This window comes from Lepidochelys kempii, chromosome 1 (assembly GCF_965140285.1).
Source record: "Lepidochelys kempii isolate rLepKem1 chromosome 1, rLepKem1.hap1, whole genome shotgun sequence".
Lineage (NCBI taxonomy): Eukaryota > Metazoa > Chordata > Testudines > Cheloniidae > Lepidochelys > Lepidochelys kempii.
In genome coordinates, this window is record NC_136380.1 from 294,787,501 (window position 1) to 294,931,679 (window position 144,179).

Below are 144,179 nucleotides of genomic sequence, written 5' to 3' on the forward strand. Positions count from 1 at the left end.
ATTAAATTACAACCTGTAACATTACTATAATTGATTACTATAACAATGCTCAGTACATCATGAGCCTCCCAAAGGTACCCAACATGACAAACTTTGCATTAGATACGACACAATCATATTATAAGGATGAACATGGGGGTGCTGGGTGTTCCCCCCAGGTACAGAACATCAGTCTCTAAATCACATTTTCTAATTACATTACTTGAAAGCATAACAACTTGGTCATCTGGCTGTCCACTAGTTGCAATGACTGGCTGTGGTCTGCCTTGAGTTGGAATTCTTAAGTCGTCACTTCTTCTGCATCTACCATCTGCGGAGATAGTTTGTTCTTTCTGAGGAACAATGTTGACAATTTTTGTTGAACTCTCCACTGTCAGTCTCAATTACATATCAGCTGGGCTTTGAATTCTCTCTTTACAACAGTTGGAGTTGTCCATCCTTTTTCTCCATCCAATTTGACATGAACATGGTATCCAGGCTCGAGACCTGGCAGTTCTGAGTGATGTATGTAGTAAAAGTGTTCATAAGCTCTTTAACCTTTATATCTGATTTGGCTATTCTCATCATATGTGGCACTCTGTTTTCTTTTCTAAAGTTAGAATAGTAGTTGAGTTGTTTTCCCATCAGGAGTGCTACTAGAGTATATCCAGTAGCTGCTATTGATCTGTAATTCAGAAGAGCAAGTAATGAATATTCCTGCTGTAGGATTTTCTTGACAGTCTGTACAGCTCTTTCAATCTCTCTATTCACTTGCGGGTCATGTGGGCTGCTAGTAATATGATCAAAATCATATTTCATACGGCATGATAAATTCTTCTGCAGTGACTTGTGGTCCGTTGTCCATCACTAGTTGTTCTGGAATGCCAAAGTGAGCAAAAGTGCACTTCAGTTTCTTGATGACACGGCAACATGAAGTCTTACATGTATATTGTTTCTATATAACTGGAAAAATATCCAGGATGACCAGGTAATGATGTCCTCTGAATTTGCGTAAATCTGCAGCCAGTCTCTTCCGCTAGCCTGGGAGAGGTTTTGCTACTAAAGGTTTTTTGTGTTGTGTTGGTCTATTAGTTCTGCAATGTTCACATGCAGATACTTCATTGTTTATGTCCTTGCTGATGCCTGGCCACTACACTGGCTGGTTGGCCCATTCACTGCATTTAGCTAACTTTCATGGATCAGGTTTAGAATTTCTCCTCTTATTTTGTTTGGAATGACAATGCAATTGCCTTTAATCAAGAGTCCATTTGACTCACTTAATTGTCCATGCACCATAAAAGTAGACTTTTGTCACTCTTGGTGTCCTTTAGACACTTGTGCTAGCTACCTCCAAAGTAACTTAGAACTGGCTGAAGTTGCATGTCTGTCAAGGCTGATTTTTTTGGAATCTAAAGTAGTGAAAAAATTATTTGTTGACTCAATAACCAGCCTGTGATATTTTCATGTTTTGCATTCCCCTAATCAGTTTTCAGCCAATGTATGTAAAGCTCATATAAAATATTCAACATTTTCTCCTCATTCTTGAATTCTCTGGTGAAAACACGCTCTTTTGTAAATCACATTTATGAGGTATAAAGTATCCATCAAGCATAGCCAGAACCCTTTCATAGTCATCTTTGTGACTGTTTTCAGTAAAGTCAAAAGATTTAAAGATCTGCTCTGTCTGCATCCCCATAACATAAATTAAAGATGCCTGTATATTTCCAGTTTTCTTGTGAAGATTGTTTGCAATTCAAAATCTTGCAAAATACTACTTCCAGTCTGCCCATTGTAAAGGTCTGTCAAAGCCAAAGTTCCGTGAGGCATTGAAGGGTGGCATGTTGATGAGAATCTACAACCTTTGTTGCTTTCCTTCTGTTTCTGTTATCATACTGTGTACTTCTGTTCCATATATGGACTGGTCACAGAGCTTGCTTATACACCCCAGATGTGTGTTCATCATAAGATCCTTTAAGGCTCTGCCAGGAATGGCTGAGGTTTGTTTAAAGTATTTTACAGACAGTGCCTGTAAAATACTTTAAACAAAGTATTTTACAGTGGCTGAACAGTATGACAGTTTAGTATTCCATTACAGGGGCCAAGTTTGTTGAATTTCAGAAAATACTTCAGGGGGTCAGGCAGACTGTCCTGTTCACATTGGGTCAGTTTATATTCTTTGCATTTTTTTAAAGTTGGATTGTGTACCTGCCTTAGAGCTACCAAACAAGTATATTTTTATAAAACTCTAATAATCAAACAAGAACTAACAATAGTGCAGAGAGGTGGTGTGAAAGTTTCCCCATCTCTGTCTGTTAATGCAGTTCAACTCTCTGTTTACAGAGCTGTTCAAAAAAAGATAAAATTATTTCAAAATTTAAGACAGTAGGTTTTGAAAGGAATGTTTTTCACTTTTTTGCAAATTTTTTAATTGAAAATATCTAGTCTGTTTTTTCATTTTCCCCACAATCTTTCTCCACCCTTTTTTTAGTGCTCCCCACCCCATTAGTACATTTTCCCCCACTTTGCCACTGAAACAGGTTAGGGCAGGAAAAGGTAACAGGGGGAAATGTTTTGTTAACTTACAGCTTTTAGCTTAGCGGTGAGGCTACTCCCCCCTAGGATGTGAGACTCCCCTGACAGGTCAAGTCCCCTCTCTGCCTGATGAGGAGAAGGGAATTGAACAGGATCTGCTACAGAGCACGTGAGAACCCTCACTACTTGGCATAGAGTCATTCTAACTCTGTGCCCCAATTAATAATTAATTATTCAACTATATAATTAAAATGGAACAACTTCAATAGGAGAGATTGAGGGACCCTTTCCCCTTCACAATGTTCTGTAGCCCAGGGGCTAGGGCACAAGGTAGTAGATCACTATGCAAATCCTTTCTCCTCCTCTGGCAGAATGGGGAGTTGAACGGGGCCGGGGAGATCTCCTACATCTCAGCCATGTGCTCTAACCACTGGGCTAATGGTTACACTCTCCTACCACCCCCTGCTGTTTTGTGTGAACTCACCTGTGGGACCTGATGCACTAGGCAGCCTCTAAGCACATTTCCCCTGGTTTGTGAATTACTCTGGGGCTTAGGTGGGAGATAGACATGAGGGTGCCTAGAGGGAAGCGGCAGTGCACATGTGCAGAAACTGAAACTTAGGGAATGAGTGAGTTTAGGTGCAAGCCAGGTTAGGTGGCAGCTGAGTTTTGTAGATCACAGTTTTTGTGTACAAATGGCCACTATGAAATAGGGTGAGAGGATTAGGATTACATTAGAACCATGATCTGCTACTTTTTCCCTATGGGTAGACCTTTGCTCCCATGCAGCCTCACCCAGTGATGTGCTGCCAGAAGCTGAAGAACTGGTTCCTTCAGTCGCTCCGGGTCTTCGGCGGCACTGAAGGACCTGCCGCCAAAGTGCCACCAAAGGCCTGGAGTGAGTGAAAGACCTGCTGCTGAAGTGCTGCCGAAGGCCCGGAGTGCCGCTGGGTGAGTAAAAATTCTCAGGGGAGCTTCCCCAGCCGACAGCTCAGGCGGGACAGAAAGGACGGTCCTGCGGGCCACATGTGGCGTTTGCCCACCCCTTTAACAACCGGTTCTAAACTGGCTTCAAAATCTAACAACCAGTTCACATGAACCGGTGCAAACTGGCTCCAGTTCACCACTGGCCTCACCCCCACCCCTTGAAACCACTGAGGATCCATGTAGGTGTAGGGATCTATTCATGCAGAACAAGTTGCAGGAGTGGAGCACAAGGTCTCAATTCTGGTTTCTAGAGGTGAAGGTCTAGTGTGTTAATTCACCACTCTGAGTAACCCCCTAATGAAATTCTGTTTGGAGAGAGTCACAGAGTTTAAGGTCAGAAGAAACCACTAGATTGTTTAGGCTGACCTCCGTTTATCACAGGCCAGCACCTACAGGCTAAACCCAACAACTGAAATGAGACCAAAGTATTACAGCCCACTGTGAGACTAGACTGTTATGTGCAGAGAACAGGAGGGACAGAGGTGCACCAGTGCTTGAGACCCCACACACACACACACAGTGGCAGATAAATGATTAAGTGAGATATACCCAGATAATCCTGGCAAGTGACACTCACCCATGTGCTGCAGAGGAAGGTGAAAACCCCCCAGGTCTCTGCCAATCTGATCTGGGAGAAAATTCCTTCCTGATCCTACATGTGGTGATCAGTTAGACCCTGAGCATGCGAGCAAAATCAACAGAGAGAGAGAGAGAGAATGCTTGATGCCACCTCAGAGACATGATCCACCCTACCCCATGTCCCATCTCCAGCCATGGACATCCCTGGTGCTTCAGAGGAAGGAGATTAAAAAAAAACAAAACTCCTCCCAGAATATCTTGATTGAGAAGGGAAATCGTGACTGCTGCCAGTGGCTGACTAGAACCCTGAAGCATGAGATATAGGAACATAAGTCAAACCAGAAGTGAGCCCCAGGGTTATTGAGCCCTGCCCCTACCATCACAAGCAACCCCATCATACAATTGCCCTCATAACTTTTTCCAGCTCTCTTCAAACTAGTTAAGTTGTTTGCTCCCACAACTCCTATTGGAAGGCTGTTCCAGAACCTCATCCCTCTGACACTTAGAAACATTCTTCTAACTTCCAGCCTGAATTTGTTTGTGTCCAGTTTATATCCATTTGTTCTTGTGCCAATATTGTCCTTAAGCTTGCATAACTCTTCACCCACCCTGCTATTTACTCCACCTAATTACTTGTTCACTAATTCTTCTTTTTGTTCTTATTACTCTGGGGCTCAAACCATGACTAATATCAGGCTTTTCTCAATAAATGGTCTATTTTGTCTGCTCTATCACCCACTTGAGTCCTTCCTGACTATCAGTAAGCCTTACATAAACAAATAAAACTTCATGATAATTAAGCTTGGATACTAACATTGATTTTTTTTCTTAGTGGAAGTAGTCTGATTTTGGTATAAATATGCATTAACAAAAGATGTTTGCATACCAATACTATTTGACTCATGTTATACTGGCATATCCTATTTGCTTTTTCGTTTGAGACTCATAATTCTTGAGGATAATAAAATATTAAGGAGATTAATACAAGGCAGTTTGCCTACTAAAGTTCATTCCTTTTTAGCATCTATCAAATGAAGGCAAAGATCTGTGAGGAAAAATGTCTTTTATGCCTGGATAACAGAGTACACTTATGATAAGCTGCTTGGTAAACCTTGCCAGAAATTAGTTTAGAAGTTTATTTTCCTGGCTTGGCTATTCCACCATTCATCTGTGCCCTCTACATGTACTAACACCTTTTCAACATGTCATTAAATAGCACAATAAACACGTACCAGATGTTAGCCTTTCATCCTTAAAGGATCAAGCCTGCCTTTGCTCCCAAGTAAAAATAACTGTTGGTTGCCTTTACCTCATTCCTATTTATACAGATGGGCATTTTCTCACAAGCCCAAATTAGAGGAACAAAGGTGTTGAAGGTCAGAATGGAGGTTCATTGGAAGGACTTTCCATGGAAGATTTTACAGTTCCTGGATGTGGCAAATGTGATATTTATTTACACTCTTCTGGCTCAAAAGAGCCCTCCATTATCCCTGGATTATAATGTGTCCTGTTCTATCGTAGTTATAATACTTTGGGTTAATGTGAACTTTGAAAGAAAACTATTTTGTGTAGGGAGGAAGGAGCACCTGCAAGAATTGTGGAGACAGACATGTTTCCTAGATGCTGTGAAGCAGTTCTGGCTTATAGCTTATTGGAATTCCTGTTCCATGAGAAATTCCAAAGTTTTAAAAAAAATTGTTCCAAAACGGAACAAAAAATCAAAACTTCCCATGGAACAGGAATTCTAAATGTTCATTTTAGATAAGTCAAAACAACCTTTTCAAAATATTTGAGGCTCCTGGCAGCCCACCAGGTAGGAAGCTCTAAGTGCCTCAGAGCCGGAGAGGCAACAATCCTAATCCTTCCAGGCCACCAAGGAGCTGGGAGCCAGGGAATCTGGACTCCCCAGCAGACCACAAGGCAGGCTGCCGAGAGCAGGGAAGCCATGGAAATGGGAACAATTTTCTCATGGAAAATTTCAGAGTAACAGCCGTGTTAGTCTGTATTCGCAAAAAGAAAAGGAGTACTTGTGGCACCTTAGAGACTAACCAATTTATTTGAGCATAAGCTTTCGTGAGCTACAGCTCACTTGCATCTGATGAAGTGAGCTGTAGCTCATGAAAGCTTATGCTCAGATAAATTGGTTAGTCTCTAAAGTGCCACAAGTACTCCTTTTCTTCTCATGGAAAATGAAAGTTTGCTTGCAAATTGAAAATTTTCCCATGGAAATTTTTAATTTTGTGGAAAGAATTTTCCATTAGAAAATCCATCTGATGAAAGATTGCTGATCAGCCCGACTCTTACTATAGATTTAAATAGCAGCAGTATGAATAGGCCATGACCAGCTTCTGCCCTACCAAGACATATAACATTGTTCATACTCATTCATGTGTGTTTCCCCATGCTTTGCAGACAGATTGTGGCTGACTTATTAGGCCTGGAGGAGGGGCAAGGAATCTCTACCTTCTCCCTATCCAGCCAAGCCACACAGGGCCTCCTATGATCTGCCTCAAAATGGACAGTCCTGATTTGGAGCTAGATAAACCCACTACAGCCTCCCCACAGGCCCTTCACCAGGGTCTGGCACAGACTCTCAGAGCCAGATGCATTCCTATCTTCAAGAGAATATAAATTCTATCTATTCTACTGCATATACTGTAGCAGCATTCAGATTATTTTAGCATTGGTATTACCTAAAGCTTCTAAGTACTGATAGTTTAAATAAATGTTAATCATGCACTTTAAGTCACTATGCCATCATGCCTTTAGATGTAGCCTTACACTTGCCATATCTTCTATCACCTTTTTCGGTTTTCTATGCAAGATACAAAACCATAACTATCTGAAAACACAAACAAAAAAAATCAAATCTCACCTCTCTTTTGAGGAGGCATTTGTCACAGTGAACTTTGGGATATCACTGAATTATTCTCCTTGCGGGTTCAATGGGTGAGGAAAAACATTGAGACTGGCTTAATGCCTGAACTTGTGAAACAAGATGTCACTAATGTAAAAAATGGAATAAAATATCCTTATTTCTCATAATTTATTAAAACATTAATATTTATATAACTCAATTTCCAGTTTGAGTATTGCAGTATTGATATTTTGTTTCCTTTTTATTTTCCATCCTCCTTCCACCAGAGACAGAGCTTGGGTAAAATCCTGACCCCACTGAAGACAAAGGGAGTTTTGCCACTGATTTTAATGGAACCAGGATTTCACCTCAAGCCTCTGCAAGAATAGTCACAAATATGTTTTTCTATATTCACTCAGTTCTACCTATAGTGAATTGTTTAAATTCACAGATACAAGGCAAAAAAATTAAAATGCTTGCTCATGACACAACCACCACATGGACGTTCATTTGAGGCTGAAAGTGGGCTGTACCCACATCACATTTGACCACCACGCAGTCAAACCTTTCTTTAACTTCCCTCTGCTCTTCACCAGGGTTTCTACTTGGAGAGCTACCCAGACCCATTTCAGTATTTCTTGCAATAATTGGAAACAAATAAAAACAATGTCCTGAACACAGCTGTGTTGGCCTGAGTGGTGGAAGGCAGAGTAGCTGAATAGCACGTAAAAGCTGTATTGGAAAATCCGTGCGTTTGTCTATATCTATACTATAAGCTACAGGTGTAATTTCCAGATCACATAGACATACTGCCGCTACTGCTCACTGAACTAGCGTGCTAAAAATAGCAGCCATGTAGCGTGGGCAACAGTGGTATGGGCTGCCCCAAGTATGTACTTACACTTCAGCTGTAGATATGTACAGTTCTAGCCCAACTTTCAGTCAGCAAATATATGTCTGGGGCGGGGGGGAGAGGGAACAGTTTTGTATCAATAGAGTGTACATCAATAACTTTTACTATAATCTGGTTCTGTGTAGAGGCTATGCCACACACTTCTTTTTTTTTTTTTTAGGACAAAGTTCAGTTAATGCTATTCTGTGAAATATGGAATTGGAGAGTAAGTTAGATAGACCAACGCAAACACCAGAGAGATACAATATAAGGGCAGATGCAATTTGTTATTACATCAGTTCAATTACTTTTTTAGATTATCAAGATATTGTTCAGAGAAATCCACCATTACGTTCTCTAGAGTGCTCTTTTGAAAATTTCACTCTTCTAGTTAGTGTTAGTCTGTTTGTTTTTACTTTCATTATTTTTGTCCTTGAGTAATGCTGAATGTTTATCAACAATGAATTTTATTTTCCTCATGTCAGACCAGTTACAAAGCTAATTCAAATCTCTTTAAATTTTCCTTGCCACTTGATGTGCATCCATTATCCTTCCCATCATTGTGTCACCCGCCAACCATTTAACTGGTTTAGTCATTTAAAGTGATTTATGTAGATTAGAAATTGCAAAAGTAGTCAATAGTCTACAGGCTGATATTGCCTCAGATGGATGTGGTCCTTTTCCTGTCAAATAAACTCTTATTGTATAGTCACCATTTCCATCTGCAACCCCCTACTTTTATTTAGCTTCTGACTTACGATGGCATCATTTGTGGAGATCTTCATCAATCAGCCAGTTATCCCATCATAGTTTATATATACTGCTCTTCAGATGAGCATCTCTGGGCAAAAATAAAAGCATTAATTACAGCAGATGATTAAAAGGCAACTCTAAACCAGTGAATTTTAAAACTTGATTAAAAAGTCAAACTATCCACATTCCTCTAAGTACTAGCTCTTATCATAGAAAAAGAGATAGGGTAAGAAAAAAAATTCCTAGGTCATTTCTAGCCTTTGCCCCACATGGGGGTCATGCAAAGCTATGACTCTGGAAAAACAGAAAAAAAATTCATTTCCTCTGCCAATAATATTAAGAAGCAGATGCTGTCAGGAAATAAATGATCATTGTTAACGCAGTGAGTTTGCCACAGAGGTCACGGATTCCATGACTTCTGCAGTAGCCAGTGCCCCGGCTCAGGGGCAGCTCAGGCAGCAGGTGCACCGGCCACTGCTGGGGCAGTCTCAGGCCCCCGCCTCCTCCCCCCAGCAGCAGAGTTTGGGTGCGGGAGGGGAAAGGGGCAACACATGGGGTGTGGCAGGCTCTGGGCAGTGCTTACCTGAGGGGCTCCCCTGGAGCGGCGACATCCCCCTCATTCAGCTACTAGGCAGAGGCATGGCCAGGGAGATCTGTGGGCTGCCTCCGCCCACAGTGCTGGCTTCGCAGCTCCCAGTGGCCAGGATCCATGGCCAATGGGAGCTGCAGGGGCGGTGCCTGCAGGCGGAGGCAGTACGCAGAGCTGCCTGACCATGCCTCTGCCTAGCTGCTGAGGGTGCCCCCCAGGTAAGTGCCACTCAGAGCTTGCCTCACCCCATCCCATGCCCCAATCCCCTGCCATACCCAAACTCCCTGGGCAGCCCCCCTCAAGTTTTATTCACTGGTATTTTTAATAAGTCATAGACAGGTCATGGGTCATGAATTGTTGTTTGCTGCCCGTGACCTGTCCCTGACTTTTACTAAAAATATGCGTGACTAAAACGCGTGACTTAATCATTGTAAATTAACATTGCCTTATTCAGTCCCTTATCCCAATCAAGTTGAAATTCTTATCACATATACCAATATATTAGTTTCCATTACATTTCCTGCTGACACTTGATCACGCATTAGAGATCCTTGATATTAAGGGAAATGCCAATTCCATTTTGAATGTTCTTTCCTAGCATATTAAGGACCAAATTATGGCTCTAAGAGCCAGTGAAGTGCAAAAGGGAGTATGGGAGAGCATCTTAAGAACCTGAATCATGTTAAGGGGAGGTATAACACCTGTTTAAGGCATTATGCCTCCTTGGACACCAGGGGAAATCTTCTGAGCAGTGGTAATGCTACATCACCATAAGGGTGTAGTGAGCTTCTGTGACACTCTCCAGAGATACCCAGAGTTGTGAGACATCTCCACCACCACCTGCCCTTAGCATGAGGCAATCTTTTCTGAACTTGTTATGGGTCTGCCCCCTGAAATCCACAGCCTTGGGCAGCACAAGCACTACCTTCCAGCCCCCTCTCCCGGCCTTGATCTCTGTGTACAGGGAGTGATAGGCACATACCAGTCCCCAAGTACTTGGAGCATTCCCTGCAGTGTCCAGCCCCTTATTCACTGAACACTCATGGAATTTCTAGGCCTGCTGTTCCCAAAGGAACAGTACATAGCAGCTTGTAAGATTCAACTTGGGATCATCACTTTCCTTAACACCACAGCACTGAGTTACATTTATAGTGAAAACAAGAAAGTGTATTATCAAAGAACAGACGAGTGATTTAAGTGATTGCGAGTAAGAATATTGGAAACAAATGGTTACATATAAAACAAAATCATAACATGCTTTCTAGAGACTAAATTTGTAGAGACTAAACTAACTGATTAACCTCCTGTCTAAAAATGTTTCTCATCCAACATTCTCTCCAGTATTTTCAGGTGAGCCTGATTAAGATCGCATTTGCTGTCCATTTACTTCCTAGCTGATGGGTGCCAGGGTATCTTATTTGACCTCCAAATAATTAGAGCAAACCTTTGAAGTGCACCTCAAGATAAGGTTCTCCCGTCCTGCTGTTTTTATCCTTCCTTCAAAAGGTCTTACAATCCCTCATTTGCATTGAGTTCAGCTGGAAGCCCATTGTGAACAAGAATACTCAATTTACATATGAACAGATAGATGGATAAACATCATGTGTCTGGCAGAAAATCTGTTTTTTTACCTTTGTTGGTGACCAGTCTCCATGTACTAACTTTAGGATTATATTTTGTGTGTGTACACAGACACACATACCTCCTTACAGAATATCTGTGCCTACATTTCACAATGACATTGACGACCACTGTGACACCGGCTTTTAAGACCTCAGATGACATTTTGATTAATTCAAATGTACATGCCAGACTGAAGATTCCTGTAACCTCTATGCACCCCCTCTGTGCCCCTTGTCAGTTAATACTAAGAGGTTCTTGGATCACAGCTTCCTCTGTCACCTCCCTATGCTGCTGCCAGTACTAGCTAGTATGCAAGGGGCCAGGGACATACCTGGACATATCTGCCCAGCATCAGTGGTGGCACTGAGTGCCCCCTCCCGTTGCAACCCAGGCTGCAGCGAAATGGCTGCTTCCCCTGTGGGTTTGCTGCCCCCTCTTGATATACACCAGCTAGCATACCCATTCAGGGAAGTCAAAATAGGGCCTTAAGTATTTGTCTCTGAGCTTTTAAGGCAATAGCTGAAGTGGGAATGGTGGATTCTGCACTGCTCCATTAAGAACTCTGGGCATTCAGAGAAAGTATAGCTGCTGCTGCACCCCTTACATAGATGCTCTCTTCTCTACAGCCAGCCACCCCTCAGCCTTCCCTTTTTCAAGGTGAAACTACCCCAGGAACACTATAGAATTTGTGCTCAGGAGAGGTAGATCCTCCCCCCCCCCCACACACACACACAGCAGGCAGTCACAATCTAAGGGCTACATACCACATCCTGCTTCATTTCTACCAGTGGCTGGGCTCCCCCTCCACTACTCTATTCTCCTAATCTAAGCACTTTAATCATTCTTAATATCTATAAAAGTGGAGGGGGAGAGAGAGGAATTTCTAATAATATCTTAAGCTTCATTCATGGCTTTGTTCCCATCTATGCTATTTAATACAAAGGAAGACACATGAGCTGGAATTTGTATAGGTGACATTAAAAATACCTGATGAATCCTTAGTGACCAAATCATTTTTGTGACACATACCATGTCCATCAAACTAAGAGAGACACGTTTCCCTGATGTGGTCTCCCCCCATCCCCAATGCACATTAAGTAGATATATTAAACTGTCTCTGAAAGGTTTCATTTGATTATAAGAACATAAGAATAGCCTTACCAGCTCAGACCAATGGTCTGTCTAGGTAAAATCATTGCCCCATTGAAGTCAATGGTACACTGCCAAGATTTCACCCGAGATTCCTTCCTTCTGTTTTACACTCTACCCAACAGCTCGCCTGACATAAGGGGACTCCATACTGGCCCAGAAGTCCACATTAGTGGCTCACATTACACGAGACACATTCTTTTAAAGCAAATAATTGCTCTTACTGTAGAAAATGGCTTTTAAAACAACCTGCATGAAAAGGATCCATTGTACACCAAACTCAGAATTGAGCTTTTGACTACCGATTAACAACTCCTAAATGGGTTCCTTCAATATGCGTAGGTGACAAACTTTTCTTTCTACACATATGGGAATATTTTGCAACAGAGAAAATGTTTGCTGTGCAAGAGCTACGCCCCACAAAAATGTGTTAATCAAATTGGGAATAAAATAAATCATCCTCCTTTTGTGCAAAAACACTTGGGCTCCAATTCCAGTGTTTAAGTCAATGGAAGCTGTGCACGTACATACCTTGGCAGAATGTGTCCCTAGGCCCCAATCCTGCTAGGAGTTCCACATAAAGCCCTAATAAAGTTGGTCCACTCATGCAGAGCTCATTGCAGGATTGGGGCCTTAGGGACAAAGTCTGCATATGCACAACTTCCATTGACCGCAACAGTGGGTTTATAATTTCGTACTGCACTGGGCAAAATATTTAAGCAAATAAAAACAAGTAATTAAAGGTAAAACTAAACCCAGAAAACATTAAAATCAGAGATCTAAAATACAGAGGAGGCTGTCCCTTGAAACAAGATCCCTGAAATATTGGTTCGGAACTGAAACCAGTATTAGTTGATAGGGTAATTTTTAATTCTGCTAGTCTTTCAATATGTCCATATATTTTATTCATTCTGGTCTTTGCTTTAGGTTGATGATTGCTTTGTTCTGACCTGGGGTTGATTTTCCAAGCTCCGACTGAATTTTCAACTTGATAAAGTTTTGAAATGAGAGCCTAGCGGTAATACTCCAAAACACTGAATCATAACTCACCCTTCATTAATACACAGATTATGAGTCTCTAACTCAGTTTTCTGTCTTCTTCATTAGTAATGGCTTAGGGGCAACGGAATCAGAGTGTGTGTGATCTATCTTCAGGTCCTCATGCTTCGATGGGGAGGAGGAGGCATAGAAAACCCCTTAGCTAGTTTGCATGTTAAAGGGCACTGCTGGCAGTTGGCTGGTTGAAGATCAGAAACCTTTCTGGTGCCAGCAAGGGCAAACTCTTCTCAGTGACATGAATTGGTAATGCGGGGGATATTAAATACACATAAATAGTCCTTTATTCTCCTCTTAAACTCAATTTCAGAGTCTGTATTAGCCAAAATTGTGAGCACGGTATTTCTCATTTTGTCACTTTGTCCTGATTCCTCCAGTCCCCAGCAGCTTGAATGCCTTTGACACATCACTACTCTTTAATTCTAGCAAAGCACAGAAATCTTCAAGGATTTTTTTTTCTTGGGGGGGAAGCTAGTTTTCTCTAAAAAATTCAGTTTTAGATTGTACCTGCATATCACTTACCTACTGTATTTCCTGTGCAGAATGGAACAAAAGTGCTTGAATAATGCATAAAACCTCTTAAAATGCATTTTGCAATAAAGTGCTTTATATTAAGCATTGTAAAATTATTACTGCACATCACTTTTATTATGTAGCTCATCTTAAATGGGGCAGAATATTTTAATAGTCTGAGAAAAGTCATAGTTTATAGCTTAAAACTGCAGATATATCTAATTTTTCCCCCATAAAATATGCATACATGATTTTCAGCCCCATTTAACTAATGTGTTTTGGAAAGACTTTACAATAGTAAATGTAACAAACCTCAGTCAAGACAGAAAGTAATAGATAAGTGTGATTAATAGTAACATTTTTTTTTCGTTTTACACGTTCAAATTTTGAACCATGAATCACTCTAGGTAGGTTGTCTCAGTATTATCATGCAGCGTAACAGAGCTGTGCCAGTTAAAGGGCTAGGTACAGAACTGCAAATTGTCAGAATTAAACTGTCAAAACATCATAAGCTATTCACAATGTAGTTGCCCCATAAATAAATAAAAGAATTTTAAAAATTACACCCACTCTTGAATTGATTACCAGCTGCTGCTGTATAGATACATGCAGTATTGGAGTGTTTCTGTCACAGTGTAAACTTATAGGTCTGATTCATTCCTGAACAGAGATCATCTGTTAAGAACCTAGTTCCTGAATAGGAGAGGTCATCCGGAAGCCAGTTATGGCTCCCTGATTCTCTGTTGCAGTCCACACTGACCCATGCCCAAATGCAAGTTAAAGCAGCCCTTAGTTTGCTAACAGTTCCAAAGGTCCATATGCCAATCAGGGGTGGCCAGAATGCCTGATACTCTGGCTATACCTGACAGGCTCCTTATGCCAGAGCTAGAGGGGAATGGGCATGGCACTGGAGCTCGCACTAGCTGAGAGCTTCCCCATAGATCTGGTCTTAACTGACCAGATCTGGCTGCTTTCTGGACCCTTTTGGACACAGGAAAGAAACTGGCCCAGAGATACTATCTTGCTCTCATTGAAGTCAGTGGAGATAGGAATAGATACTAAAATGGAACAAACAAAACAAAAACAAGAGCATCTGATCAAAATGGCTAAGCTGTTAACACATTTTCACCTCAGAAGCAGATGGCTGAGGGTTCAAAGCACAAATCAAGCTTCTACCTGGACTGTTCAGCAGCCCTGAAGTGATTTGCTCTTTTCCAAAGGGCAAGAGGAACTTAAACGTTTGTAATCAGCAAATGAACAAAGGCTGGTTCTTTATCATCAGAGCAGGTCCTTTGAGTGGGCTACTGTGAAGAAATGTCTTAACTTAACGATGATAACTAGAACTCATGAACTGGGCAACTAATGCATTATTAAGAGTTGCCTTCTTATATTGCAGACATGGGGGAAAATGCTGCTTGTTTTTCTCATGCTAGACCCACTGAGTTTAATTAAAGTACCAATACATTTGGTCTATTATGATTCACTGGACAACACTTTTGCTACTAAAAATGCTACATAGTAAAATTATGCACATCTGTAAATGTGGAAGATATGTATACATTTTTTAAAAAATGCTTGAAAGGCTGCCTTGATATATTCAGTTACAATAAAAAACTGAAAACATGGTCTTGGAAACCTAATGTTATACTTCACGTGATTGATCATACTGGAGTCAAAACATAGTTATGCAGTCATCTTACTTCATTTAAAAAAACTGAATATTACTATTCATGGAAAGAAGGGATTGAAAGTAGGGGAAGCTGAAGTCCTGTATCTGTCGAAGAAATATAGCGTACACAGTAGCAGTGCAAACTTGCTTATTAAATGACCCGATCAGCATGACTTTACCCTTGATGTAGCACCCTAAAGGCAAAAGGGCAGTTCCATCTCCAGGCCTGTTCCATTCTTGCACTCCCTGAGGAGATATGATGGTGCCAGTTACTATGGTGGTCATCTGACCACTAGGACTGGGTCTATTGAAACAAATCCATAAACACATACATACACACAGCATAGTTATTAGCTAAGTAACACTGGAGAGAGGCCAACTGGGACATATTTGAGTAGGTTTAGACTAGGGTTTGGTCCAAAATTCCATTTTGTAGGATCAGGAGAATTGTTTTGGGATCAAAAGGATATAAATTCTACCAAATTCCTGTAAGGTGGGGGAAAGAATTCAAGATTTTTCTGCTCCAAAAGTACAGGTTTCTTCTACAAACTAAGACTAGCTCTCTGTTACTAAACTCCGATTGGGCTGGAAGGCACCAACATGGCATATCAGCACCTATTTCATGCTGCCTGTTTGTTCTCCAGAACCTAAACTTTATTTTTTTAAGTGAGTCTTTGGCTCCAGTGGTTATTGAGATACATTCCATCCACATATTCAAGGTAATTGATGCGGTGACCTCTTTCTCATTGAGCGTATTATTAACTTTAATGGGGCCAGGATTTCACCCTTGATCTTTGCTCCTAAAGTACTGCCGATCTGTAGTTATCATAGAGATAGCATTTTCTCCACGCAATGTATAGGACAATAGCAGATTGATTATAACTGTGTATTTTATCCTTTTCCCACCCCACTTCGAAGTTTGAAAACTGAAAGTCCCTGATACTGCAAATAGCTCTCCACATGAGTAATTTCCCTCAATCTCATGGTGTCCCATTTGCTACTGTGGTGGTGTTAAAGGGCATCTTGGGCCCAACAAGGGATAACAATAACACCTTGTTCTTAGGTATTGCCTGTCATAAGTAGATCTCAAAGCACTTTCCAAAGAGGTAGGTATAATTTTCCCCTTTTACAGATGGTGAAACTGAGGCACTGAGAGGGGAAGTATGTCACAGCAGGTTAGTGGTAGATGTGGGAATACATCCCAGATCTGAGTCCCAGTTCAGTGCTAGGCCACATTGTTACAAAGCTTAACAGCTAAGTGTTGTCAATGGTTTCTTGTCAAGTTATAACTGGCTTACTTCCACTGGAATTGTCAGGGTTCCCTCCACACTCTGAACTCTAGGGTACAGATGTGGGGACCCGCATGAAAGACCCCCTAAGCTTATTTCTACCAGCTTTAGAGTAAAACTTCCCCAAGGCACAAACTCTTTGCCTTGGAGGGTACTCTGCCACCACCAAGTGATTTAACAAAGAATCAGGGAAAGGACCACTTGGAGTTCCTATTCCCCCAAAATATCCCCCCAAGCCCTTACACCACCTTTCCAGGGGAGGCTTGAGAATAATATCCTAACCAATTGGTTACAGAGTGATCATAGACCCAAACCCCTGGGTCTTAGGACAATAGAGAAATCAGTCAGGCTCTTAAAAGAAACAGAACTTTATTAGAAAGAAAAAAGGTAAAAGAAGCACCTCTGTAAAATTAGAAGGGAAGCTAATCTCACAGGGCAATCAGATTTAAAACACAGAGGATTTCCCTCTTGGCAAAAACTTTGAAGTTACAAAAAGAAAACCAGGAATACACCTTCCTCTCAGCACAGAGAAAATCACAAGCCAAAATAAAAGTAAACTAATGCATTTCCTTGCTAGTACTTACTAATTCTAACGGAGTTGGATTGCTTGCTTTCTTGATCTCTCTCCAGCAAGCACACAAGCCTTTCACGCCCCCTAGAGTTGAAAGTATCTTGTCCCCTTATTGGTCCTTTTGGTCAGGTGCCAGCCAGGTTACCTGAGCTTCTTAACCCTTTACAGGTAAAAGTATATTGTGCCTCTGGCCAGGAGGGATTTTATAGTACTGTATACAGGAAGGTTGTTACCCTTACCTTTATATTTATGACAAGAATAAACACCATTAAAAATATTTTAACCTTTTCTTAAAGATGCAGAAAAAAGAATAAAACAGTTAAAGCACTTAATGCATGAAATAAGACTTTCATTTTGGCAAATTTCCATATCTCCTTTCCCTGTAGTTAGAGAGTCTTTTCTAGGGACTGAATGTTTTTTAAGATGCTCAACTGTCCTTTTGGAGGAAAAGAGTTTGTTTAAATAGCCTTGAGGTGTTTTTGATGTTTCTAAATCCAGGTGTTTCCTTTAAGACAAAACTGAAGAAACTTACATAAAAGTAGAGAAAAACAAATCACAACGATAGAAAATACAATTTTGGTTGCTGGTGCTGACTTTCATTTGAGGTGCACTTCAAAGGTTTGCTCTATTATTTGGAGGTCAAATAAGATACCCTGGCGCTAGGAGGCGGGCACTGCTTTTAGCTGCCTCTTAGGGCACACACTCACATCAGTGTTGCGAAGGTAGAGTTGTCTTGGTGACTAAGCCAGACTCTTCTTAGACAGAAGGCAAAAAGAAAGCAAAGAGGAGAAATAAGGTGGAGCAGGAAACTGACATGTGAAGAAGGGGAAAAACAGCAGAAAACTAAGGCCTGCAACCCAGGTGTTCAGGATTTAGCCCAAGCAACTAAAAATAGTGGTGTCATCTTGTTCCTTGGTTCTGGCCCGGTCTGGTCAGGATGACTATCAAATGGTGCCGTGGTAAAAGGGTAGCAGCCATAATGGTTAACCTTGCTTATTCCAGGCTAAGTGTCCCATTGTTCATCTGAGGGTCACTCAATGGGAGCAATGTCCAAGAAGAGTTGGCAACAGCATCTCATTAAAATTAATCAGTCAAAACACATTTTGGTAATTTCAACCAGAAACACTTCCACCACCCCCATTTCTAGAATGTTCCAGCTCATTCTCATGCCAACCCAGGACTTTAATAGGAGTCTTCAGGGATGTGCGCCAGGGAATCTTATTTGCCTCCCCCACCCCCATTAGTGGGGACATGGAACTCCTCCGGGACCAAGACAAAGCTCCTCCAGCTCTGGGACCATGGTGGGGAGATCCCGCTCCTCCAGCTGCCATGGGAGAGCGAGCTCCTCCGGTCCCAGGGTGGGGGAGATGACAGCTCCTCCAGCCCTGGGGCCATAGTGGGGAGAACCAACTCCTCCAGCTGCTGGGAGACAGCAAGCTCCTCCAACCAAAGAGGGGTGGGGAGAGCCAGCTTCTCTGGCTACGGGGGGGGAGGGGAAAAGTCAGCTCCTCTGGCCACAGGTGGGGCATAGGAAGTGCCCCTCTGAAATCAGCCACATTTTTATTCCTGTCCACACTGCTGAGCCTTGAAGACCACTTATCACAGTTCTTTTAAACTTAAATAATCCAGTCTGTTTTCGACTTTTGGTGGCTTTCAGAATAATTTTATGTTAGGCTGAAAATTTGTTACCTTGGTCAACTTAAAATACAGGCTTCTGTACAGCACCACTCACCAAAGTGTTTGGCGAGTATGAGCTGAAGTTTATTTAAAATTGCTTTTGCTCTGGCTTTTCAATTTTTTGGAATCTTAACTAGTATATAAAAACTAGTTATCCAGAAATTTGCAGCTGACGAAGACTAAATCAGTTGAAACATTTATACTTCATAAAATTCCTAATTAAATAAGCCTGCCTTTCTAATGACCTATTTTTGTCAGTATAATTTGCTATTAATATACATGTGCAGTTGGCTATACAGCTGACATTCTGTAACCAGGATTTGATTAAGGTGGCTCAAGTTATTTATGAGATTTCAATGTTACACTTTATTTTTGTGTTTACAAATGTTTTTTCCAGTAAATTAACGAAGAAAGCTACATAGTAAACATACCGGTAAATTAAACCATTGCACTACAGTAAATCTTAAAAAAAAATATTTTGCTCTTGAATTTTGCACTCCTTATGCATTGCCAATTTCAGGGCCTACAGAATGTTCCTATTTAATTCTGCTTAAAATAGGAATAGTCTTTCATTTCACTTAGAACATTTTTTTTATTCTTGTTTAATGCCTAGATGGCCTGACAGCTCTCTGTTGGATGCAGATGCTTTATATTTGAATCCTGTCTCCACAGAGGTTTCACGTTTAACGTTTTGTAGCCACATCACTATTCAAATTTCAGATTTTACCTCATGTTCAACTGTTGTTTCCTAGGGTAAAGTAGCCCATATGAGAACAGTAATAAACCTTGACTGAGCTTTAGTAAGTATTTAAATAATGAACGTTTTAGGACTCACTAAGCATAACCTATTCCCTTCTTTCATTATAGGAAAGGAGAACCATGTTGACACTCATTTGCTCACAGGTTGTTAAGTTTGTTCTTTGATTACATTGCAAACTGCTTGGCGACTGCAGTTACTGTGAAAGAAAATAAAAAGGGCCATTGCATGTTCATGAAATATGCTCTTTGTGTTCTTTTATGTTGTAACATTGCACAATTAAAATATCACAGTTAATTATCTCTAATTATAGAGTGGTTATTAAACCACGCCTAATATTTTTTTAAAAAATGATTCATTCTTGATAAAAGAAAAATTTGTTCTCTGCAAGTACACTTATCTAATAATTACACAGTTATCTGAATACACCACAGAGCAATTTTCATGCAAATAGTGGATTTTTAAATAGTTTGGAATAGCTTTTTCCCCCATAAGCATTTTCAGTACATTTGCCTTTATACGTTGTTTAGCTAAATGTTAGAATTCTTTTGCTACATTATATCCTGTTACATCAGCCCAGTACCCATTTCACTGAAACTATACATCCTCCATGTAAAGCAATAAGGCTAAAGCAACCAAGTCTCAAAGTAGCATAGCAAAGAATTCAAAAAGTCAGGTTTCTTTCAAAAGTTTTAGCAAATAGCTTTTAGGGACTGGGGGAAGACACTGTTTTTAAAGATAAGATTTTCTTTCTATTACTAACTGACACTTGTAGAGCTTTTCATCCATAGGTTGGATAAGTAACCTTATTCTCAAATAAAGAAACTGAGGAAACTGAGGTGCAGAGAAGCTAACTTGACTTGTTTTGCAGTGCTCGACAACAGTACAACCAGGAATGAATGCCAGATCTCCTGGTACTTATGCCTTAAACAATGCTGCCACCAGAGTTTGCTTTTCCAAGTAATTTGTTTGGGAAGGTATATCCTGTACCTTTAGTCAGTTTGCCAGTAAGAGGATTGATTTAGGTCAGTGGTTCCCAAACTTGTTCTGCCGCTTGTGCAGGGAAAGCCCCTGGCGGGCCGGGCCGGTTTGTTTACCTGCCACGTCCGCAGGTTTGGCCGATCGTGGCTCCCAGTGGCCAGGGTTTGCTGCTCCAGGCCAATGGAAGCTGCTGGAAGTGGTGTGGGCCGAGGGACATACTGGCCACCACTTTCAGCAACTCCCATTGGCCTGGAGCAGCGAACTGCGGCCACTGGGAGCCGCGACTGGCCGAACCTGTGGACGCAGCAGGTAAACAAACCGGCCCGGCCCACCAGGGGCTTTCCCTACACAAGCGGCGCAACAAGTTTGGGAACCACTGGTTTAGGTGATCTACAGTTGTATTTATTATGGGCAAATTCTCCCCTCTGGTATATGTGGGAAACATCCATTAAAGTTAATGAGATTTGCACAGGTCTAACTGAGGGCTGAATTTCTCTTGTATGCACTTACTTTGTAAACACACACCAAACTATATGTGCTGTATGTAGGTGTTGCAGGTTGTTCTGTCCCTTTAACGTGAGGCTCTAGGACAGGGGTGGCTCCGGAGCCACATTTGGCTCTTCAGAAGTTAGTATGCGGCTCCTTGTATAGGCACCGACTCTGGGTCTGGAACTACAAATGCCAACTTTCCAATGTGCCCGGGGGGTGCTTACTGCTCAACCCCTGGATCTGCCACAGGCTCTGCCCCCACTCCACCCCATCCCACCCCCTCTCGAGCCTGCTGTGTCCTCGCTCCTCCCCTGTCCCCCCCAGAGCCTCCTGCACGCCACAAAACAGCTGATCGGGAGGTGCGGGGAGGGAGGGGGAGGCTGCTGGTGGGTGGGAGGCACTGGGAGTGGGGTGGGGGAGCTGATTATGTGGCTCTTTGACAATGTACATTGGTAAATTCTGGCTCATTCTCAGGCTCAGTTTGGCCACTCCTGCTCCAGGGTGAGCATGTCCTGATCCTAGTTCTGTATGGAATATGGGAGATGTAATTCCCTGAGGGATGCCTGGGAATTGTAGCCTCAGCTGCAATGCAAAATGTTAGTGGAAGCAGAATGTAAGAAGCAGCCTCATCCTCAGAGTGGAAGAAGATCTGGGGAACAGTAACTTATTGCTGCTTAAGATCCTTGAGGATACCAGGACAAGTGAAACACTCAGCCCAGGAGGGTCTGTAGAGGAGGCAGGACATGGAGGAGTGCAGCAAGAGAAGGAAAAGGGACAGCATAGTACTGGGCAGGCCAGGGCCGTCCTTAGGAATACGCAGAATACGCAGCTGCGTAGGGGACCTGAAAATTTGGGGCACCACTGGGTCTTAATGTCCACCCTCCCAGCTCTTCCTATCCCTGTTCTGACCCTTCCTGTAGGCTCCAAGAGCTGGCTGCTGCAGCCTGGTGACTCTGACTCCAGAGGGGATCTAGTAACTTCAAAGTGAAAAAGCGTTCACTGTAATTGGGACAAAATACAACATGGCTTTACAAAAGGTAGATGGTGCCAAACCAACCTGATCTCCTTCTTTGGGAAAGTAACAGATTTTTTAGACAAAGGGAACACAGTGGATCTAATTTACCTCGATTTCAGTAAGGCGTTTGATATGGTGCCACATGGGGAATTATTAGTTAAATTGGAAAAGATGGGGATCAATATGAAAATTGAAAGGTGGATAAGGAACTGGTCAAACGGGAGACTACAACGGGTCACACTGAAAGGTGAACTGTCAGGCTGGAGGGAGGTTGCCAGTGGACTTCCTCAGGGATTGGTTTTGGGACCAACCTTATTTAATTTTTTTATTACTGACCTCGGCACAAAAAGTGGGAGTGTGCTAATAAAGTTTGTGGATGACACAAAGCTGGGAGGTATTGCCAGTTCAGAGAAGGACCGGGATATCATACAGGAAGGTCTGGGTGACCTTGTAAACGGAGTAATAGTAATAGGATGAAATTTAGTAGTGAGAAGTATAAGGTCATGCATTTAGGGATTAATAACAAGAATTTTAGTTTTTAGCTGGGGATGCATCATTTGGAAGCAACAGCGGAGGAGAAGGACCTTGGAGTATTGGTTGACCATAGGATGACTATGAGCCGCCAATGTGATATGGCCATGAAGAAAGCTAATGCGGTCTTGGGATGCATCAGGCGAGGTATTTCCAGTAGAGATAAGGAGGTGTTAGTACCATTATACAAGGCACTGGTGAGACCTCATCTGGAATATTGTGTGCAGTTCTGGTCTCCCATGTTTAAGAAGGATGAATTCAAACTGGAACAGGTACAGAGAAGGGCTACTAGGATGATCTGAGGAATGGAAAACTTGTCTTATAAAAGGAGACTCAAGGAGCTTGGCTTGTTTAGCCTAACCAAAAGAAGGCAGAGGGGAGATATGATTGCTCTCTATAAATATATCAGAGGGATAAATACTAGGGAGGGAGAGGAATTATTTAAGCTCAGTACCAATGTGGACACAAGAACAAATGGATATAAACTGGCCATCAGGAAGTTTAGACTTGAAATTAGACGAAGGTTTCTAACTATCAGAGGAGTGAAGTTCTGGAACAGCCTTCCAAGGGAAGCAGTGGGGGCAAAAGATCTATCTGGCTTCAAGATTAAGCTTGATAAGTTTATGGAGGAGATGGTATGATGGGAGAACATGATTTTGGCAATTAATTGATCTTGGACTATTAGTGGTAAATAGGCCCAATGGCCTGTGATGGGATGTTAGATGGGGTGGGATCTGAGTTACTATAGAGAATTCTTTCCTGGGTATCTGGCCGGTGAGTCTTGCCCACATGCTTATGGTTCAGCTGATCGCCATATTTGGGGTCGGGAAGGAATTTTCCTCCAGGGCAGGGGCCCTGAGGGTTTTTTGCCTTCCCCTGCAGCGTGGGGCATGGGTCACTTGCTGGAGGATTCTCTGCAACTTGAAGTCTTTAAACCATGATTTGAGGACTTCAGTACCTCAGACATAAGTGAGAGGTTTATTGCAGGAGTGGGTGGGTGAGATTCTGTGGCCTGCGTTGTGCAGGAGGTCAGACTAGGTGATCATAATGGTCCCTTCTGACCTTAAAGTCTATGAGTCTATGATATGCCCTGAAGTTTGTCAGAGATTTATTTGCAAAAACTTTGTAGTAAGTGCAAGTCAGCTGTTTTGCTGAATACAACATTAAATATTATGGAATATATGATGCAGCTCTTCTCTATTTTACATTTTCTTAATCAGTAAGCTAATTTTATATTTTAAATTTACTCTTAAGCCTTCATAAAGTAAACATTTCAGATTACTACATATTTAACTCACTGAAACAAAGGCAATATTTTAAATTAATCAGTCACAGAGGTTTAGTGTGTTCATAACAATGTTCACTGCTTTTAGAAAAAGAGAACACTAATTTACTTTGTGTGATCTCCATAACAATAGACATGTTTATGAAATTTCACCAACTTTAAAAAATATGTTTCCAAAGATTTTAGGCATAACAAAGGCTTTTATATCTTACTAGGTATTGATTTTGCTGGAGGGTTATCCTAAAATTAGTTCAGCAGATAGTCAGAAGTAAAGAAATGGAAACTCTTTGTCCAGCTATCTGGAAGGGAAAGGGTGTTGTTTCTTTAAGGGGTCTCTTCCACAGGGCTGGGAGGGTGGGGGAGGAAGGTGTTAAGGGAGAAAGGGATGAACAGAAAGGACAGGAAGGCTTTGGAAGCAAGTTTTTTTTACCATAGTAATTAAAATTAAAATATGTATTTTAGATAAGGATGGTCTTTTGAAGGATTTATTTAAAAAACTGTCTGAAGATCCAAGCATTTAAGGCTAAAGATGATTGTGCATCTAAAAATCTGTGCAAGGATTTTTTAGAGATGTGATTTTTATAATCTTCACCAACTCACTAATGAAATATTTTTAAAACAAATTTTAAACTAAGGTCCTGTAGACTAACATGTTCTGAGTAAATATTACAGTAATGCACAGCTGTTTTTGTCAGTACATTCAGAAACTGACAGTATATACCTGAGGGTTGGCAAATGCCTGTTAAATGGCTTCATTACCACTTGAATGGCTCTTTAACAGTTTCAATGTTGTGCTGATAGGTCTGGCAGGCTGGAAGATTATATATATATATATAAACAGAGAACATGAAAAAAATGGGGGTTGCCATACCAACTCTATGGAGACTAATTGATATAGGAGGGCAATTAAGATGGGCTACAGCCCACCTTAATCAATTAGTCTTGTTAGAGTTGGTATGGCAACCCCCGTTTTTTTCATGTGCTCTGTGTACGTGTACGTACACACACACACACACACACACACATATATATATATATACACACACATACAATCTTCCTACTGTATTTTCCACTGCATGCATCTGATGAAGTGGGCTTTAGCCCACGAATGCTTATGCTCAGATAAATGTGTTAGTCTCTAAGGTGCCACAAGTCCTCCTCGTTTTTTTTTTTTTAATATAAATTGTTTCTCTAAAGATACAATGTCTCTTTTTTAGACTGCATGCAGATTTAATGTTTATCTCAGTAGGGTACAAACAGATGGAGTGTTGTGTTCATCACATTACTTCAGAGTTTTTAAATTTGCCTGATGGGAATTCCATTACCTGCACCAGCTGTATAGGTGACTTCTTTGACTCCAGCTTGCCAGGCTCTGAATATATGAGGCAGCACTGGCATGATTTTTTTTAAATACAGTACAGTAAATGCAAAATATGGACATATTTTACACATCTCTGTAGTGCATTTTTTAAATGTACGCTATTTGTTTTAACCTGTATTCTCATAAGCCATGTCTACACTACAAATCTTGGCCGATGCAAGTTACCCTGACATAAAGCCACCACAATTAGTATATTGCTTGTATGCATGCGTGCTTGGCTCCTGCTATTGGCACTGCATGTACTCACCAGGAGTGCTTGTGTTGATACACAATGCAGTGCAGCATGGACCGGTATCACAGTGTGCAACCCAACACCAGCCAGCACACTGTCTTTTGGGAAGTTTTGGCAATGCATGGTAGGGGAGAAATGTGTCATGCTGGGATGACTGGGAGCAAGGGGCCCCAGCGTGCAACTGACTCCAACTTATAATGTCATCTATATCCCATACTTTCCATGCCTTTGCATCCCCTGCACAGCTCAGCACTGTAGGTAGACCTGGCCTGACATGAGTAATTAAACATATGGGGGGAGGCTTCATTCTTTGGAGGATAGGCTTGAGGTAAATGAATGCTCATGCTGAAAACAGGATGATTGTGCTAAATAATAAATCGGTCAGTAGGCTAACAAGACAGAATGTCTGAGCCAGTTAAGATAAGAGGGAGAATACCCAGGGAACCACTTACTATGAACAAGATAACAATGGACAAAATAAATTAGGAATGTAGAGATGACAAAGTGTGTCAAATTTGGACAATGCATGGATGGAGCATGTGATGCAAGGATTGATTCCTTCAAAGTAACCAAGCCAAGACAAAAATGTGTGATGCAATGGATAGTAAATGCAATGAGATGTGTAACAGGTATAAAGGGGGAGAGTTTCTGCATAGCTTTGGAGCTGTAGTGTACGCTGCATCCACCCCCATGTTTGAGTTCTGTGATGGAGCTTACTATAGTCACCAATCAGCAGCGCCTCCTTGTGATTCATCTGGGGAACTAGCTCTGTCACCTGGTCTGACTCAGCCCATCATTCCATTCACTCCATGGCCTCCCATGTGCCTGGAACTGCTGAGCTTTCCTCTTCATGGCTTAGGCCTCTGGCTAATTCACATAAAAGTTCTCCCCTCTTTTGGGGTATCCTCAAAGTCTGCATCCAGTCATCCCCAAATGGGCTGTCCCTAGTGTGTCACACCAGCAGTTACTTGTCAGGAAACCCAGGCCCACCCTCTATACCAGGTTCCAGTCCAGGAACCCTCAATCCAGCAGCTCTGGGCTTTCCCAGCCTTTTGTGTTCCTTTCATGGAGTGCTTCCTGCTCTGTTATTACAGCTTCCTGCTCTTCTCCCTTGTATCAGGGAATATGGCTGCAAGTTTCCCTCCTTGCAGCCCGCCAGCTTCCTCTCTTTAAAGATCTGCCCAGCTCTTCCCCAGCTGGAATTCATCAGCTATTAGGCCCTAGCACTCCTTGGGTAGGTGCAGCCTACGGTTAGTTTGCCTAATTTGCCCCTTCAGGCCTTGTGTGGAGTGAACACCCCATTACAAGTCTGATCAACTCAGCATAGCATTGCTGTATGCCAAATAAAGATACCTCAGTGGTGAAGTCTGGAACTGAACTGAGTTCTTGGGAAGCTGAGTGGAAAGGGGTCTTGGAAGGAATCCCAAGAAGCACGGTTGTTATAAGCATTGCAAGAACAACACACACAATATTTGCACAGCTATAAGAAGAACAAAATCAGCAAGAAACATCATGATTTCTTGGAGGATGACTGCTGTGAGACATAGAAAGAGCCAAGTCAAGGTGGTGGTTGGTATTCACAGAGCAGCTGCAGATGGTGGAGTGCCACTTCTGGGCCCAAGAAACAAGCACTGATTGGTGGGATCACATAGTAATGCAGGGTTTGGATGATGAGCAGTGGCTCTAGAACTTTCTGATGCACACAGCCACATTTCTGGATCTGCGTGCCAAGCTCGTCCCAGCCCTGGGACACCAGAATGAGAGCTGCACTGACAGTGGAGATGCAAGTGGTGATAACACTGTAGAAATTTGCAGTGCTGGATTGATCCCAGTCAATGGGAAATCATTTTGGAGTTGGAAAATCCAGTATGGGGGCCACTAATCATCTCCTGCTACGCAGAACTGTGAATCTTGGAAATGAGCAGGACATCATGCATGAATTTGCAGCAATAGGGTTCCCAAACAGTAGTGGAGCAATAGATAACAACCATGTCCCTGTTATGGTACCAGACCACATTCCACAGAGTATATCAATAGAAAGGGCTACTTTTCTAGGATTATGGAAGTGTTAGTGGATTATCAGGGACGCTTCCACAACGTCAATGTTGACTGGTCAGGAAAGATGTATGATATTTGCACCTTTAAGAACACAGGACTGTTCAGAAAGCTATAAGCACTGATTTTCTTTTCCGACCAGCAGATTACTATTGGCAATGTTGAAATGCCAGTAGGATCCTGGGGGACTCAACCTATCCCTTGCTCCCCTGGCTCAAGCACCAAGGAAAGATTCAACTACTGGCTTAGCAGGTACAGAATGACAGTTGACTGTATTTTGGATAGATTGAAAGGACACTGGCATTTTTTTACTCACAAGATTTGATCTCAGTGGAAAAAAACCCATCCCAATAGTAATAGCTGTCTGCTGTGTCCTGCCTAATATCTGTGAAGCAAAGGGGGAAATTTGTCACCGGGGTGGAGTGGAGCAGCTGTCTGCTTAGTTGGAACTCCAGACAAAAGGGCTATTAGAAGAGCTCCACATGGAGCTATATGGCCCCACCCCACCCCCGAGCATGGGGTGGGCGGCGCACGACCCTCCTAACCCCATTGTCCCCAGGCCCCCCCGAAGCACAGGGCAGGTAGCTTCTAGCCCCTCCCCCTCAGCCACCCCAAGTCCTGGCCACCCTAGCCCCAGCAGCACTGAAGAGGATCAGCGTGCCTGGGCTGGGGCCAAGGTGGAAGGGCAAGCAGGAGGAGGCTTTGAGGAGGAGCATGGGCACGGCCAGGAGGGGCTGTTTGGGGAAGCACAGTCTTCCCTAGCCTATTGGACATGCTGCCCATGACAGCTGGTGTGGGAAAATTGCCTACCACAGAGAAAGAAATAAGGCTGCCATACCTAGAAACCTTTGGGAAAGGATTGCAGAGTATGTCCATGGAAGTTTCATTGAGATCTCTCAGGAGGATTAAAGGCACACAGAATCATAGAACTGTAGGACTGGAAGGGACCTTGAGAGGTCATCTAGTCCCCTGCACTCATGGAAGGACTAAGTATTATCTAGACCATCCCTAACCTGCTCTTAAAAATCTCCAATGATGGAGATTTCACAGCCTCCCTAGGCAATTTATTTCAGGGAACCTTCCAATCCTCATGACCTATGGGCAGTGGAGTTCACAATTGTGACAAGAGATGACAGTTTGGGGCATTGTGGGACAGCAGCTACTGACTGTGAGGGTCAACATAAGTAATACAGTGTCTTCATCTGTGCTGCATTGACCCCAGTACATTGACCATGTCTCAACTCCGGTGGCAGAGGTGGTGTTGCTGCATCACTGTAATAGGCTGCTTACATAAGTCAGAGACAAAATGTAGTGTAAACCCAGGCACAACTAGATCTACACAAGGCAGCTTATGTCAACCTAACTTTGTAGTGTAGACCAGGTCATAGTTATAAGTGTTTCACACTGTCTGTGTTTTTATCCTTTTTTTTTAATGGCAGAGCTGATTAAGACATTTATTTTTCATTTGATTTCAAATACTGTTTTTGATCATTATACTGTGAAACAAGCACTGTAAAAGGTCTGCATGTATTCCTGGGAGAAGTGGTAGATACTCTGGAGGGTAGGGATAGGATACAGAGGGCCCTAGACAAATTGGAGGATTGGGCCAAAAGAAATCTGATGAGGTTCAACAAGGACAAGTGCAGAGTCCTGCATTAGGACAGAAGAATCCAATGCACCGCTGCAGACTAGGGATCGAATGGCTCGGCAGCAGTTCTGCAGAAAAGGACCTAGGGGTGACAGTGGACGAGAAGCTCGATATGAGTCAACAGTGTGCCCTTGTTGCCAAGAAGGCCAATGGCATTTTGGAATGTATAAGTAGGGGCATTGCCAGCAGATCGAGGGACATGACCTCCTGAGGTCCCTTCCAACCCTGATATTCTATGATTCTATGATTTTTGGGCCTGATCTTGCAAGATGCAGAGCATATAACCCCAACCAGAGTGGAGGGTGCTCAGCAATTCTTGGAAGTACTCAACATCTTGCAAGATCAGAGCCTTCTTACGTAAGAAATGTGAAAAATAACTTTCTTGCTTAATAAGACATGGAAAATTTCAACTTGCATTTCTTGAATCATTTATTTCACATACAGAGATTGGAGCTAAATTATGTATCCCTACTGAAATTACTTGATATGACATTCCAGGTGCAACCGAGACCAGAGCGGGACTGTGTCACACCTGCCCTGCAAACTTGGGTGCCTCACAATGCTCTGGTGCTGCTGTTCCCACCTGGGCCCCACTCACAAACAGCTTTCCAGCATGGAGATCATACACTGAGAGTCTGTGTATAGCTGCAGCCAGCCACACATCCGTCACACTCTGGCTTCCATCAACCTTGGTTACCACTTGCAGGGTGACCCCAACACACTTCCAATCCCAACTTTCCCCCCCAAAATGTGTGTTCTGCACTATCCAGCCCTCTCCTGGACAGTCTGTTGCCCCTCTAAGGGGGTCAACATACAACAGTTGGCCATCCTTAATGGAGTTACCCACACAGTTTAAAACACTGGATTAGTTTTGATTAAAGAATAAAACAAGTTTATTTAACTACAAGGAGATAGGTTTTAATACAAGTATACGGCATTAAAATTGGAAATGGTTAAAAGAGAAATAAAGATAAAATTTCCTAGTACTAAAACTTAAGAAACTAGACTTGGTTCATGGTGAATCCCTTACCACATGTTTCCAGATTTTCAGGCCAGGATCAGCTCCCAAAGTCCAATGGCTGTTTCTGTTGTGGTTATGTGAAAGAAAGAGAGATGGATAGAATGAGATAACATGAGGAGTTTTTGCCCCTCACTTTTATAGTTCAGTCGCCTTTTGGACAGAGATAAAAAGTCTAGTAATGAAAAACGTTCCATGCTGTTGTTTGCTACAATGCAAATCTGTTCCTGCATCTCTTTCTTGCAAATGAATGGCCACTTCATAGGTGATAGCCGGTCAACTAGTGGCTAGTGGTGTCAACTTGTCCTTTGTTTTAAAGAAACAGGGTTTACCCACTACCCAGACGTTTCTGGTAAACATACTTCAGTCATGATTCCAGCTTATGTTCATAACTTTACTATAATATTGCTATACACATTTCATCATGATATTATTGACCAGCAAGTTATTAATTTTCAAATGATATCTCACAAGCCGTGTTTTGTACAAAGATTATTACAGTAGTGTATAGGGTGTGAATACAGGGGGGCATTCGGTCACACTTGAGAACAGTGTTATTGTGTGATTGTTTTCTGACTGGGAGTGGTCATGCACTCAAGACATGCCTGCCTATCCTACACGATTTCTACTGGGAGTATGAGTAATCTGTACAATGGGGATAGGCTCCAGTTCAGGAAAAACACATGACTAAATCCCATTGGCTTCAATGGAGTTTAAGTACAGGTTAAAGCACGGTCGTGAATGGAGATATTTTCCTGAACTGGAACCTGGATCATGGGTGAGGAGCATAGGTCTGCAAATTTGCAGGCCACACCCTCAGACACCTAGACTACATTGTGTAATGCTATCCTTGGCTCCTGTGTAAGGGAATCTGAGGAATAGCCTCTCCAGGTTTTGTGAGCAGCAGGAATAGGGTCAGAAAACCTCAACTCTCACTTGCCTTCTGTCCATGGGTCTTATGTACACTTGTGGCCAGAATTTGGACCCTAGGATATAACTAAAGTTATAACTATAAACCATGTTATACATAGCCATGAATGTTTGTTCCCATTTTGTACTATATTGATGGTCTCAAACCATCATCCAATGTATCAAAATCTGCATCCTTCGCTGAATTAATGTCTGGCTATATTTACGTGCCCTGGATTTCACCAGAGCTCATCTGATCAGTGTGTAAAGATTATGTCCTGACCAAACACATCTCCTTGCTGCCAAGAGCCCTCCCCTGTCTCCAGTATGCATTCGTCAAGTGACCTGCCTCCCAGCTGCCGGTTCACAGCCTATCAATTGGGGCTGGAAATCAGCAAATGCAAGAGGACACAGACACTCCCAGCTGACCCACAGGACTTAGGAAAGGAACTGACAAGGAACAAAGAAAGAGACAGACCTACCTGAGACAGGGAATAGCAGCAGTTGTAGGGTGAGCTTGTGGGAGGGTTAGGAGGTGGGAGAGGGCCTGATCTCCTATAGGAAAGAAGAGGGAGAGATCAACAGCTGGAGAGAAGCCTGTTGCATAGTGGGAGGGCTGACAAATTTAGAATGAGTAACATACTTGTCATCAGTTCCACAGGATACCTCACTGTGAAAAGTATAGGATTAATATACTGAATAATAGTTCTTTGAATTACTAGATGAAATGTCATATTTTTTGTTAACAGTAACAGTAACAAACCTGGAAGATCTGGCCAAAACTTGAAATGTAACAGCTATCCTTTTGCTAGCACCATCCTACCTTGATTATTCTTTGTAATTTTTACAAAGCATTTACATTCACTCTTAAATGTCATGCTGTAATAATTCAAATGTGAATTTATCAGGATCAAGAAACTACTTATGGTAGTCTCCTTAGTCTCTAAGGTGCCACAAGTACTCCTTTTCTTTTTGCGAATACAGACTAACACGGCTGTTCCTCTGAAACCTGTACTTATGGACAGTATTCTATGGGCATTGCTGAAACAATTCATAGTTAACAATGGTCCAGCAGAGGGAATGAGAGACTGTGCCTGTGGACCATGAAGATGAAGTAAAAACATGAGATTGCTACTGTCAATTTGAAATATCAAATCAATCTCAAGGTTAGTACCATTTAGAAAAGTGACTGAAACATACTCTTATTAGGAAATCTGGATTTAGAGAAAGTTTTGTGTATTTCCTAAACTCTGATAGCTTCAAGTGAAAAATAGACACTTGTCCATCTCAGTGATTTTTAGTGTAAAACAAAAACGTTGTTCAGAGTGAACACAAGTAGTATATCTGTTTTTAAAACCAGTTATCAATGGTAGCCATTTATTTAATCCCTATTTAGACAAAGAACTGCAAAGCTACCTGTAAATCAAATTGCATTCTCAACACATGACAAGGCAAACACGTATAATGGAACCCAGGTGTTAGACTAATTTCTAATTTAGCCATAAATGAAGAAAAGAGAAATATTAATCCTCAATACAAGTTGTTGTGGTATTACAGAATCCATCATAATGAAGAAGTGACCCCACTTTGCATAAAGGTTAACTGTACAAATGGTACTGCATTGACAAAAATGTTAATGAGTTTATGTGTGGCAGCAGGTAAGCAAGAGATGGCAGAAGGAAGCTATTGTGATAGGCAGATAATTACAATGGAAGTCATGTCTTGGATAATGACTAGGATTCACATCACATATCTTTTCAGTCACAGTACAATTTCTCTAGCTCTGTTTATGGTAATCTATGGGATTATTTGACAGCAAGGTGACATTTTGACTTTGGAACAAATTTCTTTCATAGACAGCGCAATTACTCACTGGTATTGTGACATTCAATTAGACACAGCCCTGCTGTGTAATTTAGATTTTAGAAAATATACAAATATTTGTATATTTTTCATTAATACATTGAGGTCCTTTTGGGTTTTAACATTCTGATCTTCTTATGCTAAATACTTTGGTTTTACTAATATGCAGTCGTTGAGAGAAATTAAACAATTGTGAATATTTAACCATTGGACTGCTAGGACTTCTTTTAAAAGGAAAATATTATGTTTCCAATACTTAGACAGCTTAAGAACAAAGAATATGGACTTCCATGTAAGGCTTATCTGTATTTTAAACTATACTGAGTAACAGCAAATGTGTTTTTTCAAAGAGTATAAAGTATTCAGTCTGTTTTTAGGATACAGTGGGCCAGATTCTTGCATTCCCAAGCACCCAAAAACCTGCTTTAACTGAGCAAGCAAGGATTATCCCTGACACAAGGAATACTCAGATGGTGTAAGTCTATTCCACTGACTATTCTCCATCTAGGGGGTGTTTCAGGAGCAGGGAGAGGGCATCAAGGGCAGGAGAGGAGGTGTGGACCTCTTGATGCTCCACTAGAGCCTTGATCTTCTGGGACCACTTCAGAGCTGGTGTAATTTAGAGCAGACATTGCAGGGGACTGTGTGCGTTTCAATGCAGAATCAAAGTCAAACGGTGAGCTTCAATGGTGAACAGCCAGTATGTTAAAGGGTAAGTAGTGTTAAACCTAGTTCAGTGAATTGTTCATAAGTGATAAACGATTTACTTGGCAAACAATTGCCATTTTTAAGAATTATGTTTGCTGTTTGAAATTGTTCAAGGAATGTATTTTGCAAACAAAATTTCAGCCTCTGAGTTGCTCATGAACTGTTCCCTACAAATATTCCTGTAAGTGTTTGTTTGAGATTTATGATTCAATATCTGAACTGTGTGATTGGTCACCTAAATCACATTGTATTACTTTCCTTCCCTTATTGGATGACCTAACCTTCCAACACTGCTTCTACCCAAAATGTGTCTTGTTTCACAGTGTTACAGGCCTGAAATTCACTTTCCACAGACTATATGAATAAAATATTGTTTGCAAAAAGAGTACAAAAGGGAGTGTGAACACAGTCAAAGCAAAAATCTGTTTAGAAATCACCAAAATGTCTGCAAATATCTTTTCTTACTATTGGCCCAGCTCTTGTCATTCTACTGATTTTTTAAAATATATTCTACAGTCTAAAATTCACATATCCATCATTTTTGTAACTATGGATCTTTGGGAAATGTCCATTATTTTAAGATACCCAAAGCATAAATCAGTAATTAGCACAATGAGAAGGTAACCATTCTTAATAATGCCTGTGTTATTCCTTCCACTGAGTTTAGATTTAAACTGTTATACTGAAATCGGCTTCAGAAAAGTTGACTTAGGTAACTTATTTATAGTCATGATGTGGAAAACACAATTTGCTATCAGTAGCCTATTATTTCCTCTTCTGCTCAGTAATTTCTGACCTGAATGAATAAAGCCTATAGCTTTAATAGGATGAGGAAGTTACTAAGATTTGTGAGAGCAGTGAGACTATCACTATTTCTCCTTCCAAGTAGATAAGTAACAATGATGATCTTACATTTATACAGTAGCTTTCATGCCAAAGGATCCCAAGTGCTTTACAAATGTAACAAATTTGCAGTGATCTTTTCATCCAGTACAGAAATTCAGCAACCTCTGTTGTGAATCAGTATTTAACAGTTTTCAGAGTAGCAGCTGTGTTAGTCGGTATTCGCAAAAAGAAAAGTAGTACTTGCCCTTGAATGCATCCGATGAGGTGAGCTGTAGCTCACGAAAGCTTATGCTCAAATCAATTGGTTAGTCTCTAAGGTGCCACAAGTCCTCCTTTTCTTTTTGCGAGTATTTAACAGTGTACAGCAAAACTCTGCGTCTCTTTAGGACAGGAAATGAATTCCTCCTCCAAAACGCAGGGAGAATATCAGAAAGCAGATTAACTATTCAAATGGGAATTCAGCCAGGACATGAGGATTAACACCCCTCTTCTGAGAAAGTGCGTCACGGGATATTTAATGATGCTGCTTTTATGCTTCATCACAAGGACAGAGAGGTCAATAGTTCAGTGCAATGACTGCTATCTCCTAAAGCACTTAGGGTTCAGCCCTACATGGTGCTGAGCATTCCAGCTCCGATCCAGCAAAGCTCTGGAAAGTCATTCTAATGAGGTGCTTAAACTTAAGCATGTGGTTAAGATCTCAGCCAGAGTACTTGAAACCTTGCAAATTCAAGCCTCATGCCCATGACCAATGGAAATATAACAGATTGTCCTAAAATAAGAGCCTTTTATCTTTTAAGACTTATAACTACTCCTCCTCGTAGCAGTGGCTTAACAACTACCTCTCTAGAGCTGGGAGCTCCAGTCAGAGTAGGAGGCACTGACAAAGACCACAGAGGAGTTTGGTCTGAGTGGGAGTTTGCGGGAGAGAAAAGGCAACTTAATTAGTTGAATATAGCTTGTAAAAAATATGGTAAATTACAGCAACACCTAAGATACCATAGATTCTAACTTAAAGGGAAACATGGTACAGCCGAATAGGCAATCAATGAGATAAAAACCTGTTGCACTACACAGAAAGTCAGGAGATTAATTTGGTGGAGAATACCCTATTTACTGCACAAAGTGCAGAATGTGCAGCTACTTATGCACCTGATGAAAACTTCTTGTGCAGCTTATAGCGACCTAATTATTCCAGTGTCTACACTACAGCCTTTCTCCCGCCAATGTCAGTGCCCTACTACACTGACATACTAACTTCACCTCCGCAACAGACGTAAGGCTTATGTCAGTGTAGTTAGGGCAACGCAGTGTCCGTGTAGACACAATGTCCCTTACGTGTACTGTTGACGGTCTTGTCAGTTTTCATGGCAGGACCATGACCAATCCTCCAACAGAGGTGGAGAAGGTAACTCCGTCCTCCCCCTTTAATCAGGTCATGCCACAAGATGGGGTTACAGTTGTGAAATGTAGAAAACTGTGCTGATAGGAGATTTGGTCATTGGAGAAATTGATAGCTGAGTAAGCTGTGAAAGTGAGAATCATTGGGTTATTTGCAAAGGTTGCAGGATCTCATGAATATGTTTTTAGACAATTTTCTAGTGAGTTTTGTGGAGGAGTCCGTAATCATGGTACATATTAATATAAATGATATAGAGAGGACCTGGAAGTTATATTTATATGAATAGCTAAAGGCTTAGGTCTAAGGCCAAGGTAGCTTTCTTGGAGATGGTTTTAGTTCCATGTGCAGAGCCAGCTAGACAGTAGGAACTTCAGTCTCAATGCATTGATGAGAAGATGGTGTAAAGAAAGGATATTTAAATATATTAAGCACTGGGGACCTTCTGGGGAAAGGGAGAGCAAATACATAAGGGATGAGGTAAATTCCAGAAAAAAGTAGGAGGGTGTCAGACAAAAGAGTAAAATAAAAATTGCCACATAGCAAAACATAAACCTATAAATGGCTATATACAAATATGAGAATGGTAAAAGCAAAAATAGAATGTCTGACAATGAAATAGGATTTTGCATAATAGATATTACTGGAATATGCTGGAGTGACATTAATATGATGCCATAACATCTGCTTGTAAACTATACAGGTAGGCCAAATTGGATGTGGGGAAGTAGCACTGTTTTTAAAAGATTCCACGGAGTCTAATGAGATATTTCTGAGTGGAGAGGTCTAGACAGTAGAATCTGTATGGGTACAAATCCCAAGTCATAAGAATATAAATATACTCGAAGGATTATGCTACCGGGCTCCTCATGAGGAAAGGATATTGAGTGCACAACGTTGAGGCAGAGGAAAGCATTAGCAAAGTCTAACAACAGTAATTACAGCTTATTTCTACTATTCACATCTAATTGATGTTTGTGTTGGTGCTGTAGCCATGTTGGTCCTGGGATATTACAGAGACAAGGTGGGTGAGGTAATATCTTTTATCGGTTTGTCTCTGTCACCAACAGAATTTGGTCCAGTGAAAGATATTACCTCACCCCCTTATCTCTCTAGTCACATCTAAATTAGTCAAACATCAAAATGGGACGCGGTTTAGAGAAGTAATTTCTTGACACTTTAAATTACTTTCTGGGTCAGCTAGTTGTAGAAGAGAAGCTATTTTCTGCTTAGTCCTAAGTAACATACAGGAGTTGGTCTAGAAATAACTGTAGTTGAGCCACTAAGTAAGAATGACCACAGTATACTTACATTTCACATATCCAGAGGTGAAGGAGGAAATCATATAAAAAACTAGCACCGTGACACTAAAATTCAGAAAGGGGAATTATTAAAAAAAACAAAACAAAAAACAAAAAGGAAGCTAGTCAAAAAGATCCTGAAATCCAAGTGAGGAAAATTAAAATCCTTAGCCCCAGCATGGAGGCTACTTAAGCTTGCCATGATGGATTCACAGGAGGCATGTGTATCACTAAACATCATAAAAGGTTAAATGGCAAAGCCCAGGAAGTTTCAGCCAAGCAGGTAGGTATCCTTCAGAAAATAGAAATCCAACCACAGTGAGGCAGGTAGAAAGGAGCACGTAATGTGGATTCAAATCACAGCAGAAGTAGAGAGAGCTTGGAGCTAAAACACCCCCCACAAGCAGGAGCTTCTGATGCCTTATGCATTTCCCACCATCAGCATTGGCACAGAACCAGCTGTGCTGGCCAGTGCAGGATGGGATATCCCCAACCACTCTCTGGGAAAGCTAGTGCCAGCAGCAACACTAGCTTGAGGCAATCATTGCACTCAGGGAAGGGCAATGTGTGCTTAGTTTCTGCCTGGGTTCATTAGGTGGGGAAGCACCAGGGGTGCTCTGCTTCCATTGTGCTTCTCACAGAAACAGACATAATCAAGTCCTTTAACCTTGAGTAACCTCAAGTAACTTACCAAAGTGCAATAAAGTAGGGGGGGCGGGACATAGTCCACTTGAACAAACACTGCCATTAATATTCAAGTGTCTTCTAAAAAAAAATCATTTTTAGTATTTTTTGTTTGCAATTGACTTTAGTTACTTACACTTGCAGTCACTCTCTTCTACAAAATAATTGTGGGGACCCCCCACCCCCAAACCTCCTTATGGTATCTCTGACATGTCCCCATGCAACTGAGAAGCGAATAACAAGAAACCCTCCAGTAGTACATTTTTGCAAGAAAAATGTCAGTGAGCTATATGTCAGATCACTCCTTTACAAAGCAACACAAAACTGCTCAAAAATTATTCTTTAGATCCCTGGCTATTTGGACAAATACTCTCTCAAGACATCCTTTCTTTTTGTTCACCTAGCAAGTGAATGAATGAAATAGCACGTGCAAATGTGTCTCAAAAAGAAGAATGCCTGTTTCCTCAGGACAGAGATGTAGGAGGTTCATATGCTTTTACACAGAGTTTAGTCCTAATAAAATCCGTATATGCTTGAAACTTTTTATCCCAAAATCCTGAATCATTCAAAAATGAGAGGAAAAAGTATTACTGTAATTGCATTTTAGTCATGACGAATAAGGGATTAAGTAATATGTGACATGAACTCATAGATTGATGATTCTCAGCAAAAAATCTTTGTAACCAGAGGGCTTCGTACTGCAATTCGCACCCCAGCAGTTTCCCTACTTTTTTCACTGCCCCCTCAAACACATTCACGCTCCAAAATGCTACAGATGGCAAAATATATTCCATTTTCATCCTCCACACGATTCAGGGAAAGTAAATATTCCATTCTGAACCATATAGGAGCTGAACAATGTAAGGGAAATGTGTTTAATTTCTCATCTATTTTAACATTAGAGTTATGTAAATTTGATTAAAATAGAGATTTAAATAAAAATGGAATTGCACAATGAACTACATATCATCTTCACCATTCTACTTCTATCTGCCTGTGCAGATCAGCGATACTCCAGCTCCCTCTGCTGTTTAGTTGATTGCCTTAATATTTCAGATTTGCAATGTTTTTTACTGTATTTTTAATCATCTCTGTGTTTTGCTGAGAAAAAATGATGCAGATTAAAATTGCACCTTAAGCAATGAAATGATTGATTGAATTGATAAACAGAGTGTGCAAAGTTTCGTATAATTACTGTCCCTTGTCTTTTCAGGGACTAGCAAAAAGCCCTAGTCTTCTGATTGCTTTTCAATGACTTTGCAGTGCATATTTTGTCATTATATTTTGAGTCTGATTTGGAGTAACAGGAATTTATCAGTAGCTTAGGCTGGCACCACATTACCTTGTTATGCAAATTCTCACTGATTATTTTTAATAATTGTTCCTTCCTGTACTTTGTACTATTTTATTCCCAAGTGTCACTTTTGGCTGTATCTCTGGAATACTTTTCCTCTTAATGCTTTACAGTGTTCAGCCACGAAAAATGCTAAATAAAATCCAATGAGCAGTTTGCATACCTGTCTGTCATTGTTTCTGCATTTCTAAATAGGTTCGACAGCTTCCCTTTTACCAGTCCCCCCGTCAGAATACAGCAGTAGACACTCAAAACAGTGTATGTTGCTGTCAAAGTGCAATATTAAAATATACTTATCACAACAGAACTATGTTAAATAAGGTGTAAAATGAAGGGAAGGAATTACTGGAATAAATACATGTTATATGCAATATGAAAAATGCAGCATCACACTGAGTAAAATAGGGATTTGAAAAAGAAGCAAAGGTTAAGGGAGTATTAGCACACAAGATTATGCTGTTCCAAGGCATCTGTGATCCACAGGGGATTTTAGAAAATGCAGAAGGTCTAGTTAGATTACATCAAAGAAGGAGAGCTTAGAATTCAATGTGTAATTTTCTCCATAGGAGTATAGGCATTATGTCCTTTCTTTAACCATTTTATTCTGCTGGATATTCAGCCACTATGCAACCTGTGGCTATGCAACAGCAAGTCACTGATAGAATTACTCAAAGAAAATAAGATTAGTAGCTCTCCATATGAAATTCTGAAAAATTATTGAAAACACAGGTTTTGGGGAGCCTTGGACTAGATGATACCGTCTCCAAGAGAGCTAGGATGTGATCGCAAAAGGACTGCATTAATGGGCAGCCCCAGCAGCAATGTTACCAACTAACAAAGTATGCGGCCTTTGAGAATGTAGGGCAGCTTCTCATCACACTTGTACAGACCAAAAACTTAAATAAAACCTCTTTGACATTCCAATGCCATTTTAACCTGCTCCATTGTTCCTCTGGGGCAGCACTGACCATGTCTGTGGCCCACAGTCTCTGAATTCTGCCCTCCAAACGCTTTGTTGCTCAGGTTAAAAAAAAAAAAAGGCCTAGATGGTACAGAATCTGCTCCTGCTAACTGGTGAAGTTGCTATCTTCTCTAAATGCTTATTACTGCAACCTGTTCTCACACTAAGTAATACTTACTTGTGGGAGTAGTCCCACTGAAGTTGATGGGACTACTCACACAAGTGAATGTTACTCAATGTAAAAGTTGTAGAATTAGTCCATAAGTGATTAACTGGATGATTAATGATGAACTTTCTAAGTTGAAGTGAATTGGGATCTGTAGCACAGATTTGATTCTTAGCAGTTAATCTGAAGAGTTTTCTGTGGAAAACACATTTGACCAACTGGTCAATAGCCTTGCATCCTGCATCAGTCAGAAGACTGATTCTCCACTGCCTTGCCCCTGTGTAGTCATTTACACTTATGAAGTGCATGCAAAACAGGCATCAAACACTACTAAGCCCTCTACTTTGCATAAGTGTAAATGACTAAACTGATTGGAAGGCAGTTGGGAATCAGGCTCAAGCAGTGGTGAGCTGGAGCCAGTTCGCACCAGTTCATGCGAACCGGTTGTTAAATTTTGAAGCCAGTTTAGAACCGGTTGTTGAAGGGGTGGGGAAGCTCAGGCGGGACAGACAGGATGTGGCCCACGGGACCAGCCTGTCCGAGCTCTCGGCTGGGGAGGCTCCCATGTGAATTTTTACTGACCCGGCGGCACTCCGAGCCTTCGGTGGGACTTCGGTGGCGGGTCCTTCACTCGCTCCGGGTCTTTGGCGGTATTTCGGCGGCGGGGCCTTGAGTGCCGCCGAAGACCCGGAGCGAGTGAAGGAACCGGTTCTTGAGCTTCTGGCAGCTCATCACTGGGCTCAAGGTATGATGGTCCACATAGACTACAGTGATGGCATCTCTCTTGTGGTTGAAAAAAAATGCTATCTTTAAATTTAAGAGGTTATTACTTTGTGTGTGTGTCATATTTACTGCAAGAAAACTAGTTTGCAGAGATGTTTTCAATTTAGTTTTAAATACTGTGAAGCCTGTGGTTTTTTTCACATCTTGTGACAGAAAGTTCCATGGCTAGGTCCAGATCCTGCGAAAATTCTGTAGCTGCTGCTCACAGGTCTCCTACTATCAAGCAATAGTGCCACTAGCTGTGGGAGTACAGAGAAGTGATCTTTCAGGCCCTGATTCAGGACAGCACTTAAACATATGCTTGACTCCCATTGATGCTTTCCTGAATTGAGGTCTTACGTAGTCTGAGCTTATCCCACACAGGCCTTGAAAGCCAGGAAGAAGACCTAACAGATCACAATTGGCCAGTGGCCCAAAGGGAGTAAATACAACACCCCCTTCTAATGGTTAAGGCCCCAAAATTGAGAGTTATTACTACTTAAGAACTGCCTTGGAATCAAGGCTTTTTAGAAAAGACAGGACAGGGAGCTCAGAGAATAAAAAAAAGCAACTCTTAATGGCAAGGTTTCTTCACTTTCCAAATAGCATAAGGAAACTCATAGTTTCAGCAGCCTTTCACAAGTGTACTGTTGACATAGCTAATGAGACTTCTTTCCCCCCCGCCCCCATGTGTGAAATAATGAATTAGAATATAGCTATTGTGACAAAGTTCCTCCTCTACCTTGGTGGGTCTTGCGCTTATTGGCAGATTTGCTCGCCTTGGAGCTTTACGGCAGCCCTCAGCTTGGCCGTTTTTCTGAAACCACCACAGTCCAGGTCGACTCCTCCTGTGTCTGACCAGGAGTTGGGGGGATCTGGGGGGAACCCGGGCCCGCCCCCTACTCCGGGTTCCAGCCCAGGGGCCTGTGGAATGCAGTTGTCTAGAGTGCCTCCTGGAACAGTTGTGCGAAAGCTACAACTCCCTGGGCTTTTTCCCCATGGCCTCCTCCCAACACCTTCTTTATTCTCACTGTAGGACCTTCCTCCTGGTGTCTGATAATGCTTGTACTCCTCAGTCCTCCAACAGTCCGCGTTCTCACTCTCAGCTCCTAGTGCCTCTTGTTCCCAGCTCCTCACACACATACCACAAACTGAACTCCTTTTTAAACCCAGGTGCCCTGATTAGCCTGCCTTATTTGATTCTAGCAGCTTCTTGATTGGCTGTAGATGTTCTAATCAGCCTGTCTTAGAATCATAGAATCATAGAATATCAGGGTTGGAAGGGACCTCAGGAGGTCATCTAGTCCAACCCTCTTCTCAAAGCAGGACCGATCCCCAATTAAATCATCCCAGCCAGGGCTTTGTCAAGCCTGACCTTAAAAACTTCTAAGGAAGGAGATTCCACCACCTCCCTAGGTAACGCATTCCAGTGTTTCACCACCCTCATTGTGAAAAAATGTTTTTCCTAATATCCAACCTAAACCTCCCCCACTGCAACTTGAGACCATTACTCCTTGTTCTGTCATCTGCTACCACTGAGAACAGTCTAGAGCCATCCTCTTTGGAACCCCCTTTCAGGTAGTTGAAAGCAGCTATCAATTCCCCCCTCATTCTTCTCTTCCGCAGACTAAACAATCCCAGTTCCCTCAGCCTCTCCTCATAAGTCATGTGTTCCAGTCCCCTAATCATTTTTGTTGCCCTCTGCTGGACTCTTTCCGATTTTTCCACATCCTTCTTGTAGTGTGGGGCCCAAAACTGGACACAGTACTCCAGATGAGGCCTCACCAGTGTCGAATAGAGGGGAACGATCACGTCCCTCGATCTGCTGGCAGTGCCCCTACTTATACAGCCCAAAATGCCATTGGCCTTCTTGGCAACAAGGGCACATTGTTGACTCATATCCAGCTTCTCGTCCACTGTCACCCCTAGGTCCTTCTCTGCAGAACTGCTGCCGAGCCATTCGGTCCCTAGTCTGTAGCGGTGCATGGGATTCTTCCGTCCTAAGTGCAGGACTCTGCACTTGTCCTTGTTGAACCTCATCAGATTTCTTTTGGCCCAATCCTCCAATTTGTTTAGGGCCCTCTGTGTCCTATCCCTACACTCCAGCGTATCTACCTCTCCTTCCAGTTTAGTGTCATCCGCAAACTTGCTGAGGGTGGAATCCACACCATCCTCCAAATCATTTATGAAGATATTGAACAGAACCGGCCCCAGGACCAACCCTTGGGGCACTCCACTTGATACCAGCTGCCAACTAGACATGGAGCCATTGATCACTACCCGTTGAGCCTGACAATCTAGCCAGCTTTCTATCCACCTTATAGTCCATTCATCCAGCCCATACTTCTTTAACTTGCTGGCAAGAATACTGTGGGAGACCGTGTCAAAAGCTTTGCTAAAGTCAAGGAACAACACGTCCACTGCTTTCCCTTCATCCACAGAACCAGTTATCTCGTCATAGAAGGCAATTAGATTAGTCAGGCATGACTTGCCCTTGGTGAATACATGCTGACTGTTCCTGATCACTTTCCTCTCCTCTAAGTGCTTCAGAATTGATTCCTTGAGGACCTGCTCCATGATTTTTCCAGGGACTGAGGTGAGACTGAATGGCCTGTAGTTCCCAGGTTCCTCCTCCTTCCCTTTTTAAAAGATGGGCACTACATTAGCCTTTTTCCAGTCGTCTGGGACTTCCCCCGATCACCATGAGTTTTCAAAGATAATGGCCAATGGCTCTGCAATCACATCCGCCAACTCCTTTAGCACTCTCGGATGCAGTGATCCGGCCCCATCCGACCTTCTTAATTGTCTCCAGAAGGTTCCTGATTGTTCTGGAACCTTCCCTGTTACCTTACCCAGGGAAAAGCGACCTACTTAACCTGGAGCTAATATATCTGCCTTCTATTACTCTCCTGTAGCTCCGTGTGCAGGTGGCGGAGTTCCGCTCGGTGCGCCAGAGCTTGATCCTGGCAGAAGTCACGAGAGTCGGAGACCTCCTGGACTACGAGTGGGGAGACTGGCTGGATCCCCTGACGCTCGCTCAGCGCATGGGGCTCTCCAGACCTCGCACCCCCCGGCGCGTACTTCAGGAGGTGAAGGCCGCTTTGCCGCCCGCTGCTCGAGCTTACCTCGACCGGCTCCTGCTCGAGGGCACGCCCCGCCCACCCTCTACCCCAGGCCCGCCGGACCTTTTAATTGGACCCCTGCCCCGTAGACCCAATCGACCCTCTCGCCTCTTTACTGCGAGCCGGCTGCGATATGCTTCCAAACCGCGCCAAGGAAACATCTATACACGCTCGTGCTCCATACCCTTCACGCCCTCACCCTAGTGTCCTGCCCCGACACAAAGTGGCGAGATCTTCTGCCACCTTTAGAGGGTGAGCAGCCCCGGTGGGCCAGCCTATATTCCACCTTGGTTCTGAGGCCCGTCGGGGGCATCAGTTGGCGGCTCCTTCACGGAGCTGTGAGCATGGGCATGTACTGGGTGCGGCTCACCCCCATCCCAGATACTTGTCCCTTTTGCGGTGTGAGGGAAACCCTGGCGCATGTATATTTGGAGTGCGCCAGGCTGCAGCCCCTGTTCCGGCTCCTCACAAATCTTCTATTACGTTTCTGGTTGCATTTTTCCCCTCACATTTTATTTATGCACTCCCCATCCATGGCCTCACAAAGTCGCAGGATCTCCTAGTTAACCTCCTTCTGGCCCTGGCTAAAACGGCCATCTATAAAACCGGAGAGAGGAGGTTGGCCGATGGAGTTTCCTGTGACTGTGGGGCCGTTTTCCGATCCTCGGTCTGTTCACGTATCCGGGCGAAGTTCCTCTGGGCGGCGTCCACCGACTCCCTTGATGCTTTTGAGGAGCGGTGGGCGCTGTCCGAGGTTCTCTGCTCAGTGTCCCTGTCCGGGTCCCTTTGTTTGACCCTTTGATTGGGGGAGAGAGTAAGGGACCCCAGCCCCAGCCATTGCTGCTGCGGACACCACCTTAAAGGGGTCCTTTCACACGTGGGCGCACGTGCCCCCCCCCCCCCCGATTGTCCATCCCACAGCCTGCCCCTTTTGTTGGGTGCTTTCAAAGGAGGGAATTGTTGGTGACACTGGGCATGGCGCCAGGTAACTCGAGGGGTGGCAGACTTGAGAGTCGATGAAGCCCCCTCGCTCTGGGCCACCAGGTAACTTGGAAGGGTGGAAGACCACAAGAGTCGAGGAAGCCCCCTGCTCTGGGCCCAGGCAAGCCTGAACACGTCCCTCGCCTGAAGTTAATGAGAAAACAATTGTGATTGGTTGCTGTGTTACACATTGCATATGCTGTTGTTTTTGCTTTGTAAGTGTGTTATGCAAATAAAAACACCTTTTTTGCTTCAAAAAAAATTTACTCTCCTGTAGCTCCGTGTGCAGGTGGTGGAGTCATAGAATCATAGAATATCAGGGTTGGAAGGGACCCCTGAAGGTCATCTAGTCCAACCCCCTGCTCGAAGCAGGACCAATTCCCAGTTAAATCATCCCAGCCAGGGCTTTGTCAAGCCTGACCTTAAAAACCTCTAAGGAAGGAGATTCTACCACCTCCCTAGGTAACGCATTCCAGTGTTTCACCACCCTCTTAGTGAAAAAGTTTTTCCTAATATCCAATCTAAACCTCCCCCACTGCAACTTGAGACCATTACTCCTCGTTCTGTCATCTGCTACCATTGAGAACAGTCTAGAGCCATCCTCTTTGGAACCCCCTTTCAGGTAGTTGAAAGCAGCTATCAAATCCCCCCTCATTCTTCTCTTCTGCAGGCTAAACAATCCCAGCTCCCTCACCCTCTCCTCATAAGTCATGTGTTCCAGACCCCTAATCATTTTTGTTGCCCTTCGCTGGACTCTCTCCAATTTATCCACATCCTTCTTGTAGTGTGGGGCCCAAAACTGGACACAGTACTCCAGATGAGGCCTCACCAGTGTCGAATAGAGGGGAACGATCACGTCCCTCGATCTGCTCGCTATGCCCCTACTTATACATCCCAAAATGCCATTGGCCTTCTTGGCAACAAGGGCACACTGTTGACTCATATCCAGCTTCTCGTCCACTGTCACCCCTAGGTCCTTTTCCGCAGAACTGCTGCCTAGCCATTCGGTCCCTAGTCTGTAGCGGTGCATTGGATTCTTCCATCCTAAGTGCAGTCCCGCTCGGTGTGCCAGAGCTTGATCCTGGCAGAAGTCACGAGAGTCGGAGACCTCTTGGACTACGACCGGGGAGACTGGCTGGATCCCGTGACACTCGCTCGGCGCATGGGGCTCTCCAGACCTCGCACCCCCGGTGTGTACTTCAGGAGGTGAAGGCCGCTTTGCCGCCCGCTGCTCGAGCTTACCTCGACCGGGTCCTGCTCGAGGGCACGCCCCGCCCACCCTCTACCCCAGGCCCACCGGACCTTTTAATTGGGCCCCTACCCCGTGGACCCAACCGACCCTCTCACCCGTTTACTGTGAGCTGGCTGCACAAGATGCAGCCGGTCTGCTTCCAAACCGCGCCAAGGAAACATTTATACACGCTCGTGCTCCACACCCTTCACGCCTTCACCCTTGTGTCCCGCCCCGATACAAAATGGCAGGACCTCCTGCCACCTTTGGAGGTTGAGGAGCCCCGGTGGGCCAACCTCTATTCTACCTTGGTCCCGAGGCCCGCTGGGGATATCAGTTGGCGGCTCCTTCACAGAGCCGTGAGCACGGGTGTGTTCTTGGCGCGGTTCACCTCCATCCCAGACACCTGCCCCTTTTGCAGCGTGAGGGAAACCCTGGCACACATATATTGGGAGTGTGCCAGGCTGCAGCCCCTATTCCGGCTCCTCACAAATATTTTATTATGTTTTTGGTTGCACTTTTCCCCTCCCCTTCTTATTTATGCACTCCCTATCCGTGGCCCCACAAAGTCACAGGATCTCCTGGTCAACCTCCTCCTGGCCCTACCTAAAATGGCCATCTATAAAACCAGAGTGAGGAGGTTGGCCAATGGAGTCTCCTGTGACTGTGGGGCCTATTTCTTATCCTCGGTTCGTTCACGTATCCGGGCAGAGTTCCTCTGGGCAGCATCCACTGATTCCCTTGATGCCTTTGAGGAGCAGTGGGCGCTGTCTGGGGTTCTCTGCTCGGTGTCCCCATCCTGTTCCCTTCGTTTGACCCTTTGACCACACTCCCGTCCCTGTTATTTCATTAGTTGTCCCCCGGATTTATTTGGTATCCAGGTCCTGTGGATCCCCCTCTTAGGCTGGGGGGGGATTCTTTAGCAGTGGACGGGCTTCGCCCGCCCACTTCCCAGATCCCAATAGGATTACTCTCCTGTAGCCATCCAGCCTGACCCTGTCACACTATCAAATATTAAGATACTATATTATATTGCCAGATAAAATAGTGGGGACAGGTGAATAGGGAACCAGATTGAATCAACTATTGTGATTAAATAAAAGTTATGTTTTAAAATGGAAGTTGGCTATAAGTGATAGAATGTAGGGCAGCTTCTTATCACACTTGTACAGAACAAAAAACAGGTTGGGGCAAAATATTGCGAACTTTAATGACAGGGTTTACCTCTTGGGCAATCCTGTTAAGGAAAGTAGCAGGTTGCATTCATATTGAGTTATTTTAGTGTAGCGATAAAGTGAAGAAGCAACACTAATATTTGCAATCAAGCATGTTTATGCTATAAATTGGTGAAATACACATGTGCTGAAAAAAGCAATAAATAAAAAGGACTGAAACCAAATAGCATCTTATAAGGACACAATGAGAGTGGAATAATCAAAAATATTTGGTCAATAATGTAGAGATCCAGCTCAGTTATGCATAAAAAGGTTCCTAGAATTATTAAAACAAGGAGCACAGAAATGGAAGATTTATACATCTGTTCCAGCCTGCTGGAGAACAGCAGTTCTTGAAGTGACTTTGCATTGCATAATGGACTGTTTAAAACAAGTTTAAAAAGCATCAAAGAATGCACTGGAACTTTATAAATTATATGAACTTTAAACTTCACATTTCACCAGCTAGTAGAGTGCTGATGGAGAAACTGCACCTTGAACAAGCATAGCCTATGAAGCTGGCCAAGGGATGCACCACAGCAAAGCGAATTGCAGAAATAAATTACTGACTAGAGCAACCCAGCCCATGCTCAATGTTTATCCCAAGATGGTTGTACCAACAGCTATGGCTTAACTTGTCTTATACAAGCTGGTATGACAAGATGTTTTGTATGAAGAGACTGGAAAATTTTCAGCCCCAGTTGCAAAAGCTCAAAGGTGATGCCTACATTCCCTGATTAGACAGTGAGAGGACAACTCTCATTTTGACTGAAAATTTCAAATATTTGGCAGAAGTATGAGTTATCATCTAATTGGTCCACAGCAGCACTCCAACCAGAGGAGCCAAGCTGGACCACTCAACTGGAATGGGATAAAACAGCTCCTTCAACGCATCACTTCCTGAAAGCTGAAGACACCTGGAAGAGAGAAGACTGAGCTGGCCACCTAAGTACTCAATGTCATCGGCTATCTTGGATAGACGCATTTAACTGTCTTATTTTCCAGGAATTCAGATTGCCTGCTAGCACATCAGGACAAGACTATAGTCAGGTCCATCCTTTGCTCCGCCTGTATTTGCAGCATCAACTCCTGCTGTGAACAGTGACTGAGCTGAAAACTGACAGCTGAGCAAAGGTCTGTTGATAAGTAACACACACTTTCTCTTGGTGACAACCCAAATTACTCAACTGACTACTTCCTGAAACTGGGTACTTAATTAAGGGCACATCCATGCTTGTGAACGTGCTTTAAAGAGGGTCACAGAGTTAGGCTTTGTCTACTCTGGCAATTGAACAACAAAACTTTTGTCTTTCAGAGGTGTTATCCTGAACGACAGAAGTTTTGCCGCAAGAAGTGCCAGTGTAAACAGCACACTGTCGGCAGGGAAAACACAAACAGTGCTCATTGGGGGTGGAAGTTTTTTGTTGGCAGGAGAGCCGACAAACAGCAGCTACACTGCACAACTTTTAGCGGCACGGCAGTATTTGTCCTTGTTTTGTAACAGTATGAGGTTCCAACCAAAATTGTTGTAAAATTGAACAAGTTTGAAATTGAACAAGTTACTGTTTCTGACTAAGATTGTGAAGCAGTCAGCATATGTCTATTATAGTTAGGTTTGAAAAGGATTAGATTTGTATTGGTAAATGTCAATAAATGTTGATTTCATCATACTTGTACAAACTGACAATATTTCCATTGATGACTGAATTTACAGAAAGGCCAAGAAAGAAGATTCTGCTCGAAATTATTAGAGTTTGATTTAAGACTATTTACTTTGTATGTTTTGACATATGATGTTGACATTTGTTTTAACGTTACAAAGCTTTAATTTTTTAAATCTCAGTGTCACCAAATAAGTGTGACCCACCCACAATTTTCTGCAATTGTGAAAATTTAAATAAAAAACAGGAAAAAAAAATTAACCCAATTTCCCACAGCTGTGAAAATTTAAATTGATAAAAATAAAAAAATGCTTAACAAGCATGTTATCCATCAAAATTATAAAAATAAAATAAAAATTGAATTTAGCCAAGCCTAACTTCAGTTAATGATTTCACACTGGCTTTCAAGGTCTAAGTGTATACAAATGTAAAAGAAGATCACATATGAAAGTAGGAGTTTTAGTCAGGAGTGTTAATAAGATCCTGGGGCTAATATAATTTATGTGGAAGCAGGTTAAGAGCTGACTACTATAGATCTGTTGGGAAGGAGACCTGAGCAGAGGAGGGGAGTAGGGTGCAAGTAATTGACCAAACTGTCTTGTTTTAACTTGGGTGGTGGTTCCTCTGTGGTAACACCTCCCAGTTGATAACCAATTGGCAAAAGTGAGTTCGTATTCTGAGGGACTGAGTCAAACTCTAACCAAAGTCACCTTCCCAAGACAGTAATTGAGTATCATTGTTGTTTTTCATTGTGGTTGTGTTGATTCTGAAAACCTGGATGTACTGTATTAATCAATTTTCTAGCCAGTGTTAGCAAAATCATAGTCCATTACTACTTTTACTTTATATCCTATGCTATTAGTTGATGTTGTTAAGGATAGTTAATAAAACTCTAAAGAAAAACCAACTCAAGGTTTTTTTTTATAGTTAAGCAATTGAAATTCAAATAATGCTAAGAAAAGCAGTACAGGTAACCAGTTTACTTAATATTTGTTTTAGACCTTATCTTTCTGACACCCTTTACATGATGCTGTTTGTGACTTAAGGCTTAGCTATGTCGACAAGGCAGAGCCTGTAGCAGCACAACTATGCCACCAGAACCCCCTAGCGCAGAAGCAGCACACAGTGAGAGGAGGAGTTTTTCTGCTGGTGCAGAAACATCTTGTCCCCCAATGATGTTAGCTCTTCCAACAGAAACAATCTTCTGTTGGCATTGCAGTGTCTACATTGGTGGTTTTGCTGGCATAGCTATGTCTCTAGGGGATATGGGGGTTTTCATACCCCTGACTGACACAGTTATGCCATAAGAAGTTTTAAAAGTGTACGACAACCTTTAGGTTACGATTCAGTAATTTAATATGGGCAGATGTAGGAGTTTATCTGAGAAGAGCCCCACAAGTCACGGCATGGAGCACCCTGCATGGGAGAAGGGCCAAAACTGTATATTTGTAAGTAGCCACCTTAGATGAAAGGGTATCTCATTGTCCCTCTTTAAACATTTAAAAGAAAAAGTCACTATTTTTAAACAACCACTAACAGCATAAAACAGACTGGCTAAGATTTTTAGAAGTGGGAGCCTAAGCTTAAGTTAAATACGTGGTTAAATGTGCAAAAACTGAATGCCTAGAAGTTCCCACTGAAGTCAAGGGGAGCTTCTGTGCTCATTTGAAAATCTAGTCATTTATTTAGGGCTTGGATTGTCAAAGGAGTTTAAGAGTTTGTCTACATGGCACATTATTGCCCACCAGATAGGGTGTAAATTCTAGCATGCACAAGTGAGTTGTGTACTAACTGATGCATGTGGACCCTGCTGCGTGTTGACATAGTCATGTTTCAAGTAGGTCTCTGTCAATGTGCTCTAGGTAACTTTTAGTGCACGCAGCAGGGTCCAGACTGTGTGCAACATGCTGGTACACACTAGAATTTACACGCTTACTGGTTCTACACTAACGTACCATGTAGACAAGCCCGAAAGGGAAGATTCACAAAGGAGACTTAGGCTCCGTGTTGCAGCACCTAACTCGGTGGAATCACACCACCACTACTGTTTTGTATGGAGCCTAATCTGGTAGGCATCGCCTAAGGTGGCCTCTGAGCACTACCACTGCATCAGCGAGTTAGGCAGGGGAATGCCTAATTTGTGAATCCTGCCAGGGCTTAGGTGTTGAGTGTCAAAATTTGGGGATAGACACTGCTGCCTACCAGCAAAAATGTAGGTGCCTAGGAAATGTAGTCACCTACAGGGTTTGGCAGCAGCTCAACAGAGGTTTTGAGGATCTAAATATTGGACTTAGGCACCTGAAGCAGCAGTTAAGCACCTAAATCCCTTTGTGGACCTAGCCTTAAGTGCCCATATGTGGATTTAAGATCCTGACTTTAGGTACCCACTTTGAAAAAGGAATGCTCAGTTTTCAATATCCTATACAGACATATCTACACAACACATAATTTGTAAAAATCTGAACATCTTAAATCACTTTATTCAGGAAAGATAAAAGACATTTTGAAAATAATTCTTAATTGGACTGAGCAGATTTACACATTAATTGAAATGAGTGGATTAAACATCTGATATGTCAAAAGAAACACTGAAAAACAGGTGAGGAAATACATGGTTTACAGCTCTTGTTCATTTACTCAGATTATTTCTAACTCATCAGTGGAACTTGGCTTTTATGTAAGCTTTCCATACAAAATTGTAGTTTACTTGTCAGAATTTCCTCTCTCCACCAGCACCTTCCTAAGTTTTCAGTTTGACAACACTGCTAATGATTAACAGTCACCTTTACAAATTTGCATAATATCGATCCCGGTTCTGAAAGTTTCTGTAAGCATACTTGGCATCTGATCTACTGTGTGGGACTCTTCCGAATGGTTCATGATCATTAAAACAGGAGTCAAAAACTCCATCCACAGCTTTTTCTGCTGTTTCTTTGCTTACTTTTCTAACAGCCAAAATGGAGCGAATGGCTCGGTCTCGTACACAGGTCTGAAAGAAATGGGGGGAAAAAATTGTAGCTACGATTTGAGGTCACAAGTTACAAACCATTTTGTACAGATCTATCTAAATGTTAGTTCCTATTGCATGTGTGTCAACATTAAGGTTACAGTTAATTATGTATCACAGAAAACTGACACCATTCCAAATAGACAGATCTCAAAAACAAACTTGTGATCATTTAAATGTATTTTTCTTTAATCTAAAATTAACTATTTAATTTTCATTATGCACCTAAATCTTCATGTAATAAGAAGAAATGCTATTTTTCTTTGAGTAGCAATAATTCAAATGCAGTTTAAAACTCTGGCTTTATGTAAAAAAAAAAAAAAAAAAAAAAGTGTACAACTTAGACATTCACACAAGAGAAAACCTGCTCCAAGTTGAACAGCCATGTGTCACTTAGCCTTTTTCAACTATCATCAAATAGAAGATCTAGAGGGCTTGACTCCTCTGCCATCACTCTCCCCTCCTGTGGTTACTTTCCCTGATCCCACCTTTCTGTAGCAACTGCTACCTATTGGGCTTTTCCTCTAAAAAGAAGAAAAGGATACACAAGATCCCCAAGCCACTGTCAGTAATTGCTGCTCTAGATCAGCCAGGAATAGATTTATTCAAGTTCAGTCCTGTAATCTGTACTTAAGTAAAAGTCCCACTGAAGTCTTGGGGAGCCTTTCCTGACTAAGGGGCTGCATGTCTGACTCTATACTAAATTTATATTCTGAACTGGCTTTTGAGTCTTTCCATACATAGGAAACAAAAACTAAAGCTTCAGAAAAAATCCAATTCAGAAGACACTTCTGGTCAACCCTAGTCACTCTTATTCTGTTCTTACTGACTACCCATTGTAATTAATTTATTAAGCAGTAGTTCGAGCTGGAAAAACCACAAGCTCCTAATTTAGCTTTTTTTAAAAAATGCATTGATTCTACCAATGCAAAAATCTTATTTTTTGCGGGAATTTTTCTTCTAAAAAAAAAATGTAACCCTTTGGAAAGTGTCTTAAAAGATATGTTAAAAGCTTGATTTTGAAGGTTCTTCTCCTTTCAGTTTTATCCTTCATTTAGAGCCCTTCCATCTTCAATGGCACAGCTCTGGAATCTGTTTTCAGGGCCAGATGCTCCCTACCCAAATTAGAATGATAGAGGAAAACAAATGCTGGTAGAAAATGGACAGAGAAGATGCAAAGGTAGCTGAGGGAAGGGAGCAAATCCCTGGTATGTTCCCAACCTCTGAGCAAGAGAAGCCTCTTGCACAATCACGGGGTGGTCAGGACTCCATGGCTCAGGGCATTCATAGGGACTGGAGTAGAGACCCAGTAGCATTCCACACCAATGGCCAGTGAATGTAAAATGATACCAAATGAGAATGCTATAACTTTGCACAGGTGTGCATGACTAGGCAAAGAGTGGGACAACAGAATCCAGGCTTAATTATAGGGACAACCTGTCTCTGGCAGCTTTCAAGGTAGGATGGAGGGAATCAACAACGTATTTGTCTCCTGAACATTTGGCTGGCTAGAAAGGGAAGGAGCAAGGATAGCAGAAGGGACAGAGAACAGACAGGCTGCTGCTTCGTGAAGCAGCATTCAGCCAGCTCTCCTCTTCCTGCCAGCTGCCATTTAGCTCCTGCACAGAGTAGGAGTCTCACTGGAGCCTACTGCCAGAAGGAGCCGTTTTATCCTTCTGACAAGGCAGGAGAGGCTGCAGCCAGCTCAGCTCCATCCCGGCCCACCTATGCCCCTCCCCTGAAAGGGCCTGGGAGCAATAGAAGCAGGGGGACAAAGAGGAGTCACTACCAAATCAGGTTTCCATCCAGCAGCAGTTTCTTCTCTCCCTCCTCCTTAGGAGACAGATATAAGGGAGGAGAGGAGCCAGGTACAAGGAGAAACTGTGAAGAGGGCAATGGAGTGAGGAGACACTGGGGGCATATCTGTATTAAAAACGTAAGTCAACCTATGTTAGGTTGACTTACAGCCACCGCAGTAACTACTGTGGTGGTTAATGTCCACACAATCCTCCTCCTGTCAGCGGTGTGCATCCTCACAAGGAGCGCTTCCATTTACTTTAGAAGGGCAGTGTGTGTGTGTGTGGGGGGGGGGGGGCACAAGAGCCCAGACTTTCAGCTCCGCACGCAGCTCCCCACCAAGAGCCTGGCTGCCCCCCCCCCATCAGCTACCGGCTCCCCACCTGGGCTATCAGCTCCCTGCGCTCTTGGCTCCCCACCAGGAGCCCGGTGCGCCCCCCTCCCCACAGCTCTCAGCTCCCCACTCGTCGGTGCAGGAGCCCCAACTCACCCTGGCTTCAGTTCCAGATGGAACCATGAAATTGACAAGAATGACAGCCAACACCTCAGATACAGGGGTGAGCGGAGGGAGATGGGTGGGAGAGCTGGGGAGTGTGGGGCAGTGGTATGGAGGCAATTTAGAAAAACAGAGAGGTAGGGATGACTTGAGGAAGGGGAAGCTAGGAGAGGCAGAAAGGAAATTCAACTTCTTCTTGATGCTATGAAGCAGTCTGGCTGGTAGGTCAACCTCTGACTTGTGTGTTCTATATTGACTTCTGGTATGATGGGATAGCCTAATTTTGGCAATTAATTGGTCTTTGATTATAAGCAGTAAATATTCCCAATGGCCTGTGATGGGATGTTAGATGGAGTGGGATCTGAGTTACTACAGAGAATTCTTTCCTGGGCATCTGGCTGGTGAATCTTGCCCACATGCTCAGGGTTTAGCTGATCGCCATATTTGGGGTTGGGAAGGAAATTTCCTCCAGGGCAGATTGGTAGAAGCCCTGGGGGTTTTTCGCCTTCCTCTACAGCGTGGGACACGGGTCACTTGCTGGAGGATTGTCTGCACCTTGAAGTCTTTAAACCATGATTTGAGGACCTCGATAGCTCAGACATAGGTTAGGGGTTTGTTACAGGAGTGGGTGGGTGAGATTCTGTGACCTGCGTTGTGCAGGAGGTCAGACTAGATGATCATAATGGTCCCTTCTGACCTTAAAGTCTATGAATCTATGAAAAGGACTGAAGGTGAGAGAGCTAGAGGGGAAAATTTAGGTTTTGGGAAGTGGCAGGCGAAAGTCGGATATGGATGGGTAGGTGGGCAATATAAAATTATACAAAATTTACAATGATTTCCCATCATCTACTGTTTTTCCTGTGGTAAGATTGTGGCTAGGAATTTAATGGGAGTTGGTGTATTGCTTGATGGACTACGATAATAAAGTCCAAAGCCATACTGTACTGTTCCTTAACATAAGTAAGCAGTATTTACAAGGCACAGTCTTCTTTACCTGATGGTGCTGTTTTAATCCAAATTTAAATCTGGTCATTTCATTTATGAGTGAGCAGTCTCCACTGAGATTAGCAGCTCGAATCTATCATGAAAACAAAAGACCACAGAAAATAAATGGAAAAGTCAGAGCATTACAGTAAGTCTTAATATAATGAAGTAGTTTCCAGTATTCTTCTGGTGGATTCTCCCTCTTTGTGCTTAACTGGGGAACACTGAACCCTTCTTTGCCTTCTTGGTGTCAGCTATGCCAGGGCATGGTTCATTGACCACCATCTTTTCCCCTGATTTTGCTCTTTCCTGTACTTTTGCTTTTTTCTTTTCATAGTACCTCCCCACTCCTATATAAAGGCTACATATTGTTCTGGAGGGAATATCCATTGGTGACTCCGGAGGGCCACGTCATACATGCTCTTGCAGATGAAATGAGTGATCAGGGAGTAGAGAAGAAAAAAATAGATCTCTGAGCCACTGCTTGAACTTGAAAACCCTGTGAGATGCTCCTGTTGCCATCTGCATTAGGGACTACTGTAAGAGCAAGGCAGGCAGGCAAGTGGCTTTCAAAGAACCACCTGCTGCATTTTCCACAGTAGCAGGAACACAGCTTCATTAAGAGAAGTACAGACAGAGTCATGCACATTTCTCTTCCTCGCACTTTCTCTCCCTCCTCCAGACTAGTCTGGGGCTTCCTTGGTATAGCCTACCTTCTGGGATGGGAAACACTGCTCCAGTAGTTTATTTAAGAAAAAAAAAAAAAAATTAAAATCATGTGTAGAAAAAAAATAAATCATTGTTTCATAAGAGGAAGCTAGTATTTGTACTGGTGAATTTAAAAGATTGAAAGGGCAAAAGTTGTTTAGACACAAAAAACGGGCCAAAAAGTACAAGCAAGCAATTCCCAGAAAAGTTTGAGCCCAATCTTGTGTTAAATCTTAAGTTCTAATTTTTTACATTCAGCACAATGGCACCCTATTACTCCTTTAGAGACAAAAAGCAGGTAGGTAGATAATGAAATTTCTGAATTCCAGAGGGGCTTTAATGATATTGTATATGTGGCTACTAGATACTAAACCAAATTCATTTCTAAGAAGAATTACAAAGAAATCACAGCTGACTGCCACTTAAAGTGCATCTTCTCCAGGTAAAACAAATGCAAACATGATATACAATTTCATGTACCTGTATAAAATCTGACTTTTTGGTAGCAAATTCATTATATTACTTCTCTCATTAGGACAGAATACTGAATCTGCAGTTTTACAATGAAACCTGTAAGTTTCTGCTATCAACTCCAGATATCATTCTTTACAGTTCTTGAAAAGTACTCCTAAATGTTTTAAACTAAAATGACACAGACACCATTTAACTCTATATATTTACATTATCTTTATTGGCATAATTTTTTTTGTTACAGTGAGGAAATTTTCTACTTTATCAAAATGAGAAAGATGACATTTACATGGAAATATATTCATATAATTCTGGTTCATATTCCAAAATGAACTATTAGTAACCTGTGTAAGTAGCTTAGTTTCGTTTCATAATCCATCAAGTTCTCCATGCTACACAAGCAGCTATGTGCCACTCAATCTGGTAATAACCACTCTCCAGGAAAGGATTAGAGTGTCATGAACAGAGGTTTATGATTATTAAGGCTACAGTCAATGAAATAATAAGTAAATATTTTTACAGAAAAAGTCACTTCTGTTATTAACTTTACTTTTGAACTCTAATATACTACTATGAAGATTATACAAAATATCAGTATTTGTAGAAAAAGGAACTTTATAAATACTGTACTATCATCTACATGTTTTTATTCTGTAGCTATTGAAACATGATAATGTTCACTTCTTTACATATCAGAAGCAGATAAATATGTATGATGTATTACATTTGTTTGTTAAACTCCAAAACATAGTATTTCAACTTGTACTTTGAACAAATCTGATCTCTAGATTGAACCAACAAAAGGTGGGTGGGGGAGGAGGATGAAGAAGGAGTTATACTGAATTATGTTTGGATAGAACAGAATGTTTGGCTCAGCACCAAAACCTCTAATAGCCACCAGTAACACTCAGACTCAAGTAAGAAGCCTACTTGTGTGTGACAAGCACATTGACTTACCTCTGAACAGGCTAAATGTTTGACATTGCTGAACCAGTCAACATGTGCACGACAGTGATCAAAAGCATGAATCAGTTCATGCGTAACTACTCGGTTCATATGGGATTGTTGATGAATATTGTTCTGGCATAGAACAATCTGTAGAACAAAAATATAGGAAGTCTTTAGCAGAAAGTTAAAGGAATTTTCCTTGCAAGAGTATACTAGCTTTGAACAGTATTACTGGCTTTACTCCCGATCCTGTTGGAATTATTTACGCAATCACTACAATACTAATTTAACCATAATTCCTTTATTAAATTCAAAGGTCAAATAGTATTTATACAATTGTTCTAAACATACCTAAAAGCCTAACTAATAAGCCCTTTACTACATCCCCACAGTAAAAAAAAAAACCAAAAAACAAAAAACAACATTTTACAAGCATTTGATCAAGATACTTACAAATGGGCTAAACCCAGGGGTTCTTAGACCCATAATCATTAAATCATACATGTGTATGACTGGAAGAGACCTCAGTAGATTTAGTCCAGTTCCCTATACTTAAAGCAGGACTAAGTAAAAACTAGATCATTCCTGACAGATATTCATCTAACCTGTTTTTAAAAACCTACAATGATGGATATTGCATAACCTTCCTAGGCAATTTGTTCCAGTGCTTAACTATCCTGACAGTTAGGAACAACCTTTTATGTACTTGAAAACTGTTATAACCAACGCCCCCAGACTGCTCTTCTCCAGACTAAACAAACACAGTTTTTTCATTCTTCATTCATAGGTCATATTTTCTAGACCTTTAATCATTTTTGTTGTGCTCCTCTGGACATTCTCCAATTTGTCCACATCTTTCCTGAAATGTGACATCAGAACTGGACACAACACTCCAGTTGAGGCCTTATCAGCACAGAATAGAGTGGAAGAATTACTTCTCATGTCTGCTTAAAATACTCTTGCTGACAAATCCCAGAATGATGTTTTCTTCTTTTGCAACAGTGTTACACTTTTGACTCATATTTAATCCACTTTTCTGCAGTACTCCTTCCTAGACAGTCATTTCCCATTTCTTATGTGTCGAACTGACTGTTCCTTCTTAAGTGGAATACCATAAACTTTATAAGTGTACTCTCTACGTCATTATCTAAATCATTTATGAAGATATTGAACAGAGGCAGACCCAGGAACAATCCCCGTGGGACTGCACTCGATATGCCCTTCCAGCTTGACTGTGAAACACTGCTAACTACTGTCTTGGAACTGTTTTCCAACCAGTTATGCACCCACCTTATAATAGCTCCACCTAGGTCGGGGTGGGCAAACTACGGCCCGCGGGCCACATCCAACCTGCCAGCCAATTTCATCTTGCCCTCAAGCTCCTGCTGGCGAGCGGGGTCTGGGGCTTGCCCCACACCCACGCACCAGACGGAGATGGGTTCCGTTCTGCACATGCGTGTCGCAGCGTTCTGCGCAAGTGTGTCCCGGAAGCAGCAGCATGTCCCTCCTCCAGCTCCTACATTTGGGGCAGCCAGGGAGCTCTGCGCGCTTCCCCTGCGCCAAGCACCGCCCCTGTAGTTCCCATTGGCCGGGAACTGCAGCCAATGGGAGCTGCAGGGACGGCACCTGAGGACAGGGCAGTGTGCAGAGTCACCCTGACGTTCCTCTGCGTAGGAGCTGGAGAGAGGACATGCCGCTGCTTCCAGGAGATGCTTGAGATAAGCACCTCCCAGAGCCTGCACCCTTGAGCCCCTCCCACACCCCAAGCCCATGCTCTGATCCCCCTCCTGCCCTCAGAAGCCCTCGATCCCAGCCCAGAGCCCCCTCCTGCATCCCAAACCCCTTATCCTCTGCTCCACCCCAGATCCTACACCCCCAGCCAGAGCCCTCACCCCCTCTGCCCCAGCCTGGAGCCCCCTCCCGCACCCTGAACTCCTTATTTATGGCCCCATCCCAGAGCCCTAACCCCTCTCCCCCATGTCCCAACCCCAGTCCTGATCCCCCTCCTGCCCTCCGAACCCCTCAGTCCCAGCCTGGAGCACCCTCCTGCACTTCAAATCCCTCAACCCCACCCCAGAGCCCGCACCTCCAGCCAGAGCCACCATCCCTGTTTCCCCCCACCCAACCCCCTACCCCAGCCAGGAGCTGCCCCGTCCTGTACCCTGAACTCCTCATTTCTGGCCCCAGCTCAGAGTCCACACCCCCAGCCAGAGTCCTCACCCCTTTCTGCACCCCAACTCCAATTTTGTGAGCATTCATGGCCCGCCATACAATTTCCATACCCAAATGTGGCCCTCGGGCCACAAAGTTTGCCCGCCCGATCTAGGTTGTATTTCCCTAGTTTGTTTATGAGGTCACACGGGACAGTATCAAAAGCATTATAAAGTCAGGGTATACCGCATCTACCGCTTCCCCACTACTCACCCTGTCAAAGAAAGCTATTAGGTTGGTTTGACACAATTTGTTCTTGACAAACCCATGTTGATTGTTACTCATCATCTTATTATCGTTTAGGTATTTGCAAATTGATTACTTGATTTGCTCCATTATCTTTCCGAGTACTGAACTTAAGCTGACTAGTCTGTAATTCCCCATGTTGTCCTTATTTTCCTTTGTATAGATTGGCACTACAATAGAATCTCAGAGTTACAAACTGACCAGTCACCCACACACCTCACTGGGAACTGGAAGTACACAATCAGGCAGCAGCAGAGACCAAAAAACCAAAAAACAAACATAGAAATCAAATATAGTACAGTACTGTAAACGTAAACTACTAAAGAAAAAAAGGAAAGTTTAAAAAAAGATTTAGCAAGTAAAGAAACGTTGTGCTTGTTTCATTTAAATTAAGATGGTTAAAAGCGGCATTTTTCTTCTGCATAGTAAAGTTTCTAAGCTGTATTAAGTAATGTTCAGTTGTAAACTTTTGAAAGAACAACCATAACATTTTGTTCAGAGTTACGAACAACCTCTATTCCCAAGGTGTTCGTAACTCTGAGGTTCTACTGTGTATTTGCCCCCTTCCAGTCCTCTATAATCTCTTCCATTTTTTTTCTAATGGCTCAGATATCGCCTCTGTCAGCTCCTTGAATATTGGATGTATTCCATCATATTGGTTGGCTCCACCATGGTCAGGCAAGTATTAGCATTGAACCCTTTAAGAATTTACATTTTATACCCTTTAACAATCAAGAGATGTCATTGCCAATTACTGACATCAGCTAAAAAACAACTTGAGATTGTGCACCCTTATTTCCAGTCTTAATCCAGATAAGATTTACAATCTCTTCCCCTCCTTCTTGCTGACCAAATGGGTTTTCCTTTGCATCTGGGTTTACATAGGCCCTAATTTTTAGGTAACACTGGTACGTGGGGTTGTTAGGGCCGTGCTGGCTCATTTTAAGACAGATTCTCTTTCTTATTTAAAACTAATCTGCAGTCACCCCATTGATCAGAGGCCTTCTTTTCAGAAGCTCTCTTTTATTTTATTATTCTTTGAATCAGACATCCTCCCTTAGTTAATTTCTTCTGGCCTGTAACTCATTATTTTCAAGGCCTTCCTTCTACTTGCTAGTATGGGCCTTTCTTTACAACACATATATTTCCTTAAACAAATTTAAGATAACCCTAATTCTTTCATTTTATAGTTATCCTACAATCCCTCAAAGATCCCAGGCAGGTCATCTGCATCACTGAGAACTTTGAGGATCCCACTATTTTTCTCCATTAACCATGGCTTCAACCTGCTGTGTACTAAGATTAGTGGTGTTATCTCCAAATAATAACGCGTACATAGTGCTTTTCATTAACACAGCTCAAAGCACTTTACAAAGAAGCGTCAGTAGCTAAGGATAAGCATGGATCTACCAAATTTTAAAGTTAACTTTCTTTTATGTATTTAAATCAAACTTCCAACATTTAAAAATCTGATTTTGATTATAAATACATGTTCTTGTAATCTTTTTCACTTTGTAGGGTATTAAAATAGTCAACATCAATGCCCACCTGTGATGTTGCAGCATCAAAACCTCCACTGACACACCCATCACAGTCTTCACAGGCAAAGTGCCGATCTTTATGAACAGTGCTGAAAGGTCAAGAAGTATGATGTTAGAGGGAAATTTTAAATAAGATTGCTAAGGAAAATCCATTCACTATAGATTCATAGACTTTAAGGTCAGAAGGGACCATTATGATCATCTAGTCTGACCTCCTGCACAACGCAGGTCACAGAATCTCACCCACCCACTCCTGTAACAAACCCCTAACCTATGTCTGAGCTATCGAGGTCCTCAAATCATGGTTTAAAGACTTCAAGGTGCAGACAATCCTCCAGCAAGTGACCCGTGTCCCACGCTGTAGAGGAAGGCGAAAAACCCCCAGGGCTTCTACCAATCTGCCCTGGAGGAAATTTCCTTCCCAACCCCAAATATGGCGATCAGCTAAACCCTGAGCATGTGGGCAAGATTCACCAGCCAGATGCCCAGGAAAGAATTCTCTGTAGTAACTCAGATCCCACTCCATCTAACATCCCATCACAGGCCATTGGGAATATTTACTGCTTATAATCAAAGACCAATTAATTGCCAAAATTAGGCTATCCCATCATACCAGAAGTCAATATAGAACACACAAGTCAGAGGTTGACCTACCAGCCAGACTGCTTCATAGCATCAAGAAGAAGTTGAGCATAAGGACCTAGAAAAACAATGCTGCAATCAATTTCTCTACACAAAATTTTGTACAGCAAGTACAGTTCAGTTATTTATTACATAAAAGATAATTACGAAGTGAGATTTATGCAATTATCATTATATGGTGATGAATTGACACTGCATCTTAAAGTAAGAGCAGCATGACTTTCTTTGGAAAAGCACTGGATGAGAAGTCAATTTACAATTGTCCTAGTTCAGATTAATTAAAAATGACATTCAAAGCCACACAATGCTCAATTCACTGCAGGGCACACAGACATAGTTTAAATAGCAAATGCTTGTGTAGAGGCCACTTCTGAATTCTGTACAGAACTTAGCGTAATGTAGTGTCAGGCCAGACCTCCACCTAAAACTTTGGTCAACCTAGCTGTGGCCTCTCAGAGAGGTGGATTTACTACGACAATAAGAAAAGTCCCTTTCTGATACTGTTAATGTAGTGTACACCCAGCCTCAGTGTATAATAATGGAGACTAAGTGTAGAATTAGTATATGCCCTCAATCTACAGAAAAGGGCCTTCTGGGTAAAAAGAACATATAGCAGCCACTTCTGGAAGGTTATTTTCTTAATTAATTAACCAGAATTAGTGCAGATATGGAAGATGAACAAGGAAAGTTACATAGCAAGACAAAAGCCCAAGAACAATGAAGGGGCTTTTTAGAGGTGGTCACTTTAACAGAAACATCCAGTTACTCACAATTAAACCAATTCCTACAGTATCTTCACAGATGCCAAAAGCTCCAAATATCCACCCCCCCCGCACTGCCCACTGCACTGCCAAAATCAATACAGTAAAAGCTCTTTTATCCAGCACTTCGTCAACCAGCAAGCTCTGTAAACCGGCATCTCTGATCTGCACGGAAAGTCCGATTTATAGTGCGGTTGGTGTGGGGCCAGCAGGGGGCTGGAGTGTGGGAGGGGCTGTGGGGCACACTCTGGGAGGGAGTTTGGGGCAAGGAGTTGGGGTGCAGGGTTCCAGATGGGGGGCTCCCCTCCGGCAGCTCCCTGTCCCTGCTATTGCTGGCGGAGGCACGGCCAGGCAGTTCTCCAGGCACGCTGTCTCCATCCCCCGACCCCAAGTACTGACTCTGTGGCTCCCAGCCCATGGCCAGGAACTGCGGCCAATGGGAGCTGCAGGAGGTGGTGCCTTCAGACAGAGACAGCCTGGCACATGCCTGCTTGCAGAGCTGCCTGGCCACACCTCCGCCAGGAGCAGCAGGGATGGGGAGCCACCTGAGGTGAGCACCCCCCCGCCCCGCCCCCTGATGTGGTACTCCGAGGCCTGGCCACACCTCTGGTAAGAGCTGGAGGAGGGATATGCCACTGCTTCTAGGAGCTAGTTGAGAGAAGCATTGCCCGGAGCCTGTACCTTTGAGCCCCTCCTGCGTCCCAAGCTCCTGCCCTGATCCTCCTCCCGCCCTCCAAACTCCTCGATCCCAGCCCGGAGCCCCCTCTGCACCCCAAACCCCTCATCCCCAGCCGGAGCCCTTAACTCCCCTGCCCCAGCCCAGAGTCCCCTCCCACACTCTGAACTCCTCATTTATGGCCCCACCCCACAGCTTGCACCCCCAGCCAGAGCCCTAACCCCCTCCACCCCCCCGTGTCCCAGTCCCCACCCGATCCCCCTCCTGCCCTCCAAACCCCTCGGTCTCAGCCTGGAGCCAACCCTCCTACACCTCAAATCCCTCATCCCCAGTCCCACCCCAGAGCCCGCATCTCCAGCCAGAGCCCTCACCCTGTCCGTCCGTCCCCCCACATCCCAACTCCCTGCCCCAGCCTGGAGACTCCCGTCCTGTACCCTGAACTCCTCATTTCTGGCTCCACCCCAGAGTCCGCACCCCCAGCCAGAGCCCTCACCCCCTCCTGCACCCAACCCAATTTTGTGAGCATTTATGGCTTGCCATACAATTTCCATACCCAGATGTGGCCCTCGGGCCAAAAAGTTTGCCCATCCCTGTCTTAGCACTTCATCGTTTACCTTTGTAAGTGTGCAGATGCCTGTCACTGTGATATTTAATGTATATTTTAAGAACAAATACTCATTCAAAATATGTATAAGTACATGCTAATAGCTTTAGCAAGGACATCCGTGTTTCAGGTACTGCACTTGCTATGTTGTGTTAGCGCAGGAAATGAAGCCGCAAAACGCATGATGTTTAAATGCCCTCACCCCATTAAGAAGTAATTGACACTTAGGGACACCAGGCAGGGTCCTCTGGAAGCTGAAGACTTTGCTTCCATCCCACACCACGGTCAAGTTTCAGCAAATTCGGACAAGTCAGCAAATAAGAACAGCCTTACGGATCCGTAACTGCCACTGGCCCCAGTTCGCTCCCCGCGGCCCCCTGGCACATTAGGTCAGCGAGCAGCTCTAGTATCAGTAACTGCTACTGGCAGCACCGGGCAGCCGCTTCTCACACGACACCCGGCCCCTGGGCGAGAAGCTCCGCGCCCCCGGCCTGGCAGGCCCCTCAACCCCCGCGCTCAGAGCCGACCCCGCCGCGCCCCCAGGGCTCGGGAGCCCCCCTCGGTGCCTACTTGTGTCCAGGGCGATCTTCAGCATCACCCGGCACTTGTGGTTGAAGGTGAAGAGGCTGGTGGCCAGGAAGCTGCGCGGCGGCTTGGCCTCGCTGCGCCGCTCCGGGAAGAGCCGGTAACCGAAATCCTCCCCCTCGGCCACCTCCGGCGGCGGCGGCTCGCTGCGATCCATGGGCCCGGCTCCCCGGGCGCTCACAGGCGGGTTGGAGACATGCCCCCGGCAGCGGCGGTTCCCGGGCAAAGGTCAACTCCGGCCCTGCCCCGCCAATCACCGGGGCGGCTGCGCCCCACGTGCTGCGAGCCGAGGGGCGGCGCTGGCAGCCATGACACCAGCGGGAACGGTCGCTCGGGGTGAGTGGGCGCGGGGCGGCGCTGCGCGGGGCGGGGCGGGCGGCAGCTGGGCCAAGGCCCCGTCAGGCGGAGCGCGGGTGACTCTGTTTCCAGCCCCAGCCGCGGTGCACTCTGGGAAGCGGCGGCAGGAGGAGGCGGGAACCGGCTCAAGGTGGGGTCTGGAGAGCGCGGGGCGGCGGTTTCTACCTGTCCGGGGGCGGGGCGGCTGGGTCCCTGGTCTCCTGGCCGGGGGAGAGGGGGCACCTGTCGCGGGATGAGCCCGAGCAGTCACGTTTGCTTCCGCACCGCCAGAGAGCGGCTGCAACGGCTGGGGGCATGTGAGGCGCCAGGGACCCTGGCCTGACCCGCCTCTGCCTGTCCCTTTCCCCGTCCTCCTCAGGGCAGCGCCTGCGCCCCCTGGGGGCACCAATGGGCTGTGAACAGCGCTGCTGGCCCAGTCCGTAGATGGGGAACTGAGGCCGGGAGAGAGTAAGGCCTGGGGTCAACAAAGGCACTTACGTGCATGGCTGGTGCAACCACTAGGCAAACTAGGCAGCTGCCTAGGGGGCCAAGATTTGGGGGTGCCAAAAAGTGGTCCCCAAAAGTAGGACCATATATCAATCAAAAGGCTGGCAGCAGATTGCAGACGGTAGGGAGGACGTAAAAGAACCACGCTCCCAATGAATTGCTCTCTTGCCTTTTAGAAAGCCAGTGGTTAGTGAAGTCCTTTGATTAGATTGCAGACTGTAGGCAGGTGATAAAAACCATGTTCCCAATGAATTGATCTCCGACTGCTGCCATTTAGAAATCCAGTGAAGTCCTTTGATTGTGAATCGATAATTCTACAGATTGCTGTGTTGGTAGATACATTATCCTGCCTGCCCCACGCCCCTGCTGCCGGAGCAAGAGCCCAGCATTCAACTCCTCAGCCAGGGCACAGGACGGACTTGTGAAGGCAAAGCAGGCGACACGCTCCCATTGCCCTGTTGCAAGTGCACTTGGCCCGCTGCTGCATGTCAGGGACTGGAGAGGAGAGCGCCCATTTCACCTTATGGCTCTTTGAATCCTACGCCGCCACCCAGCCAAACCCAGATTGCACCCTATCCTCCCTCCCCAGCCAAACCCGATTCTCCAGGTGACCAAACCCAGTCTACTCCCCTTGCACTCTCCAGCCAAACCCGAACCCCCACTGACCGAACCCAGTCTGCTTCCCTTCCCCGCCTAACCTGATACCCCACTGACTCAACCTGGTCTGCTTCCCTTTCGCTCCCTAGCCAAACCCAATCCCCCGCTGACCCAAACCCATTCTGCTTCCCTTCTCCTCCTGGCCAAACTCGAACCATCACTGACTGAACCCAGTGTGCTTCTCTTCCCCACCTAACCCGTTGATGAAATTCAAAGAGTGACTCATAGTTGGTAAGTGACATGTTCTCTATCCTTTACTTTTAACAGTGAACAAGCAAAAGAACTGATAGGAATAAAATTTCAATTTTTTCAGTTTCAGTTGAAACAGCCTCATGGCAGATAGAGAAAAATTGTCTGGGGCACAGTTTTGTAAGCAGAAGGCTGATAAGCAAAAAGAAGAAAGAAAGCAAGAAGGTTCGTTTCTGAGGTATCAACGTCCACTGGCCAGAGATGAAGGTAGTCCAATGCCAAAGGATCAAGCAGAGATGGAGGTCGGGATGACAGTTTCACAAGTTAAAGAAGAGTTTGAAGAACATAATCTGAATATTGCAGACGAATCATATGAAACACATGAGGATCAAAACTTGGAAGAACGTGAAAGCGAAAATGTCACTTGTTTGAATTTGAGCTTTAGAGATCCTGCTACTTGGGCCAAATGCGATGATCAAGTCAGACAAATTTTGGTGGAACATGAGCTGGAACAAGTTCAGCAGTTCGATTTCCCAAAGATAGTAAGCAAAGAAAATTCTCGACAATTCATTTCAAACGTAGGCTTGTTAATGGAGAAGAAATGCACCATCAGTGGCTGCAGTATTCCACATCAAGTGATTCTGCTTTTGCTTCTGCTGCAAGTTGTTTGCCAGTTGTACTATTGGCACATCATCTCTTTCTGGAAAAGGCTCAAGGGATTGGAAAAACATGTCTGCAATTCTTTCAGAGCACAAGAAAAGCAGTCAATATTTGATAAATGTTTAAACATGGAAGGAACTTGAACTGTGATTGAAATATGAGAGAACAATTGATGAAGAACATTTGTGCTTCTTTAAGCAAGAAGAAAAGTATTGGCAGCAAATACTAAAATATCTGATTGCTTTGGTCAGAGTTCTTGGTATACAAAACCTGGCCTTTCAGGGAACACAAAACAACCTGCACACTTGTGGTAATGGGAACGTCCTCAAATTTGTGGAATATCTAGCTTTGTTTGACCCGCTTCATAGAATCATAGAATATCAAGGTTGGAAGGGACCTCAGGAGGTCATCTAGTCCAACCCCCTGCTCAAAGCAGGACCAATCCCCAATTAAATCATCCCAGCCAGGGCTTTGTCAAGCTTGACCTTAAAAACTTCTAAGGAAGGAGATTCTACCACCTCCCTGGGTAACGTATTCCAGTGTTTCACCACCCTCCTAGTGAAAAAGTTTTTCCTAATATCCAACCTAAACCTCCCCCACTGCAACTTGAGACCATTACTCCTTGTCCTGTCTTCTTCTACCACTGAGAATAGTCTAGAGCCATCCTCTCTGGAACCACCTCTCAGGTAGTTGAAAGCAGCTATCAAATCCCCCCTCATTCTTCTCTTCTGCAGACTAAACAATCCCAGTTCCCTCAGCCTCTCCTCATAAGTCATGTGTTCCAGACCCCTAATCATTTTTGTTGCCCTTCGCTGGACTCTCTCCAATTTTTCCACATCCTTCTTGTAGTATGGGGCCCAAAACTGGACACAGTACTCCAGATGAGGCCTCACCAATGCCGAATAGAGGGAGACGATCACGTCCCTCGATCTGCTCGCTATGCCCCTACTTGTACATCCCAAAATGCCATTGGCCTTGGCAACAAGGGCACACTGTTGACTCATATCCAACTTCTCGTCCACTGTCTCCCCTAGGTCCTTTTCCGCAGAACTGCTGCCTAGCCATTCGTTCCCTAGTCTGTAGCGGTGCATTGGATTCTTCCGTCCTAAGTGCAGGACCCTGCACTTATCCTTATTGAACCTCATCAGATTTCTTTTGGCCCAATCCTCCAATTTGTCTAGGTCCCTCTGTATCCTATCCCTGCCCTTCAGCTTATCTACCACTCCTCCTAGTTTAGTATCATCCGCAAATTTGCTGAGAGTGCAATCCACACTATCCTCCAGATCATTTATGAAGATATTGAACAAAACCGGCCCCAGGACTGACCCCTGGATGAGCGTCTTCGCAGGATTAAGGACAAGGAGATGCATGTACATTACCTAGGGAAAGGCATACAGAATGAACTTATTCAGCTTCTATCCAATGCCATCAAACAAAAAATCCTAGCATCTGCTCGTGCTGCAAAATACTTTTCAGTCATTCTAGATTGTACACCAGATGCAGGCCATGTTGAACAAATGACCATGAACGTTCGGTTTGTGGATAGGCCTACTTCAGAGACAGAGAATGAGACTGAATCAGTATGCATAAAGGAACACTTCTTGGGATTGGTGTCGCTTACGGAGACAACTGGAGCTGGTATGACAGAAACTATTCTTCATCAGTTAGAAGAGATGTCACTGCCTATAGAAAACTTGCGTGGTCAAGGCTACGACAATGGGAGCAATATGAAAGGGAAAGAAAATGGTGTCCAACAAATAATTTTGGATATTAATCCACTAGCCTTTTTCATTCCTTGCAGTGCACATTAATTGAATGTGGTTGTTAGTGATGCTGCAAAGTGTTGTTTGGAGGCAACCGCCTTCTTTGATTTAGTATAGCATGTTTATGTGTATTCCTCCGCTTCTACACATCACTGGGAAGTTCTAACACACCACGTATCTAATCTCACAGTTAAACCATTGAGTGAAACAAGATGGGAAAGTCGAATTGATGCCTTGAAACCTCTTCGCTATCAGCTTGGTGACATCTATGATGCTCTGCTAGAGATCTATGATAACACTACTCTAACTGGATCATCTGGCAATATGTCACAAGTTGATGCAAAGGATCTTGCAAAAGCCATTTCTAGTTTCAAGTTTCTTGTTTCTCTTGTTGTGTGGTATGACATATTGTTTGAGATCAACATGATTCGCAAACAACTTCAGGCGAAAGAATTTAACGTAAGTGATGCCATTAATCAACTTGGAGAAATCAAGAAGTTTCTTGTAGGCCACAGAATTGACATAGACTTTGAGAAAACATTGGTAGATGCAGGTGAACTTGCGGAGGAGTTGGATGTACTGGCACTTTTTGAACCAGATACAGTCTGTATTAGAAAAAAGAGGAAGCAGTTCACATATGAAGCAGATGACAAACCTATTTATAATCCAAAAGAAAAATTCAAAGTGAACTTTTACTTTGCAGTCATCGACACAACAATACATTCGGTTGAAGAAAGATTAACATTGATGCAGCAAATTAGTTCAGTATTTGGCTTCCTATATGATGTTTACAGTTTGCAAAATACAAGACCAAAGCAAATTATGGAACATTGCTTGAATCTGGAGCAAGCTTTGCAACATGGTGAATCCAAAGATATTGATGCCTTTGACTTGTGCAATGAATTGCAAGCTATTACAAGACGAGTCCAAAAAGTGCATCACCACAACATGTATTGAACTTCCTTTGGAAAAATAAGCTGACAGATAGTGTCCCCAACACAGTTACTGCTCTTCGCATCCTCTTGACTCTCCCAGTTTCTGTGGCCAGTGGTGAGCGAAGCTTCTCGAAGCTCAAGTTGATAAAAACATACGTGAGAACATCAGTGTTGCAACAAAGACTTGTTGGGCTATCTACCTTGTCAATAGAACATGACATTGCTTGTAGCATTGACTTGGAGGAACTTGTTTCTAAATTTGCTAAACTGAAGGCGTGGAAAAATAAATTCTAAATTATAACGTGTTAGTCTGTGACAGTATATTGTGTTTAATGTATGTGATTTATTTTAAGATCCATGCTATTTTGTGCAAAGTGAAAACAATAATAATGTCAACACTGTCAGGTTATTCATTTATTTTGATTAAATATGTAGACTAAATAGTGAAATTAATAAATTTTCAAGCCGAGCGTGTATTAATTCTAATGAACAATGCCACATTATGCAGTATTCATTTTTGAAAGATTTTAATAAGCGATGCTCTGGGGAAAGGAGGGGCATGGGGCGCAAGGTGGAAGTTTCGCCTAGGGCGCAAAATATCCTTGCACCGGCCCTGCTTAGGCGTTGCAACGCCGAGCATCCTGGGAACAACCCTGGGATCCACTGAGCCTGAGTCAGCTACTGAGATGCCGCTACTATGCATGGGAGAGTTAGGCACCTTAAACTGTGATCTACACCAGTGCTTGTCAACCAGGGGTACATGTACCTCCCAGGGTATGCAGAGGTCTTCCATGGGGTTACATCAACTCATCTAGAAATTTGACTATTTTTTCAAGAGGCTACATAAAAAGCACTAGTGATGTAACTACAAAGTAAATGACTTGTTTATACTGCTCTGTATACTATGCACTGAAATATAAGTATTATATTTATATTCCAGTTGATTTATTTTATAATTATATGATAAAAATGAGAAAGTATGCAATTTTTCAGTAGTAGCGTGCTGTGACAATTTTGTATTTTTCTGTCTGATTTTGTAAGCAAGTAGTTTTTAAGTGAGTTGAAACTTGGGGTATACAAGACAAATCAGACTCCTGAAGGGGGTACGGTTGTTTAGAAAAAGTTGAAAGCCACTGAGCTACAAAGCCAGCATGCTAGGAAAGTGAAGCTTGCATAAAATAGCCAGGGGTGTGTGTGTCCTAAGCTCAGTTGTTCTCAAAGGGGTAGGTGCCTCAGTTTGGGCAGTGAGGAGGCACCTGTCTCTGTTAGCGATCTATAGTCAGGAACCCATCTCTTGGAGTAATCAGAGGAGTGCTCTTAGTCTTCTCTGTTGATGCTGCTCCACTTCGAATCAATGCTTAAATAGTCACTGGGCCACAGAGAAAATGAACTGACTCTGTAAACTGGTTGTTAGGGCACCCCAGGAGACCTCAGGTCCAGCCTCCCTGCTCCAAATGATTAAGTATTTATCCAAAGCTGAGCAACTACCACAGGGCAGATTGAGGGTGCTTTATGTGACCCGGGGTGCCTATGGTAGTCCTCACTGAAAATGCCAAAGTTGGGACAGGCTGCGAAAAGGAGAGCAGATGCTCTCAGAACTGGTGGTTAACACTGACATTAGACTCCCCAATCAAAGTGTTCTGATTCCCCACACTGGTTATCAAGAAGCTGAAAAAAGAAATCACACAGCTCCCTTTATTGCATTCCAATAAGATGAGGAGTTATTTTAAAAAACTGCTCACTATACAAAATGTTCTTCTGAATCGCAAAGGGCCATTACCAGACCAATTTTAGTTTGGATCTTACCCACAATACCATGTTGCCAGGCAATCTTTTAGTATCTAAAACTAAAGGTTTATTAGAAAAGGAAAAGAACAAGAAGAGAGTTGCTAAATGGTCCAAGTAGTCAGATACATACTTAAGAATTCATAGTCCATATATCAGGTTCTTAGCAATATTGGTAAGTTTGCTGGCTTGAAAGACCCTGTGGAACTATGGATGTAAAATATTAAACTGTTAAACGGTATACCAATACGTATTAGTCTTACCGTTCATCCACCTCCTTCCGATCAGCTGGTAGAAGTCCTTACTGAGGGCAGGGCCTGTGTGCAGATCTCCAACAGGTTCTTCTGCAGTAGAGATGCCATTTTGGGACACTGCAAGAGGTGAATTATGGCACCAGGAAGGAGCGGGCATCACAAGAGATCACTGGGAGCCCAGCCCCTTCTTAAAGGGGCCGAGTCGATATTAACGATATTAAAAAAAAGTCCCTCCAGCCCCACAGACCTGAGGAGAAATACTTGCACAGACCCAGGGGTGACGACCCTGGCGGAAGGATACTACTCGCTAGGCCAGGAAATGCCTGGCAGCGCAGGGAGGCAGGATGAGCAAACTACCAGTCCGGGGGCTTCGCAGGGAATGGCCAGCCAGGCAGGGGGAGCACATTTAGGGTGGGGGCGCAGGGGCTGCAGGCCCCGTTGGGAGATAAAGTAGTCCCTGGCCTCCTGCCTGTGCCACTGGAAGGGGTTTGGCTGCGGAGGGGATGGCGCGCTGGTTGGTGCTGCAGTTTCAGCTGATTATTGAAGGGAAAGGAAGCTGCTGCTGGGGTGGTATGGAGCATCTGTGGAGGCCACGTCAGCACAAACTAAGTACCTGGGGCTCCTCTCCCTTTTCCTGGGTACTGAGGGTGCAAGCGGGTGCTGGGCCCTCTCTACTGCCCTAAGCTCTCCTGGCTATGCCTGTTGTGTCACCCCTGGTATGAGCTCAGCTGTCCTTCCCCATCTGTCTAGGACAAGGGAGAGGGGAGACGTGCCATTGTAAGCATTGTGAGGTCCCAATTGGTTAACCGGTTAAATGATACAATTTTTATTATTTAAACGGGTACTTTTTAAAACGATATTTACATTCCTGCCTGGAACACATCCAAAGCTTGGCTGGGTCATTCAGTCCTTTGTTCAGAACTTCAGTTTGCATAGAACTTACTCCAGAGGCAAGAAGCAGGATTGAAGATAAAATGGAGACAATACAGCTGCCTTTTATATCCTTTAGTATGTGGCTTGCATACAGCATCACACCTCACATCAAAATATCCCATTGCTCAGTGATTAGAGCCCTTTCGTGAGATTTCAAATCCTTCCTGCCAATCAGGCAGAGGGGGGAATTGAACCTGAATCGTCCACATCCCAGGTGACCACTGCGCTAAATATTGGAAGACAACTCCTCCTTTGAGCAGATTTTGAATGGGACCTGATCTGATAGGTACCCACAGTCCACCTACCAGATTGGGCTCTGCACACAAGATAGGCAAATGAATACCTATCTTCTCCCAGTTTGTGCATCACTCTGGCGTTAGGCATCCAGATGCCTGGAGTGAGGCAGCAGTGTAAGTGCCCAGAGGCAGGAATTAAAATGCAGAGGTAACCTGTAAACTTATGCACCAAGTAAGTTTAGGTGCCTGTGGGGTTTGGTGGGAGTTTTGTGAATCATGGTGCAGTTTAAAACTGGGTTTTAGGTGCCTAAAGCTGAATTTTAAGTGCCTGAATTTAGGTTTAGGCACTCAAGTGCCTTTGTGGATCGGGGTGTAAGTGAATTGCCCAAGATTGCACAGGAAGTCTGTGGCAGAGCTGTGAATTGAATCTAGGTGTCCTGACTAGATAACGGAGGGAGAGGAGTTATTTTAATTAAGGGCCAATGTGGACACAAGAACAAATGGATATAAACTCGCCATCAACAAGTTTAGGCTTGAAATTAGGCAAAGGTTTCTAACCATCAGAGGATTGAAGTTCTGGAACAGCCTTCCAAGGGGAGCAGTGGGGGAAAAAAACCTAACTGATTTCAAGACTGAGCTTGATAAGTTTATGGAGGGGCTGGTATGAGAGGACTGCCTACAATGGTGTGTGGCCAATGGGCAACTGCTAATAGCAAAAATCCCCAATGGCTGGAGATGGGACACTAGATGAGGTGGGCTCTGAGTTACTACAGATAATTCTTTCCAGGTATCTGCCTGATGGGTCTTGCCCATATGCTCAGAGTCTAACTGATTGCCATATTTGAGGTTGGGAATTTTCCCCTGGCTCATCTGCAGCATGGGGTACAGGTCAGTTGCAGGTTTGAACTAGTGTAAATGGTGAACTCTCTGTAACTTCAAGTCTTTAAACCATGATTTGAGAATTTCAGTAACTCAGTAGATGGGTGAGGTTCTGTGTCCTGCAACGTGCAGGAGGTCAGACTGAAGATCAGGATGGTCCCTTCTGACGTTAAAGTCTATGATACTCCCAATCCAGTGATTGGTCTACCATAGACCATCCTTTCCTCCCCACTTTCCTTATGTATGTAACTGTATATGTTAATTTTAACAGCATGTCTTTTTATCACATGCTTGTGGAATCCTATGCCAAAATATCATAATTTGTTCAGAAAGGATCCTTACCTTGTTCACCTGGTTAAAGGCTTCTCTAATTAATATCTCTTATTGTCCTCCACAGGTTGAGAGGTATGAATAGAGAGACTTTAGTATGCAATGGAATTCCAAGGTCTTTGCTTAGGTCCCTATCCTCCAAACTCTTAAACATGCAGTTTACAGGGTTCTAAATTATCAGGATCAGTGCTGGAAAGGGACCTGAGCATTGGTGTGCTCAACTCAATGAAGACCTCTGCTCATTTGCAAAAAAACAAACAAGATGTTCGGAAGCATAAGGAACAGGCTATAGAATAGCAAGAATATGAGAAACAGAAGAGAGCCAAATTCAATACTAATATTTTTTTCAAATAACACATAATTAGATTATAGAACTCATTGTAACAGGATGTCAGTGAGGCCAAGAAATTAGCAGGATTCAAAGACATTTATATAGATAGTAAGAATAGCCAGAGTTATAATAGTTAATGGTTACCAAAAAAATAAGTAGGGATATAAAACTTCATTTGTAAAGGTTTGAAACAATCTCTCTAATTTTTACAGATTAGGATGAGACCTTCATGGAAGACATATTATCCCACATCTGTCTATTACTGGGTTTCTTGCAGTTCCTCTGAAGCATCTGTTGCCAGCCACTTTGGAGGCAGGATACGAGACCACTGGTCTGATCCAATGCTGCAATTCCTACGTTCTAAATTCATTGCAACAATTTAGTAAAATGACCATGGCATCATTCAGGATAGTTCAAGGAGAGCATCTGTTCAGTGTGCAGCAGTAGTCAAAAACAAGCAAAAAGTTACACTGTATAAAGAATGTGGGTTAGTGATCATGAAAATATTATCTTTATTTTAGGTAAGGCTATCTAATGTTAAATTCTGGTCATCCTGTCTCAAAACAGATATACAAGAAATAGGAGTCTAGGACTCTGAAAACTTTAAGGTGTGGCAAGAGTAAAGAGATTAGTAGTATCTAATTGAGAAAGTATAAAAATAACAGGGGACATAATGGTAATATACAAAATAGTGACTGGAATAGTGGAGAGAGGCCCCATCCCTGCATCTCCCACTGGCTCATCTCCCACTGGCTCGGTTCCCAGTCAATGGGAGTTGAGGGGACCACGCTTGGGGCAGAGGCAGTGTGCGGAGCTCCTGGCTGCCACTACACATAGGAGCTGGAGTGGGGACACACACCTGCTTCTGGGAGCCGCACGGAGCCATGGGACGCGCAGAGCAGGGCAAGCCCCCGACCCTGATCCCTGGCTGGAGCGCCGAAGCCAGACCCTGCTTCCTGGCAGGAGCTCGAAGGCTGGATTAAAACATCTGAAGGGCCGGATGTGGCCCCCGGGCCGTAGTTTGCCTACCTCTGATCTATAGAATGAGTACTTTTTATAGTTGCAGATTTTTTGTTAAATGTTAACTTTAAGAAGCCAATTTCCTTGTTTTTTCACACAAGATTGTGTGATTACAACATTTTGAAAAATTATTGAAGCATATTTCCTTTAATACAAGATCACATAGTTGTCACCTTCTGGATACTTCCTTGACTTGCTCCTTAAAGAGGTGATACACCTTATCCACAATAACGAAAAACAAGACTTGTTTCTTTTCAGATGTTTCAGTATGTCAGAAAAGTTATAACTTTCCTTCATTTTAGTAACTTGTTCTCTTCTCATCTCCTTACTTTTTCCTACGATGTCTTTGCTCATACTGGTGGGAAGATTCAGTCATCCATGCAAAGTAATTCAGTCGAGTTCAGGCATGATTTTTTTTTCATTTTGCAGAAACTAGTTTTCTTCAATAATTGCTTTTGATTCTCATCAAAAACCTGTTTTTCTCCAAATTCAACAGGTAACAATGACTTCACCAAATAAAGCACTAGAGCTACAGCTGCAAATGAAGCAAAATGCTGAAGAGCTGCATGATTTTGTGAGAGAATTAGAAAGCTGGGAAAAAGATATTAAGCAGATGGATTCTGAATTGATGAAACAGAGTGGTGCCCCAGAAGAGGTAAATTCAAGAGTCCAATCTCAATATTAACACAGCTATTAATAAAAAATGGTGGTATTTGTTTAATAATTTATCATTTAATTTTGTTTTTCTTTGCACAGATTAAGATCCAAAGTGATTCTCATTTTAATGTTCTAGGGATACATTACTGCTGCTCCTCAAGGATATTTCATAAAGACTAAGGATCAGTATCTCCTAAACACCCCCCTTTTTTTTCCTCACCAGCAACATGTATGATCAAAGTACATGCAATGCTACCCTGCTGTATGTTTAAAGAATTTATTTATGCTGGGCCAAATTCTACCTTGCACTACAGGCTGTCCGTGGCCCCACTAAGTCATGGGACCCTGGTCAGCCCCCTCCTGGCCCTGGCTAAAGTGGCCATCTATAAAACCAGGGTGAGGAGGTTGGCCGATGGAGTCTCCTGTGACTGTGGGGCCTATTTCCAATCCTCTGTCCGTTCACATTTCCGGGCAGAGTTCCTCTGGGCAGCGTCCACTGACTCCCTTGATGCCTTTGAGGAGCAGTGGGCGCTGTCCGGGGTTCTCTGCTCGGTGTCCCCGTCCGGTTCCCTTCGTTTGACCCTTTGACCGCACTCCTGTCCCTGTTGTTCATTAGTTGTCCCCCGTAATTATTTGGTTTTCCAGGTCCTGTGGACCCCCCCTTATGCTGGGGGGATCCTTTAGCAGTGGGCGGGCAAAGCCCGCCCACTTCCTGGATCCCAATATGGCTACTCTGCTGTACCCAACTGGCCTAGGTCTATCACTGTGTGTGTGTGTGTGTGTGTGTGTGTGTGTGTGTGTGTGTGTATAATCTTCTTACTATATGTTCCATTCTATGCATCCAATGAAGTGGGCTACAGCCCACGAAAGCTTATGCTCTAATAAATTTGTTAGTGTCTAAGGTGTCACAAAAAACTACAGACGGAGTTAGAGAGAGTACCATGTCATGACCTAACTATCATCACGGGAGACCTGAATGGCAAGGTCAGTAAGGACGATACAAACAATGACAGAGCAATGGGAAGACATGGGTATGGCACCATGAATGAAAACAGAGAAAGGCTTGTTGATTTCTGTAATATGAATGAACTATTTGAACCTATTTGAACATCATGAAATTCACAAGCTGACATGGTGTTCTCCAAATGGCAGAGATAAGAACCAGATTGACCATATCATGATCAATGGCAAATGGGGACGCTCACTGACAGATGTGAAAGTGAGAAGGAGTGCATATGTTGGCAGCGACCATCACCTTGTGACAGCCTCCATCAAGCTAAAACTGAGAAGTGTGGGTCCACCGAACAAGGGACATAGACATTATGATATTGACAAGCTAAAGTCCCTAAAGCACAGAAAGCCTCCATTCTGCAGTTAAAGTACAGGTTTCAAGCACTTGCAGACCTTAATAAAGAGGAGGGGAATGCAGATGAGGAGATTAGCAAGAAGAAGGTATGTTGGCAACAAGAAGAAAGCCAAGGAATGTGTGGGCCCCTTACTGAATGAGGGAGGCAACCTAGTGACAGAGGATGTGGAAAAAGCTAATGTACTCAATGCTTTTTTTGCCTCTGTTTTCACTAACAAGGTCAGCTCCCAGACTGCTGCGCTGGGCATCACAAAATGCGGAAGAGATGGCCAGCCCTCTGTGGAGATAGAGGCGGTTAGGGACTATTTAGAAAAGCTGGACGTGCACAAGTCCATGGGGCCGGACGAGTTGCATCCGAGAGTGCTGAAGGAATTGGCGGCTGTGATTGCAGAGCCACTGGCCATTATCTTTGAAAACTCGTGGCGAACCGGGGAAGTCCCGGATGACTGGAAAAAGGCTAATGTAGTGCCAATCTTTAAAAAAGGGAAGAAGGAAGATCCTGGGAACTACAGGCCAGTCAGCCTCACCTCAGTCCCTGGAAAAATCATGGAGCAGGTCCTCAAAGAATCAATCCTGAAGCACTTGCATGAGAGGAAAGTGATCAGGAACAGCCAGCATGGATTCACCAAGGGAAGATCATGCCTGACTAATCTAATCGCCTTTTATGATGAGATTACTGGTTCTGTGGATGAAGGGAAAGCAGTGGATGTATTGTTTCTTGACTTTAGCAAAGCTTTTGACACGGTCTCCCATAGTATTCTTGTCAGCAAGTTAAGGAAGTATGGGCTGGATGAATGCACTATAAGGTGGGTAGAAAGCTGGCTAAATTGTCGGGCTCAACGGGTAGTGATCAATGGCTCCATGTCTAGTTGGCAGCCGGTATCAAGTGGAGTGCCCCAAGGGTCGGTCCTGGGGCCGGTTTTATTCAATATCTTCATAAATGATCTGGAGGATGGTGTGGATTGCACTCTCAGCAAGTTTGCGGATGATACTAAACTGGGAGGAGTGGTAGATACGCTGGAGGGGAGGGATAGGATACAGAAGGACCTAGACCAATTGGAAGATTGGGCCAAAAGGAATCTGATGAGGTTCAATAAGGATAAGTGCAGGGTCCTGCACTTAGGACGGAAGAACCCAATGCACAGCTACAGACTAGGGACCGAATGGCTAGGCAGCAGTTCTGCAGAAAAGGACCTAGGGGTGACAGTGGACGAGAAGCTGGATATGAGTCAGCAGTGTGCCCTTGTTGCCAAGAAGGCCAATGGCATTTTGGGATGTATAAGTAGGGGCATAGCGAGCAGATCGAGGGACGTGATCGTTCCCCTCTATTCGACATTGGTGAGGCCTCATCTGGAGTACTGTGTCCAGTTTTGGGCCCCACACTTCAAGAAGGATGTGGATAAATTGGAGAGAGTCCAGCGAAGGGCAACAAAAATGATTAGGGGACTGGAACACATGACTTATGAGGAGAGGCTGAGGGAGCTGGGATTGTTTAGCCTGCAGAAGAGAAGAATGAGGGGGGATTTGATAGCTGCTTTCAACTACCTGAAAGGGGGTTCCAAAGAGGATGGCTCTAGACTGTTCTCAATGGTAGCAGATGACAGAACGAGGAGTAATGGTCTCAAGTTGCAGTGGGGGAGGTTTAGATTGGATATTAGGAAAAACTTTTTCACTAAGAGGGTGGTGAAACACTGGAATGCGTTACCTAGGGAGGTGGTAGAATCTCCTTCCTTAGAGGTTTTTAAGGTCAGGCTTGACAAAGCCCTGGCTGGGATGATTTAACTGGGAATTGGTCCTGCTTTGAGCAGGGGGTTGGACTAGATGACCTTCTGGGGTCCCTTCCAACCCTGATATTCTATGATTCTATGATTCTAAGAGGGACAAAGTTATAGCAATTTATAAACAGAGTAGTGATGCCTGTCTAGGCTACAGGCAGAAGAGAAGGAAGGAGTGGATTTTACCCAGCACGTGGAATGTCATAGAAACCAGATGAGCCCTGAAGAAAAAAGTTTTAGACACAAAATCCCAGAAGCTAAAGGACAAATACCACAAGCAGTATAGCAAGGTACACTGGAAGGTCAATTTGTGAAAGCAGACAAATAGCATTATATTGATAATCTGGCAACAGAAGCAGAGGATGCAGCTGCTTGTGGTGAAAAAGGAACCATCTGCAAAATGACGTGGCTTATCAGTGGTAAATGGCAGACACCAACAAACACTCTTATCAGGAACAAAAAAGGACACCTACTCACAACAGAAAAAGAACAAGAAATACGCTGGACAGAGCATTTCAAAGAATTGATGAACAGGGAGCCACCTAAAGAGGAAGCAAACATGCAGGAGGCAGAAGATCTTGATATCAACACAGACACCTCAACTAAGGAAGAGATCATTCAAGCCATCAAATCCTTAAAAAATGGGAAAGCTCCTGGCAAGGATAACTTGAATGCAGAATTGTCCAAGGTAAATCCTAAATAAGCAGCATGTATCCTGGCTCCTCTATTTACATCAGTGTGGGAAAGGGAAAAAGTGCCAAATGAGTGGAGCAATGGGGTTATAGTGAAGATACGAAAGAAAGGAACTCTCAGTGATTGTAATAACTGGCGTGGTATCACACTTTTATCTGTACCAAGCAAAGTATTGTGTAAGATTATAGTCCAGCGAATATCAGAGGCAATTGATAGTGTTTTCAGAAAAGAGCAAGCTGGTTTTCGGAAAGGGCATAGATGCACAGACTAGATCTTCACTCTACAAAACATAATAGAACAGTGCTTAGAATGGCAACGGCAACTCTGCATAAATTTCATAGACTTTGAGAAGGCTTTTGATAGCATTTACAGGACCAGCCTATGGCGCATTCTGCGGGCATACGGAATCCTTTCCGTACAATCAACATAATCAAAAGCTTCTATTTCAACTTTACGTGTAGTGCTGATCACAGTGAGCTCAGTTTTGAAGTCAAAACAGGAGTACGTCAGGGGTGTGTCATGTCTGCAATCCCCTTCCACATTGCTATCGATTGGGTAATGCGGCCTACAACAGAAGACATTCCAAGAGGCATTAAATGGACACTTCTCATCCCTTGAAGACCTGAACTTCACAGATGATGTCGCTCTCCTGTCACATACTCAACACTATATACAAGAAAAAAACACTCAACTCAATGCATTCAGCCAGCAAATTGGACTAAAAATCTACTGCAATAAGACAAATATCATGACCTTTAATATTGCCTCACCATTACCTATATGGATAGAGGATTATGTTCTCACCAATGTAGAAACATTCACATACTTTGGCAGCACCATCAGCCAGGATGTTGGAACAAGCCAGGATATCCGGAACAAAATCAGTAAAGCCAGGAACACCTTCAGGAGCTTAAATACTGTCTGCAAATCATCAAAATACAACACCAAAACCAACCTTAAGATTTATCAGAGCTGCGTACTTTCAACACTACTTTATAGTGCAGAATGCTGGAGAATGAGAAAGTATGACATGTCCAAACTGTCTTCATTCCATACAACCAGCCTCAGAAAAGTCCTACATATCTTTTCGTCCAGTACAATCTCAAACCAAGATCTGTTGACACAGTGCAGCCAAGAGGATCTGAGCACCATCATTGCCAGGAGGTGCTGGAGATGGATTAGTCATGTGCTTTGGATGGAAACTGATTCTATCACCAGAATAGCAATAAGATGGACACCTGAAGGCAAGCAAAAACGAGTCCTCCTGAAAACAACATGGAAGCCGACTTGAAAAACCTGGGGCACAGCTGGGGAACCGTTGAAAGACTTGCCAGAAACAGACAGGAGGAGCTTCATCACTGCCCTAAACACCAGAGGTGTAATAGGAACATGATGATAATGAAATCCTCATTGATGTACTCTTCTGAGAAGTCCTGTTGATATCACAGGGCTCCCTGCATAAGTAAGGCAAATAGGATTTGGCCCTCTACAAGTAAACTGATGCTTCAGTATAAAACTGTAAAAGAATTTAACAGCCACTACAATATGTGGAGGTGTATGGTTTCTTTCTGTGCAGTGTAACTTTGTGTAGAATCCTGGATCCATTGAAATAAATGGCATAACTCCCATTGATGTCAGTGAGGACAGTTTCACCCTCTGCACTCAAATGGATAATTAATATTCGTATGAAATGTGCCACTGGCTTTTAAAATGTTTTGTGTTTCAGAGGAAAGAAAACACATGGAGACTTACAGAATCAGCACGTTTCCCAGTCAAACATGCATGTTACAGATTTTTTTGCTCTTCTTTCCTTTTTATCCAAAATATTATACATCTATTTATGTCCGAAATTCAAATCCAAAAAATTAACTGAATCTTGTTTTACATAATCACAAAGAGGTTCAACCATGGTAAACATCTTAATGTTTGTATTTTTTATATTGCATTTAAAACTTCCTGTTAGATTTATATTATCCATAAGGAAAATCTTTGTCAGCTTGTGGAGCAGCATCAGCATGAACATTATTTGAGTGGACCTACAAGAAAGCCGGGTGACAAACAGTTTTCTTCAAAATGTTTTGGATTTAGGGAAACCTAATCTAAACAAAACTTGAGCCTATCTTACCTCAGAATTGTGACACTATAAGGTCTTATGCACTTTCATTTACATTTATTTACAAAGATTTTCATTTTCCAAAATACTTGTGAGCATTAAAGTTTACAGACTCTCAGAAGAGAACGCCAGTCATGTGTTGATAGTAACAAAAGCTGTACTGCCTTAAATCTGCCTTCATCTTTAAGACATGCAGTTTTCAATCATCCTTTGTTTTAAAAATTAAAAGTATTTTACTGTAAATGTTATCCTATCTCATCTGAAAAAAAAATCTCATAACTATTTCTCTAAGTTAAAACTACATTGAAATAACTGTTGTTCTACCTAGAATTTACCACCAATTCGAAATGAGGCATATAGGAAAAAGAAGAAGAGCAAAGCTAAAGTACCTTCTAAGAAAACAACTGAGGAAAACAAAAAAAACAAGATAAAATCTTATGACTATGAAGCATGGGGAAAGCTTGATGTGGTACGTTATTCCAGTTATATGGTATACTTATCTCATGTGTCATGCCTAATTGATACTATTGCTTAATGTTATATTTCATTAGTGCCTAGAGTCCTGCTAGGTTGGTTCCCAATTGCACTAGGTATTGAAAAACAGAAAATAACACCCCTGCCCCAAACAGCTTACATTTTGGTCCTTGAAAAGATGTGAAATAGGATACTATAATTTATTTTAAATACATTAGGTATGAATTATTCCACAGTAATTACGCCCTGCTCAGGCTCATATCATAAATTTTTGGCATTAAGAAAAAATGGTTTTAAAAATAGTGTTTTATTTTAAATGTAAAATAATTCTGCAAGTAGTAGTTCAGAGTTGTCATAAATGTAAAGGGAAGGGTAAACCCCTTTAAAATCCCTCCTGGCCAGAGGAAAAATCCTCTCACCTGTAAAGGGTTAAGAAGCTAAAGATAACCTCGCTGGCACCTGACCAAAATGACCAATGAGGAGACAAGATACTTTCAAAAGCTGGGAGGAGGGAGAGAAACAAAGGGTCTGTGTCTGTTGGTATGCTGCTTTGCCGGGGATAGAACAGGAATGGAGTCTTAGAACTTTTAGTAAGTAATCTAGCTAGGTATGCATTTAGATCATGATTTCTTTAAATGGCTGAGAAAAGAATTGTGCTGAATAGAATGACTATTTCTGTCTGTGTGTCTTTTTTGTAACTTAAGGTTTTGCCTAGAGGGATTCTCTGTTTTGAAGTTAATTACCCTGTAAGGTACCTACCATCCTGATTTTACAGGGGTGATTCCTTTACTCCTATTTACTTCTATTTCTATTAAAAGTTTTCTTGTAAGAAAACTGAATGCTTTTTCATTGTTCTCAGATCCAAGGGTTTGGGTCTGTGGTCACCTATGCAAATTGGTGAGGATTTTTACCAAATCTTTCCCAGGAAGTGGGGTGCAAGGGTTGGGAGGATTTTGGAGGGTAAGACGTGTCCAAACTACGTTTCCCAGTAAACGCAGTTAGAGTTGGTGGTGGCAGTGGTTATTCCAAGGACAAAGGATAAAATTAATTTGTACCTTGGGGAAGTTTTAACCTAAGCTGGTAAAAGTAAGCTTAGGATGTTTTCATGCAGGTCCCCACATCTGTACCCTAGAGTTCAGAGTGGGGGAGGAACCTTGACAAGAGTAGAAGGAGAAGAGCATGTGAGGTGAATATTTAACATTTTTATTGTAAGTTTTTATGGAGGTATTGGTTAAAGAAGGTGGTATACATATTTTTAAAACATTTTTGGCATCCCAGTTTATTACTATTATGTGTGAATAAGCTTTGTGATTAACATGTTTTTAAAACAAAATATTCGGAAAATAGTTTCTTAAAGTACCTGCCAAACACTGAGTTCATGAGCTCATGCTGCTTCTGCTGCTATTGACATTGTAAGCATCCAGACCAATGCAAGAATTGTATTGAATTAAGCTGTTGTGTAAAGGCTGCATACATTCTGTTAATTATTTGGAATCAAACACATTTAACCTGTGAAAGTTTTGGAGCTGAAGTCTTACTAGTGTAGTGTCTCTTAACTAGGTTCCTGAAGTGAAAGCAGCATCGTGTTTAAAAGGAATGGAAACCTTCAGGATACCAATAGGATGCCTCTTACGAATTTTAGTCTCAGGTTTCTCATTGGATATGTCTGACTAATGCTACACAGTTAGGTTTACCCAAGGAGGTAACAGCTTACAGAAACTGGAGATTTGAGGATGGCTATTTTTAAAAATTAACTTTGATTACAATTTTTTAATGTTTCTGTAGCTTTGAGGTAGATATATGCTTAAAATATATTTAAATATAACTGCTTAACTTTCGTCTGATGGGAGTCCAGTATTTAAGGTCTTTTAAAACTTTAATCTGATCTGAAAACTAAAATACTCAGTAGAATGAGTATTAAAATACTAAGCGCATCCCACTTCTATTGACATTTCAGAAAAGGGTAGAATCTATGTGAGGTTTAGCATGTTATCAGCAATTAAAATGTTTGAATAAGCATTGGGTGTGGAGTGGGCTTTTGGGATGACAAATATTTCCCTGTAAGAATGAACTTTTTCTTTGCTGTGTGGTGCGTTTAGCATGGCTGTACAGATACTAAATGAAACATGGTAAGTGCAGAGAGACCTCTTGTTTGTATATGAAATAATTTTTCCAAGTACAAAATTGTAAACTGAGATAAACTAAAACTAGGTGCAGTGAATACACTGTAATACTGTGAAACAAATCACGATTTTGTAATCAAAACTGCGTGTGAAAGCTTTTCATTTAATCATGACTTATTGTGCCACATACACATTTTTAAAAATGATAATGAAAAAACGATAACCACTGTTAATCATTTTAAATGTTACGGTTTGGATTACGGATTACAAATTGAGTGGTCTCCAAACATACATTGCAATCCCTGTTGCAAAAAGCTGTACAATTCATTAAGGCCTGAATTCAGGAAAGCACTAAAGCATGTGCTTAAATTCTTTCTTGATTTAGAGAAACCTGAATAGGAATCTAAAATGCCTGATGTAGAGTGGACATTCAGATAGTTCAGGGTTTTTTGTGAACTTCATGGAGTATGGCTGTGTTCTAGTCACAGAAAATAGTTCTGTATTTCAAACATTTTATGGTGTATATTTTCAAATTTATGCAATTTTATACTGAATGTACAGCTGTTACTAAGCACCAACCATAGCACCATTATCAGTGTTTAAATTTCTGTAATAACAATGAGCATTTTATAAGAACCCAAATAGAATAACTTAGTTTTACTATTTTTAGTGTGTTGTTGTCAGGAAGTTGTTTTATTACCTTTGTGAATATTTCAAAATCAGTTTACAAAATTATAAGTCTATACATTCTTAGGCCTCAATGCTGTATAGAGATCTGCACAAGTGAACCCCTGTGGCTGAGCAAGATCGCAACCTTAGTTAAATAAAGACAAAACAAAGTACTGCCAGTAGTATTTGTAATAATTGAAAGATGTATTTTTAAAAATCCTGTGTCTAGTTTGTCCTTTATCGATATCTAGTTATTATTTGTATGGAGTCGTGGATTATAATGAACATTATACACTTGAATTTATTTTGTGTTTTTAGGACAAAATACTTGAAGAACTGGACAAAGAAGATAGTACCCATGATTCCTTATCTCCAGAATCGGACTCTGAAGAAGATGGAATTCATATAGATGCAGAAAAAGCTCTTGCTGAGAAAGAAAAGGTTATTGCAGCATTAAATGACCCTTAAAAAAAAAAAATGATGCAGACATTTGAACATTGGCTGTTGCTTCAAGTCATTGTCCACATGGATTCCACTTCTGGTGAGCATGTGCCCATAACAGATTCTTTTAGACAGCAGTGTCTGTTGGGACCATGCTCATGCCCTACATACACTTGAACTGCACCACCCTCTCCACACTCATACTCCCTTGCCCCCGGAAAGGACATAAAGGGAGCAATGGGCCCAGTTATCCCTCACTTCTTTCTTACTGCTCCTGACAGCAAGAGAGAACTGTTGCAGTGTCCACATACTCCGTGCACTGACCTGTTAGTTGTCAGGATAATTAGCATTGTTTATTAGTGTAGTTAGTTAATAGTTACTTTGTTACACCATTTGGCTTAAAAAAAAATTAGATTAGATTTGGAGTTTACCTGGTACTTAGTTGATATGGCTAAAACTAAATCCCTGGGATTTAAAACTCGTCCTTCTTGAAAGGCAGCTATGTTGTTTAATGATGGACAGTCTTGGTGTTTCTTCTGCCTTGGTGAGGGACAGAATCCTGATAAGTGTTCAGTCTGTTCCTATTCCAAGAGCATGCACAAAGCCACTGAGGCTCATCTGAAGCTCTACTTTTAGAGCACTAATGAGGGCCTCTTCACAGCCCAAGGCTAAAAAGTCCTGCTTCCTCAGTCTATTTGAATGAGCACTCTGCTGAGCTGTGGCTCTACACCAAGCTCCTAGGCACTTTCTTAATCTAAAATTACCGAGTCTGACAGGACAGACAAGAACTCCTCTACCCAGTCATTGTCTGAAAGCGGTTGGAAGCAGTGCCGCTCCAGGATCAAGCACACATATGGTCACCCATCCTGGTGCCCAATAAAGACAGATAAAAGACTTACCATGACTCAAGATATGATGCCCCTCAGGCAAAAGGCAGTTGGTAACCCAGACTGGGTTCCTCTGATGCCTTGGTACAGTTAGTCACCAGGAACTCATGGCACCATCTGAAACCATGGTCTTCATTTCCCTCAGTACTGCCATTGAAACATCTACACTTGAGCCTCGGTGCCCATGACTAAGACTTCATCTCCACAGTGCAGATGTTCCCAGCAGTGACGTTTTAGGTACCCATTTGTCTAATGGTCACCAGGCTACTGGAGTCACCCCTGCTATCTGCGTCACTTAGCAGAGGTGCTTCTGCCTCAGTGCCGACTTCTGATGTGGCTATGGTAGTGATGAACTCACCTGTTAAATTCTGTCACTTGGTTGTGGGGGACCCTAGAACACCTGACAAGATAGCTTCCCCCATTAAAGGAAGCATATTCATTTTCTTCTTGCCCTTCAGAGTATAGCAGGAAGATATTTCCACATACACCTCACTCTTCCTCGTATAAACCTTACTGGTCAGATAGATTCTAGAGAGTGCCATTATAGGCATAGACATCAGGAAACTTGAGGAGAACATTCTTTGTGGCTTCACCCCTATGGCCTCCACTCCTGTGTAATTCCAGGACACCTTGTGCTGCCCTTATCCTCACTCTTCTGCTCTGTAGTTATATCTCTCTCTCCTACAAGACCCCATAGATTTACTCAGCAGGGTCAGTTAGTACAGTCTCACAGTCTGCGACAACAAGACCATGACAATGAAGAATAGCAGCTGGAGAAGGAAGAACACTTATTCTAAACAGCAATTCCTTCTCTTCAGTTCTTCTCCTAGTTAGATAGATGATTTCAGGATCTTCTGAGAGCTTTTAAGGCACACAGCAGATATGTTAGAAATTCTGGTAGAGGTAGTATAGGAAAATCCACACAAACTACTAGGTATCCTGCACTCTTTCATGTCTTCAAGTAGCCTTACCATGCCCATTAATGAAGGCTTGTTAGAACAGCTAAAATCTTGTAGTAGACCCAAGCACCAATGGCACCTAATTCCAAAAAAGCTGACAAGCAATATCAGGTTTCCTTTGAGGGATCATTGAGCCCATTCTGCCTTTTGATGTCCTTGGGTGGGTGGGAACATCACAAAGGTATCTAAGGCACAGATATGGTCCCAATGGATGCGGCTGAAAGGATCTGATCTCACATGCATGGGACACATGCACACCAGAAGCAGAATCTGAGTGGACAACACAATCTCAAAGAACCTCAGCTGCTGTAGGTTAAGTAACCATTCTTTTCTCTCTCCCCTCCAATTTCAGCTAGGATGTATGTCGTCTTCATTTTGCCAAGGCCCACGATTCCTTATATTCTTCTGAGTGAGAAGATTCCCTTCTGATCTTCGCACAGCATTTAAGTCAACTTTCTGCTTGTTAAAGGGGCTAGGTTGTTGAGACTGAACCTCCCTATCTTAGATATAGCACAGCTATAGAAATACTGTTCTGTCTCCCCTTCCTCCACCACCTTGCCAGCATTTCTCATCCTGGACCTAAAGTAGCTAAATCTAGGAGTGAGAGAGTAGTTCAATCTTTGTCCATAGGTTTTATCTTCTGTTGACTTCGAAGAAGGGTGCCAGTTCTGATGGGAATCTTTTTTTTTCTCCATTTGTGTATCTGCTCCTCAGGATTTGAGGTGGGAACACCAACTCACTATATATGACTGCACAGAATTCAGATGGTACTAACTCTTTGTCACTATCAACCTTGGCTGGACTTGAAAGTCTTCATATCCTGTTGTCGATCTCCTGACCTTTCCGTTTCTTTTATGAAGTATAAGTTTTTGATTCACTGTCTCTCAATTCTGAGCTTCCAGCTTACCTGTATGAGTCTGGTGCCTCGTACAGCAACTGATCCCTGGGATCTGTAGCTTGCAGATTTGGTAATCTTGTGAGGCGGCAGCAGGCTGTTAAGAGTAAAAAAGTGTGATGGGTCTGTTGTCTTCCTTCCTAGAGATTGTGTTCCCACAACTGTCCTAGATCCAACCATCTGAAAAAATAAGAACCATTACTTCTGAATTTCTCTTATACACTGTCCTGTATTATCTTAGTCTCTCTCATTTATAAGTTAACCTTATGATCACTGTTTTTATTTGTGGGACACTTTGTTCTCCCATTATAGATTGGGACAGTTCATCTTGACTGATGGACTGGACAAATATTCATCACAAGATTTTACATTGGCTTATTTCCTGTACTACTATTATTTTTGTAGCAAATTTTGTTTTAACATGCTACGTAAATTATTATTGGAGTATTTTTGGCAGAAAACACATTAATGTAGAAAATATACACAACTCTCAGGGTGCGTCTGCATTCAAAGTGGTGTCAATTGTGTCTTAAATGTTGCTTTAAAATCTAACTCAGACTGACTTTTCTGAATGCAAATAGAAAGCTGCTTCCATAACCGTGGAAACAATTCCAAAACAATAAGTTCTTTTTCCCCATCTCTTTTCCAAATTATACTTGGGCAAGCCAATATTCTTGGGCAAGCCTCAGAATAACTTGTAACATAAAAGGAAAATACAAAAGGTACTATGGCATGATATCATAAACCTTCTTGGAAAGCTAAAATACTGTGATATTTGATTGGATTTTCACTGGTAACCTATGAAGATATTTTAATAATTACGGAAATTCAAGCAGCAGTGGTCTGTATTAAATTTAGTCTTAACAAGCTGGATGACCTTGAAATAATAGTTTAGGACAAAATAAACAATTTTTATTACAAGGATAATAAAAATTATTGACTGTAGGAAGGTGAGAAACATTTTATACATGTTTTGTAAGTAACAGACTAATGATAGCAGTGCTTGGAGACTTTAAACTGGAATGTTTAACCCAAAGTATAAAATGCTTGTTCTCTTTGCACCACCAAATTAAGAGACTGAAGTGAGTACAAAATGTTACTTCAGCAAAACACTGTACTGTGACAAATTGACAACAAGCTGCTGGTGTTTTTGTTTTTAAACAGGGCAATATGTACTTTCAGCAAGGAAAGTATGATGAAGCAATAAAATGCTACACAAAGGGGATGAATGCTGATCCGTACAATCCTGTCCTCCCCACAAATAGAGCATCTGCTTTCTTTAGAATTAAAAAGTAAGAGTTGTTATCCAATTTTTTTCTTTGGAATACTATTTTGCTTTGAATTGTAGTCATAAATATATTGCTTGTCATGCTAAGATCCACAGGTCTGTTTATGTGCATTTTCAGCCAGCTTGCAGCTTTGGAGGTAGAATTTGATTTGCCAGGATTGAAAGTGTCTTTTTCTGAAGTTATCAGTTTCAATCTGCCTCCACAGCTTCAGACTGGAAGTCCCAACCTCCCTGTTGTAGAGTATTTGAGTGAAGACACTTTTTTGCCCTCTAATATAGCCTCAAATTTTCACAGTGCTTCCAAGGCTTCCCATTTTTGGCAGAGGGAGATTGCTTTTCGCCCTACTGCTGAGGCACTGTGGTGTCTAGAGACCCTGCACACCTATTATATTGGAGTGCATCGTAAAAAAGAAAAGGAAAAAATATTTGTTTCTTAGGGATCATCTATACAAACACTTAGATGGCAGCAAGCTGGGGTGTAACTAGCCTGCCGCACACCAAGTGTCCATGTGGACCCTGCTGCTGCACATTAGCTGTTTCCCAGTATGTTTTAATCTGCCCTGTTTGGGAATAGATTAAAGCGCACATGGTAATTTCTAGTATGTGGCAGCATACACGCTAAATTCCCTAGCACAGTGCTTCTCAAACTATCTGATGTGGTGGACCAGCAATTCTTCTTCCAGTGTGCCAGGGACCAATACCATATTTGCCAGGGACTGGTACCATATTTGTGCCATATTATTATCGTATTCGCATAGGCATGTAGCACATCAGATCAGAAAAACTGCCATTCCAATTAATACAGTGAAGAATGTTAGTGTGGCGTACTCGCGGAGATGTTCCTATTTAAATACATTGAAGACCGACTGAAAGGCTGTGCGTCTGTGCGGATCGTATAAAATGACTATTATTCATTTACGATCCAAGAAAATATTATTTGAACATTTGCAGTAATATTAATTTATATCGGAAACAATATAATGAATATAATAAAAGTTGGCAGACATTTTTTAGGGGGCTTATCCACTCCCACCTGACAACCTGCTGCAGTGTCTTTTTCCTCCACCAGCTCCGCTGATCAGTGCGGATGCTGTCAGATTTCACAGAGCAACACCACCAACAATAATAATTAATCCTCCTCTCCCCAAACCTGCGCTCAACTGTCTTCCAGCATCAAGGGGCTACTTTTTTTTTTTTTTTTGGAGTGGGTGGAGGGGTGAGGAAAGAGAGGGGATGGCAGCCAAGCCCCAGAAATTGCCAGAGATGAATGAGTCTTCTCCTCATTAGTGTGTCCATGGGCTTTGTCTGCTCAGGGCTGGTTGGAGGGGCAGCGTGAATGGATGGCATAACGTGCAGGAAACACACACCTACATTACACACACTGCAGCTCGTGCAGCGCCTCTCCCTCTCCGCGGCAGGGGGCAATGGCAACAGCCGCAGCAGAATCGCTGGCAGCTGGTGCTGCAGCAGCTAGGGTTGAGCCAGCATGAGTCGGGGCTGTGCGTGGGGAGCGGAGCGGAGCCGGTGTGAGCAGAATGCGCTGCCTCGGGTCCCAGGCACCACGGACCGTCAGCCAATGGGTCGCGGTCCGGCACCAGTCCGTGGACCACCACTTTGAGTAGCGCTGCCCTAGCGTACTTCAGTCTGCTCCCATTTCAAAGCAGGCTAGGTTAAAGCTCACTAGGCAACATTTAGTGCACAGCAGCAGTGTCTGCACGGACACTTAGTGCACAACAGTTTAGTCTGGGGTTGATTTACACCCCAGCTTGTTGTGAACTAAGTGTTCATGAAGACAAGCCCTTACTGCTCCTTTTATCAAGTACCTCAACTGAGATCTAAACCTCATTTCTGGGCATGATCCAGGCAGTTTATTGGGAATTCAGTCTGGGCAGCAGGTATTGCTCTAGCCTCCTCCAGATGTCAGGAAAAGTCCCAGTTGTTTGTTGTTTGCCCTTTTACTCCCAAAGGGGATTACCATCAGAATAGTGCTGAAAATACTTTGAGGAAGAGTCAGAGTTCCTGTCAACAACTAATGCCGAATACCGCCCCTCTAGCATCATCTTTATTTAGCGGGTTAATGTCACTGAATCCCCCCAAAATGGACTCTCTAATGTTTTGTCATACTTTGGGTAAATGTTTCTCTTTAATCTAAATTGTATTCAAAATAAATAATTTCCAGTATTGTTATAGGTTTTCTGTTGCCGAATCTGACTGCAATTTAGCACTTGCACTAAATAAGAATTATATAAAGGCTTATTCCAGGAGAGGAGCGGCTCGCTTTGCTTTGCAAAATCTTGAGGGGGCCAAAGAAGGTTAGTCGTTTTGGTTTTTTAAACAATTCTTATTGTACATGCAAACTATTTTATACACTTACTACACTAAAGCTTCTTTTTGTAGATATTTGTTTTGTTTTTATCCCTGTTGATAAAGGACTCTTGATTTCCATTTTCAAGAAGAAATCAAATGGGATGCCAGATTGAGTTTATCTGGCAAGTTGAAAAGGGATAGTAAGTCTAAATAAGAAGAGTAGCTACAAGTAGTATATGAAATAATAGGATTTTTAATGGCTTAGAATAGTAAACTGTGTGACATCTTAAGCCAGCTAGCTAGGTTTTTTTGTAGTACCACAAAATGACTTGATAGAAGCTGTTAGTTCACATTTTGGTAATACTTAAATATGCTAGTTTCTAATTTCTCACCTGTAATGTTGTTATATAAAAATATGTAATTTTGATGTCCTGTCTACTGTTTAGATTATGAAAAGGTTTTAGAACTGGATCCAGATAACTTTGAAGCAAAAAATGAACTCCAGAAAATCGATCAGGTAAGAGAGATGAATCGTTGCTAAAAGTCTAATAAACACCTTTTTTATATTTAACTTGATTCGTGATGTCAAAAAAACCCTTTGTTAATTTTATATTTATGGTTTTAGTACATGGCATATTTCCCCCCAGGATTTTAAGGAAGTTTTTAGTCTACTTCTTGCAAATTTATGAGCATTGATCAATGAAATGGTAGCTCATTGACCTACAGTGGACTAACACATATAAATCTTGATGGAAAAAATAGAGGATACCAATCTTCTGACTATGTCATGTTTCTAACCTGTTTTTGATATCTTTCTTTTTGTGTTTTTTGTTGGTTTGGTTTTTTTTTAAATATTTCTGATCAGTCCAGCACAAGTCACATAGTAGCACTGTATATAAGTGGATGAACTTTACATGTTCTGTTAGCTACAAAGTAATTCTGGCTGAACGTATGCTTGAGTGCACTCTACTTATGCCTCAGACTAATTTTTGTAGTTTGGAAGCGTGGTGAGTGGGTGTAATCATGGCAGGAGATCAAAAATCTGTGGATTAAAGTCTATGGTAGGTCCACCACGCAAGCAGTGTACTGAGAGAATGTACATTATAATGAGTTGTGATAAATACAAGTTTTTCGGAGTCCAAAAATATACACCTGTTATTTTGGAAGCATTTGGAAAAGTTACTTTTAAAACCAATCTTCACCCTTTAAACATTGTAATGAACTTGAAAATGATTTGCCAGATGGAGCTGATGTTGTACAGACTGTGCTGGGAATAAGCGACAACTGTGCTTCAGAAACTGGAACATCAGAATAGGAATTTTACTGCCCTCTGCTAAATATTTTAACAAAAATCAAAGTTGTGCTTCACAGAGATGCTGTGATGGAAGCATGTGGTAGGTAGACACTTCAACACAATGAAGAGCTCTAGTCCCTTTTAAAGAGCTAGTCCCTTTTAAATGTTTTTATTTCTAACAGTGAGAAATTGTATGCAACCAAGTTATAACAAAGTAGCTTCCTTAAAAATAAATAAAATGCTTTCCAAGATAGTTTTGATTAGACTACAAATTGTGATGTATTCCAGTTGAAGAAGATTTTGTGTGTGTCTGTAGACTTGTCTACATGGTGCCTTAGTCCACACCAGAAGGGACGTAAATTCTAATGTGTGCCAGCATGTTGCACACTAAATGGCCTGTGTGCATCCTGCTGGCATACACTAAAAGATACCTAGTCAACTTAGTGAGTGACATGTTAGTGCACATTAGAATTTACACTCCTGACTGGTGTGGACAAAGCCACCATGTAGACAAGGTGTGTGTGAGAGAGAGAGCGCGCGAGAAAATGAATTGAATAATATTGCTGATGCTATATATCCCAGGCTCTAACATCAAAAGAAAATTCACAACAAAATGAAGCTGAAGAAGTCGGAAAGAAGCTTGAATTAACAGAAGAAGAAAAAAAGCAAATAGAAGAGCTGCAGCTCAAGCAGAAGGCTATTGCGGAGAAAGATTTGGTAAATCACATAACCTTTACACATGAGGGGAAAATGAACAAAACATTTACTCAAGATATGTAACAGTATACTATAATTTTACTGTGCAAGTATGAACAACAAAAGTACATAGTATCTTTTTTTATCTTTGTACTTCATTCCTTTGTTCATCTGTACAAAGTGTGTATTTTTTAAGGGTGTGAGGTGGGATTTTATCTGGCTAGTGCCCATTGTTTATTATGGTTGAGTGGCTTTTGTATTAAAGTAGCACCAGAAGACCCCAAATGGGATAGATGTCATTAAGCTTTATGTGAGGCAATATACTAATACATAGGAAAAGTGTATTCCCGCTCCAAAAACCTTACAATCTAAGAACCTGATTCTGCGATGTATTACACATAGGTTGACCCCAGTGTGCCCAAGTGGAGTCCCCGTTGCAAATTTGGGGCCTAAGATGAAATGAGGCAAAGTGGTTACAACAAACAGGGAATGCGGGAGGTTGTGGGTAACCCTGACAGGAACATGTGGTGCCCAGTTAGTTGATTGTGATAAACAAAGAAATAAAATAGATTCAAATAAACTGTAGGGGCCACTACCTACCTATTTATTATAAGTTTGCATTTTCTTATTGACAAGACACACTAACTGGGTCTTGATGTGGGATTTGGAGGACAGAGTAGTAGTTTTCTGGACTAGTTTGGGGAAGGTCCTCCACGCTTGAAGGGGTGATTTGGAAGAAGGTGTTGGGGGAGTTAATAATTAGGTTATTAAGGATGGGATCATTGAAGGGGCAGTGCGTTATGCAATAATGTACAAGAGCAGATAAATAAAAAGGGATGGAAATCTGAGGATTGTGAGGACAAGAAACTTTAATCTGATGATGCTTGAAGAAGGAGTTAGTGGAGACAGGGCTGGATTAGGGCATATTCACTCTGGACATGACCCTAGGGACATGGCTCCTGGAGTCCCACAATAATGTCTGAATTGTAGCCTTGACTTAAAAAAAAAAAAAAACCCTGCTTCTAGCCCTCAAGGTTATTAAGAAAGCCTTGTGAATGTAAACATTGTGGTGTTGATGGAGTGATGTCTGCCTGAGTTTGCCTGCAGTCTGAAATGATAGTTCCAAGAGCTGTGAATTTACCCATTCATCTTACAGGGTGGTTAATACTGAAACCTGCTGCTTTGAGGGGCCTTACCTTCACCACCTCATCAGGGGACTCTGTGAATTGCTGAGGGATTTGTAGGCATGGTTCCATCATGTGCTAGACTGGTGTTGGAAGGGGGCTGACTCCTCATTCATTCAGGGCAGAGCCATTCTGCCTGAATACGGGGACGAGGGTCATCAAAGGTAGTAGTGGCAGGCCCATCCCACCACAAGCAGGAGTTTTGGGTGGCATGAGGGCATAACTACAGCATGAGGGTGGGGATGAGCAGGGGGTTCTCCATGTGGATGGGCCCTGGATTGCCTGAGAGGAGATAGTCAAAGAGGGAAGGGAGACATAATTGGAATGGACCAGGAGGAAGATTTTAGAGCATCATTTCAAATGGAGTGGCCGCATTGGATGCTGGGAAGCTCAGCAAGAAGAAGATGGCAGTAGGGAAGATAGGTGGCAAGGTTCCAAGAAGAGGGTTGTAGTAGTGTGGAGAACAAGAAAAAGCCAGATCTTGGAAATAGTATGGGAGGAAGAAAATTTGGACATGACCAGGCTTTGTGAGGGCTAGAGAGAGGGCAGAGTTGAAGATGGCGCCAAGGTTCTGGGCCTACATAACTCTCAGGATCATGGTGATGTCAACAGTGACAGAGTGAAGAGGGTTTAGAGGGAAGATAAGTTTCATTTTGCTCAAGTTGAGTTTAAGTTGATAGTAGACTTCCATGAAGAGATGTCAAAGAAAGGGACTGAGTGGCAAGGGTGGATGGAGACAGAAGTGTAGATGTACACTTGTTACTAATTGACATAAATAGCATAGGTGAAATCATATGAGCGCTTAAAATATCCAGACAGAGAATGCAGAGGAAGAAGAGAAATGGTCAAAGAGTGGATCTTTGTAGCAGGAGGAATGAGGTGTTTCCACCAAAGGAGATGCTAAAGGAAGGCAAGGAATAACACTTTCATGAAGCAGGATATGATCAGCTGTTAAAAAAGCAGCCAACTGATCAAGGAGGATGAAGATGGAGTAGAGGTCCTTCAACTACTGTTATGAGTTCTTTAGAAACTTTGATAATTGTATGGAGGTAGATTGGAGAGAGAACTAGGATGGAGTTGAAAGAGAGGAACTTAAAGCAACGAGTTTAGAAGCTGAGGGCTAATGGTAAATGGAAAGATAGGTTAGGGTCAAGAGTGAGTGTTTTAGGATGAGGGAGACCATAGCAGGCTTATGCTTGTGAGGGGAAGGAACTTGAGGAAAGAGAGAGATTGAGGAGAATGGTAGAGGAGGAAGTCAGAGTGGGGATCAGGCGATAAAAGATGGGGTCACTGGTGCAGATGGAAGAGTTGGAGAAAAACAGCGTGTGTGAACCTTTGAAGTTTTGATCTTGAAATTGAGGAACTGAAGTAAGCTGTAAGAGAGCTGGGTTCAGTCCCTGGCTCTGCCACAGAATGCCTTTGGACAAGTCACTTAATTTTACTGTGACTCCGTTCCCTATCTGTAAAATGGAGTTAATACTTCCGTAACTTATAGGGGAATTGTGAGGATGAATCAATAAATACAAGGGAAACACATGGATATTCAGGCAATTTGGGGAGTGATTAAGGGTGAGGTGAAACATTAAAGTACATAGACTAGGAGGCAGCTGCAGATTTGGCCCTGGAATAGAACTTGGCTTTTTTTTGTTTGCTGGGTTGTAAAGTACTAAAGATGTGCCTCCTTGCTGCCATTTTCAGGGTCTCCAAGAAGGAAAATGGAGAATATCTTCTTTGGAGCCATCTAGAAAAAATCTCCACAATGACTCCCTTATCCACTGTACTATCCTCTCCTTCCAGCAAGAAGGCAGAATTGGATAAAAACAAAGGCAGTAATTGCCTGTCTTCTATCTCTTGCAGCAAATGCTGCCTTTCTTGTGTTGCTGGAGTCATACGCAGAAATGAGGCTCTTAACTTTCTTTTCTTCTAGGTTTTTCTTCTAGTTTTATTGTGGGGTGAGAGGGTGGAAGGAGGATTGTCTCCGAATAAAATAATTAGGAGCCTTTTTTAAAATGGCCTCTTTTTCATCATTTTTCAAGGCAACAGTGGTGCCAGGTATATTTTTTTCAGAATAGCCATAATAACTAGAGATACAGACTTCTATAGTCAGGGGGAGGAATTGTGCATTGACAAAGCATTTTGTGATCTGAAGATGATGAGTTAGAGGGCCTACATAGAGAAAGAGGATCTCTTGGCTTTTCTTACAGCTAAGTCATAGACCAGGGTGGGAAACCTGAGCCTGAGAAGGAGCCAGAATTTACCAGTGTGCGTTGCCAAAGGGCCACAGTAACATATCCACAGCCCCCCGTCAGCTCCCCCTACTACCTCCAGTGTCTCCCACCCGCCAGCAGCACAGCCGATCAGCACCTAACCCTCCATCCCTGCGCCTCCCACCTGCCACGATCAGCTATTTTGTGGTGTGCAGGAGGCTCGGGGTGGGGGCGGTGGAGGAAGAGGAGCAAGGGTGCAGCAGACTCAGGGGAAGGGGCGGGAGCCTTGGGGGAAGGAGTGGAGTGTGGCTGGGGCAGAGCTAGGGTTTGAGCAGTGAGCACCCTGTAGCACATTGGAAAGTTAGCACCTGTAGCTCCAGCCCCAGAGTTGGCACCCATGCAAGGAGCCTCATATTAACCTCTGAAGAAGCTGCATATGGCTCCGGAGCCACAGGTTGGCCACCCCGTCATAGACTATTTTTAAGGATTCCTTACTCTGAAATCTGTGTGCTTTTGTTTTTCCTCTGTGCTTATAAGTTTTCTTCCTTCTCACTTATTCTGGAACAGGTGGTACTATAGGTTATAGTTGGGTCATATGGAGTCATATAATCTTGAAGTAACTCCGTAAGCTTTTCTATAGCTGATGTCCTATAACTATCTGGAAAAAAAAAAAAGCATCATAGATGTAGATTTCTACCATAATGCATTAGAATGTTTTGCCACATGCATTATTTGTGATTCTAGATTTTATTTTATTCCTAAATTATTATCTTCTAGTCTTCTTCCAAAGAGCAGGGATCTGATGAATAAACTGCACACTGCTACCCTTATCTGAGCAATGATTGAGTCCTTTTTTTAATAGGGCTGAGTCAGTGGAATCTCCCATCAGACATTTAAAAAAGAAAAAGTTTATACTCTTTTTAAATAACTTTCTATATGAAACATAATGAAAAACATTTTTTTTTAAATTCTGCAAGTTATAATACTTATTTTTCATCAGTATTTTTGTTGTCACATTTTCTAAATAAAGCTGCATCAATTTATTTTTCATATAGAGTTAGTGATAAATTTTATCAACAATTGACATTTGGTCTTTTTATCACATTCTCATATATACACACACATATATATATATATATATACACACACGTATAAACAATAGAAAAATAAATATATTTTTCTATTGTTTATATATATGTGTGAGTGTGTGTGTGTATTCTGTTAAATATAATCATCTCACACAATGGCGCTGGTCTGTTGTGAGAAATTAATTTTGTGAAGAATATTTGAGTAGTGGTAAGGTTAAAAAGTTAATCCATGTTTGACAGTTTTTCCAGTGTGTTATTTCTAAATATGAAAACTAAGTAGACATCTGGCTACAAAATGTCTCCCATTTAATGTAGTAAAGTACTTCTCAAACCTAGCAAACTTTAAAGCGCATCACTTATTAATGTGACTCACCTTGTTAGTATTTTTAAATGCTCACCGGTGTATAGTGTTTGTCAGAACTTCCTTAATATTATACAATTTTTCCATTCAAATATATCAGGGAAATGGATATTTCAAAGAGGGAAAATATGAAGCAGCAATTGAATGTTATACACGTGGTATAGCAGCAGATGGCACCAATGCACTTCTGCCAGCTAACAGAGCTATGGCCTATCTAAAGATTCAAAAGTAAGTGGAGTTAAGTGTATACTTCTCTATTCTTTGTAAATTGGGAACAAAAAATGATACATCCGTTTCATTTAAATTCAAACCATTACTGCCATTCATTCTATCTTCTTCTTAGAATTCAGTGTAAAATATATTCAAACAAATGTTCAGTTCTTTTCAATGTCTCCGTTAATATATGCATATGTCGTCTTGTGATTAATTTTTAATGAAAACATTTTGAAAGAGAGAAAAATGGGGTTTGGTTGAAACTACAATGAAACTTGAATCATTGTCTCACAATTTGACCAGTCCTATTTTTCTTACTTTTAAAGTTCTGTGCAACTGTACTCACCTCTTCAAAGGACCTGGATCAATACTGTTTATGTATGACAAAAAGATAAAAAGGTTTCAGAGTAACAGCCGTGTTAGTCTGTATTCGCAAAAAGAAAAAGAGTACTTGTGGCACCTTAGAGACTAACCAATTTATTTAAGCATAAGCTTTCGTGAGCTACAGCTCACTTCATCGGATGCATACTGTGGAAACTGCAGAAGACATTATATACACAGAGACCATGAAACAATACCTCCTTCCACCCCACTCTCCTGCTGGTAATAGCTTATCTAAAGTGATCACTCTCCTTACAATGTGTATGATAATCAAGGTGGGCCATTTCCAGCACAAATCCAGGTTTTCTCACCCTCACTCTCCTGCTGGTAATAGTGATGAATAGTGGTGAAAGTTGCTAGATGTCTCATATAGGATGTAAGGGAGCTAATTTTGCTAAAGAAATTGATTCAAATTTCAAACTTCTGAAGGAATGGTTATAAGCAGTCTATAAAACAAATATTTTTAATTATACAAACTCTTTTCAGTTATGGATGTAGGAAGGTAGTTGGGTTTTTGTTTTTGCTGTTTGAGTAAACCAAAAAATCCCAGTAACAATAGATGCACATGCTTGTCTCTGGAATTTAATTTTACAATCAAATGAGACAAATGTTTCTACCATTTGTAAAGGCTTTTTCCATGTAGTATGTGTTCTGTGTGGCTGTCACAAAATTCAGGTATACAACCAATATATTAAAGTATATAATATAGAAAATTTTAATAAATCTGCTAGATTACACTTATTTGGAAAAATATTGCTTTCTAAAAACTCTGTAGTTTGTTGTGTGTTTATTAAAAAAAAAAAGTCTAGAAATAAATACTGTAGACAGAAGCTGGGAATTTAGATCTGTGATATCACTGGATGTAAGAAAAACTAAGCCTAAAATTTTCAAACCTAGGTGCCTAAAGTTTAAACCCTTAGATTGAAAGTCAGGCCTCTTTTATTGAGTGATTAAGTATCAAAGGTGTACTGAGCTCCTGAGCCTCCCATTGACTTAATGGGAGCTGGGGATGCTCAACACTTCTGAAAACTAGGCCACTTCTATTTGTGACTAGATATGGATTTAAGGATTTAATTTTAGGCATCCGGATATTAAACCTTTGGTCCAAATGTTTATACCTTGGAGAAACTATTTTTATTTTTAATATTGAAACTGTGTTTTCATTACATGATTAGTATAATAATCTTTTAAAATTTATTTTCTGCTGAGATATGAAGAGGCAGAAACAGACTGCACACAAGCTGTACTACTAGATGTTTCCTATTCTAAAGCTTTTGCCAGAAGAGGGACTGCCAGATCAGCACTAGGAAAGCTAAAAGAAGCTATGCAAGGTGAGACTTTGAATGCAAGTAAATGTTTGTGATGGGTTAGGTACCATATGTAGATTTATTTAGTCCTGATTCTTTAAACACCCAATAAACAATTAAACCAATTTATTGGCATTTCCAGTATATTGGGGCACGACTTCTAGGAAGACCAATTTTTTGGTACCATGAATGTCAAATCTCTAATTTTTTGTGTTGGTAGGCCAAATTGAAGATTTATTTCACCTACCACCCCTTATTCATTTGAACAGATAATTTTATCTCGCTAAAGATTGCAATGGAATGTATTATTTAAAGAGTGTTGTAGAAGGGTTCTAGGTTTGGATTTATATGAAACATAATGAAAAACATTTTTTTTTATATTCTGCAAGTTATAATACTTATTTTTCATCAGTATTTTTGTCGTCACATTTTCTAAATGAAGCTGCATCAATTTATTTTTCATATAGAGTTAGTGATAAATTTTATCAACAATTGACATTTGGTCTTTTTATCACATTCTCATATACACACACACACACATATATACACACACGTAAACAATACGTGCAAGGAACTAGGACTCAACAGCATGGGACATGAATATTGGAAGAGTGGGAGAGATGAAGACTGATACAGTAATGGTCATTAAACCAACCTAATTTTTAAGCTTCAGCATGTATTTTTAGTATTATCTCTAACCAGAAACTACATTAAGATGGAGTCTAGTTTGAGAATAGTAATTTAGGGGAAAATATGTCACAGGAAAAGTGTAACTGTTAGAGAAAGAAACATGATAAAACTAGGAAATTCAGATTAAGATTAAATTTAAAAGAAATCCAGACATGTTAAAGGTATGGAAATGCAGAGTTAAGGCACCTAAACAACGTTAATCCTCTGTACTGACACCGTGCAATAACCACATAGTTATAATTAAAGCATTTTAGTGTTTATAGTTCCATTTTAGGTAAAAATTATTTTTTTTAAAGACATGTTTTTTTTTCTCAGCCCTGCTGCCTTGTGGTATCACTACAGGAGAGAGTTATGGCTGTTTGGGTGCCCTAATTATGTATTTGTAGTTCCTATTTAAATGTAACTTGCCAATCAATCTTAAATATGGAACTGTGACTGGTGCTTTCATAATAAGTCTTATTTTAACATAAAATGTGTTTTTCCCACCTAGTTATAAAACATTTCTTATATTATATATTATTAGCTACTAGGAAATAGTCTAGCTTTATATTTTTCCAAGTTAAATGGAGTTAATTTTTATATTTTATTTTAGGGCTGTTGATCGATCACAGTTAACTCACGTGATAAACTCAAAAAAGTTAATCACGATTAATTACACTGTTAAACAATAGGATGCCAGCTGAAATGTATTAAATATTTTTGGATGTTTTTCTACATTTTCAAATTTATTCATTTCTATTACAACATAGAATATGAAATGTGCAGTGCTTACTTTATATTATTTTTTATCACAAATATTTGCTCTGTAAAAATGATAAACAAAAGAAAGTGTTTTTCAGTTCACCTCGTATAAATACTGTAGTGCAATCTCTTTATCGTGAAAGTGTAACTTACAAATATAGATTTATTTTTTTTGTTACATAATTGCACTCAAAAACAAAACAGTATAAAACTTTAGAGCCTACAAGTCCACTCAGTCCTCCTCCTTGTTCATCCAGTCGCTAAGAGAAGCAAGTTTGTTTACATTTAGGGGAGATAATGCTGCCTGCTTCTTATTTACAATATTACCTGAAAGTGACAACAGGCATTCGCATGGCACTTTTGTAGCTGGCATTGCAAGGTATTTATGTGCCAGATATTCTAAACATTTGTATGCCCCTCCATGCTTCAGCTACCATTCCAGAAGACATGCTTCCATGCTGATAAATTTAATTAACAGATTTTTTTAACGAGCCTTGTGACACAATTCTCCCCCAAGGAGTTCTGTGTCTCCTGTTCTGTTTTACCTGCATTCTGCCATATATTTCATGTTATAGCAGTCTTGGATGGTGACTCACCACATGTTGTTTTAAGAACATTTTAACAGTAGATTTGACAAAACACAAAGAAGGTACCGATGTGAGATTTCTAAAATTAGCTACAGCACTCCACCCAAGGTTTAAGATTCTGAAGTGCCATCTGCAATCTGAGGCGGATGAAGTGTGGAGCATGGCTTCAGAAGTCTTAAAAGAGCGACGCTCAGATGCGGAAACTACAGAACCTGAACCACCAAAAAAGAAAATTAGTCTTCTGCTGGTGGCATCTGACTCAGATGATGAGAATGAGCATGCGTTCTGCTCTGCTTTGGTTCGTTATCAAGCTGAACCCATCATCAGCATGGACACATGCCCTCTGGAATGGTGGTTGAAGCATGAAGGGACATATGAATCTTCAACACATCCGGCACGTAAATATCTTGCAACGCAGACTACAACAGTGCCAGGCGAATGCCTATTCTCACTTTCAGGTGACATTGTAAGCAAGAAGCGAGCCGCATCGTCTCCAGCCAATCGCTCAGAAAAACACATTTGCAGAAGTAGGACTCAGTGGACTTGTATGCTCTAAAGTTTTACATTGTTTTATTTTTGAATGCAGTTATTTTTTTGTACATAATTCTACCTTTGTAAGTTCAACTTGCGTGATAAAGAGATTGCACTACAGTACTTGTATTAGGTGAATTAAAAAATACTATTTTGGTTTTTACATTGCAAATGTTTATAATGAAAATAAAGTGAGCGAGGTACACTTTGTATCATATTGTAATTGAAATCAATGTATTTGAAAATATAGAAAACATCCAAAAATATTAAATAAATAGTAGTCTATTATTGTTTAACAGTGCGATTAATCAAGATTAATTTTTTTTAATCGCCTGACAGCCCTAATTTACTTGTAAACTAATTATTTTGGAGGCAGTTACCTTTGGAAAAAACAGATAGTTTAATTAAAAAAAAGAAAGAAAAAGACCAGAAATGCTTCAACTTGAAACTTATACCTTTTTTTTCTCATATTTTTTATTCACTTAGATTTTGAAACAGTTTTGAAGTTGGAACCTGGCAATAAACAAGCAATAAATGAACTAACCAAAATACAGAATGTATGTATGTTTGTGACTATATGTTGCAGTTTATTAACAGAATATTTCTGTGCTTAGATTAGATGTATAAATGTAATGAATTTCATAACTAACCTTTAATTTTAATTATCTGAACAATTATCTTTAAGGAATTAGTTGAGAAAGGGCTGTGGACTTACCAGGAATGTCCTGAACCATCCGCAGAAGAAACAGAAATACGAAACCTGGTGCAGCCCATTGATAAACCCTTACATCTTAGATCAACTGTAAGTGGGGAAGAAGGGGGAAACATTTTGAAAATATAGAGGGGCGTGCAGTTAAACATTTAATTCCTTTCTTACCTGTTGTGTTGTAAATGTAAACTGATATTTGGCATGCACACTTTTAGTGTAAAAATGCCTTATTTAAATATATATTAAGATAATAAATGCAGTTTGCAGATACAGATTTCTGCATGCATTAGACTTACACTATTCATAATTTTAATTTTTTTCTGTTCCTTATAACTATAAGGTAAATTCCCTGGGACACAGAGTATTTACTGTGTTTTGTACAGTGCAAAGCACACTAATGTTTGACAAATACATTTTTTCTTAATTTAATTAACTTCCAAACAGTTTTGTTTCTTGATTCCTTTCATTGTAGTATTAAACCAAAATTGGTAACAGACTAAAGTTAGGTAGAAAATAATGTCTTTTACTTTAAATTTTAAAAATAAGTATTGGATTTATTTCATCCAATTAATAGATATTGTATAATACAAATGTAATAGAATATATCCTCTATAATGTTAAATTACACTTGGTTATATCAGCTGTAGCATTCTTGACATGCTAATTTTCAGCTTAAAAGCTGCACTAACTGGAGGTACTAAATATAGATTCATTTGTCCTTCATGGTTCTATTAAGGTTAGGCATTTACTGACACTTACAAATTTACTGTCCTACTCTGCTCCCTTTTCATTGATCTTGCAGTACAAAGAGAACAGAAACCACTTGTATCTCCCCAGTGGAGACCCTATGCCTCTCCTGACACAAGACAGGATGGGTTGTGTCCATAATTGATTGCACTCTGCCTACCCCAAGATAGAGGACTGTTCTTTGGAGATTGTTGCTAGTTAGCATAGCTGTTAGAGCAACTCACACTGTTCTAACCTAAGGTGGGGCTGGGCCAGAGCTGGGGACTGGTAAGTCATAACTGGTTCCCTGAAGGCCTCTTCACTGTGTTAAGTAGATCTCAGTCATGACAGAGAATCTGCCCCAGAATCTTTTGCATTCTTCTGTTCTTCCCTTTAACAGATTAATTAGCTGTTTGAACTTCAGAGTCCCATTACTAATAATTGTATATAGCCTTGCAAATATGCATAACACACTCTTCTCCCAAAAGATTACATTCAGTGGATGGAATTCACCCTTCATTTGGGTGGTTGGTAAAAGACCCTGAGATCCTGTGGAGGGCCTGTAATATGATGTCTGCAATTGTTGGAGATCAGGCAGGGATCAAAGTAATTATTAGCAAAACTGGAACAAATGAAACAAATTATTTCAGTAACAATGGGTAGGCACACTATGGAATTCACTGCTTCAGGATGTCATTTAGTGAATAGTATGGCTGGATTTTAAATTCTGTGACCACAGACCTATTTGTAGTTATTTATGCAAAATAAAGCTAGTCAAATCTCATTGCATGTCTTTCTTTGGATACAAAATTTGGTTGACCAGTGATGGCCAAATATCATAGATCCTAAATTGAAAGATTAAAGAGCCTCTCAGAAGAGGTATGTTTTTTGTGTGGGGGAGAGGAGGGTTGTTTGTTTTTGTTTGTTTTTTACTTGTCTGGGAAAACAAAATATAGAAATGGAATGACTTTGAGGTGAGAATGCCCCATAATACATACGAATAAAGTAAAATGGTAGCAGGGAAAAGAGGCAAATGAAAGAGAATATTTTTAATTTTATGATGAATTTTGAAGTCACAAATTTATAATAAATATGTAAACCGTCTGTATATTTTTATTGTAAAGTATCTGCACTGGACACCAGCACACACTAACATAGTGGCTCTGGGGTTCTAGTCCATTGTAAACAATAGTCTTTACAAAGAATAAAGTAGAGTATCCCACTAACCTTAGTGGTTTGTTCTATTTAGAAGCCTTTGAGAAGAATATTCATTGAAGAAGTTGGTGATGAGATGCAGAATGTTGATGTGCCTAATACTACTACTCTAGTCAGTAATTGGATTAATTCTACAAGCGTAGAAACAACTAAGAATCTAAATCAAGATGACCTCTTAACTACATCTGATACTCCTAGAGCAAAACAGTTGAAAATAGAAGAAATCAGTGATATACCAGCCTTCCAGTGAGTATAATAAACTCTTTGGTGTTCTCAGATTTGATAGGCAAACGGGACTGGGTATATAATCCTTCTCAGATTATTACGTGCTTTGAATATTGCACCAAAAAATCTTGCTTAAATGTAGTTGTAATTGAAATTTGAAAACTTAACTACTGTATTGTTTTTATTAAATAGTCTTTTAGCTATATACACCTTGTTTGAAGATTTACTTTGGAAACACAGGTTCACAGAATGTGTGTGTGTGTGTGTGTGTGAAGGAGAGAAACTTCTGAAACAAATATGAGCCTTTTAGAAACAGGTGGACAAGTTGTTAACTTAGATTGTTTTGCTCAGGTATTCCAAATATCTGAGGGAAGTTATGTAATTTTGATGTATAAAATATGCTACATTTCCTATGCATTACATCTTACCTCAATTATAGAAAGTCAGTTGGGAATTTTAGTGCAAGATTCTCAGGTTCTTAGGAGTGCTAGAGGTCTGCTCTGGACACCTGGGGACGGGAAGCAACAAAGATGGTATTAAAGGATTTTGCCACCGCTTCTCCAGTTGTGGAGGCAGCCAGGAGCCTCATGTCTGCTCCAAGTTCTGTTGACTGGTAAGAGCTCCCAAGGAGCCTGTGGCAGGGTCAGAATCCACCTTACCCCCCTTTTGGCCCACCACGGCACTATTCACCATGTCTCAGTTTTCTCCCAAGGAGTAGTCTCCATCAGCCCCACCCAGCAAGGTACTGGTAACAAATTTAAACAGTAATCCCAAGTGCAACATAAACAGAAAGGTACTGGGGGAGCCGTTTGGATCCACAAAAACAACAAGGAGTCCGGTGGCACCTTAAAGACTAACATAAAAACCCCACTTCTTCAGATGCATGGAGTGAAAATTACAGATGCAGACATAAATATACTGACACATGAAGAGAAGGAAGTTACCTCACAAGTGGAGAACCAGTGTTGACAGGCCAATTTGATCAGGGTGGATGCAGTCCACTCCCAATAATAGATAAGGAGGTGTCAGTTCCAGGAGTGGAAAAGCTGCTTTTGTAATGAGCCAGCCCCTCCCAGTCCCTATTCAAGCCCAAATTAATGGTGTTAAATTTGCAAATGAATTTTAGTTCTGCTGTTTCTCATTGAGGGGCATTGCTGGCATATGATGGCATATATAACATTAGTAGACGTGCAGGTGAATGAGCCTCTGATGGTGTGGCTGATGTGGTTGGGTCCTCTGATGGTGTTGCCAGAGTAGATATGGGGACAGAGTAGGCAACGAGGTTTGCTATAGGGATTGATTCCTGGGTTAGTACATTGGCCAAACTGTACAGTCCTTATGTAAAAGAATAAATGGACACAAATCGGACATCAGGAATGGCAACATACAAAAGCCAGTAGGAGAACACTTCAATCTTCCTGGACAGTCTATAGCAGATTTGAAAGTAGCTATACTTGAACAAAAAAAACTTCAGAAACAGACTTCAAAGAGAAACAGTAGAACCAAAATTCATTTGCAAATTTAACACCATTAATTTGGGCTTGAATAGGGACTCGGGGTGGCTGGCTCATTATAAAAGAAGCTTTGCCTCTCCTGGAATTGACATCTCCTCATCTATTATTGGGAGTGGGCTACATCCACCCTGATCAAATTGGCCCTGTCAACACTGGTTCTCCACTTGTGAGGTAACTCCCTTCCTTTCATGCGTCAGTATATTTATGTCTGCATCTTGTAATTTTCTCTCCATGCATCTGAAGAAGTGGGGCTTTTACCCACAAAAGCTTATGCCCAAATAAATCTGTTAGTCTTTAATGTGCCACCAGACTCCTTGTTGTTTTTATAAACAGAAAGGTTTTTCACCCTTCTTGGCCTAAGCTCTCAGGCCTTTCCCACTCTCCACAGAGCACTGACTCTCAGGGCATTTCCCCTCTGGGAGCCGCCTTCCTCCCAGGGTCAGTCATAGGAGCCAGTCTCCTTCCTGAAACCCTCAGTCCACCAGGGTGTTTGTCTGGGAGCTACCCTTCTCCAGAGCCTACTAGCGGAATCAACCTGCCTCCCCCAACCAAGCTCTTGCAACCCTTTGAGGTCATTCCATAACCCTTCCCAGTTGGGACTAATAATTAAACAGGGCCATCTGCTCCCTAGCTGATCAGGATCAGCTGGAGGAAGAGGGTAGCTGACCTTTCCAGACTAGGCTGAGCCCAACTCCCCTTAAAAGGCCAGCGAGCCTGTGATAGGGTTATTACATTGGCTGGAATCATCCCTGGGATGACTCCTAAACTGGGTGAGTGCTGGGCTGGGTGATCTGGAACCAGTGGAGATAGCTCCCTACACCCAGGTGCTGGGAATCCTTGATTGGCTGTTTAAGCCAATTTCCCAGGCTCTTTGAACTGTTGGAGAATATTAATATGGTATTCTTTGCCTTTTTTAACATATTTTTACTAACTGGAAAATGGTCTGGAAAAATTTAGTTGTTTTTTTTCCTCCCCTAAACAACTGAATGGATTCAATTTATAGTGTTTTTAGGGCAAAAGTACATTTTTACGGCCATGTTCTAACCACTAAAAATATACTGATTGAAATGACAAATAAATTATAGGAGAACAAATGGCTGCACTGTAATCACTGTTGAAAATGTTTTCACATTTGACATGCTTATTGTTTTGCATTATGAAATTCCAAAGAAAACTTATTTTCTTATTCTTGCAGCTGTGGAGGAAAGAATTTATGTAATGCTGATATATATTGAATGGTAGAAGCATTTCGTGCACTAAAAACAGTTATTTATGGAAATATAATAAATATGTAGCACATACTTCTTTACAGGACTGGAAAATCATTTACATTGACCAGTCAAATCATATTTTAACAAACATTTAATTAGCTCAATTTAAATATGTTCTTTTGCTTTTATTTCAAAGCTTAGGAATATTTTTGTCTGAAGAAAATAATTGCTTTTTATACAAACTATTACTAAAATCTTGAAAGTGAGGATATTTATTAAGGCTCAGATTTGCAAAAGAGATGGTACCCAATAGCTCCAACTAAGACTCCTTTATGAAATGGACAGAATTTTTATTTTAAAATGTACAATTAAACAAATATTTGTAGATCCCCTACCAATATGAAAGAGATGCCATCAGCTACACTTCAATCATCCAGTCTGAAAAATCATCTAGAACAAGAAAAAACATTACTTCCTGCGTCTACATCTGATGTTCCTGCAATCCCTGCAAATTCATTCCAGCTTGAATCTGATTTCAGAAAATTGAAAGGCTGCCCAGATAAGATGTACATGTACCTAAAGGTAAGAGTCGTATTCTGTGACTACAACTGTGCTTAAAGAAATAGTGTCCTTTTATGGTGGTGGATTGGGAAATTTAGTGTCTAGAATGATTTAACAGTTCACAAATGGCAGTATCTTTATTTTCATTTAAACCCCTTTCCCATGATACCAAGGAGCTTTGACTCCATGTGAAAATAATTTTCATTCTGTGCTCGATTTTGTTTTATTTGACATTTACAGTATAAGTCTATGAATGGTGTCCTCATTTTTTTTTAATCCCTTCCTTCTAACTTAGGCCCAAATTATGTAAACACACATTTTGTATCCACATTGAACTCCAGTTACTCACGTGTTTTTTACCGGATTGGAGCTGTAGCATTCTTGTCCCAGCATTCTTATCCCTTTATAGGCTGTATAGGTATTTTAAAGTGCCTCAACCTACTTTAATCTATATTTTAATTCAATAGTTTTGAAGGAAAAAAGGTAATTTTAGTTCCTCCCTTGTTACCAAAGGTTAATGTACATTTTTTAAAAAACCTTTAACAATCACTTGCAAAAATGTACAAGTAAATAAAATAAAATGAGCTCTAAGAAGAAAAATATATTTCCTTGTAACTACAGCTATCTTTTCAACAGAATGTAGAAGGCTATATGCATAATAGGCCAAAACCTATTCTTGTAGCTTTTTTTAACTTATTTCCAGGAGTGCCCATGATGTTGGTAGGCATTATAAAAATATGTGGAAGGGAATGGATCCCGGTAGGAGAACTTAAAATGATTAGTTTCAGTTTTCACAATTGAATAATATTTTTTGTCTGTAAATAACAGTGTTTTTTATTCTTCCAAAGCAAATAGAGCCTTCGCTTTATCCAAAGCTGTTCCAAAAATCCTTAGATCCAGATGTATTTAACCAGATTTTGAAAATTCTGCAAGACTTTTACATTGAGTAAGTTCAGTTCCTCACTAATTATCCTAGGGTTTTATATTGTTTGCATCCAACAGAGGCTTTTTCTGTTTAGTATACCGAATATGTAGTCTATAGTATATAACACTGGCTTATCAGGATGTAGTTATTTAAATGTATTCCTCAAGAAATTAATTTTCAGAAAAGAAGAGTATTTCAGAAGGACCAGCTAGGAGAAAATTGGTAATGAAATAAAAAGCCTTTTGCGTTAAGGCATTGGTTTAAATTCAGATTGTGTCATTACTGGCCACTGACTAACTACTTGATAGCCTATGTGAAGTGATTTGTTTCTATTGGAAAGATAGCATATTCCTTGAGCTCAGAATTCATTTTTAAAACAATAAAATGTAGGTCAAAGACGAGCAAAGAACTAAGAAATTTCATTATTTTATGCTATCTTCATTGTGATGCCTTCAGTGTCTTGGTTTTTATTTTTCCCCCTTTAATTATATGCTTGTATTCTGTAACAGAACACTGAAAAGTAGCGAGCATGTGTATGGGAATAGAAGTCTTAATATTAAGAAAATAAAAAGCACTTGGCAGTTATTTTTGAGATATTTCAGCGCTGCATTACTTGAGGCTAAAAAGTTCATTCTGCTCATTATGAACAATGTGCCACTCCTCTAAATTAATCTGAGCTCTAAAAATATGTTATATTTTTTTTATGATGCAGAGTAGCAAGTGTAAATTAAAGGGGCCAGATATAGGCCAGAAGCAAGTATTGTCCCAACAGCAACAAATCATGAGGGTGAATCACCACACCTGAAGAGGCATGTCCTTCATTCCGTGTTACTACTTGCATGGCTGCTAGAGAGTGAATTTGTTGAGAGCAGAAAGTTAAAACCAGTTTTTAAAAGGAGGGGAACTTGAGGTATAAATCAAAAAGATAATTTGTAGTCATTGGTAGTGAAAGAGGAAGGAAGGTGGTCAAATATGCTCTCATTGTCAAAAAAAAAAAAAAAAAAAAAAAGAGATTTTTCCATACTGCTGAAAATGACAGCAACCATACAATCTGATGTCTGTACATCCTCACAAACAAATTACTACCCATTAAAATCTCTCCTTATTTTCCTCCTGAAACCCTCTGGATTTGCATACACTAATCAATAGATCATGATCTGTAGATGTCTAAAGTGGCACATCAAATGGATTTCTTAGTACTAAGGCATTTTAGCTGACATAGTTTGTATGAGCATGTGTTTCCTTAGGAAAGCCAGAGATGGTGTTTTTAAGTGATATTATCTGTTGTTTCCATTTTTGGTTGAAAACGAGGAATATGATTTCTCTCTCCATTATCATGAGCTAAGAATAACAACTCAGAAAGGTGCTGTGGTTATGGAAAGGTTCAAAAAGAAACATGCACCATAAGCACCAACCTTTTGGGCACTGAAAAGTATGATTTGATATTTAGAATAGCAATAACTAGTGCATGATTTAATGTCGCCTTGTCAACTTTCCTCCTTCTTTCTGTATATTTTTTTTTTACCTTTGTTCGCTAGTACTAAAAATATTTGCATACAAACTGTTTGTTTGTTTGATTTCATCTGTTTCTGTAGCTTGAATTTCCTGAATTCCGTAATCCTGCTTGTATCTATTGGATCTTTCTAATCAGAGGTAGTTATTTTCATATATATTTAATAATTTGCTATTTTAGGAAAGAGAAACCATCGCTCATCCTTGAAATTCTCCAGAGGCTATCTGAATTAAAAAGATTTGACATGGCAGTCATGTTTATGTCAGACTTGGAGAAAAAAAGTAAGTAGAAAGTAATGCCAAATCTTTTTTTTTTTTTTCAAACTTGGATCTTGGTATACGTCTCATTTCAGTCAGATACTTCAGTATCCATTCAGTTTACAGCCAATATTTATTTACACTTCAGAGGCTGCTTTAACTACATGTTTCTAAAAAGGTTTCCAGTTTGATTCTTTTTTGAGAGGTTGATGGGGAGTGGAGGGGAAGATATGTGGATCAGTCTAAAAGCAGTGAACTCAACCACTCTGAGAAGGGAAATTTTCCACCACTTTGTAGTGACCATTCTTGCCTGAGCAGTTGTGGATCTGACAGGTTTCAGGCAAATCATATCCTTCTTGGCTGGGAGATCAGTTTATATAGGGCTTTTGTAAGTGGGGAAAATAAAGGAAGAAATGGGGACAAATCCTTGGGGTACTGTGCGGGGTGTGAAGGACCCTCCCTGAAACAAATTATTCTTCATAGATTTTAAGCCCAGAAGGAACCACTGTGATCATCTAGTCTGACCTTCAGTGTAACACAGGCCATGAAACTTCCCCAAAATAATTCCTAAAGCATATATTTTAGAACAACATTTTGATTGTCTTTGAAATGTAAATGATTTGTTATAGATTACTTGAAATTCCATCTAGATGATTTTAAATGACATATGAATGCTTGATCAAATCAGCTGTTTTAAATGTGCTTCTCAGAAACTTTCAGTTTTTAGGATCTTCTTAAAACTCAAACTAACAGCCAAAAAAGACATGCTGGTTATAACTACCTTTTTCAATAGCAATGTTGTGTACAAACGCTAGTAGCTGCAGTTGTAATTGAGCACAATGTAGTAGCAAAATGCATGATGTCATTCATATCTGATTCTCACGAAATCAAATTTGGGAAGAAAATGTTCAAAATGTTGTAGAGTCAAACTCAGGCTCTAATTGCAGTACTGAGTGCTGCCACCTTTGCATTTTACCCATCACTGTAATATCAAGGCACTAAAGGCTTGATTCTGTCTTGGCACAGGAGAAGTTTGGTGGGCTGAAACAGCTCCCTGATTTGCATGGCTGGCCCCAGCTCTGATACAACTTAGAGCTGCTTCGTGGCAGTTTTAACTCGTGCCATTGGAAAAGAGTCACTAATATAATATACCCTGCCAATGGATAATTGCCATGATAGAGCTCCTCCCTGCCCCTGACGCATCTCTGTTCCCCACCATTTTAGTCCCTCTAGGTTCTGCGGTGGGATGTGTTGTGCAGGGCCTGTGAAAGCACACATACTCCAACAGAGTTCCTGTACTTCTGGAACATCTCTGCTGGGCATTTGCAGCTACATTATGATTCCTCTGCACCACTTGAGTTGTGTAAAAGGCTTTAACCCACCTTGAGAATTTTGCCCTAATACTCTTGTTAGTAAATTTTTTTTTTAATATTGGTTTTCACACTTGTTACGTGAATCAGATTCTGTTGGATCCCTCTTAGCATCTTTTGATCATTAGTCTACATTGTAATTGTTTTCTGACTTCTATTTTTTTTAGTTGATTTTATTTTTAATTAGTGTTCATGTGTGTGCTAGTCAGTCTCTAGGAGTGAGAAATCATCTTCTGTTTAGCCACAGAACACATTTAAGCAGAGACAGTGCAAGCTTCTCAAAATTGTTCTGCCTGTATGCGTCAGCACTGTTCTTGAAGGACCACCACAGTTAGTTCACAGGAGTTTTACTCTTTGTGCCTTGACCCTCCTTTCATTCAGCCCATTGAGGTGTGTTTTTTTCATTTGAATATTTGTCTATTTCAGACCTAGACTGAGACCACCAGTTGTGTGCACACAAGCCATTTGGTGCCCTATGACATCTACTGCTGATAAATGGACATTTTAAAAAATCAATTTGGAAATTACTGAACATAGCTGAGCTTCACTACACCTACCACTCTTTCATTATAATAGAAAACAAACCTGAGCCTCTTGGACAAATAGTTTCCTTGTAAAAGTCATTTTCATGTTTTGAAACTATTAGCTTTTTCAGCTTTTTTACTTCAGTATATATTTCTTCATTACAGCTTATAAATTTGAATAAACAACTTTATTTTTATGCCAATTTTGTCTGACATCTGGCACAAACTTTTTACCTTCTGTTTTTAATAGCATAAGACAAGATAGCTTATGTCTTGTTTGTTTTTCTGTTTTTGTCATCAGGAATATGCACCTGTTTGAGGAATTATGGGTTTTTTTGCCTAACCACTTGCTGTAAAAGGACCTTTATTCATTGTATAAAGCACCAAAACAAAAATGCTGGCTGTTGCCATTTGTGGATTTTTGTTTTGTTTTCAGTTTCTTATAGACAGAATATTGAGTTTTAACTAATAACTATTGAGATTTCTTCTTCTATCGAATCCAAATGACATATTAAATGTATTGACAGTTTTCAGATAGGACATATTTATGTTCTATAACAGTTTGTCACCTTAAAATCACACATTTAAAAAAAATAGTGTGTCTGAAAGTCTAAAAATGGAAGGTCATGTTAATTTTTATCTCTTACAGCTGCACATGTATTGTTCAGTCACATGAACCAGTCCGGATTGGAGGATAATTCTGTTGAAGAGCTGAAGAAGAGATATGGTGTTCAGTATTAATGGATTACTGATGTTACATATTTGTATGTGTAAACTAGTCTGATTCCGCACCTCTTCTCTGAGCTACTTGTACTGAAATCAGTGGAAGAGTTAAATCCATAAAGTTGCATTTATGTAGGTAATGAAATCCTTATACCAGATAAAACCAAATGGCAAGTGCCTAGAAAGGATAATGGCCTACGCCCCAATTCTGCAATTGTGCCCATTATTTAAGAGCCCTGTGGTTCCAGGAGGACTCTCTCCAGGTTTAAGAGTCCGCTTGAGTAGATTGAGTTGCAGGATTAAGGCTGACAGTTATTCAGAAATAAAGTTAATTATTTATAAACATGTGGGTTTTGGTAACTTGATGATTATTAAAAGATCAGCGTGAATTTTATTTTGGGAAATAAACTTAACAGTGTTTAATTCAAAATTGGCTGGTATATTTTATTTTAACATAAAATGTACTACTTAATGAACTTACATTTCTCAGATAAGCTAAATTGTTATTTATCTTTAAATAGATGCCACGCAGGACAACATGAAAACTTCATCTGATGCTCTGCAAACTTGGGGTCTGAAGGCCAGTAAATTCCAAATTTCTTTAGCTGAGATTGCCCTAAAGCTGAGTTCTAGGCACTGACAGCTGAGATGCCCATTGCAGTAGTACAAAAGGAATCTCTCTTAAATAACTAGGTTCCAGACAATGTAAGATTTTTAAAATAGTCACTAAGACCCTGAATTTCACCTATGGCTGAATGAAAATATAAAAAAAAATATGAATGAATATTGCACCACACAGAGAGCACAATTCTTTACAGTCCTATCAATCTATCCCCTTTACAAGCTGGTAGCTATGCAGTATTTCTTTTGATCCTTGTTCGATGGATGGCCCCAGGTCTTATTTGCCACGCACTTTCAATGGGACTTGTGCTCTTAAGTCACTTAGATGTTTCTGAAAATCCCATCCTTTATCCTAATGCCTACACACAAGAGGGCCACATTCAGGTTGTACAGGCAAACTTAATTCTGGCAATTTCTAACTTTTGAGCGCTTGATTTTTCAACCTTAGTCTGTTTTAAGTTACTTTTTGTATAAATCCAGAACAGCTAACAAACCAATAAAACCTAAGTAGAACAAGATGGATATAGCTGAGATATGGAGTTTTGCTTGTGGGTTGTTGTTGTTTTGTGGGTTATTTTTTTTTTCATTTTTGCTGCATTCTTTCTATCTACTAGGTATTCAGGTTATAGCAATAGATCAAAATCGTTAACTGGAATCTGTCACACCAATATCTTTATGGTGTACTGTAGCTATACAACCCTTTAACTTTACAAGGAGACCTGTTGCCACGGTTGGTCAACCTTTGGCAAATGTGTTTTTCATTTTGTGAAAGAAATGTACCATGCTACATTATGGGCTTGTCTATTGTGAAATAAGCTAGAGTATGAATTTAAAACACAGTGGCTATTCCTCAACTCCCCGTGTGGACACTCTCTTATTTGTCACTAAAATGGATTCAGTTAAGTTGCACAAAGGCTTTCTTAGAGCAGAATAAGAGGGTCCCTATGAGGAGCTATTGTGGAATATCTATTCAAGGCCATTTTCCCCCTATAGACAAGCCCTGTGGGAAATAATAATGCTGTATTCTGTGTAAGAAATGCTGGACAATGTATCAGTATGTAGTATAATGCACTAGAGATAGACTAGCAGGTAACAGCTGGGGTATGGTGGTGTGGTGAAATATTTACACATGTATTTTTCACTCATCACCATAGATCTTTATTTCCTCTGGGAACTTTAATAGGGTGAAAATATCTAAAATGTTCTAACCTCACAGATTTGGGCCAGTGGGGTCATAGAATCATAGAATATCAGGGTTGGAAGGGACCCCTGAAGGTCATCTAGTCCAACCCCCTGCTCAAAGCAGGACCAATTCCCAGTTAAATCATCCCAGCCAGGGCTTTGTCAAGCCTGACCTTAAAAACCTCTAAGGAAGGAGATTCTACCACCTCCCTAGGTAACGCATTCCAGTGTTTCACCACCCTCTTAGTGAAAAAGTTTTTCCTAATATCCAATCTAAACCTCCCCCACTGCAACTTGAGACCATTACTCCTCGTTCTGTCATCTGCTACCATTGAGAACAGTCTAGAGCCATCCTCTTTGGAACCCCCTTTCAGGTAGTTGAAAGCAGCTATCAAATCCCCCCTCATTCTTCTCTTCTGCAGGCTAAACAATCCCAGCTCCCTCAGCCTCTCCTCATAAGTCATGTGTTCCAGTCCCCTAATCATTTTTGTTGCCCTTCGCTGGACTCTCTCCAATTTATCCACATCCTTCTTGAAGTGTGGGGCCCAAAACTGGACACAGTACTCCAGATGAGGCCTCACCAATGTCGAATAGAGGGGAACGATCACGTCCCTCGATCTGCTCGCTATGCCCCTACTTATACATCCCAAAATGCCATTGGCCTTCTTGGCAACAAGGGCACACTGCTGACTCATATCCAGCTTCTCGTCCACTGTCACCCCTAGGTCCTTTTCTGCAGAACCGCTGCCTAGCCATTCGGTCCCTAGTCTGTAGCTGTGCATTGGGTTCTTCCGTCCTAAGTGCAGGACCCTGCACTTATCCTTATTGAACCTCATCAGATTCCTTTTGGCCCAATCTTCCAATTGGTCTAGGTCCTTCTGTATCCTATCCCTCCCCTCCAGCGTATCTACCACTCCTCCCAGTTTAGTATCATCCGCAAATTTGCTGAGAGTGCAATCCACACCATCCTCCAGATCATTTATGAAGATATTGAATAAAACCGGCCCCAGGACCGACCCCTGGGGCACTCCACTTGATACCGGCTGCCAACTAGACATGGAGCCATTGATCACTACCCGTTGAGCCCGACAATTTAGCCAGCTTTCTACCCACCTTATGGTGCATTCATCCAGCCCATACTTCCTTAACTTGCTGACAAGAATACTATGGGAGACCGTGTCAAAAGCTTTGCTAAAGTCAAGAAACAATACATCCACTGCTTTCCCTTCATCCACAGAACCAGTAATCTCATCATAAAAGGCGATTAGATTAGTCAGGCATGACCTTCCCTTGGTGAATCCATGCTGGCTGTTCCTGATCACTTTCCTCTCATGCAAGTGCTTCAGGATTGATTCTTTGAGGACCTGCTCCATGATTTTTCCAGGGACTGAGGTGAGGCTGACTGGCCTGTAGTTCCCAGGATCTTCCTTCTTCCCTTTTTTAAAGATTGGCACTACATTAGCCTTTTTCCAGTCATCCGGGACTTCCCCGGTTCGCCACGAGTTTTCAAAGATAATGGCCAGTGGCTCTGCAATCACAGCCGCCAATTCCTTCAGCACTCTCGGATGCAACTCGTCCGGCCCCATGGACTTGTGCACGTCCAGCTTTTCTAAATAGTCCCTAACCGCCTCTATCTCCACAGAGGGCTGGCCATCTCTTCCGCATTTTGTGATGCCCAGCGCAGCAGTCTGGGAGCTGACCTTGTTAGTGAAAACAGAGGCAAAAAAAGCATTGAGTACATTAGCTTTTTCCACATCCTCTGTCACTAGGTTGCCTCCCTCATTCAGTAAGGGGCCCACACATTCCTTGGCTTTCTTCTTGTTGCCAACATACCTGAAGAAACCCTTCTTGTTACTCTTGACATCTCTGGCTAGCTGCAGCTCCAGGTGCGATTTGGCCCTCCTGATAACATTCCTACATGCCCGAGCAATATTTTTATACTCTTCCCTGGTCATATGTCCAACCTTCCACTTCTTGTAAGCTTCTTTTTTATGTTTAAGATCCGCTAGGATTTCACCATTAAGCCAAGTTGGTCGCCTGCCATATTTACTATTCTTTCGACTCATCGGGATGGTTTGTCCCTGTAACCTCAACAGGGATTCCTTGAAATACAGCCAGCTCTCCTGGACTCCTTTCCCCTTCAAGTTAGTCCCCCAGGGGATCCTGGCCATCCGTTCCCTGAGGGAGTCGAAGTCTGCTTTCCTGAAGTCCAGGGTCCGTATCCTGCTGCTTACCTTTGTTCCCTGCGTCAGGATCCTGAACTCAACCAACTCATGGTCACTGCCTCCCAGATTCCCATCCACTTTTGCTTCCCCCACTAATTCTACCCGGTTTGTGAGCAGCAGGTCAAGAAAAGCACCCCCCCTAGTTGGCTCCTCTAGCACTTGCGCCAGGAAATTGTCCCCTACGCTTTCCAAAAACTTCCTGGATTGTCTATGCACCGCTGTATTGCTCTCCCAGCAGATATCAGGAAAATTAAAGTCACCCATGAGAATCAGGGCATGCGATCTAGTAGCTTCCGTGAGCTGCCGGAAGAAAGCCTCATCCACCTCATCCCCCTGGTCCGGTGGTCTATAGCAGACTCCCACCACTACATCACTCTTGTTGCACACACTTCTAAACTTAATCCAGAGACACTCAGGTTTTTCTGCAGTTTCGTACCGGAGCTCTGAGCAGTCATACTGCTCCCTTACATACAGTGCTACTCCCCCACCTTTTCTGCCCTGCCTGTCCTTCCTGAACAGTTTATAACCATCCATGACAGTACTCCAGTCATATGAGTTATCCCACCAAGTCTCTGTTATTCCGATCACGTCATAGTTCCTTGACATCACCAGGACCTCCAGTTCTCCCTGCTTGTTTCCAAGGCTTTGTGCATTTGTATATAAGCACTTGAGATAACCTGTTGATCGCCCCTCATTGCCAGTATGAGGCAGGAGCCCTCCCCTCACAGACATTCCTGCCTTTGCTTCCTCCCGGTATCCCGCTTTCCCACTTACCTCAGGGCTTTGGTCTCCTTCCCCCGGTGAACCTAGTTTAAAGCCCTCCTCACTAGGTTAGCCAGCCTGCTGGCAAAGATGCTCTTCCCTCTCTTCGTAAGATGGAGCCCGTCTCTACCCAGCACTCCTCCTTCATGGAACACCATCCCATGGTCAAAGAAACCAAAGCCTTCTCTCCGACACCATCTGCGTAGCCATTCGTTGACTTCCACGATTCGACGCTCCCTACCTAGGCCTTTTCCTTCCACGGGGAGGATGGACGAGAACACCACTTGCGCCTCCAACTCCTTTATTCTTCTTCCTAGAGCCACATAGTCCGCAGTGATCCGCTCAAGGTCATTCTTGGCAGTATCATTGGGTCCTAGTCTTGTAGAACACCTCTTTACCGTGAACACCAACAAGTGTGGGTATTGTGTCTTTGTAGCAGGCTGACCTCTTCTAGACACAAGATGACACACTTCACACTGAGGAGAAAAAACCCTAGCTCTGTGTCAGAAGATTGCCTTGCTGGGTCTTAACTGGAGGTATAGGTGCTCTCTCTTCTTTCTGGCTTAGTTCAATTTCTGAGCTATATGACATCATTAAAATTTCATCCCTGACTGAATGACATCATTCAGCCTGGAAAGACTTCAATCCCATGTTGAGACCACTAGGTGGCTACTTCTAAAGGCGAAGTTCCCTGCTGAAATTGCAAGAAGCCTCTGTAGCTGCATAGGCTACAACACTCATGCACCTTCCCTAAATCAGCAACCATGAAGACAATTTGGGGCTGGATAAAGGCTATTTAATTAGCCGTGGGATAGTCATGCTGTTACCTGGGGTCTTCAGAACCCCCAAGAGGGGCAATTTAACTATTTCATTCTAGGTGGTGTTAGTAATAAATCAACAGGAACACAGCAATTCTGTCTGATAAGATCATGCATGTAAGTATGCTCTATCTAAAACTGCAGTTTATTAGATTTAAGCACACAAAAGCAATAGGTTTAGAACATCCCAGATAGTTACCTAACATCTGGAAAGGTATTGAGTAACAGCAGGTTCTCAGTGGCCAGTTGCTCACCCACTGGGGAGAAAGGGTGTCAGGAAAAAACGTCTCAAGTTGGCTTCTGAGGACTGTTCCGAAGTACTCTCTATGAGCTAATCTTTTGTAACTAACTTATACAAAACACATAGGTCATAATACTCCCTACTATATCATCATCACTTTTCTAACTTTCAGTAAACTTTTAATATCAAAGGCCTCTAGACTCAAGGTTTTCCAGCCACCAAGGTTTTCAGTCTCAGTTGTTTTTCTTGTCTGTCACTTCCTCCCATTCTGATTAGCAGAAAACTGCCAGCTAGATACGATCTTGCTTCTGAAAGCCTGTCTCCAAGTTAACCTTTAACTATGTGGTGTTTTATTTCATTATTTTAGCATGGCTGAATGCATGTAATAAGTTTACAATTAGCTTGATCACATTCTGGGGTATACACACCCCTCAAATACAGTGCAACATTCCCCTCCTTAAAGGCCACATTTTTAATAAAGGCCTTTAGATACATATATAAAAAAAAAAGTTCAGTGGGTTACTTTTGAAGGTCCAGCATTAGTCTCAAGGCTCTTGACCGAGACACAATCTTCTCGCTGGCACTCTCCGGTTTCACTCCTGACTTGCCTTGTTAAGGACCAGACTTCATGTACATGGTCTATAGAACCGCTGGTTTTGCAACTGATCAATCTTCCTCCAAATCCAGCATATCCGTACTAGAAGCACAACAACCAATGCCACCTGAAACATTAGAACCTCACCACAATTAAATGTAAGGCCAAATTAAATCCCCAGTTCTGTGGGGGACCATCTCAATAACATCTCCCACTAATTTTGTTCCAAATCGCTGCTAACCCTCTCAGTCTCTTAATCTAATTAGAAGCGTGGTGGATGGTAACCATGACTGTGCGTGCCTCCTGCCTAGCAACTTACCAATAATTCCTTAAATAGGAATGCTTAGTTAACATTTTACAACAATCAAATTCATTTCAATAAATACAGGCATATTCTCTCTATTGTAAACATACATCTTGTACCTGCAAGGTATTTGTGGTACATTCATATTCAATCCCAAATTCTTCTAAACAGGTTCCTAATTTCCAATGTTGTGTATCCCACTCATACCATCTCAAATCATGTTCTTTACATGTCAGTAACCTACATCTGCATTTGCATGCATGTCAGAGCCAAGGAAACATTACTGTGGAGGGCACCAACAGCTTGCAAGAGGTGGAGGTGGTCCTTTTCTTGGGATTGCGCCCATTTCTCTAAAACCTGTGTCACCCCATCCTGTATGCAGCTTAGCTGATCTAAAAATACCCTCGGGGCATTGCTAAATCTTTTAGGTGTTGAGCCATTGCATTCATATTATTCACAACCACCTCCTCATTCATACTGTTTCATTGTCTACTGTACATCCACACACCATAATTCACCTTACTGTTTACCTTCGTCTCTATATGCGTCTTCCCATTGATTTCAACCAGACATGCTCCAATCAAATCAATTCAGGTGGTTACAGAATTCACACTTCTACACCTTTTAATCATTTTACCAAAACACCATGTAACCATGCTATTATCCAGACATCCTTTATCCCTTTTATAAATTTCCTGAGGACCTAGGGCCTCCCAAGTGCAAGGCAAAAGAGCTTCCCATTCCCCTCCTGGTATCCTTATCTGTAATCTTGCCTCCCCCCAAACTTTTCTACCCAATGTTTGGCTATAAAAGGGTGTGTTTCAGCCTAAAATGAATTGTCTCTTCTCCTGATGCTGTCCAGTTGGGGATATCAATTCATAAATGAACACAACGGGGTTTACAGGTGGAAAAAAACTAAAATTTAAACTAACATTTGTCACCAATTTACAGTCCCAAAGCAGTATTGCTTTTTTTTTTTTTTTCTGTCCTCCAAAGCAGATAGCCCTTCATTATGGATCTGGAGAGGAGTCATGGGTGGGATCACTTCTGTCCCACTGACATCTGACCACTTCCAGGAGGCATTGACAGCACTGCTTGAGACTTTTCTGGTCACCGGGGCGACATCAATTTCCACTGCATCATTCACTTTGCACGGCACGGTCATCCACAGGAAGTTTTCCCATGCTGGGGGCACACCAAGTTCTGGATTCATACCATCCGAGGCGTAGCCCTGCAATCCAAATGCCAGCCAAAACAGCACACAGGAATGCATCATCTCCAAGGTCTTCCAGCATCCACATAATTAATATTCTAAAACAAAGCAAAACAAAATGTCTGCCCTCCTTCTATAGGGAGAGGTATACATTTAAACAGAACTTAAACAGTTAACTAACTTATTAACCTGGACTTAGGCCATTTGGGCCTAAGTCCCTCTTTCGCCTCGCTCTTTTCCCCTGGGAGGGGCTCTAACTCTTAACTGTACTCTGAGCACCCGCTTGGGGCTCAGCAAATTCATCAGCTCTAATTTGCTTAAGGCTTGCTGGGGCTGAAGATATGACCATTACTAATCTTGCCAGTACTCACATATTTCACTGAGGAGTGGGCAGTTTTCAGTAACAAAGGGCACAATCCCACCAGATATTCCCAGTGCTGCAAAACCCAAACTAGTGCCAAAACTTCCTTTTTCACAGGGAGTAAACCCCCTCTCTATTTCATTTATAATTTTGGAGGCTTAAACCACAGGACCAAGGCCTGTTCCATGGTTCTGATTTAGCACTGCTCCCAATCTCCTTTCTGTAGTTGCCAGCAGTAGCACAAATGGTGGTCACACCTGGGTACTAAAGCTGGAGCCTAAACTAAGGTCTGCTTTAACTTGATCATGGCTTCCTGCTGCAGAGGGCCCCAGTTCAATTCCACCCCCTCTTTAACAATTCATGCAGTGGGGCTGTCATCTTTAAAAATCCTTGGGAGAAATTAACCATTCCCAGAAAGCTGTAACCTCTGTGGGAGCTGGTAATTTAGGAACCAGCACCACTCTGTTGATCAGGAGAATGCCCTTTCTGGACCAAAATCACTCCAAAATAATTTACCTGCTGGGAACACAACTGGGCTTTCTTTGGGCTTACTTTAAACCCAGTTTTTTGAATCTTTTGTAATACCCTATCCAAAACTTCCAAACTCTCACCTCTGGTCTAAATACAAATTAGGATGTTATCCATATAAAAAAAATCACAGTCACTTTCATGCATCCCATCCCACATCTTGATTACAGGTGGACGCTGGCAAAACACAACTGCTTCATTTGAAAGGTAAAGCAAATTTGTAATAGCTGTCCTGATGTAAAAGGATAGCAAAGAAAGCATTGGCCAAATCAAAAACTGAAAACCACTGTGCCCCCTGCCTGCCCTCCTCCCCTCAGTGGAGGCCATCACCACCTAATACTTAGCCACTGTGGGGGCCATCAGTGGTATCATCTGATCAAGGGGGTGAAAATTAACTATCAGCCTCCAGGTTTTGCCATCACTTTTTAGGACTGGCCAGAGAGCAGCATTATTGGGTCTTGACTAAAACCCCTTGGCTTAAAAGCCTATCAGTTGTTTCTTTCAGACTGGCTTCTGCCTCCTTCGGATACTCATACTGCTTCTGGGGTGGGGGGTCAGGGCCAGTAATAAATGAAGGGGGGGGGTAGCTCCCTTTTATGAACACCCAGTTGTTCTCTATTTGCTTTACCTGTAAAGGGTTAAAAAGTGTCCCTACATAGGTAAAAGGAAGGGAGTGGGCACCTAACCAAAAAAGCCAATGGGAAGGCTAAAACTTTTAAAAATTGGGTAAAAACCTCCCCTTTGTCTTTCAGTGTTCTCGGGGAGAGAGGGAACAGGGCAGAACTATACTGTAGAAAGCTTGGGCCAGGTATGAAAAATCATCAAATCATACCTAAAAAGGACTCATTTAAAACCCCAAATATGTAAGTAAATCAGGAAACGTCTAGAAAAACACTATTAGGTTTATTTCTTTTATTTCTTTATGGCGTGTAAATTCCTCTGTGATAACCCCAAATGTTTTTGCTTGTAACCTTTAAACTGAACCTCAAAAAAGTTATTTTAATGCTTAATCCTTGTAAGTGGTTCTTTTTAAAATATAGTAATGGTCTAAGTTTTCTAATGTATTTTCTTTCATTTTGTTTTAATAAAATTTACCTTTTTTAAAAAAACAATTAATTTTTTTGTGTCCTAAAAGATTTATGCACATGTTGTTTAATTAGCTGGTGGCAACATCTGATTTCCTTTGTTTTTCTTTCTCAGCTCTTCCCTGGAGGGGGGGTGAAAGGGCTTGAGGGTACCCCACAGGAAGAAATTCCCAAGTGCGTCTCAAAGGGGTTTTTGCACTTGGGTGGTGGCAGCATCTACCCATCCAAGGTTTAAAAAAAAAATAATAAACTGTAGCCTTGGAAGTTGAATACAAGCCTGGAGTGTCCAGTATTCATTTTTAAAATACTTGTGGGGCCCCACCTTCTGCACTCAAAGTGCCAGAGTGGGGACTCAGCCTTAACCAGGCCTGTAACTAGGATTTCTGCCTCAATTTTATCACATTCTATTTTATTCTTGGCCCACACCTCCCGGTGTTTCTCTGAAATTGCAAAAGTTTCCGGAGTACACATGGGCCACTCCAATTCTTCAGATGCCTTAAGGGCTGCTATCTGGTAGCTTGCTAAAATCTCCACTGGTTCCTAGGATATGCCAGAAGGCATTTCCCATAGAACCCTGTTAGCAAAATCCGCTAACACTCTGAATTCTCTTAAAACATTATTTCCCAAAATTCCCTCTCCTCCCAAATTTATTAAGCCAAATTGCTCTTTATTTCTCCTCTTCCACACCTAATACAAAATATTTCTGCAAAAGGGAACACTTTGTTTTATTTGTTTTGGCCAGAGGGCCAAACAGGTTCTTACTCTGGATGCTCATCAAGGAGTAAGTGGCACCTGTATCTAAAACAAATTCTGTCTGAATGTCCTTCCTTCAAACATAAACCCCGAATCTCCCCCACCCATCAGTGTCCAAATGTGCCACTGCTGGGGGAGTTGGGGGCAATAGGTAAATATCTGGGATATAAAGTTCTAAACCTAACATCTGGAATGGTATTGAGTAATTTTCAGCAGGTTCGCAGTGCCCAGTTGCTCACCCACTGGGGAGAAAGGGTGTCAGGAAAAACCTCTCTCAAGTTGGCTTTCAAGGACTGCTCCAAAGCATACTGTAGCTAACCTTTTATAACTAACTTCTACAAAACAAGTCATAATACTCCCTACTATATCATCACTTTTCTAACTTTCAGTAAACCTTTAATATCAAAGGCCTCTAGACTGAAGGTTTTCCAACCACCAAGATTTTCAGTCTGAGTTGTTTACTTGCCTGTCCCCTCCTCCCATTCTGATTAGCAGAAACTGCAACTAGATATGACCTTGCTTCTGAAAGCCTATCTCCAAATTAACCCTTAACTACCTGGTGTTCTATTTCATTACTTCAGGATGGCTGAATGCACATAATGTGCTTGCAATTAGCTCGATCACATTCTGGGGTATGCACACCCTTCAAATCCAGGGCAACAATGCACTTTTCTGAATGATGCACTTTGTCATTTCATATGCTGTTATTAACTGTATCAACCTCAAGCAAGCCAGGTTGTAGGAGACACTTTTCTTTTCTTAGACAGCTACTGTTCTGGAAGCGGACTTTGAGGAACAGCTCTACAGCAGAGATAGTGTTAATGCGGTGGTGGTGGTGTGGCTTCTAAACACCCTCTCCCTCATTCCAGTCTTGCTGTTCACTGATGCCCCGCAAGTCTTGAAGGATAGCAGTTAGGGCACCAGTAGTAGAAATCACAAGCTCCACTCGATCATTTGCAATAGCATTTTTAAGCCTTTCACCATAACTGTGGTAGATGCAAATAAAGGTTGATTCTCCACCACAGCTTCTGTGTTGTTTCAGTGCCCTTATAGTTGGTAGACAACCAAGTGAATCTAGCGTTTAGCAATGGTGAAGGTACAGATGGAATTAGATACGATTTGGACAAGACTCTATGTTAGCAGATGCATAGCCAAATGAAACAAACATGCCTACTTGTCTGGTTAAATTTCAGCCAGTTTGTAACTGGTTATAGAGGAAAAGTGCATTACCAAACGACCTTACTGTTTCTTTTCATTTCAGCACCATTATATCTTTATTGCTTTCTAAAAGCAAGAAAGAGTACGGCTTATTCTTCTAATACAAATTATTGGGAGATAAATTATAGGCCAGTGGTTCTCAACCAGGGGTACACATACCCCCTGTGCGCAGAGGTCTTCCAGGGGGTAAATCAATTCATCTAGATATTTGCCTAATTTTACAACAGGCTACATAAAAAGCACTAGTGAAGTCAGTATAAACTAAAATTTCATACAGACAATGATTTGTTTATACTGCTGTATATACTACACACTAAAATGCAAGTACAATATTTATTTTCTAATTGATTTAATTTATAATTATATGGTAAAAATAAGAAAGTGCAATTTTTCAGTAATAGCGTGCTGTGACACTTGTGCATTTTTATGTCTGATTTTGTAAGCAAGTAGTTTTTAAGGGAGGAGAAACTTGGGGGTACGCAAGACAAATCAATCTCCTGAAAGGGATACAGTAGTCTAGAAAGGTTGAGCCGCCACTACAGGCAGAGTAATAATTCAAAGAGCTGCAGGTTTAGTTTCTTCCAGGAGATGGCAGTATTTTTCCTTCTTCTGAATTACAGCTTCTCTCTCTCTCTCTCCCCCCCCCCCCCCCCCCCATTAAGATCTTGATGTACCGTGGGGAAACTTGTTATGCCTCCTGGTACTGCAGTAAAATTCACCATACAGTAACAAATTCATTTGCGTTAAGTACAAATTTTAAATTTGAAACAATGGACCAGATCCTTCACCATGACAAAATAGTAAACTGGGATAATTGGTGGGGTGAGAGGTAGCACAACGCAGAGAGGTGAATAATGGGGTTTCCCAAGGATGTGTACCATTCAACATAGTCATAAATGATCTGGACAAGGGGCTGAATAGTGAGGAAGCAAAATTTACAGACAATACAAAATTACTCCAAATAGTCAAGTCCAAAGCTGATTATGAAGAATTACAGCGGGCTCTCACTAAAGTGGATGACTAGGCAACAAAATGGCAGATTAAAGTCAATGTTGAGAAGTGAAAAGTATAGCACATTGGAAAAAATAATTCCAATTATTCATACAAAATGATGGAGTCTAAATTAGCTGTTACCAAATGAAAAGAGAAATAGAAAGAGATCTTGGTGTCATTGTGGATTGTTCACTGTAAACATGCTCTCAGTGTTCCATGGCCCACACTTGGAATATTGCATGCAGTTCTGGTCACCCCACCTCAAAAAAATATATTAGAATTTGAAAAGAGCAACAAAAATTATTAATGGAACAGCTTCCATAGGAGGAATGATTAAAAAGACTGGGACTATTCAATTGAGGAAAAAAAGGATTAGGGAGGATATGAAAGACTATAAAATAATGAATGGTGTGGAGAAAGTGAATAGGGAAGTGGTATTTGGCCCTTCACATAACACAGGAACTAGCAGTCACCTGATCACATTAATAAGCAGCAGGTTTAAAACGAACAAAAGGAAGTACTTCACACAACACGCAGTCACCGTGTTACCAGTGGATGTTACGAAGGCCAAAAGTATAACTGGGTTCAAAAAGAATTAGATAAGTTCATGGTGGATAGGTGCACCAATGGCTATTAGCCAAGCTGGTCAAGGATGCTACTGGGTGTCCCTAACCCTCTGATTGCCAGAAGCTGGATGACAGAGGGATGGATCATTCATAATTTCCCTGTTCTGTTCACTTCCTCGGAAGCATCTGGCACCAGCCATTGTCAAAACAGGATACGAGGCTAGATGGACCATTGATCTGACCTAGTATGGCCTTTCTTATGTTCTTATAAAGATAATTTTTGCATGACCATCATCCTGGGGCTGCTCTATGCAGAATGGTCCCCAGGCATAAGATAGAGTAACTTGAATGCAGCTCTAATTTGCACCACCAGTAATATCCCTAAGAGGCTAAAATAGCAGAATTTATAATAATAATCCCTAATTATTGTAGGGATATTCCACCTATTCCCGTTTCTTCCATCCACACATGCTGGCAACAGCGAAGGGGTGCTGCATAGGAGCTTCTGTGCCACTTCTGCTCCACCAGAATCTCCTCCTTATGTTGGGTTGATCAGCTAGTTTCATAGCCAGAATGCCCCAGCAGTGTGGCACAGAACACCTTCAACCACACCAGGGGAGCTAGCCTAGATGTAAGCAGTGTCAGGATGAGCTCCACCCTGACATCTGGTGGTGAGGTGTGGCAAGTTGTGGAAAAGAACTTCAGGGGCCAATCTCATTTGCATAGGCACCCCCACCACGCCTAGAATGAGACCATAGGTGCCCAAATGGTCACTTTGGCTGCTGTGGGATCCCCAATGTCTCTGTTATTGGGGCAGGAAGAATAAATTGTTATTACCCTGATTATGGGAACTGTGCTTGGAACTGTACGTGGCCTTTTGTTATGATGGAGGGATTCACCATCAACTAAATAGCACTCGCTAGGCAAGGGTCATGGGTTCCAAAACTGTGTGAATGGAGAGAGGCTGGGGATAAGTGTTAATACTTGGTGGCATGGGCCCCTTGGTGAGGGCCTTACATGCCAATTGCACTTCCTCCTCTCTCCACTGTGGAATATCAGAACTAATTTTGATTTCATTAGAAGTCTGGTTATAGGCTGCTGAGCTCACTTTGGGCTGACAGTGCACCAGCACTGGGGCTCCCCTACTACAAGCTGAATTCACCTAAGAGCTGAAATCACTGAGTGTTGTGTTAAGTAGTGGGGGAGCCTGAAGATATATTGTGGAGCAGTTTGCGGGACAGCTGGTGAAGCAGTTCGACATGGAGCAGTTTGTGGATGGCAGGAGCTGCTTGTGGGCTGTGGAGCTGAGCAAAGGAGTTCGTGGGGCGGCTGGCAGAGCGGAGCGCTGCTATGGAGCGGTCAGCTTCAGATCATGTAAGGTGCCTCTTTACCTCCCAACCTGGGTGGAAATGGGATGGGGTAAGCTCTACAGATAAACTTTCAAACTCTGGGGCTGCCCTGACCAGGGACAGACTTTTGGGGCATTGGACTTTTGGGACTCTTGGGACTTTGGGTGATTTGGGGTTGCTGGACTCAAGAACCAAAGGGAAAAGGGCATGCCCCAATTTGCTTGGGGTGGGTTTTTTTTTGCTCATGGGTTGTGTTATGAATCCTGTTGGTGGTGTTTCCCCAACATAATGCCACATTGTTTCTCTCTGTTATTAAAAGGCTTTTGCTACACTCAGACTATGTGCTTGCGAGAGGGGAAGTATTGCCTCTTGGAGGCGCCCAGCGGGGGTGGTATATGTTTGTCCCAGGTCACTGGGTGGGGGCTCGAGCCGGTTTTGCATTGTGTTATTGGAATGGATCCCCTAGATATTGAACCCGGCCCTTGTTGCTGCCAACTCTGACGGGCAGAAGGGTTACATACAAAATTCATTTTTTCCATTTAGTAAATATCATTAAAGTGCCTTTCTGTCCTAGGAAGGGCCTCTATTAGAAGGGCATTGTGGGGCTCCATATTCGTTGTGAGATTCCCATGCTAACCTTGCTCCATTTGTAAGTAGTATGTGTTATATGTCCTGCTTCTTCCTCCACTCCACTCCCCTCCTTCCCTGAGATCTGACAGTCAAGCTGGATTCTGTTTAACTCAGTTCATCACCAAGTTTAGAAATTCTGCAGGCCAAATTATGCCCCCATCTACACCTATGCAACTCCACTGTCTTTAGATTATGCCTTCAGTAATGCCTTCCTAACCTCAATATCTTTCTGTTCCAAGGTTTACACAAATGCCTCTGAGAGCAAAATTTGACCTGCAGAATCACTTTTTGCTGTTGATGATCCAGGAGACAGAGAACCCACTCTGACTCCTCTTCTCCAAGAGTTGATGTTTGATACTGCAGGACAAATTTAACCTCAATGTAAGCAGGTGTCATTCTGCTGAAGACAATGGAGTTGCACCAGGGATGAATTTGGCCTTATGTCTAGTACTTAGTTGCTGCTTAGGCCTATGGAAATGAAGGTCTTAGAATTCAGGGATAAATTTAATTATACTTTTCATTTTCTTCTCGCCCCTAATCATTCATTTCAACTTGATTGCAGTAGTGAATTGCTCTCTTTTTTCTCCTTTTCTTTATTATTCTCCCTTGCTTCCTCACAGTATTTCTCATGCAATCATTTGCACCAGATCTCTCTTGTCATTTCTGTCACCTTGAGTTGGACCCCTCCTTTGATTTTCTCTCTCATTGTGCCCTTTCTACCTTCTGTCAAGTTCAAAACACTTTCTTTTCCAGTGTATTCCCTCTACTCTAACCAATACTGTGGAGCTGAGCCTCTAAAAGTGTAATTTGAAGGCTCTTCTTTGTTTTTCTAAAGGTATTTTTTCAAGGCTTTTTTATGTTTTCTAAAAGCAGCTTTCAAGGACTGTCTTTAAGGCTCCAGTTTACAGCTATCTTTATTTTCCTCAAGCAGCTTGATTTAGAAACAGAAGCAAACAAACGTATCTGCTGGGGGATTCTTTTTCTTGCCTGCTGTTAAGATGGTTGCCAAATTCCCTAGTGGATGGATACCCTCATGGGAATCTATTCCTTTCCAAACAGTAGCATCAAGCAATGATTCCTTTCCAGCCATCTTCAGTTTTCAGGCCTTCTCTTGCCACTTACACCTGTAGTTTAGTTAATGGTGTTTATCTGAATTAGATTAAAAAGTGAGTCTGATTCCCTACTGCTTATACCAATGAAACACCACTGAAGTTGCCATAACAGAGCAAGGAATCTGGCCCAAATACTGGTAAATTGACAAACACCCAACTACGGCAAAGCCTCACCGATTTGTACTAATGTCTGGAAGTCTAATTACACGTCATTGTGGTTTGTAAATGGTCAAATAAGGGCCCATCTTGCAAACAGAGCCACATGAGGTCTGTTCACATGGCTCTGATCAGGACTGAAGTGAACAAACACACACAAATACATCAGACTGCATGCCAGAAATGCTCTTTCTTATTTGTATTACATTAGGGTCCATCTGTCCTAGGCATTGTTCAGACACATAGTAAAAGACGGTCCCTGCCCTAAAGAGTTTAAAGTCTAAATAAGTAAGACTGACAAAGAGCAGGAGAGTAAACAGAGCCACACTGACTTACCCAGGTCATACAGCAGCTCAGTGGCAGAGAGGGAAATAGACATCTTCTGAGTCTCAGGCTGGGTCCTATCCACTGGATCACCCTGACTATTTATTTTTACAAGTGAAATTTAATGTATTAACTAATAAATGCATGGCCACCTATTTTGGATCCATGGTAGAAAGGGAGGATACAATGGAAGCTAGGATCAACATTTAAAACTGGAACTGTCACATAAAAGTATTTAGCTTCCTTAGATCAAAGATAGGATGAAAACCCACCATCTTTTGTACAAAGAAGTATCTTGAATAAACCACTGACCCCACAAATCTCTGAGAACCTGCTCTCTGGATATGGCAGAAGTAAAGACTGAACCTCTGATATTAAAACTCTCTTCTGGGAGGGACCACTGATTAGGGAAGGTGGGGAGGTATTTGAAGAGGGTAAACTCTCAGATTGGATTGAATACCCCTTGTCTATAATTTCAAGAATCTGTTTATCTGACGCTATCAACTTCCAGTTGCTGGCAAATTGAACTAGCCTGTCTCCAAACAACAGGTAGGAAAGATTATGCCAATTCCATGAGGGTGAGTAACCTGAGTCTATCTCAAAGAGCTCAAGTTACAAGTAACCTCCATTTATTTATTCACTACTAAATGTATTGCCGTCTATGTTGTACTGATACTTAACCATCTAACTGCACAACATTATTCTATAAAATCTTTGCTGAGAAGTGAGGTAAGGCCACTATTTTTACTAAAATTATTGAGTATGCTCATTAGCAAAGTAAGAATCAGTTAAATTCCACTTTACATTTTTTGATTGCCTCATATTTAAAACAAACTCATATGGACTTCTGTTGCTCCATTCCTATTTTTCTTCACATTTGGTGAGTGAATTTCAGTGCATGTGAAAATTACATTGGTTATCTCTGGTTTATCGCTTTGAAACGACTAAAAAAAATCACTATATAGTATTGGATTAATTTAACTGCAATAGGAAAACGATCTCACTTGCTAGGGGAAAGCTTTGTTACAGACTTTCCATTTCTTCTACACTTTATAGTCATTCTAATCTCAATGGAAAGTCTATAATGAATTCCTTTAAAACCTAATGTGAAGTTTATGCGAGATTTTCTCCAATTCCATGTCTTCTTCTAGATGGAAAAGTTGCTTAATAGGTTGGGAAAATGGGGTGGAGGGAGTATTGATAATTTGCAGCTCAATAGCACCTTTTAACCAAAAATCTCAGTGACTTATAAATACTAATTCAGCTTCATGAGGGTTTTATGAAGAATCTAAATTGGTAAAACAAAGAAGTATAAGCTGATGTTTGCAATGCAGTGCAGGGACTTTGGCCACACCCATCTTCCATTAAAATGACACCCCCAGATCTTTAAAATTAATGCAAGCTATGTGTGTGAAGAGTGGGGGAGGAGGAGGTGACTAAAGCTCCTACACTGCTTTGAAACTGTCAGCCTTAGGCAAATTCCTACAGACACTCATGGCCCTGCTCCCACAGAGTGCCACTTGGAGCATAGGTGCCAAACAAGCAGAAGGTCTGCCAACATGGAATAGCTTACAGGATGGGGCCCCAGTGACTTGCTCAAGGTCATACAATAAGACAGTGAAAAAGCCACATCTTAGCTTTAACAATTAGATTACCCTTCTTTTCAAATTCTAAACAAAATATTCCACACAACAGAGTATAAAGTGAAAATGTTTGAAGGCTCAAATTGCAAGCATTTGAATCCAGAGTTCTAATACACTAAAGTTAAGGGGAAGAGATCCTTGGGTTTGGCTCAGACTCATCTCAAACGTCAAGTATAAAAGCATAGTTTATATACTCTCTTTAATGACCTGACTTAAGCCACACAAAACCTGAAGCACAAGCCCTCACGAAAGGAGCTACAGAAGACTGGTACAGAAGATCTGCACATTTGTCCATGTATGTAGCCTGGCTTGAAAATTGCAGCTATCCTTCCCTAACCCATTATTTGTATTCCTAGTGAGGTGGAGAGTGCTAAGGGATCAGAATACACATGCACCACCTTAGCTCTGCTTTGGAAGCATGTGTGGGCACCGATTTTGTGGGACAGTTATGGATGAGCTCCACCCTGACATCTGGTGGTGAGTTGTGGCAAGTTGTGGAAAAGAACTTCAGGGGCTGATCTCATTTGCATAGGCACACCCACCCCACCTAGCATGAGCCCATAGCTGCCCAAATGGTCACTTTGGCTGCTGGGGACCCCCAGTTTCTCTGTTATTGCGGCAGGAAGAATAAATTGTTATTATCCTGATTATGTGAATCAAGGACAGTGGAACTGTACTTGGCCTTTTGTTATGATGGAGGGACTCGCCATCAACTAAGTAGTACTCGCTAGGCAAGGGACATGGGTTCCAAAACTCAGTAAATGGAGAGAGAAGTTGGGAATAGGTATTGATATCTGGTGGTATGGGCCCCACATGCTAATTGCACTTTCTTTTCTCACTACTGTGGAATATCAGAGTTAATTTTGATTCTATTAGCAGTCGAGTTACAGGTTGCTGAGTTGAATTCACTTTGGGCCAATGGTGTACCAGTACTGGGGCTCCCCTACTACAAGCTGAAATCATAAAAGAGCTAAACTTACCAAGAGTTGAAATCACTGAGTGTTGTGTTAAGTAGTGGGGGAGCCTGAAGATATATTGCGGAGCAGTTTGTGGGTTGGCTGGAGTGGCTCATGGGATGGCGAGCAGAGCAGAGTGGCTCTTGGAGCATAGTAGTTTGTGGGACAGCTGGAGCAGCTCATGGGGGTGGCTGGCAGAGCAGAGCGATTTGTGGGATGGCTGGCGGAGCGGAGCCCCACGGAGAGGTGGGGTAATTGGCTTTGGACCATGTAAGGTGCCCTTTAACCCCCCACCCTCATATCTCCACCCAGGTTGGGAGCTAAAACTCTGCAGATAAACTTTCGAACTCTGGTGCTGCACTGACCAGGGACAGAGACTTTTGGGTTGTTGGACTTTTGGGACTTTGGGTGACTTTGTGGGACTCAAGAACCAAATTTGCTTGGGGTGGGTTTTTTGCTCATGGGTTGTGTTATGAATCCTGTTGGTGGTGTTTCCCCAACATAATGCCACATTGTTTCTCTCTGTTATTAAAAGGCTTTTGCTACACTCAGACTCTGTGCTTGCAAGAGGGGAAGTATTGCCTCTTGGAGGCGCCCAGTGGGGGTGGTATATATTTGTCCCAGGTCACTGGGTGGGGGCTCGAGCCGGTTTTGCATGGTGTTATTGGAATGGAACCCCTAGATACTGAACCCGGCCCTTGTTGCTGCCAAGTCTGATAGGCAGAAGGGTTACATGAAGGAAAGCAGAACTTGATCATAGTATCTACTGCTAATTGAATAAAGCAGGAGAGAGTGAGTCAAAGTACTATCACACAACTGAGAACAGTAGAGGATGTTTAAGGAGGATGTCAGGAGAAGAACAAAACAATGAAGTTATTACTTTGTGAGTTTGCTGAATGTAAGGCTCTGACTGAGCAGGTACGTGACTGTACTGTGTGACCCCACTTCTTTCAGTGCTGCCATCATGTCCTTCAAAATCTAAAATTTAATTTAAAAAAGTCTCGAGTTGTTATAGTTACTGAGATATAGTTGTGACAGGTTTTAAAGGCTAACTGATGCAGAGATGTCTACCTGCGTTTGCAGAACCTGAAAGAGTATCCCTAAGAAGGGAGATCACATTTCATTTCATTTCAATGGATGCTAACGCAGATGCCAATGATAACTTTAAAAGTCAATGTTGTTAACACATGCTTCGAGCTGTGAAAGTAAGGAGCCGGAGGATCGTGGTATGAAGATATGCAAGCAACTGCTAGTGATGGCTCATTTTGGCACCAACAATGAGTGTAACAGGGCTATGGAGCCATTTTTTCTACCCTCAGTCAAGACGGAGTAAAGCCCAACAAGCCTGGCTGGGAATCTGAACACCTTCCAATGGGAGCCAAGTTCATGGTACACAGGCCTCACTGATGAGGAAACCAAGCACAAGTTGCCCAGAGACCATGCATGATCATATTCTGAACACCTGCACATTCTACAGCGAATGGTGTCTCATGTATGTGAGCCTTACTTGGTGGACAGAGCTTCCTTCCCCCTTCCATTCTCCCCAAATAAGACCCCTGGACTGAATGAAAAAACACTTTAATCCCTGGAGTGACTACTTGCTTACTGCTTTCATAATGCAACCATATAGTGCATCTTGAAATCACTACAACGTGAATGCCAAGCCATCATAACCCCTCACACTACTATTATTTCTAATTTGCATTCCAGTAACACCAAGTGACCCTAGCTGAGACTGAAAACCCAGAGTACTAGAATCAGTTCAGACATGAAGTAAGTATCTTCCTCAAGGAGCTTCTAATTTTAATAGACAGCACAGATAAATGAAGTATTATTATCTCCATTTTTAGGGGTGAGGAACTGAGGCAACTCATATCCAAAGTATAACACATGAAGTAAATTGGTTGAAAAACAGGGAAGTAATTTTGTAAAATCTTTGAAATGTCAAAGTTGTTTCCATTCCATGGGGTTAGAAATCTTTTTTTGTTTTTGTTTTTTTAGGCTTTTTTGGTTTTGCAATATTTGTAATCACTGCTTTTATTAAATTTTTACTCAGCTATGTTAAAATCATTAGATGTTTTCTGTTAATCAAAATAACTTTTGAAAACAACACTGATAAAAATGTAAATAGTGATAAAAATGTCACTGAAAATTTGGCAAAAAATGAAAATTTTAAAAAGTTTGACAAGTTTGAAGTTTTATTATTAAAAATGCCATTTTTGACCAAATGTGTGAAAATTTTCAACTGGTTCTAATGGAAAAGCTGTGGTAGAGCCAGAGATTCAACACAAATCCCTCTGAGTTCCAGTTCAATGCCTTTAACTATCCTTTTCCTCCCTGGGTAGGGCAAACATAGGCGCCGACTCCGTGGGTGCTCTGGGGCTGGAGCACTCACAGGGAAAAAATAGTGGGTGCTGAGCACCCATCGGCAGCCTCCCTATCATCTCCTCCTCCAGTGCCTCCCACCTGCCAGAAGGCCCTGCAGATCAGTGCCTCCCACACCACCTGCCCACAGCAATCAGATGTTTTGTAGCATGCTGAAAGGGAGGTGGGAGGAGCAAGGATGTGGTGTGGTTGGGAGAGAGGGCAGAACTGGGTGGGAAGAGGCAGGGCATGGATAGAGCAGGGGGTGGGAAGAGGTGGGGCAGCGGTGGGGCGTTGGGGTAAGGAATGGAGTTGGGGCCTGGGGCAGAGCTTGGGGTCGACCCCCCCAGCACTTTGGAAAGTTGGCGTCTGTGATGGCAAACAACCACCACCCACAGAAGCCACAAGAAGGGGTTGAAGAACCCTTGTGGTCACAATCAGCCCCAACCCACTGCACCTGTGTAGCTTGTCACATCTGGGGCAGGCCCTTAAAAGGGAGGCGCTCAGGCCAATTGGCTGAGCTGGTACTCTGAAACAAGCAGAGCCAGAATGTCCAGAAGAATGGCTTGAGAGAACCACCTGAGAAAAAATGGGCTGGTTTGTTTATTTTCTTGAAACTCCCAGGAGTAAGTTTTGGCTTGGTGGGAGCTGAGAGTTCCTGGGGAATCTGAAAGACAGATTCCTCTCCTTTGTATGGGGGGCGGTGGTTCAGCCTGGCCCCTTTCAGGCTATGAAACTATCTTTCTGTTTTTTTGCTTGGACTGTTTTTCACACGGACTGTTCACACTGGGGTGGATTTGTTAGGAGGTGCAGCTGATTGTATACCCCAGGTTTGGACCACAGGGCTGATGTGGCCCAGAGAATCACATATGAGGTAAGTAAGGCACCTCCCTTTACCCAACCTTGAGATATGCCCTTATGTTTCAGGTGCATGCCCATGACAAGTTGGCAGTGCATTGAGATGGAGGTGTTAGGGATTCCTGTGCGCACTGCTTCTGTTGTTGTTGTTGTTAGGGGGCTTATTCCTTCACCCACTTATTTCCCCGGTCCTTCTCGCATGAACAGAGAGCAACAATACCCAAAGTCCAAAGGTGCAAACAATTTGATGTTTATTGGGGTGAACTTCCAGCAAGCATGATTCTAGTTTCCTTCTTTAGTGTCCCCCTTCCCAGCTCTGACACCACAGAGCCTTACACCTGTGTCCCTGTTCCTATTCCTGCCCTTAGTCAAACATGATTCCAATTTCCTTACCCCCATTCCCTGTTCCCATTTCCCCCTTTAGCCAAACATGATTCCAATTTCCCCATCCCTGTTCCCATTCCCTCACCCACACACTTCCTGATTGACTGCAGACTATATAGTAAAACTTGAGTTCTGCTTAGCTATACCTTAATCAATCATTTTCCTGAAATTTAACTAACCAATCCTAACATATTGTAACATGATTATATAACCAATTATATCCCACCACCTTAATTAGTTTACACCCAGCAAAATTAATTATACAGCAGACAGAAACAATCACAGAACCAGACAGAGATTATACAGACAAACAATAGCAAAGTGGGAATTATAATGACAAAACAATACAGAAGTGAGGATTTCACATCCCGGCTATTGATAAGTGAGTTCTTGCCAGACAGGATGCTATCAAACTAAGTTTCCTTTTACATCTTCTAGGCACTTCCCTTTCTCTGGAGGTGATAGGCATTATCAGGACAGGATTGTATTCCTAACAGCCCAATAGCACCTTATTTCAAAGTGACTAGTTTGGAATGTGAGGATTTGACCGTTCCTTTCCCAGCTTATGGCTGCCTCTGCTGCTTAACCAAAGGCCTTAGCCTAGGAACAGGGCCTCAGTCTGCCACAGTAAGGGAAGGCTCTTACACTGGCAGACAGTGATTTTGATTCTTTCTTTTATACCTCTATAACTAGCCAAGTGATAAGAACACACCTAAATTCTTAGCATCTAGGCCTTTACAGACAGGCCTGAATATCTATATCCTAACAGTTGTTGTTAGATTCTGTCAGAATAACTTTGTTCTTTGAGTGCTTGTGTAACCAACACACCCCGTGGGTGTGGTGTTCTGTCCCATCTAGTGGCACCAAGACCACTTAGAGAGAGAGTTTAATGAGTTTCCTCTACAGCCTTAGCTAACAGCCAGTTGGCTTTTAGCTCATGCTGTAGAGGCTCATGTACTAAGCTCCAGAGGCTCCCTGTTCGATCTTGCCCACCGACAACCAGGGTCTGTTGACGTTACACTTGCACATGTCCATTCCCCTAGTGGTATCTGTTGGGATGGCTCCAGCGCCCTCTGGTGCCACATACTCATAGTACCAGTATAAAGGGGCCTGCTGACCCCACAGTCCTTCAGTTCCTTCTTACTGCCCATGATGGTGGCTGAAACTTCTCTTGTTGCTCAGACAATCTTCCCAGTGAGTTGTTTGTTTTTTTTTTAATCAATGTGTAATGAAATAGAGTGGTCTCCCTCCGGACTATAGCATGAGGGACCAATATACTCCCTCTGATGGACGGAGCTGAACCCGCCCTGTCCCCCTCGCCAAAAGTACCGGTGGGGACAGAAAGTATAAAGGGAGGACTTTGCAGCTGAGTTGAGGAGGAGCCAGGGAAGGAGAACAACGCCTCCACTGTGCTACGGCACCTTGGAGCTGAATCTGGGCTCTGCAGTACCCTACCCCGGAGGAGACTGGCCCTGAAGAGGAGTTGCCGGGACTGCCATCTGCTGTGTATCCAGAGGGCCTGTGGATCATAGAGGTACCAAACCCCAGGGAGGTAGGAAGTAGCCCAGGGGCAGCCGACGACTGTCCAGCTACTTCGCTAACTGACTCTAGGTCAGTGTTTTGCAGCTGGATCCCCTGCTGACCCAGTGGCGGATCACTCCACCACTGTTAGGGCCCTGGGGTGGGATGCGGTGGAGTCGGGTGGGCTCACATTCCCCTACCCCTGGGGTGGCAGACTCCCCATCCTAGGCCAGGAGGCCTGTGTGAGTCTACCGTCCATCAAGCTAGACTCTGTTGGTGCTCACCCCTGCTGAAGCCCCTAGATTGTGGTGGTGCTCCCCCCTGCCTGAACCCCTAGACTGTGTGTTTGCTGACTGCCTTAGCCTACAAACTGAGGCTAAAGCTTGCTCCCTGCTCTGCCCCGGCCCAGGGGCTAGGGCTGTAGACTACATGTGTTTGATGGCTGCCTTAACCAGGAGGCTTAGGCTACAGCCCGCTCTGCCCCACCCAAAGGGTTAGAGCGCCAGATTGTGTGTGTTTGCCAGTCCCTCCTTTTTAGTGGGAGCTGTAGAAGAGCTTCTGCATCACTTAAGAGGAAAGGGGTTCTGGTCCTGTTTCTTCCTAAAAGCTAAGGGTGGTCTCATAACTATCCTAGACCTGCATCATCTCAACCCCTATCTGAAGAACTTAATGTTCCCCATGGTCTCCTTGGCTTCCATCATTCCCTCCTTGGATCCAGGGGATTGGTATGCCTCCCTCAATTTTAAAGGACACATCCTTCTACATATTGATTTCTCCCCCCACACACACACACCTCCCAAGGCAACAGAAAGTTCCTAAGATTTTTCCTGAACCAAGTAATTACCAGTTCACAGTGCTTCTGTTTGGCCTATCAGCGACCCCACCACCTTTTACCAAATGTATGGCTGTGGTGGAGGCTTTCCTCAGAAAAAGGGGAGTTCATCTTCCCATACCTTGACAACTGACTAGTCAGAGGTCGGTCCAGAGCTCAGCTGGAATCCAACATCCACATCATCCAATCGACCTTCTGGGCACCAGTCCTACTGATAAACACCCAGAAATCCATCCTTATCCCAGTGCAAAGGATAGAGTTTATCAGGGCAGTTCTTGACTCCATACAGGCAAGGGCCTTGCTTCTGGAAGATCAGTTTTGAGCAATCACGGTCCTGATAAGGTCCCTCTAGACCCATCCGGACGCAACAGCTCAGAAATGTCTGAGTCTTCTGGGCCACTTGGCATCATGCACTTATGTAGTGCAACACGTAAGGCTACATCTCAGACCTCTTCAAGCCTGGCTGGCCATGGTATACTCACCTTTGCAGCATCATCTGGACTTGGTGTTCATGATTCCCGCTCAAGTCCTGGGTTCACTGATGTGGTGGCTGAACCACCAGGTGGTCTGAGCAGGAGTACCCCTTGCACAGCCCTTTTTTTACATCAACAGGCAGAGCAGAGCTCACCCTGCCACCCATGTCAGGAAGCAATCCAACTGTGGGAGTTCTGCATAACACATTCAAACCATCTAGAAGCATCATACCTCCAGGGAGTACATAACCAGCTGGCGGATCGCTTCAGCAGGTCTTTTTCCTCTCACCACGAGTGATGCCTTCAACCGGACATGACAATAGTCATTTTCCAACAGTGGGGGACTCCCCTTATAGATCTGTTTTCTCCCGCAACAACAGAAAATGTCACCATTTCTGCTCCCTGCAAGGGGTCACAGCCCAGGGTCTCTTATAGACTCCTTCCCGCTATCATGGACAAATCACCTGTATTACGCCTTTCCACCTATCCCAATGATACACAAGGTCCTGATGAAGATCAAGGAGGACCGGGCAGGGGTCATTCTTGTAGTCCCGGCATGGCCCAGGCAACATCGGTTCGTCACCTTCTTCCACCTCTCAATGGATACCCTCCTCCTGCTTCTGCTACACCCAGATCTGATCACCTGAGACCATGGTTGGCTGCTCCACCCAAACCTCAGCTCTCTTCATCTGATGGCCTGGAAGCTCCATGGCTGAATCCTGAGGAGCAAGCTGCTTGGATCAAGTCCATAAAATCCTGCTAGGCAGTAGAAAACCCTCCACCAGGATCACTTACCTTGCAAAATTGAAACAATTTTCCATCTGGTCCTCCCAATGTGGAATTCCACCTATGCAGTCCTCATTGCAACTCATATTGGAGTACCTTCTGCTTTTTGAAACAACAGCCCTTTCTTCAGTCAAGGTCTATCTAGCGACAATTTCGGCCTTCCACCCCAAGGTCGACAACCAGTCTGTCTTTTCACATGAAATGGTTATCCGTTTTCTTAAAGGTCTGGAGAGGTTATACCCCCAAGTAAGAGACCCAATTCCTCCCTGGGATCTAAACCTGATCCTGTCAAAGTTTACAGGTCCCCCGTTTGAGCCACTAGCAATGTGCTCATTGGTTCACATCTCCTGGAAAATGGCTTTCTTAGTGACCATCACCTTAGCCAGAAGGGTTTTGGAGATCCATTCCCTCACATAAGAGCCTCCATATATGATTTTCTTCAAGAATAAACTGCTTCCATACCTGGCGTTCCTCCCAAAAGTGGTTTAGCAATTCCACTGCAGCCAGGAATCTTTCTGCCAGTATTCTCCCCAAAACAGCATGTGAACCAAGAGGGGCAGTATTTACGTTCCTTCAGTGTTCGACACACTCTAACTTTCTATATACAAAGAACCAAACCATATTGCAGATCAACCCAGCTGTTCATAGCGATAGCAGAGAGGATGAAAGGCCTTCCCATCTCTGCCCAGAGGATTTTGTCCTGGATTACAGCATGCATCCAGACATGTTATGAACTTGCTAGTATCCCACCTCCAGCTAACCTGACTGCTCATTCCACAAGATTGCAGTCCTCTTTAGACACTTACCTAGCACAAATCCCTATTCAGGACATCTGTGGTGCAGTAACCTGGTTGTTGGTGCACGCATTTGCAACACACTATGCCATCACCTAGTGGGCGAGAGACGATGCCAATTTTAGCCATGCAGTCTTGTACTCTGATCCCACTTCCTGTTCAACTGCTTGGGAGTCACCTATATTGGAATAGACAAGTGCAAGCACTTGAAGGAAAAAACAAAACAGTTACTAACCTTTCTGTAACTGTTGTTGTTCAAGATGTGTTGCACATGTCCATTCCAAAACCCGCCCTCTGTCCCCTCTGTCAGAGGGTAAGAAGAAACTAAAGGAGCATGGGGTCGGCAGGACCTTTTATACTGGCATTATGAGCTGACCTCACAAATACCACTAAGGGGAAAAATTCCAGCAACTGTGGTCAGGGCGTGCACACACCTACATTGGAATGGACATGTGCAACACATCTTGAACAACAGTTACAGAAAGGCTAGTAACTGTTTCTTCCTGTGTAGTATGTTCAGTAGTAGCGTAGAAATCCAGCTGGCTGGAGATACCCTGACTCAGGAAGTCTTCAGACATGTTCTGAATTAAAGCCTAGCAGAAACAGATGACCACACAGACAGAAGTGAGTTCACAGCCATTAAGTACTGGTCCCATCCCGTCCCACCCCCCTGCACCCAATATAATTCAAGTAGCACCTGTGCAAGATAATGTTGTGCAGATACCTTGGATAAACCGCAGAAATCAGAAAATGACCAGTGGCCTAGTTCTTTCCCATCGGTCTGCCGATAATAATCCAAGGCTCTGCCTCCAAACCTCTTAAGCGTTAGAGCAGTGAAGACAAGTATGCCTGTGCTCAGTTCTGTTTGAGCAACTGGAGATGATGGAGTGATTTCAAGCATCTTCTCCTTTCAACCAAATGAAACTTCATAATCTCTCCATCTCTCCTGTAGCCTCCTCTGCTGAGCTCTGAAACCTGCCTCACCTCCCTCCAGGCTGATACCCTCACAGTGCCTGCCTGCCTCCACTCTCCTCCCCTGCTGCCTCTTACCCATCTCTGGCCTCCACAGAACCCTGCATCCTTATTAGTTTTAGACACAAGGCAGTTAGAAACTTATGGAAGAGGAGGTGGTTTAAATCACAACAGTAGGATTTTGCTAATAGATTAGAGTTGATTTAAACAGTTGGGACTTTTTGAGGATCTATCCCCACATGTTGCACTTCCCAGCATCGAGAAACCTTCAGTCCTCCCTGCCACAGCACCACCTACTGATTCATATAAAGCTGCTATGACATTGGGTGTCCTCAAGCTGATAGACATCTGGGGAGAGATAGTGAAAGACACTAAGAGCAGCTCCCATTGACTTTCACA

At 42.2% G+C, this 144,179-nt stretch overlaps 3 protein-coding genes across 9 annotated transcripts; 2 read left to right on the plus strand and 1 right to left on the minus strand.

The window, feature by feature from the left end:
- Window positions 1–47,579: 47,579 nt before the first annotated feature.
- Window positions 47,580–65,259, minus strand: ATP23 (ATP23 metallopeptidase and ATP synthase assembly factor homolog). Its single transcript, XM_073327970.2, has 6 exons — window positions 64,932–65,259; window positions 62,333–62,378; window positions 61,686–61,767; window positions 57,690–57,827; window positions 55,564–55,647; window positions 47,580–52,258 (listed from the first exon to the last, which is right to left on the minus strand). Exons 1-6 carry the CDS (start codon window positions 65,101–65,103, stop codon window positions 52,055–52,057), a joined length of 726 nt encoding a protein of 241 aa, XP_073184071.1. The 5' UTR covers window positions 65,104–65,259; the 3' UTR covers window positions 47,580–52,054.
- On the plus strand, window positions 65,195–115,591 carry RPAP3 (RNA polymerase II associated protein 3). 7 transcript variants are annotated; one of them, XM_073327966.2, is made up of 18 exons: window positions 65,195–65,282; window positions 66,110–66,677; window positions 76,258–76,416; window positions 82,694–82,834; window positions 85,950–86,072; window positions 89,978–90,105; window positions 92,292–92,413; window positions 92,855–92,925; window positions 94,285–94,419; window positions 99,339–99,466; window positions 101,042–101,163; window positions 104,175–104,245; window positions 104,374–104,490; window positions 106,373–106,584; window positions 109,675–109,870; window positions 110,698–110,795; window positions 112,468–112,568; window positions 115,088–115,591. In XM_073327966.2, exons 3-18 carry the CDS (start codon window positions 76,264–76,266, stop codon window positions 115,177–115,179), a joined length of 2,010 nt encoding a protein of 669 aa, XP_073184067.1. In that variant the 5' UTR covers window positions 65,195–65,282; window positions 66,110–66,677; window positions 76,258–76,263; the 3' UTR covers window positions 115,180–115,591. The 7 variants fall into 7 exon arrangements, 6 of the variants coding, with proteins under 6 accessions (XP_073184067.1, XP_073184069.1, XP_073184068.1 ...); XM_073327967.2 differs by lacking the exon at window positions 65,195–65,282 and adding an exon at window positions 65,291–65,433; XM_073327968.2 differs by lacking the exon at window positions 66,110–66,677 and having other exon boundaries at window positions 65,214–65,282.
- Window positions 66,779–73,364, plus strand: LOC140910007 (zinc finger MYM-type protein 1-like). Its single transcript, XM_073340146.2, has 3 exons — window positions 66,779–67,311; window positions 68,644–69,043; window positions 69,314–73,364. Exons 1-3 carry the CDS (start codon window positions 66,779–66,781, stop codon window positions 70,013–70,015), a joined length of 1,635 nt encoding a protein of 544 aa, XP_073196247.2. The 3' UTR covers window positions 70,016–73,364.
- Window positions 115,592–144,179: the final 28,588 nt, after the last annotated feature.

Coding starts and splice junctions, on each gene's coding strand:
- ATP23 (XM_073327970.2), bottom strand. CDS start 65,103: ATGGATCGCAGCGAGCCGCCGCCGCCGGAGGTGGCCGAGGGGGAGGAT. Junction 62,379..64,931: donor GAAGATCGCCCTGGACACAA/GTAGGCACCGAG, acceptor TTGTTTTTCTAG/GTCCTTATGCTCAACTTCTT. Junction 52,259..55,563: donor GATTAAAACAGCACCATCAG/GTAAAGAAGACT, acceptor CATTTCTTTCAG/ACCTGTGTACGAGACCGAGC.
- LOC140910007 (XM_073340146.2), top strand. CDS start 66,779: ATGGCAGATAGAGAAAAATTGTCTGGGGCACAGTTTTGTAAGCAGAAG. Junction 67,312..68,643: donor CTGCAAGTTGTTTGCCAGTT/GTACTATTGGCA, acceptor GCGTCTTCGCAG/GATTAAGGACAAGGAGATGC. Junction 69,044..69,313: donor TGAAAGGGAAAGAAAATGGT/GTCCAACAAATA, acceptor CTTCGCTATCAG/CTTGGTGACATCTATGATGC.
- RPAP3 (XM_073327964.2), top strand. Junction 94,420..99,338: donor CTATTGCGGAGAAAGATTTG/GTAAATCACATA, acceptor CAAATATATCAG/GGAAATGGATATTTCAAAGA. Junction 112,569..115,087: donor GTCAGACTTGGAGAAAAAAA/GTAAGTAGAAAG, acceptor TATCTCTTACAG/CTGCACATGTATTGTTCAGT.